The sequence below is a fragment of the Trachypithecus francoisi genome, unplaced genomic scaffold, assembly GCF_009764315.1.
Source record: "Trachypithecus francoisi isolate TF-2019V2 unplaced genomic scaffold, Tfra_2.0 Lachesis_group13, whole genome shotgun sequence".
Classification (NCBI taxonomy): Eukaryota; Metazoa; Chordata; class Mammalia; order Primates; family Cercopithecidae; genus Trachypithecus; species Trachypithecus francoisi.
In genome coordinates, this window is record NW_022681458.1 from 41,687,105 (window position 1) to 41,827,717 (window position 140,613).

The window sequence follows — 140,613 nt, forward strand, 5'->3', positions numbered from 1 at the left end:
CACTTCTATCCAGCGCCTAAAAACTGGAGCTGCTCACTGTTCAGCTCAGAGCCTTATTTTCTTTTGTTTGCACTCAATCAGGGGCCAGATATGTATCATCCATTCTCATGCGTTTAGAAATCTTAGAATATTATGTATATGTTGATTATTTCTCAATTCATAAGTAATCCTCAAACTCCTTTTCTGAGATTCAGACTCATCTGCCACTAGAATCTCCACTGGATGGCTCACAGGTATTTTCAAATGGCCAAAATGGAACTTTTGATATCCTTGAGCCATGTTTCTTCCTCACTCTTCCTCATCCAAGGAAAAGGCATTCCAATTCTACCCAGTTAGGTGCTTAAGCCAATAATCCCTGATGAATGCAAGTGCCACCAGGAAGAGATCTTTGTTAGTATTCACTGTTGATATATCCCCAACAACTGGAACAGCAACTAACACATAGTAGGCACTCAATATTTATTTGTTGAACAGAAGATTCCCTTAATTTTCTTCAAGTCCCATATCTGTTCCATCAGCGAGTCTGATTATACACTGCCAGCTACCCATGCTCTTCATCTTCATGGCTGTCATGCTGATCACCTCACCTGAATGTCTGAAATAGCCTTTCTTTTTGTCTTGTTGCTTCCACTCTTGCTCCTTGCCAACCAGTTGTTACAGCATCGGTTTAAGCAAACCAATTACATAATCTGATGTCTTTAGTCTTCTTTAGTCTTTAGTCTTCCCATCAGGCTTAAAAGGACATCCAAACTCCATTTCTTGGCCTTCAGAGCCTTTACTGGCTATGGTCTAACCCTTAAACCTCATCTCATGACCCTTCCCAACCTTCTCATGAAGTTTTAGTCATTGGTCTTCCATGGATTCCAGAGATTTTCCAGTCTCTTTCTGCCTCAGGGCCTTTGTGCCTGCTACAGCTTCTGCCCGGAGTGTTTTTCCCTTTGCTTGCTGTGTGGAGGATTCTTCCTCAGTCTTTAGACCTTAAAAGTCACTTCCTCAGGAGACCTCACTGACTTCCCTACCTAAAATGACCCACCTTGGTATTTTTTATTATATCATCCCATTTTTAATATTGCATAAAATCTGTCATTATTTAAATGATTAAATGTATTTAAATGTTTATCATCTCTCCCCACTTTTCTCCCTACTCCCCCCTCACTAATGTAAACTCCATGAAGTCAGGGACTGTGGCCGTCTTGTTTGCCATCATATCTTGCTAGGTCTGGTATGTAGAAGTGGCTCTATACTTATTGAATAATGAATGAATGGCTCAAATGCTCTCCACATATGAAGCAGTATGTGGATTCTTGAGATGTCTGGGCCTACCTTCACAGTCATTTGAATGTAAAGTAACTCAGATATCAGCAGAGGTACCCATTCTTTTGATATTTACATATAGTTGAGAAGAACTCCCTTTCCTGAAAAAGTACAATGCCCTCCTCAGGATGTTCGTGAATTCCTGGGGTCTTAAATTCTCAAGAGCACTTGTGGTTTTAATTTGCTGCCCCTGTAAATTCTCTATCTCATTCACATCTCGTCTCATGCAGCTGTTCTTAGTTTTCTGCTCCAACATGACCCAGATGAGTCTTTCTCTTTTTTATGGGCCCCAGATATCAGCGATCAGACATTTGAGTATAGACCAGTCTTTCTTCAAGTGTTGGAGCACTCGTGGGGACTAAGAGGCAGCCAGGGGCCATAGTGTCTGTACCACAACACTAGGTCATAAACACCTTTAAATTTTAATATTAAATGTCTTAACAGTCCTTTTGTGCTGGGCCCAGTGGCTCACAGCTGTAATCCCAACCCTTTGGGAGGCCAAGGCAGGGGGATCACTTGAGGCTGGAATTTGAAACCAGCATGGGCAACAAAGTGAGACCCCATCTGTACAAAAAATTTTTTAAGAAATGAACTGGGCATGGTGTCACGCACCTGTAGTCCCAGCTACTTGGAAGGCTGAAGCAGGAGGTTCTCTGGAGCCCAGGAGTTTGAGGCTGTAGTGAGCTATAATCACAACACTGCACTCCAGCCTGTGTGACAGTGTGAGACCCTGTCTCAAAAAAAAAAAAAAATCCTTTAGTTACCACCCCCACTGCCCTCCCACTGGTGACATTTCTCAGCCCCTCTTCTTCTTTTCACTTGCTCTTCATTGTTTCTTTTGGAGAGCAGTTTAATTCTCTCTTCCTGTTCTTTCAAGTGAGAGGGGTGATGAGATGGGAACAGAGAATAAGAGAAGAAAAAGAATATTTGCCTTTCCAATAACAGAAGGCAATCTACTCCCAGAGAAATAGTCCAGTCCCTTAGAAACAGAGCAGTTTCAGCCTGCTGTGATTTTAAAGAGGACTTTTTTAAACTCCACTTTACCAACACATTCTAGGCCCCAAGTGAGGGAAGTATATTTATTGCCATATGTTGCTATATGTTCCTACATTAACAGTCACACACACATACACACACACAGACACACAATCATGTGTTGCTTAATAATGGGGATATGATCTGAGAAATGCGTTGGTAGGCGATTTTGTCATCGTGTGGACATCATAGAGTGTACTTATGCAAACCTAGATGATATAGCCTACTACACACCTGGGCTATATGGGACAATAGCGTATTGCTCCTAAGCCACACACCTGTACAGCATGTTACTGTACTGAATACTGTAGGCAGTTACAGCACAATGGTATTTGTATATCTAAACCTATCTAAACAGAAAAGGTACATTAAAACAGTATTAGAATCCCATGCGACCGCCATCATATCTGTGGTCCATCTGAAATAACTGAAAAGTCATTATGCAGCACACGACTGTGTGTATGTATGTGTGTGTGTATTTGTATGTGTCTGCTGTGTGTATGTGTGTGTCTATGTGTGTGTGTAATTTTGGTTGTTTTCCAAAAAAGCTCCTGCATAGGCCAGAACCTAGTGAACCCAATTCTCAGTCAGTCATACCTTCAGAGTCTAAGTAAAAATTATTGATTGGGTCTGCCAGCCTCCCCACCCTCACCTCTTCATGCTGAGACCTGTTACACCTTGACTCTGGTAGACCAGGTAAAAAGCCTAGCAGGGTGAGCTGGGGAAAGGATTTAACGACACCAACACAGGTTCCAGTTAAGATCAGCCACAGAAGGTAAGAACATTTTTGTTTGGATTTAATGTATGCAAGACCAATAAGAATGGTCTGATTTGATTTCCAAAGAACAACTTTGAGCACCTAGGAAACCTCATACATCTTAGCAACAATAAAGACAATAATAAAAGGACTATGCTACTCTGGTAAAAGAGATTGAAACCACTCTCTCTAGATAAAAACATTTGGCAAAGTCATGTTTAGATTACCCAAGGGCCATAATAGCTGACTTCCCAGGGCTCAGAGCAAAGTATACACTCGGATTCCAAGATTCTCTTTTGCTCTAAGTACAAGTTGATATATTCTAGACCTTTCAGGCCAAAAAAACTTGGTCTCTGAATACAGATGAATTTATGCTTTAGAGAGAGCTCTGACCCATGCCAGCTTGCTTAACCTATGTAGAATGGAGTATAAATGGAAGCATCTAGCAGTTCCCAGCACCTAGCTTAATGCCTGTTGTTAACAAACACTCACAAAATAAATGAATAAATGAATTAAATATATACTGGCTGGCTATACTCTTTCTTTTCTGGTCCAAAGAAGTAGGTATAAGTAAATTAAGAAGGTAGCAAGGATTAATTGCAAATTTGGGGTCTGCACATGCAAACTCAGCCATTCAGATGCATAATCCTAAGGAAACAGAGTTGAAAATATAGCTGTGTTCTCAAAAGATCATCTTTGATCACGCCCTGGGCCCAGAGATATCAGGGATCTAAGGATATAGATGTATTCTTACCACATTTAAGTACATCTAGAATCATTTGGTGGAGTACAAGGAGTTCTCAACTTTGGTACTACTGAAATTTTGGGCTAAATTATTTTTTTGTTGTGAGAGACTGTCATGTGCATTGTAGAATGTTTAACAGCCTGTCTGGCCTCTTCCTACTAACTGCCAGTAGCACCCCTCCCCCCGCTGTAAACAATCAAAAATGTCTCCAGAAATTGCCAAATTTCCCCTGGGGGCGAAATAGTCCCAGTTGAGAACCAGTGGTCCATGTTCAGATGGATCGTATGATCTGAAAAGTCTTAGGTGCCACAAAAGAAAGAAAGAAGAAAACTACATTGGTAATAAGTTGCTTTATATTCCTGGCATGAGGACTAGCACAAAGTATTCAAAGGCCAGAATGTGTAATCAATCTAGCTTTAGCTTCAGAAATAGACAAAAGATCTACAGGATGAAGCCTGAAGCTCACTAGAGATTTCCAAAAGAAGAAGGAGGTGAATTAAATATGATTAGATAAAATAATTCATGCAACAGTGACAGGATTTAATTATGGGTGACTGCAGTCTATGAATGTGAATCAAAAAAGTGCCAAAGGCACATCGCGCAATGATGACTGAAATGATGCTCATCATAAATGACTGGCTCGTAAACTAGGGCTTGCTGGGTGGAGCATGTGGACCAAGCTGCATCTGGTAGCAGCCTTAATCAATAGGCAAGTCTAGGTAAGCAGTTCAGGAGTTGCTAAACTGATGGTATCATTGGCCCATGGCACTGGGATGAGAGTGCTTTATAAATCATCTTGACATCCATCCAAGCACTAGAAAACCAAAACTGAGGTTTCGGATCCTAGGTTTAGAAGAATGTAGCAAGTGCTTAGATAAATGGAGTAAAGAGAAATGACAGGGATGAGACAGAAGTGGAACGTGCTCTGCCCATGTGAAAAAAACTCCAACATTGTATTGCCAACATGCAAATTTAGACACAGTGAAGGAGTCAAAACAGTTAAGGAAATCAGCCTAGAAAGAATTTGGAGTGGAAAAATGATTACAATACAGAGCCCTCCCAAGGAAAACAGGAAACACAGTGCACTGGGGAAATAGCACAAAACCTTTCTCAGACAATTTTACATGCAAGTGGAAACTTGAAAGGAGACACAGAGCCACACACTCTCACACACTCGGTAACCACATAACAGCTGTCTGATGCAGAGCAGGGTCTGTGAATATGTCTTTGAAATGATCAGCAACAGCTGAAGAAGACAGACGCTGCGAAGGCTTCTTCTCTGTTAAGAGAGACTTTTAGAAAAGATCTGGGAGACCACGGACCTCATGATTTCAACAGCAGGCGGAAAGTGTTTTGAAGCTCTAAGTCACAGCTTGAATGTAAGAATCCTTAAGAAAGTTATGTTTAATGACAAAGAAATCAGCACAAATTTTCAGTGGTGAAACTGTCCTGCAAACCTGTGAGGTTAAACTGCAAAAGAAAACATTAATGGATGAAGCCGCGTATCCAAATAATTTAAACACCCTTCCGGAAAGTATTTGACATCATTTTTCATAAAAAACCTAATCTGCAAAAATATATTCTGGCATTTACAAGGCAAGCTATTTTAACCACAGTGAGAAAAAGAATCCCCCAAACCAATTTTGAGATAGGCTATCGTATTACAGTCAATACTGTGGCCTGGCAGGAAGAACACTGAAGCTCATTTGAAATACTATGTGCAGCTTTGATAAGGACATAAATATGGAGAAGGTGGAGCAGAGAGCAACCAAGTGATAAAGAGACTCAAAGGAGACATACTTTACATTAGCACATATCTTGCAAAATCAGCAACTGCACAGCACTTGGTCAGCAAAGAAGGGGATTTATGAGAGAATTTCATTGAGATGTTAAGAAAAAATCTGAAGGGATTACAAATGATACAGCAACAGGGCTGCTTGACTTTGAATGTAAAATCAGGGTCTGCAAATTCAGGTGAATTGAAAAAAGGTGTTTAATGTTTTTTGTTTGTTTGTTGAGGAAGAGCTTGCAGTTGCTGACATGGGGAAAGGAGGATTGAGCAGTGTTGAATGGGAAAGAGGGACAGCGGAATAATTGTCAGAACTGTGGAAAGGTTAAAGGAAGAAGAAAATAAATGTTATAGCATCTTTGACATGGCAGCATACAATCGTCCCACCTTAGACTGGAGAAACAGATGCTTTCCTTCCCAGATTCACCTCTGAGTTTTATAGAGAGAGATGTTGCCCTTCTTGGGTCCAGCTCTTATTGGTTTTGTGTAATTCTGATCTATGATGCAGAAAGTAACTTGTTTCATTGTGATGGAAAATCTAGATCCCATAGATCAACTTCTTAATGCTCTTTCTGGCTTTTCTCTTCTATTATTTCAAGTCCAAGCCACCATTCAAGGTTCAGTTCAAATTCCATCTCCCCTGTGACATCTTTGCTGGTCTCCCCAGTGGAAGTGAACTCTTCCAGCATGTACACCTTTCACATTCATTTGGCACTTTTTAACTACCAGGGAGGGGCCCCCAACTAGATTATAAGAAATTTAAGGGCAGGGACAATATCTTATTTGTTTGTATGTTTTCCCTTCATACTTCTCACTGCACTTTTTGGTAAGAGGCTCAAAACTGAGTTAGGGTTTGGTTAGTAAAGGACATAGAAGCATCTTATTACTTATTAATAAGCATGCTGATTACTTATTAGCTCTTTACACCTTATTATCCTAGGTCTTGGTTTTCAAAGACAGCCAGGCAGTGAGGATCAGTGTGATAATAATAATGGCTACCATTTATTGTGCACCTACTGTGTACCTAGCATCAGTTATATCGAGAGAGAGAAAAAAAACAAGAATTGCAGGGAAAACATGCCCTTTTGAGTGGTGAAAGGAAGCAAGAATAGAGAGCTGAGATCCAATCTAAGATGTGAAAATGGAAGAAATCGGTTTTCTTAGAAAAGAGAAAAATATTTTAAAGTGCTAATGTATAGTTACATTTATTTTAAATTATTTCATTATGTTTGTATTATGTGATCATACTCTACTATATGTGTGTGTGTCTATATATGTACATGTGTGTGTATATATATGTGTGTGTGTATACATATATAGATATCCATGTAAATGTATTTTTTAAAATTCTAGAGGGACAGACATCTGCTGATAGCTGTGGTTTCCTCCAGAGAGCGGAGTAACTAAGTGATAGATACTCAAAGGAGACATAACTTATATGATCATGTTCAGTGTACAGTGGGAAGAGGTGGTGATATTACTAAGGACTTCCTATTGGCCTCTATTTATGTATTGTTTTTATAAATGTATATTCATGTGTATACCAGTATGAAGAAATATACCACTTAGATTATTTTACCAGTGAGAATTGGAATTTAATATGAAGAATTTTTAGCTAGGAATTAAATAATTGACAAGGCAAAAAAGGGGCCACTGAAATATAACAGAAATAATAACTGCAGAAAGTAGTCACCACTTCAGGCTGGGGAACAAAGGGAGAAGGTTGGGCTTGTTAGGATCTCAGAGGGCAGATTCAGATCTCTGATAAGGGGGTGTCCACAGAAGCTGGGAAAACTGCACACTGGAATCAACTGCCTTTGTTGGGCTGAAGGGCTATGGCTGGGAAACCCTAACAGGCAGGAACAGGAAGCAACTAGTTCTTTCTCTTCCTTCCACCACGCTGTCTCCCTTTGGCGCCCTCTAATGGAGACAAATGGCTGAGCTTCCTTCTAAGTCCCATGGGCAGGTGTGTGGCTTATTGATGAACCTCCCAATTAACTGTGCTGCAAACTCTACCGATCTAGGTGGATGACATTAACAATTCAGCTCTATCATAGTCATAGGAGTCAGAAGTAGCCCTAAAGAAGTTAGAAATGAACCCGGCCCTTATGTATAACTAGGTACATTGGTTTGGTAGAGAATACACACAAGACCCCACATTTTAAAATTCTATTTATGGCCCTCTCCACTAATTAACTGGACAATTCTATAGAAATCACATGTCTTTCAAAATAACCATAGTAAGAATTAATTCCACTTAACGATGTGCCAGGCACTAAGTATTTTATATATGTCAACTAACTTAATCCTTGTGACAACTCTACCAGGAGCAGGACTGTTAAGTAACTCATCCAAGGTCACTAATAGTAAGGGGCAATCCAGGAAGTGGGCCCGGCCATCTGATATAGAGATTGTCTCTTTGTTACCAAGCTTTGCCGCCTCTCACTTACATTGGGCTTATCACATGCCAGGTATGGCTCTACTCCCTTAAAATATAGAACAACCCTCTAAGGTAAGAACCATCATCCCCATTTTACAGATGAGGAAAACAAACCCCGAAGAGCTATGAAACCCTCTGGCCTCCACTTCTCTGGCTGTCAAGTGAGGAGACCGGACCAGCAGAAGTAAAAAGCTGCTTCTGTAAGACACTAGGAAAGAGTCCAAGTGTCCTGGCTCAAACACAACTAGAAAGAAAGACTCCCTTTATGTCTTTATAGACCCCCTGACCTCACAGGATTGATAATAAAACAGTCTTGTATATGAGTACTAAAATTGCCAACTCAACAGAGGTTTTTATTCCCCACTGTCTATTCTCCTGCCAGAAATTAGATGGGAAATAAAAGAAAGGGAATTAACAGCTTTAAAAAATCATTTAGGAAAATCTGTTTCTTGCTGTTGGCAAGTAGCTCTCTGGTCATATCCACATCTGAGTATATTCAGACTCCCTCAATATTAAACGAAGGTGTGGGGGTGAGGGATAACACACCCTTTTTATTGCTTTGCTTTTTACCATTTTTATTTTCTGTTTGACTTTAATAGTTTCAGTCTAACACAAGTCTGTGAAATGGGTTAGTATTGTCACAGTGGAAAGGCCCAGAGCCCAGGGAAGCTCTAGACCTTGCCTGAGGACACCCACCTGGTGAGAACTGAGCTGGGATTTGAACTTGTGATGAGTTTTACCTAAAGTGACAGTATCAGGACTGCCAGATTAAAATTGATCTTGTGTTAGACATTCTGTTTTTTAAATAAAAACTTTCCTATCACTGTGTAACCTTATAACTCTTGACAAGTCAAGGATAGGGACATTGTTAAACTGCCAGCCCCTCAGTCAAGTGACCTGACATCATTGCATCCCTAACAGACTCATCATAGCAAGTCACAGGCCATCCACGCACCATACTGATGCCATTTGAGTTCCATGGGTGTTTAACATCCCCCAGGACCTACATACCATGTGAGGGAATGGGCATGTGGAATAAGGCAGTACCTGCAAGAGCCATAGGAACGGAGTGATTTTATAAGGATGGACACCTGTTTTCTTCGAAATGTTCCTATGCGGGGGGGAAAAAGAGTGCTCCTGGGCAAAAGCAAGTCCTCTCTGTTCTCCACCAACATATAACTTTACCAGCACTTTTATAGTGCCATTTTGGGCTTATAAAAATGTTCCTAATATAATCTGCTGGGAAATTGATGGCTTATGGTAATGACAAGAAGCCTGCCTCAGAGAATGATCTTAATTCATCATTTTGAACATCTGTAGAACCCCCCAAAGTAGCCTGGAGAGGAATGAAAGTGAAGGGAGGAGAGCAAATCTTCCCAGGGAATGGGACTGGTATGAGCAGATTCCTGCTAATTTACTCTAAGAGTTGTTAAGCAAAAAAAAACAGGGGGGAGAGCTGCTCCTGTTTCAACCCTTCCCTTCTTCAGATAAGCCAGAAGGCCTTAGAGAATTCTACACTCCTCTACAACACGGCTACCAAAGGTATTATTCAATACCCCTTCAAACTTGAATATGAATTATTTTAATCAACAAAATCAACAGTTAATTGAATCCAACACTGTTAAAGGGAGATTGGAAGGCGATGGGGTTACTTAGATCAGGGTTCCAATCCCACAGCCCTCACTGGATATGCAAATCTTTGCAGGTATTAGACATTTTGTCTGAGTTTCTTCACTGAACAAATGGGAGTAATAATGCCCATCTTATTGACTGATGAAACTATTAGCCATGACGCTTGGCAGTGTGCAATTTACAACATCTGGATAAAATTTTAGTGTGTTCAGAATTATGTTGACTGACTAAATGTTAGTGCATCCAGGACACATGGCTATTGGTTTCCTATGGATGTCTTAACAAAGTACCACAAACATAAAACAACAAAAGTTCCTTGAAGCAACAGGAACTTTTCCTCTCATAGTTCTGGAGGCTGGAAGTCTGAAATCAAATTATCAGCATGGCCATGTTCCCGCTAAAGGATCTAAGGAAGAATCCTTCTTTGTCTGTTACAAGGAGGCTCCAGGCACTCCTTGGCTTATGGGTGCTTAACTCCAATCTCTGCCTCTGTCTTCACATGGTCTTCTCTCTGTGTCTCTGTGCTCTCTCCTCTTCTTAAAACATCACAAATCATTGGATTTAGGACCCACCCTACTCCATGATGATTTCTTCTTGATCCTTAAATAATTATTTCTGCAAAGGCCCAAATAAGGTCAAATCCTGAGGTTCCAGGTGAACATGAATCTTGGCAGACACCATCAACCCACAAGAGCTGATTAAGGGGGTTAAATGAGAAGGTACAGTGGAAGCGCCACACATATTACCTGCACATTAGGGGTTTTTAATAAGTAAAGGGAGTGGCTATTGTTTTGTTATTATTGCTGCTGCAGGGATCATGATTGTTTTTCCAGGGAATGGAAGGAAAAAGTTGGATTTGGGAGTGGAAAGGCAGGCCTGAGGAGTAGATGAGGAGGGAGCAGCATAAAGACCCAACGGAGAGAAAGGAGGAGCCTGAGAAAGGGGGGAAGAAAGGGCTAAGGGGACAGTCCTTGCCTGGGTTTGTCCGGCTCCTGTACCCTCAGATGCCATGGCCTGGATAAGCAAGCAGGGCTGATCAGGAAACCTGGACACCTCACCCTGGCACAGTCTGGTCCTGTCCCCATAGTGTGGTCCCACTTCCCTAAGAGAAAAGAAATAGGAATATGCAGAAAGAAACTATGTGTAAATTTCCACTTCTTCCTCTCTGTCTATAGGTATTTCAGAGTTTTTCTTAAGGGAGTGGGAGAAGAGTAGATTCTAGAAGGAACACTCTCAGAATGCTAGGACTTCTTGCTGAAAAGCAATGAATCTCAGTGCTGAGCCTGGACAGAAACTCCTATGCTTTCAGAAGATTCCCAAGCCCTGGAAGTCAATCAAGCATAACAAAAATGTAAAAGCAGCTGGAAATACTGGAACTCTCCTTCCCAAGGCAGGATGACAGGCGTCCTGGATGTGCTAAAATTTAGTCAGTCAACATAATTCTGAATACACCAAAATTCTATCCTGATGTTGTAAATTGCATACTGCCAAGCATCCTGACTAATAGCTTTTCAAAACTGTTTATTTTTTTATTTCAGTAGGTTTGGCGGGAACAGGTAGCATTTGGTTTCATGAATAAGTTCTTTAGTGGTGATTTCTGATATTTTGGTGCACCCATCACTCCAGCAGTGTAGACTGTATCCAATGTGCAGGGTTTTATCCCTCATCCTTTCCCCAGAGTCCCCAAAGTCTAAGGTATCATTCTTATGTCTTTGAGTCCTCATAGCTTAGCTTCCACATATGAGTGAGAACATACGATCTTTGGTTTTCCATTCCTGAGTTACTTTACTTAGAATAATAGTCTCCAATTCCATCCAGGTTGCTGAAAATGCCATTATTTCATTCCTTTTTATGGCTGAGCAGTATTCCATCATATATATATTTACTCATTGATTCATGGGCATTTGGGCTGGTTCCATATTTTGCGATTGCAAACTGTACTGCTGCAAACGTGTGTGCAAGTATCTTTTTATATGATGACTTATTTTCCTCTGGGTAGATACCTAGTAGTGGGATTGCTGGATTAAATGGTAGATCAACTTTTAGTTCTTTACAGAATCTCCACACTGTTTTCCATGGTGGTTGTACTAGTTTACAATCCCACCAACAGTGTAAAACTGTTCCCTTTTCACGACATCCATGCCAACATCTATTATTTTTTTATTATGACTGTTCTTGCAGAAGTAAAGTGGTATCGCATTGTAGTTTCGACTTACATTTCCCTGATAATTAGTGATGTTGAGCATTTTTCCATAAGCTTGCCGGCCATTTGTATATCTTCTTTTGAGAATTATCTATTTATGTCCTTATCCCACTTTTTGATGGGCTTGTTTGGGTTTTTTTCTTGCTGATTTGTTTGAATTATATGTAGATTCTGAATACTAGTACTTTCTTGGATATATAGACTGTGAATATTTTCTCCCACTCTGTGGGTTGTCTGTGAACTCTGCTGATTATTTCTTTTGCTATGCAGAAGGTTTTTTGCTTAATTAAGTTCCATTTATCTTTGTTTTTGTTACATTTGCTTTTGGGCTCTTGGTCATGAAGTCTTTGCCTAAGCCAAAGTCTATGAGGGGTTGATAGTTTTGATATAAGTGTGTGACATGTTTATGTCACTGGAAAAGATGGAAGGGCAAGAATTGAGTCATGACTAAAATTATTGAGCACAAAGATTCCCTTTAAGACTGACTTCTTTTCTCCAGAAACTATCCTATTGGCCTCTCAGCCAGGTGTTAATTTCTTTTTCTTTTTTTTTTTTTTTTTTGTACCATGAGCCCTTTTGCCAGTTTGGGGAATCCATGGGTTCCTTCTCAAAATAACGTCTTAAACTTAATAAAACTAAATACATAAGATTACAAGGCAAACCAATGATATCAAAAGACAGGTATTAAAATAGCAACAACAAAACAACAAATTTGTGATAAAATTCTGTATGTGCCTTTTTATTAATACATTAAATGACAAGATCCAGCAGTAGTCCTATAGCTACTGTAATTTTGAAGTCATGAGATGTAAATGGTACTTCAAGATATCTACAACAACCATAGTGGAATCTGTAAATATCTATAATTTGTTGCCTATATTCATAATTGAAGAAAATGCTAAATTTCAGTTGAAGCTTAGTGAAAATAAACATATAGCATTTTTCCCATCCAAGTTCACAGAATTTTATCCACCGAGATTTGTGTGCACCAAATTTAGAACTCCTGCTGTAAGCAAACTTTTCAAAGGCAACCAATTTTTGGTGGGGCTCTACCAGCTAGCCTGAGCACCAACTCAGTTATGTTTGCAAAGGACACTCCCTGCAGGCCAAAAGGCTTGGGCTATTCACCAGAAAATTCATTTAATTTGCCGTGTTAGAAAACAATAGGTCAGGCAATTAATTCATTAATTCACTGACTCACATCAAGAAATGGAGAAAGGAAGATTACTTGTCAGTGAGACCCAGGGGCATCTAATCAGCATTGATTTAAAAGCCCCTTTTGGCTTAACGGGAAAGTGCTGATGACTTGTGCTGTTCGTTATTAGCACAGGAGAATAAGATTGCTAACCCAGCAGGCTATTGCTAAGGGGGCTGCTTTCCCTGCTTCTGGTCAACAGCAAGGCAGCTCTGCAGATTGCTGAAAGGTTAGATTTCCCAATTCGCTTGTCTGACCAAGGTCTTCAGGATCTGCTTTCAGTGCTTGGAGCTTGGAGCCACGTGGAAAGGGAGGCGAGGGGAAATGAATTCAGAACTTACTATGTGCCAGAAACTGGCTATTTTCGCTTAGGCTATTGCACTGAGTTCCTAAAGTAACTTTATATGGAATTTATTATTATTGTTGCTACTATTTACAGAGGTAACTGAGGCTCAGAGAGGAAAGTCGTCACTTGTCCATGGTCACTCTGAATAAACAATTGTGTGGATTTGAGTGGGTAGGGAGCCCATTTGCTGTCCAGTCTCTGCCACCGGGGGCATGGCAGTGAGAATCCCACAGCACTGCCCACTCCTGTTATCATAGAGTTCTGGAGCCTGGTTTGAATTCCGGACTTCCCTACTTACTAACGGTGTGAACTTAAGCAAGTAATCATGTGCCTCAGTTTCCCTATCTGTAAAATAATAATAATAAAGACTAAATGTTTACTATTACTTTACTAAAGTTACTATTACTTTATTAAATAGTAAAGACTAAATGTTAAGCCTGTAGAACAGTGCTCAATAACTGTAGGCATTCAACAAATGATAGCTATTACTACTCTAAGACAATGTTGTCTCCTGACAACCAAAGCAGCTACACAGCAGCTAACAGCCTAGACCAGTACTTCTCAACCACATGCAATTTTGTCTCCCAGGGAAATTTGACAGTATCTGGAGACATTTTGGTTGTCACCACTAAAAAGGCATCTAATGAATAGAGGCCGGATATATTGTTAAACATCCTAGAATGCACACAATAGCCCCCTACAATGAAGGTTTGTGTGGTCCCAAATGTCAGTAATCCAAGACAGAGAAAGCCTGCCCCAAACTGAATGCCAGTGAAGCACAGACTATTTTGCCAGACATAAGGAGGTGCTAAATTGAAACCTTAATTGGGGAGAAGGTGCAGACAATAAAAAATAAAAAATGAACTATTAGATGATAATAAATGCTGTAGTACAAATAAAACAGGGTGGCAGGAGAGAGAGTAATGGATGTGGTTGCTTTGGATGGATGGTCAGGAAAGTTTTCTTAGAGGAGGTGGCATTTAAACTATAACCTGACAGAAAGTGATCAGCCATTAAAGATCTGAGCAAAGAGCACAGCTGGCAGAGGGAGTAGTTCCTGCAAAAGTGTCAAGGGAAGGGCAACTTTGATATGACTGAGGAACAGAAAGAATGGGAAATTAGAGTAGTGGGACGGAGGGAAAGAGTCAAATAAAATTCCTCTCAGGCCTCAAAGAATGGCTTCCTTTGGACGAGGCTACTTCTTGGTATACTCCCTTGGGGGGAAAAATGTCTCAAAGTAATTGACTATAACTAAAATATGTGATTTTTCTTAATGTGGTATAATTTTACATTTGTTTTAAAGTTGTTTACTTTTTGTTTTTGTTTTGCTTTAAGAAGTAATAACAAGAAGTCTCTTTCCCAGCACTGAGTTAGTTAATATGGTCAATTATTGATTTGCTTACTTCTGGTTTGAGATAAAACCACATTGTGTCTTCCTTTTCTCTGGAGTATAGGGGATTATTCAGATGTGGTATCTTAAGAAAGGAGAGCAGTTTCATTTTGCACTGTTGAAGCATTTCAGCTGCCCTGAGTCAGATGTAAGATTGCAATGCACATTTTGAAAACCAATAATGCCAGGATGAGGGTGGTGGGAAGGGCAGGCAGGGTGCTCTCTTAAACCCATACACTTTGTCTATAGCTACTCTGTACTTAAAAAGTCAGAGACTAGGGGATGAATCATAAAAGGAAATGACCATCTAATTCTTGCTCTGGTCTTGGTGAATTTCTTTACATGAAGGTAAAAAGTATTACAGGATTCTTTGCCTACATCTCATCTAAGATAGTACTAGTGAGAGAGCAGAATAGTAGTCACAGGATAACCATGCCTACATCTCACATAAAAGTGAGCCAGAGTTGCAATTTATTAAGCAAGTAAATTTTGATAGAATGTCCAATAAACTGATTGGTTTATAATATGGAAGGAAGTGGGGAGGAGGTTACTTTTGAAGATGGGATAAACTATATCCAGGGTCCTCTAGGCAGGAACCTGTATGTGGTGTAAACAACACGATGTGAGGGTCAGAGATCTGGACCAACCATTTGGAGCAACCCTTCAATGGCTTTAAAATCAAAAAATTTTCTCTGCATGCTCTACTTCATTTACGGCTTTTAAATGAGCTGGGAACAGACACATAGATCAGTGAAACAGAACAGAGAACCCAGAGGTACGTCCACACATCTACAGTGAACTCCTTTTTTGACAAAGGTGCCACAAACATACATTGAAGAAATGACAATTTCTTCAATAAATGGTGCTGGGAAAGCAGATACCTATATGCAAAAGAGTGGAACCAGACCCCTATCTCTCGCCACATACAAAAATCAAATCAAAATCGACTAAAGACTTAAACCCAAGACCTCAAAATATGAAACTACCACAATAACCCATTGGGGAAGCTCTCCAGGATATTGGTCTGGGCAAAGATTTCTTATGTAATACCCCACAGCCATAGGCAACCAAAGCAAACATGGACAAATGGGATCACACCTAGTTAAAAAACTTCTGCATAGCAAAGGATACAATCAACAAAGTAAAGAACAACCCACAGAATGGGAGAAAATGTTTGCAAACATCCTATCTAACAAGGAATTAATAATCAGAATATATTATATAAGGAGCCCAAATAACTCTATAGGAAAAAAAAAAAAAAAAAAAAACAACTAATAATCTGATTAAAAATGGACAAAAGACCTGAATAGACATTTCTCAAAAGAAGACACACAAATGGCCAACATGCATATGAAAAGGTACTCAACATCATTAATCATCAGAGAAATGCACATCAAAACTACAATTAGATACCATCTCACCCCAGTTAAAATGGCATTTATCCAAAAGTCAGGCAATAACAAATGCTAGCAAGGATGTGGAGAAAAGAGAACTCTTATACACTGTTGGTGGGACTGTATATTAGTACAACCACTATGGAGAAGAGTTTGTAAGTTTTTCAAAAAACTAAAAATCCTACCATAGGATCCAGCAATCCCACCCATAGGTATATACCCAAAAGAAAGGAAATCAGTATATCAAAGAGATATCTGCACTCCCATATTTATTGCAGCACTATTCACAATAGCCAAGATTTGGAAGCAACCTGTATCCACCAGCAGATGAATAGATAAAGAAAATATGGTACATATACACAATGGAGTACTATTCAGCCATAAAAAAGAAAGAGATCCTGTCATTTGCAACAATATGGGTGGAACTAGAGATCATTATGTTAAGTGAAATAAGCCAGGCACAGAGAGGTAAGTTTTTGCATGTTCTCACTTATTTGTGGGAGCAAAAAATTAAAATAATTGAACTCATAGAGAAAAAGAGTAGAAGGATGGTTACTAGAGTCTATGAAGGGGGGTGATAGGAAACTAGGGATGTGATAGGAAGGTGAGGATGATTAGTGGGTACAAAAAAAATAGAAAGAATGAATAAGAACTAGCATTTGCTAGTATAACAAAATGACTATAGTCAAAAACAATTTAATTGTACATTTTGAAATAACTATAAGAGTATAATTGGATTATTTGTAACACAAAGGATAAATGCTTGAGATGATTGATACCTCATTTACCCTGATGTAATTATTATGCATTGCATGCCTGTGTCAAAATGTCTCATGTAATCCATATATACACCTGCTATGTACCCACAAAAATTAAAAATAAATTAAAAACTGTATTTAAGAATTAGCTTGGCAAGGCCAGGCATGTTGGCTCACACCTGGAATCCCAGCATTTTGGGAGGCCAAGGTGGACAGACTGCTTCAGTTCAGGAGTTACAGATTAGCCTGGGCAAAATGGTGAAATCCCATCTCTACAAAACAAACAAACAAACAAACAAACAAACAAAAATGCAAAAAATTAGCCAAGTGTGGTGGTGTGTGCCTGTAGTCCCAGCTACTCAGGAGACTGAGGTGGGAGGATCACCTGAGCCTGGGAGATCGAGGTTGAAGTGAGCTGTGATTGCACCACTGTACTACAGCCTGGGTGACACAGTGAGACCCTATCTGAAAGAAAAAAAAATAGCTAGACAATATTTAGGACTATTTCCAGACTGCAGTTAGAAGCCACCATGGTCTCTCAGTGAAGCTAGGGAAAGCAAGTCTGTCAACTATTTGGCATTTGGCAGGGTCTGTGTGGCTTCATGACTCAAGTAACCCAATTAGGGCAAATTGCTAGAGGCCTACAGCCAATATTCATTCTCTTCCTCAGTTTTAGGACCTCTACTTTTATTTGAGGCAACAAAATGTACCCAGCTAAAAGACTATTCCTCAGCCTCACCTTCCCAATTACATGTGACATATGACTAATTCCTGGCTGATGAAATTAAGTGGAAATTTTTTTTGTGCCTTCTGGGAAAGCATCTTAAAAGCCAGCTGATGTATATACCCTTTGCCTGTTCTTTTCTTTCCTCCATTCTGCTCTATGGAATATGGATATGAGAGCTGCAGCTCTACCAGCCATTTTTAAATATAAGGACACATATCATGCCCTAAAGAAGACAGTTGTGACTAGAAGGAGCCTAGATCCCTGAGGACTTTGTGGAGTTGGCATACAAGCCCCAAAGTATCATATCTCTGAATCTCTGTTAGTGTAAGAGGAATCAACTACTTCTATATTATTTAAGCCATCATATTTAAAAGTTTTTGTTTCTTGCAATTATTTAATAGAAGTAATCCTAAACAATATGCCAATCATTTGCATAATCTGCCCACATTGTGAAATTAAAATGGTCAATATCAAGTACTCTTATAAGGTCTTATTTTATGGAAGTTTCTTAAAATTTATTTTAAGATGATGAACAATTTATAATAATATTGACATTATATAAAGTCTTAGGTGACCAATTTTGTTGTTGTTTTAGAAGCAAGGTCTCACTATGTTGCCCAGACTACTGCTAACCTCAAACTCCCACACTCAAGCAATCCTCCTGCCTCAGCCTTCGGAGTAGCTGGGATTACAGGCGTAAGCCACTGCTTCCTCCTAGGTGACCCCATTAATCTAAGGAGTGTGTTAGTGCACCTTGGCAGATCTCATCAAATGGAGATAACGGAATTCAAGGGCTCTGTAGCCTTTCTCACTTAAACTGGTTTAGACATCTGCAATCATTGTTATACTAAATGAGTGATTCTCATCTTCAGACCCCCATAGCAGAGTAGTCAATAATGCTCAGTTAATAATATGTAACTAAAATACATGGAAAGTCTCTCTCTTGGTCTCTGTGATGTAATACTGTGTGCTTTTTCTGCATGTGGTAATTATTATTGCATCTCACCAAATACTTCTCACCCTCTGCCTTCCAGCAACATGGCAGAATTGTACTTCCTGGGTCCCTATGGTTGAGTGAGACCACGTTCTGGCAAAATAATTGTATCACTTCCGGGTTCATCCTTCAGAATTGTCTTTTCTATTTGCTATCATAGCCGGTAGGGGCTTCCCATCAGCCCGTGTCCAGGGAGGAAGATGAGCTGGCACTGAACAGAGTCCCCAGGTGTCTCTTACTGAACATACAGTATGAACAAGAAATAAACCTTTTTTGTTTTGTTTTGTTTCAATCCACTGAGATTGAGAAGCTGTTTGTTAATGCAGAATAATCTACATTATCCTGGCTGATACACTACACCATTCAGGAAAAAAATCTTCCCAGGATGGGCATAATTACAGAGGTACCAAATGATGTAATCTGTGGTTCTAGCAGGGATACGGGTAAAATTTTCCTCCAATTTGACCCATGCACTTAATCACTTTTACATCAACAAATTATAGTCATAAAATATTTTTTGTGGAGCAATTTCCTAAAACACATCTATCTAGAAAAATCCGTCAATAAGCAAAGCAATCTTCCCCTTCCGTAGTGGCTTCATACCCTATCAAACTTACAGCCAATTCTGGCATTTAGATTCTACATACGGTTAGCTCCACCGTGTGGAACTTGGAAAGAATGACATTTGTTACAGGACCGTGAAAGTGAGTTCAAATATCCAGTAATACCATCTACTTCTTGAGACGGGTACTGTACATGATTTTAAAAATCACATCCAGCTTGCTAGGGTATCAAATCAAAAGCAAGAGGGAAAAAGTTCCTGCCATGTGACCTAGGAAGTTCAACAGAAGTGAGGTTCACTCTTATTTATCCAGTCAACTTAATATTTACTGAGCTCCACTTTGTATGAGATATTGTTTCAGGGCCTGGGGATTCAGTAGTGAACAAGATAGGTAAAGTTCTTGCCTTAGTTCCAAAGACAATGGGAGAAATAAACAAACACATCCTACAATGTCTGATTGTGATACGTGCTATAAGCCAAAATAAATCAGGGTTAGGGCATATACAGAGTGATGGGGAAAGAATTATTTTAAATAAGGTTGACAGAAATAAAGGCATACAATCCACATTTAGCTTTCCCAAAGTTATTTTAGATAAATGATCCAAAATCTCAAACAGATATAAACATGTATAAACATTCTCTTACAGACATAAAATGAGAAAACACCTCAAAATGCTCAAATCTTGGTTTTCAAATTCATTGCCCTGGGGAAAAAAAAAAAGACTCCTTGGAGAAATGGCTGATTCCAGGTCTGAGGCAGGAAATGGATAAGAAGATCCTGAAATGTATTGTTACATTGGAAAACACAGGAGCACTCAAAGACTAACAACAGTCATGCTCATCTTTAGTCTGTCACGCAGATAGATTACAAGGACTCCTGCTGGCAAAACTAGGGCATATTTAGGCATCAACAAGAATAATAACTGTAATTGATATTACATTGGATGAACAAAAATCCATGAGTTTAGGCTGGGTGTGGTGGCTCATGTCTGTAATCCCAGCACTTTGGAAGGCTGAGGTGGGAAGATCATTTGAATACAGGGGTTCAAAGCTGCAGTGCGTATGATCCTGCCACTGCACTCCAGCCTGGGTGACAGAATGAGACCTCATCTAAAAAATGAAAGAATTCATGAGTTTCTGGTGATATTTAAGAAAAATGAAGGGCTAGGATTCTGTTTTATCGAAGAATGCCAATAGCAGGTATTATAGAATTAAAGAATAATCCTTTGGCAAACTATAAGGTAACACCGATTCATATAAGGATCATCTTCTGTATTAATTTCTTGTTGCTTATGTAACAAACTACCACAATGTAGTAGCTTAAAACAACATAGATTTATTATTTTGCAATTCTGGAGATCAAATGTCTAAAATGGGCCAGCGTGGCTGCGTTCCTTCTAGAGGCTCTGGGGAGAATCCGTTTTCTACCATTTCTAGCCTCTAAATGCTGTCCACATTCTGTGGCTGTCATGGCCCCTCATAGTTCCAACCTCTGCTTCCATCACTACGTGTTCTTCTCTCTGACTCCAACCCGCGTGCCTCCCTCTTATAAGGACATTTGTGATAACATTGGGTCCCCCCACATAATCCAGCAAAACCTCCTCATCACAAAATCCTGAATTTAATCATACCTGCAAAGTCCTATTTTGCCAACCCCTGGAACACATTTTCACGTGTTCCAGGGGTTAGTCCGTGGGCATTTTGTGAGCAGAGTATTTACCAGGTATCAAAGTATCATCTCACAGATTACTTATTAATTATAAAGAGAAAAAAATGACTTTTACAACTAAGGGTTCTCATAATCACCACTCTAAACAATGGGACAACGAGAAATTAGGTACTGCCTGATGTTATATAATATGAGGTCCAAAATCACTTATATATTCTTGCCAAAAATGTTTCACCTGAATCTAATCAACCCTTTCGCCCTAACTTCCAGTTTACAGAAATGATGCCATAGAAAAACAAGCACATGCAAGATATGGGACATGCTGTATGTCCACCATTCTAGACTTCTCCAAATTGCAATGCCATAAATGAGGATGGGGGATATTCTAAATTTTGAAAAAAGGACTAAAGAGATGTAACCAAATGCAACGGGTAAACCTTGACTGGATCTTGAATTAAAAAGTCATTTTAAAGACAATTGGTGAAATTTTAAATTTAAATATTAGCTGATATTATGGAATTATTGCTAACGTACATGTGGCTATATAGGATAGTGTCCTTATCCTTTGGAAATACATGTTGAAATATTTAGGGTTGAAATATTAATACATGATGTCTGAAACTTACTTTCAAATGCTTTCGATAAAAACATTTGGTCAAACACTATTCTAGATGTTTCTGCGAAAGTTTTTGATGAGATTTAACATTTAAACTACTATACGAATGTTAAATCTGTCTATATAACATATGTCTCCATAGATATCTATGTTTCTCTCTCTCTCCATAGATATGAAATAGATAAATATAAGTTTTGTTTCTCTGGGGAGCTCTAATACAATACCCTTCTTTCAATTTTTCAGTGTGTTTGAAATTTTTTCTAATGAAAAGCTAGGGAAAAAATTAAATTCAGATAATTTTTTAAAAACATTCAGGAGTTTTTAAAAACATTTTCCTGATCTAGTCAATGCTGACATTCAGCAGTTAAATGCATTAATTTGTAGCTCATGGCTATTTTTCTAGGAGAGAAAATTAGTCTTTATGGAAAATAGACTAGCCAACAAAAAATAAGCACCACCTGTCAGTTTGCAAATATTTTTGAGAATTTATTGTCTTAGTGGTTAATGCTCAGTCCTGGGAAAAGAACGGGAATCCACCCAGAAGTAGTCCTTGCTAACTTCTTCCTGTGTCACTGTGTGTCCCATACTTGGCAAGCCAAGTTCATTTGGGTCAAAGTAGAACACATCTAACTATTCTTGATTTTAAGAGAATCTACAGGTTTTCTGATCAGGGAGCCTGTATTGATGATATAGCCACTTCAGTGAAAGCCAACAGTGACAGCTTCATATTTCAAAAGTCAGACAACTCCAGTGAACATGATATAAACTCTTTTCTTCCTCTGTAACCAACACAGAACACATTTAGAAAGCTTATTTAAAAACATGTCAAGTTCTCAGAGAGAATAGAAGAATGGTTACCAGAGGCTGGGAAGGGAGATGGAGGTGGGGTGGGGGAGTGGGGGTGGGGATGGTTAATGAGTACAAAAAAATAGTTGGAAAGAATTAATAAGACTTACTATTTGATAGTACAACAGGGTGACTATAGTCAATAATAACTGTACATTTTAAATAAGAAAAAGCATATAACTGGATTGTTTGTAACACAAAGAATAAGTGCTTGAGGGGATGGGTACCCCATTCTCCATGATGTGATTATTACACATTGCATACTTGTTTCAAAACATCCCATGTACGTGTACCCCATAAATATATAAACCTACAATGTACCCACAAAAATTAAAAATAAAAAAGTTTAAAAATAAGAAAATAAGTCAAGTTCTGCTTTGGCCATAATAAACATTTATCCTGATGACTTAAACACTAGACAACTCAACAGATTACATGAAACTACTGTGCTCAAACATTGGACAGTAGGAAGCACAGTATTTTTATCTATGGAAGAAGAGAAACAAACAAGGCAGATCCTATGATAACCCAAATTTCTGCGTGGGGCACTTTCTAGACCACCCAGCTGGGGAAAAAAGTCCCCAGCAGAACATGGTAAACTTGATGAATTAAGGAAACGGACATGGAAGGCCATGGAGTCTGAAGAGGCCAGAGGTGTAAGGCAAATGTTCAGACAGGAGCAAGCTATGCAGAACAGAACTTCAGAAGTTTGTATAGTAATTTCCTTGAGTTTTTAGTGAACATTAAGCTATGAACACAAAGGGTGAGACTCTATAAAGTCAAGCAAAGAGTGACTAGAAGCTGTGAAGTGAACAGTTCCCAGAGAGCCTGTAGTGCTGGGAATACATTTTGAGTTCCCTAAGCCAGCATGGAGAGTGCTGTCCTGTTTGATCACTCAGGGCATCCAGTAGAGATCCCATAAATTACTCCATACAAATGGGCTACACTCTCAGTAGAGTAAAAATCACTCTAGATAAACCCTGACAAAGCTTAACAATAGCCTCAAAAAATCAACCTGAACCACAAATGACCTAACTGGCTATCTAAGAGAACACAGTTCAACATTCTTCTCAAGGGAAATAATACCCAATGATACCCAGATATTGAATGGCAGAAAATTCATAAATTCAGTGTCCAATCAAAAATTACTAGACCAGGCCAGGTGGCTCACACCTGTAATCCCAGCACTTTGGGAGGCCGAGGCAGGAGGACTGCTCAAGTTCAAGAGTTCAAGACCAGTCTGGGCAAAATAGTGAGACCTCGTCCCTATTTATTTTTTTAAATTACTAGACCAGCCAAAAGCAGGAAAACGTAGCCCATAACCAAAAGAAAAATCAGTTACTAGAAAGAGATTTTAAAGAGAGAGAAATAGTAAGATTCATGAAAGACAACTTTAAAACAACTGTTAGGCCAGGCAGAGTGACTCACACCTGTAATCCCAGCACTTCGGGAGGCAGAGGCAGGCAGATCACTTTAGCTAGGAGTTTGAGGTCAGCCTGGGCAATATAACAAGACCCCATCTCTACAAAACCTACAACAATTAGCTGGACATGGTGGTATGCACCTCAGTCCCAGCTACTTGGGAGGCTGAGGTAGGAGGATCACTTGAGCCTGGAAAGCAGAGGTTGCAGTGAGCCAAGATCGCACAACTGCAATCCAGCCTAGGCAACAGAACGAAACCCTGTCTCAAGACAAACAAACAAAAAGTTGTTGTAACTATGCCCAGGAAGTTAAAGGAAAACATGAACATAGAGAAGCTATGAGAAAGAGTCAAATGGAACATGTAGACATGAAAACTAACACATCAGAAATAAAGCTGACATAATTCCACTCCCACCTTTCACTAACACAACACACTCTTCCTCAAAAATCCCTGTAAGATCAGTGGTTTGCTCTGCTTGACAAGACTCCTCCCTTACTTAGGTAAGAAATCAATTCAAATTTGGGGTTTTATACTGATTTTGAGTGGTGGTTTCATATTTTGACAATTATGAGGTTCCACCAAGGTTATTTTGATGACTATAACTTAAAAATAAATAAAGGTATGCTCACCAGGTCCCTTTGGGTCCAGATTTCATTTATCCTTTGGATTTGTTCCAAGCATTTTTGTGTCAATATTGATCTGTATTCTGACTCTCAGTGAGCATGTATTGTTGAATTTATTTTGTTAAATGAGGATTCCTATCAAAATAGTTCTTTGTAGATGGCATTGTCAATATTTTGGCCATTAATTTCATTATTCTTCAAGCGTGTGCTTGTTTTGCTTTAGTGCATCTATTAGTACAAAGTCTTGGCTCAGGACTTTTTTTTTTTTCCTGTTGCTTTGTCTTTCATAGTCATTTTATTTCTTGGATATATAAGGTGGTTCTACATAGGGAATAAACAAAGGAATAAGTCCATTCAGTCTCCAATTCAATCCATGTTGAGTCCAAGGACTATGAATTAGAGGTCCAGTAGACAGTGAAAAATTCATGATCAAACTTTGTCTTTTGTCCCCTAAACACCTTCATAGGGACACTTCCTCTTTTATCAATTAATGAAAGGCCATTTTGTTTAGTCCACATGCCCGGGTAAAAATTGTCATGTCATTCATTGTATAGTCCCTTCTTAGCCCCAGTTGGTCAGGTAACCCGAGATGCTATTCTTTAGCATATATTTTTGACTAGAATGGCTTCTTTCTTGTTTGTCATGAATTTTTCTAAATTAAAGTCATAACTTCTTACTGGCAGAACTACTTTTTATATGAATTCTCACTAAAATACTAACTCACGTGCTCACCCTAGTAGAGCAAAAATATTTTTAACTCAAAGTAGCAATGACTACCTTGGGGGACATTCTGACAGTCAGAATTAATACATTTAAGCAGAGCTCTAGAAAAATGAGGAAAACTAGTAATATTCACAATTCATTAGTCAAATTCTTTGGTGTGTCGAGACCTCAAAACAAACAATTGATGAGAAGATGGTCTCTTTCAAAGACTCTCTAATTTCCTATCATTCAAGCCTCCTGAAACTATGCTCCGTATATAGATGATATAAAATTCTCATTACTCAGTCATATTCTTTCAATTCCATCTACTCCTGACCTCCTAAATATGATACCCTTTTCTCAGGACTTTTCTCAGAAAAGGCCATTGTATAGTATCTCCTTAAACTTGCTAGAAGAGAAAGCAGGATCAATAGAAGCTGAATTTAAACCTTGGACTAGAGCATCAGTAAGGCTAACACAAATTCGCTGCAGAATTTGGCATTTTGTTAGATACACATAATTTTGGACTATTTAATTTATATAGCTTGCTTAATTGCTAGTCTCTCAAAAGGGAAAAACAGTTAAAAGCAGCAGGATGGGAAACACCAGGAGGAGATTTTCATCACTTAGCTGTGTATAAGTGAAGAAAGTGGCTTTGAGAGGGAAAATAGAGGTATATATAGTACACTATATAGGGACATGCAGTTTTTCCTTTATGGATATGAACAGATTCAACATTGTAAGCAAAATGAACATGAATTAATACAGGACTTTAAAGATGGATTTCAGGAAAGTTTCAGTTCAAGTAGACAGTCAGAATAGCCCCAATATGTGAAATGAAGGGAACCTTATCTGTCATTGTAATGGGCTCAGACTCAAAACAGGGGTCTTAAACAGCAATTATACAATGGAATGGAAAATTGCCAGTTTAGAAGAGTTCCAACACGTAACTGAACATTTTCAATGAGCTTTAAAAAGGAAACTAGCTGAAAATTAAACCAAGCTTATCACCCTTCAGATAAAGTAACTGGCTCCAAGTTAAAAATAATACCGAAAGTCCTCTGTTCTTTAAGAATAAAGACCCTATGGCTAGGAACACCTGTAGATGTTGTAAGCAGAAAAGCCAGTGAAGGAAACAATGAGCGATATTTTGAACAAAATATGAACAAAACAAAAAGACAGTTATCCTAGATCTGTCCAATTATACTGCTCTAAGAGAAAACTCAGCACCCAGCAATTTTCTGTCATTCCTCTAAAGTCCCAAGGGGAATTGCCTATTAATACAGATGGACAACAATGCAGCTTTTATGTTACTAGATACTTTTATGCCACGTATGTATCATTAATTCTACTTCTGTAGAGTATCAGATTGCTCAGAAAAACATTTTAAAGTTGAAGAGCCAGAGGAAAGATGAATTGACTTGTAATACAAGTTCAGAAGAGGGGAAAGGGAGAGTTTTGTCTTGAAGTGAAAATGTTTGGTTGTGAAATGTGAAAGAAAATAGTAACAAGCAAACTTGAGGGTATATATAAATTTTAGAAGCCCTGATGAAAAGTGGACTTTACTTGCCTTGTTTTACTAAAGCAATTCAGAAGTGAGAATTTCTATCAATCCTAAATCTTTTCACCAGACCCAATATTTAAATGTTACTTTGGGACTACTATGAGAACATTCCTTTCTTCTTTGTGACATAAGTCCTATCTTACATGGAATTTCCAGATAAAATTAAAGCAGAAGGGTTATTTTTAAAGTTCCCTAAAATTTTCCCTCATATATACACTTAACTAACTGGTCTATGCATTGGAAAACTTTCACTATGTATAATTCAAGAAATAACTGCAGAATTCTCTATGGTCCACAGATGTGGTCAGAATATTTGCAATAAAGGCCATAAGAAGCCATTGACTCTTTCAAGGTTATCATAAAAGTTCAGTTATATAGGTGCGTGAAAAGATAAAGCTCTTCTCCTCTAGGGGCCATAACTCAACAGCATGAAACATGTCAAAGAGCCATTGCGTGTTCTCCTTGTTCCAAAGATATTGTAGTCTCAGCTAATTTTGTTAAAACCTTTTCAGATCATCTTTCCCAATCTGTGAATTGCCTTTTAATTATCCTACTGATGTCTTTCAAAAAGTTTTAATTTTAATAAATTCCAAGTGATAAATTTTTTTCTTTCATGGTTCATGCATTCTATATCCTAAGAAAATCTTTGCTAATCCCAAGAGAGCAAATGTCTCCTATGTTTTTTTTCTAGAATTTCTAGGTTTAGCTTTTGTTTAGGTCTATTATCCATTTTAAAGTCTAAATTTTGCACTAAAATTATGTATGTGATGTAAAAGTTGAGGTTCATTTCTCATATGAATATATACTTATTCCATTTGTTGAAAAGATGCTTTTCCTCTTTGAATTGCTTTAGTGCCTTTTTGTTTTGTTTTCTTTTTAGACAGGGTCTCACTCTTTTGCCCAGTCTGGAGTGCAATCACAGTTCACTGCAGCCTCAACCTCCCCAGGCTCAGGTGATCCTCCCATCTCAGTCTCCCAAGTACGTGTGACTACAGGCACACACCACGACACACAGCTAATTGTGCCTTTGTCAAAAATCAATTGTCCATATATGCATGGGTCCATTTTTGAACTCTATTCTGTCCACTGGTCCTTAACGTTGCTTATAAAACATGTCCACTGGCAATAAATTCTCTCATCTTTTCTCTGAGTCTTCTCACTTTTTGAAGATTTTTGCTGAATATCGGATTCTAGGTAAACATGTTATTTTTTCAGCACTTTTAAGATGGCATGCCAAGGTCTCTAACTTGCTGTTTAAGAAAAATAGGTAGTTATTCTTATCTTGGCTTCCCTGCATGAATATACTTTTTTTTCTCCAGCTGCTTTTACAACTTTCTCTGGTTTTCAACAATTTCATTATGATGTACCTTGATCAGATTTTTTCTGTTACCTTGTTTGTTGAATTTCTAGTGATCTGTGGGCTTATAGTTTTCATCAACTAGGACACTTTTCAGCCATTATTTCTTAACATACTATTTTTGTTTCCACTACTCCAACTTCTAGGACACAAAATACAAGTATATTAGATTAGTTGATATTATCCCATAGGTGACTAAGACACTGTCCTATTTTTTTTTCTCTTTGTATTTTAGCATGCTTTTAAATTCACTAATTTTCAGTTCTGTAGAGACCAATCTGCTATAATTTCATCTATTCCTTCTTACCTAGCTAGTGACCAAAGAAGTCAAATAGCAGCAGTGAGTTAAAAATAAATCTTACACATACTTAAAATAAAGGTATAAGGCCAGGCATGGTGGCTCATGCCTGTAATCCCAGCATTTTGACAGGCGGATTGTCTGAGGTCAGGAGTTCTAGACCAGCCCGGCTAACATGATGACACCGTCTCTACTAAAAATACAAAAAAATTAGCTGGGCATGGTGGTGCATACCTGTTGTCCCAGCTACTCAGGAGGCTGAGGCAGGAGAATCGCTTCAACCTGGGAAGTAGAGGTTGTAGTGAACTGAGATCACACCAATGTACTGCAGCCTGGGCAACAGAGGGAGACTCTGTCCAAAAAAAAAAAAAAAGGTATAACTGTATTGGCCACAAATAATATATGTAAGGACTATTAATTTAGAAATGTATAAGTAGGCTGGGTGCAGTGGCTCATGCCTATAATCCTAGCTCACTGGGAGGCCGAGGGCAGAACCACTTGAGGCCAGAAGTTCAGGACCAGCTGGGCAACACAGCAAAATCTCTATAAAAATTTTTAAAAATTCACCAGCCATGCTGGTGGATGCCTGTAGTCCCAGCTACTCTGAAGGCTGAGGCAGGGGGATTGCTCAAGCCCAGGAGCTCGAGGTTACCGTGAACTATTATGATGCCACTGGACTTCATCCAGGGAGACACAGCAAGACCCTATTTCTCAAACAATTTAAAAAATAAAGAAATGTGTAAGTAGTTTTTTCAATGCCTTCTTTATTATGTCTATAAAATTATATGGAGCACTGGAAATATTTATGAATATGACACCAATGACGTGCTATTGTATTTTTTTAAATTTTGACTTCTTTTAAAGAAGGTAGATAACAATCTGTGGAAAATGTTTTTACTGTATCATGCCAATATACTGCAAGGAGTATTTCAAAATAATATAAAAGTAATTCACAGACTTAGATTAAATGAAGATCAAATGATCCAAAAATTTTTCTTCCTTAGTTTTTCACAGCAACTGCTAAAGTCCAAAAGCTGATTTTTCCAAGAAAATTATTCTAATAATTTCGAGTGTTCAATCCGTGCAATGGTCCAGTCAGGCTTTACTCCTTGTGTGAACTCCCTCTGAAACCTAGGAAAGATATTGCAAATAATGTAAATGTTACATCAGTCCAAGTATGTCTTAGATAACTACGTAATTTGCAAGTATATATTTAGAAGAATTTTTGGCAACAAGCTAATGGTTAATATTAAATCAAAATCAAACAAATAAAAAGTTTAACCTACCCATTCAATCACAATAAATATACCACAAAATTGAAGTACATTCTCAAGTAGCGTGAGTATTTTTAAGGGACTAATCTATATTCAACATCTGCCAGCCCCTAAGAGAAACTTGGATATTATTCTGTTTAAATACTAGCTATAACACATGCCTAATATGAGGAGAAATAAACTGGACTCTGGTGATGCAAAGAACACTTTAAATACATAACCTAGGATACAGGAAAAAAGCTGTTTTTCAAATAGCACTGTTACCAATTTAGGAATAGTGGAATTTAGTTTACATACACTAAATCAATCTTGAAAATAACAATGTTTACGAGGTACCCACAGTCTTAGTAAGAAACATCAGAAAAGATAAAGTTTAGTATTGATGACAGTGCTCTTTAAAAATGATTTCTTAACAGCCAATTCAGTAAATTTAAATTAAGTATTTAAATATATAGAATATTTTGGGTAATTACAAATAAAGCAAAATTAAAAAAACACATTTCTTCCAAGAAAAGCAAAAAAAAAGAGGATATGATTCTCTTTTACATTAGTAAAACAATACATTTTATTTCTTAGGTCACTTTGGGGGTTTGTTATTTTAAAGCAGATTTGTGTAACTCTGGCAACATAATCATTTTTTTAAAAATAAATGTCAAATTATATCTTCACTGATATGCTCCAGCAGTTTACTGTTGTAGACTTTATTCACATAAAAATACAATATAATGTCTCTTTTACATAACCTGCTAACTTCCTACTATACAGTATGTCCTTAAGGGCAGTATCCCTTCAACTTTGTATCTGAACCTCTACCAGAGCACGTGGGCACACAGATGATCAACAGATGTCTAGTGAATAAATCATTCATGTACCAATTATGGCAGATTTTATTTTCCAAAAATGGCCACAACCATATCTCCCCTCCTATGTGCTCTTCTGCTATGTGGCCTTGCTGTTTTTTGCCCCAAAAAGTGGGGGAGTCTTTCTACCCTTTAAACTATACAGATCCTTTGACTGCTTTGACAAGTAGACTATGGCAGAACTGATGTTCTAATTCTGGGCACAGACCTTTACTGGTTTAGCAGCTTCCATTTTCTGCCTCCCGGAATTCAATCACTCTGTGAAAGATATGACTAGTCTGAAACTACCACAAGTCCAAGCCACAAAGAGAGGCCCTTGAGAATGCAGAGTCATGGAGAAGCCAAGGAGTACCAAGGTGCCACACATGTGAGTTAAGAAGTCACTGTGGAAATGAATCCTCCAGCTCCTGCCACCGTGTTGATGCCAGGTGAAGCAGAGAAAACCCCCTAACTGAGCCTATCCAAAATTTCTGAGCGTGAAATAGCAGGCAAAATCAATGGCTGTTTGAAGCCAATGAATTTGGGAGTAGTTTGTTAAGCAGCAATAGATAGTTAAAACATCATTTAATTAAATTTAGCAACATTACCTCTTTCTAATTTCTTAACTCTCCTGTTTCATATCCAGTGTGTCTTTCTGACCTTTTCTCTTCATAAATAACTTGTCAAATTTCAATTCTTTTCTTCCTAAAGATCTCTTAATTTTCATACCTTCAAACTACCTTCCATTTTCTGGAGAAAGGAAACAATGAAATCTGATTAAACTTACTCATAGCTTGCACTAAGAAGTTGTTTAGTTTCCACATTCTGATTCCCCAACTTAACCTGGAATATACTGGCTCCTCTTAAAGTTTCACTGGGGATGTTGGCACTGGTTAGATACCAAAAGCACATCAGGATGTTAACAAACTTCCTTCCTTAGAGAAAAAACACATACACACACATACAAATACAAATCAAAATAATCTATCATCCATATATACAAAATGAAATCAGAAATTGGCAGTAGTCATAGTTGTTACAGGTCAAATTCTGTGCTTATTCTGATGTGACTGAAAATACTTGTATTGATACTGTTTTATTTTTAGAAAATTGTCTTAGGGTTTATGGCATACTTGCTCTCTTCTCCGTATCTCAGTAAAAAGCTACTACTTAACTGAGCACATACTTTACTAAGTATACTACATGGATTATTTTCAATTACTGGCATTTTCTTTTTCTTTCTCTTTTTTTGACACAGTGTCTCACTCTGTCACCAGGGCTGGGGTGCAGTGGCACAGTATCGGCTCACTGCAACCTTCACTTCCCAAGCTTAAGCAATCCTCCCACCTCAGGCTCCTGAGTAGCTGTGACCCTTGGCATGCACCACCACTCCCGGCTATTTTTTTATATTTTCAGCAGAGCCTGGGTCTTGCCATGTTGCCCAGGCTGGTCTTGAACTTTTGAGCTCAAGTGATCTGCCTGCCTCAGCCTCCCAAAGTGCTGGGATTACAAGTGTGAGCCACTGCATCTGGCCAGGCATTTTCTAAGATTATAATAATCTCATGACAGACATGTGTTGTCAAACCAAAAACAAGGAGGAAAAAAATATTTTTTGCTGCTCAGTAACTATCTTAACTTCAACTGCCAGAAAGAGTAAAGGCTTCCTATTCTACCCTAATTCACCTTGCTGTGCCTGGTGATTCCGACAACCTCCTGATGCAAAAGTTAGTTAGTGACCATGGTGCTGAGATGCAATTTGAAATATTAGGGAAGAAGAAAATATTTATCACTAAAAATATCTTTACAAATGTTTCAAAATAATGTGTGCATGAAAAATTTTATCATCATTAAGAGTCTCTTTCTTCTACCTTGGGAAGTGTTTAAGCAGAGTTTACATTTCCTGTGTGGCTGGCACACAATACATATGCAAATAGGGTCATCCCTCGAAATCCATGGAGGATTAGTTCTAGGACCCTCCTGTGGATACCAAAATCCACAGATGCTCAAGTCCTTTATATAAAATGGTGTAGTATTTGCGTAACACACATCCTCCAGTATACTTTAAATCATCCCTAGATTATTTATAATACCTAACACAATGTAAATGCTAATGTAAATAGTTGTTATACTGTATTATTGAGAGAATAATGACAAGAAAAAAACTGTACATGTTCAAGTATAGATGCAACTATTTTTTTAAAATATTTTTTATCCGAGATTAGTTAAATCTATGGATGTGAAACCCCCAGATACAGAGGGCCAACTTTGTATGTATCAGGAATAAACAGTGAATTATCAGGAATGCTACAGGCAAAATGTATGCCTCAGACAAGAAGAACCAGATAACCACTAAACTTCCTCCCAACTTTTTTCATTATTCTCAACTAGATCCAATTTGGGAGTTCTGCAGTTAATCTTTTCAAATCATCTTTAGTTGACAATATCTAATTTGATTTTCTTTTACCCCTCATTCCTTCCGTATAAGGTGCAGCTTTAAAATACTCAATTGTTTCCTTCAAGTTACTATTTTATTGAATAAAAATAAAATAAATAAATAAATAGTAGCAGAAAAAAGCTCTAGATAGAAAGGCTTAAGAAACGATGACCATGTCTCAACTCTTTCAGAAGTAGGTCTTTAAAGAATGGATATAACATTTTCTTTGAAGTTCTATAAATATCTACTTGTCCTGACAAAACTCTACTATTTTGTGATTATCCACTACTTTAGCTTATCTGGACGATTATGGATCATTTCAAGTTGACTATGCTCTGGCATTACCTTTCTCATCATAGTAAATGGAGATGTCTCCTGTTGATGTAAATACAATTTCATCTATGTTAGCAGCAAGGGCATTTTTATGGTTGTCAGGTAGTGAAGTAACCTTTTCTTTCAATACATGTAGCACCTAAGTTTGAAAAAAGCAAGCCATTAGTTCACCAATACCATTTTTGAAACCTTTCAAAAAGTGATCTTTATCATGGAATACATTTTTCCAAACCTATTTTTAAATTTACTACCGTATTTACTCATCCTCAAAAGCAAGGCTGAAATGTATCTCATTATTCAACTAGGTTATTCCTAACAGAACATTCTATATAAGAGCAATTGAAAGACATCATGATTACTTACTTATGCCTTAAGTAGCAGGAGTTATTCCATGCTTTTATATGACCCAAAGTACCCATAAGAACAGATACACAGACTCTACTTTGGATGCTGGCACACATGCTATTTTTAAGCATAAATAAGGAAAATGTGCATCATTCTATTGCAGGAGAATAGCATTTATTTTTAAAGCAAAATGTAAAATATACTTTACCTCTTTGGCCACAAGTTCTTCCAACAGATCAAATTTACACTGTGACAGCAACTTGGATACATGAGCAAAAGCCTTGAAAAAAATATTAAAGGAAGTGTGGGGATTATTATTTCAAAATACCATACCATGCTCATATTTAAATGGCTAAGTGTAATAAAGACTATTTTATGGTAATGGTGATAAACAACATCAAATATTAATTTATCAAGGCATGACTCCTTCAAGGTTGGTTGACTTTTTGTATATGGCCTTGCCACATATATAGCAGTAAGTGACTTGACCTTTAATTCTGGATCCACTTTCAGGACCCAGGAAATGACAGCGTGTTGTGTACAATCTAGATGTCTCAATAAAAATCCTCCTTTATATTTATTTTTAAAATGATGAAGTAAACAATCATTTAACAGCTATATGAGCGACCTCTTAACCATGCATAGATAGCAGTTGGAAAGGAGAACAGTCTAGACTGCACTGGGAGTCTGGAAATCTGGGCTGAAGTCTGAATCTCAGTATGGGAGATAATGTAGGTTTGAGAAAGTGGGAGAAAAGGTCATTAGTTTATATGGTCTAAAACAGTAGATCCTAGCTTTGAAGTGTGAAATTCCATTTTCAAGGAGGGAAAATCCCAACTGCAATTATCATTGCTAGTAATGAGAAATCAAACTGTGGGCCGGGCGCGGTGGCTCAAGCCTGTAATCCTAGCACTTTGGGAGGCCGAGACGGGCGGATCACGAGGTCAGGAGATCGAGACCATCCTGGCTAACACGGTGAAACCCCGTCTCTACTAAAAAAATACAAAAAACTAGCCGGGCGAGGTGGCGGGCGCCTGTAGTCCCAGCTACTCCGGAGGCTGAGGCAGGAGAATGGCGTAAACCCGGGAGGCGGAGCTTGCAGTGAGCTGAGATGCGGCCACTGCACTCCAGCCTGGGCGACAGAGCGAGGCTCCGTCTCAAAAAAAAAAAAAAAAGAAATCAAACTGTGAATTAACATCCTACCTGTCTTGAGGGAACTCCCAGTCCACTTGGGAAAAAGACAAGTAAACTGACAAGTTTAGGAATTTTGACAGGGATAAGAACAGGATGACTTGGGAGCATACAGAAGAGCCTTCTAACCCAATCTGGGAAGATCAGAGAGGGCTTCCTAAGGGAAGAAACATCTAAGCTGAAATCTGAAATAAGCTGAAATCTAGGCTGCCAGAGGATGCACAGGCATGTCAGATATGGCATATCAGAGAATACTACCTAACTGTTATAGGATGAATTGTGCTCTCCTTCCCCCAAAATTTATGTTGAAGCTCTAACCCCCAGAACCTTGGAATGTGAATATATTTGGAGATAAGCCCTTAAAGAGGTGATTAAGTTAAATGAGACCATCAGGGTGGGCCAAAATCTAATCTGACTGGCATCCTTAGAAGAGGAGCAAATGTGGAGTAAGAACCACCAGGAGCACACATGCACAGGGAGGACCATGCAAGGACACAGCAGGAAGACGGCCATCCGTAAGCTGAGAGAGGCCTCAGGAGAAAACCCCTCCTACATCTTGATACTGAAATTTTGGTTGTTTGCTTTATATAAGCAACACTGCATACAGACTGGCTGATGAATGGGGTGGAAAAACTACTTAATAGCAAGGAAGGAGGTGAAAATAGCTAACAGCTGGAGAACCACTAGGACTGGAGTGACTCCAAAAATGCTGCAGGCTCCTCTGTGTGTTCAGAGGAAACAAGTACTGAGGCCTGATTCCTGCCAATGGTGGGGAGATGATTTCCAATCCTTACTGAAACATAAATGAACTGGTACCATCATATGTGTTATGAGGTAGACAAGCTCATATATCATCGGTGGGCATTGTAAAGAACAGGAGGATCAATACAACTTACCACTGCATGGACAAAAGATTTTAAGAACTGACAAGAGCAGAGGTTTATCCCTTAATTATGATGCTGAGTTAACCATCTTAATCAAGCTTGTTCTTTAACTTTTTTAATGTAAATATATATAGTAGTCAAGAGTTGACTCAGACAAGCAGGCAGCAGGAGTTAATACTGACACTTATTACATAAAGTTGAAAACATTTGATTTACAACTGATAGGTCTCATAAATACAAATGGCCATGATTATGGAAAGAATCTGAAATAAATTTGGAGTAAAATGTCAATACCAGTATACAACCAATATTGTAAAATGATTACACCAATGGTACGGTTTTAAGGCATATGGAGGTATGAAGCAGGAAATAAACTTTATGAATTCTATTGTGGTTTTTGTTTTTGTTTTTTGAGACAGAGTCTTGCTCTGTCACCCAGGCTGGAGTGCAGTGGTGCGATCTCAGCTCACTGCAACCTCCACCTCCCAGGTTCATGCGATTCTCCTGCCTCAGCCTCCAGAGTAGCTGGGACTACAGGGGTGCGCCATGGCTAATTTTTGTATTTTTAGAAGAGATGGGGTTTCACCATATTGGCCAGGCTGGTCTCAAACTCCTGACCTTGTGATCCACCTGCCTCGGCCTCCCAAAGTGCTGGGATTACAGGCGTGAGCCACCATGCCTGGCCGACTTCTATTGTTATCAATAGTTTTGCAATGTTTGGGAATGATACAATCTGTAAAGGAGTCAAAAAAAAGAAAAAAAAAGGTATACATGGCCCTTAATCCTAGAAAAAAAGCATGTACCCACAAACTCTACAAATAACCTCAGGGCCCAAGTGACCACTGTCACAAGGGTAAGGCAAGGTATAATCAGCCATTGAGAAACAGGTACGTAACAAAGTCAGGGATAAGAATCTCTAAAGGCTAAATATTTTCTGTGTGTAGGGTGCTGCGCACTTAGCCACCAGGCAGGCTCAGCAAACCCTTTAAAAGGGTAAAACTGCTCATCTCCAGTTTAATCTTTAAGGAGTATGGGGTGGTGTGTTGGTGGACTCTGTCAAATAAATGGCAGAAAGTTCTGCTCTTCTACCCAAGGTGACATTACAGCACTTTGGAAATGTTATCTCGTTTATTCTTCAAACTTACCCATTTATTAATGTATTCAACAAACATTCATGGAGTGCCTACTATGTGCCAGGGATTGTCTTGCCCACTTTGTAGATTTGAAAACTATGTTCAGACAATATGAGACCATATAGCTTTTTCTTTCTATTTTTTGAGACAGGGCTTGGCTCTGTCTCCCAGGCTGGAGTGCAATGGCACCATCACAGCTCACTACGTCCAACTCCTGGGTTCAAGCGATCCTCCCCTTCAGCCTCCTAAGTAGCTGAGACTACAGGCGTGTACCCCCCATGCCTGGCCAGAAGCTTACTTTAAGTCAAGCAATGGCTGGAAGGCTCTATGTCTGGGCCACTAATCACTTTGGATCACTTGTATCCCAGTGAAGAAACTAAGCACTTCTGCGAGTAACAGTTGAACTCATTAGAGACAGACAAGTCAACCAGGAAATTAAACAAACCTGCTTCGCTCCCTCAGCGAACTCTGCGATGCTGAACTCTTTGTCGAAATAGGCCCAGATAAGGAAGGCCTTAATTCGAGTCCTAACCCAGTTGATAGGGTTGGAGAATCCCAGGACGATCATCTTGGTTTTCTGGTGCTGCTGGGGTTTCTCCTCCGTGCTGTAGCTGCGCTGAGGGCAGGCAGGGAAAGAAGCGAAGGCTGTGGGGAGTCCCGGGCGGCTGAGCATTGGCCGCCGGGAGCCCTGGGCAGGTAGCGCCGAGGCCGCCAAGGCCCAAGCGCTTCGGGGAAATGATGCCGCTCCCGAGCCGAGGCGACAGCGGCAGAGGTAGCAAAGTCTGGCCGACGACAGCCTCATCTCGGCCGCAGCGGGAGTCCGGAGTCGGACGGCCCCGCAGGGCAGCGACCGAGAGTGCCACAACTGGGGTAACAGACGAGCGGCCAGCGCCATTTTTATATGACCCTTCACCCCGGTGCCTGCTGGTGCTGTATGGAAAGGAAGTCGGTGGGAAACCACCTCAGCGGTGTCGGAGAGAGACTGGAGAGCAAAGTGGACTTGTTGCTGCAGCCTCTGGTGAGTCGGCCCTGTCCCCGCTCTCCAGCACGCAGCCCACGCCAAGGCCCTTCGGCAACCTGCCCCGCGCTCGGACCCAGCCTCTCTGGAGTCCGCCGGCCTCGCGGACCTTTTCTCTGTCGCTCGTGTTTCCGGGCGGATGGCACTGAGGAACGCTTTAGAGCCAAAGTTGCGAGGACCTGGAAGAGGGCAGGCGTGAGCAACCATGGCCGGGCAGCACTTCCCGGTAACCCGGCTGGAGGGCGTTTCTCGGGAGCAGTTCATGCAGCACCTCTACCCACAGGTGAGTCTCTTGCGCGGGGCAGAACCCCGGGAAACCAGCGGGAGACGCGTCTTTACCATTTGGACGACGGGGAACGGGTTTTTAGAGACCCAGGGTGTGGGAAAGAGGCGCAGGACGGCAGCAGATGACTGGTTGGCCCTTAGGCCAAGGGAAAGGTGCACGTGGGACGCCGACTGGCTCCTCTATTGAAATTTCCGGAGAAAGCCCCATGTTTCTGGGGAGCAAGATGATGGCGGAGAGCTGAGTGCGAGAGGTATTTTGCCTAAACTCTTTACTCCGCATCTGTCAGTCTACTCCGAATTAATGGGTTTGAAGGCACAACTTTTCACTCCATTGAGCCAGGAAGGAAAGCAGTGGGATTCCGCCGGGAAACTCCTACTTGTCTTGAATTCTAACTTACTTAGGTTCTAGTTCCGACGTGGGAGTCTTTTATACCTGTAGTTAGAACCTTAGGTCTTTAAAAGAAAACTCAGAGAAATATTAGGGGAACGAAAAGTGCTTTTACTTGGAGTGCTTTTACAAGGGGGTCCAGACCTAAGAAAAACGGAAGGTATTAAAAGGAAAAAATCTACAGGATTACAGTCAGTTTATGGTAGGAAAAATACTCAGCAATTTTCTTACCTGATATTTACACTTATAAGGGTGGACATAGAACTACGGTTCTGGGGCCGGGCGCGGTGGCTCACGCCTGTAATCCCAGCACTTTGGGAGGCCGAGGCGGGCGGATCACCTGAGGTCAAGAGTTAGAGTCCAGCCAGTAGAAATCCCGTGTCTACTAAAAATACAGAATTAGCCAGGCATGGTGGTGGCACATACCTGTAATCCCAGCTACTCAGGAGGCTGAGGCAGGATCATCCCTTGAACCCGGGAAGCGGAGGTTGCAGTGAGCCGAGATCGCGTCACTGCATTTCAGCCTGGGCAGCAAGAGCGAAACTCTGTCTCAAAAAAAATAAACACTACAGTTCTGAGTGTTGCAAAAGTCAGGGATGGGCCTGGCACGGTGGCTAATGCCTGTAATCCTAACATTTTGGGAGGCCCAGGTCGGTGGATCACTTGAGGTCAGGAGTTCAAGACCAGCCTGGCCAATATGGTGAAACTCCCTCTGTACAAAAAATACAAAAATTAGCCGGGCGTGGTGGCGCACGCCTGTATTCCCAGCTACTCTGGAGGCTGAGGTTGGAGGATCTGCTTGACCCCAGGAGGTCGAGGCTGCAGTGATCCATGATCCTGCCACTGCACTCCAGCACGGGCGAGAGGGTGAGACCCTAGTAAAAAAAAAAGAAAAAAGAAAAAGAAAAAAAAGGCGGGGGTTGGGGGAAGCGGGAGGAATGAAGTTTTTCTTTTGATAGCAACCTACGGGAGGGGATTCAAGCCTTTATTAGTTGGGAGGCTTGTACTAGATGGGATGTTCTTTCTCTTCCTGTCCCTAGACCCCCCCATCTCAGAATGTGCTAGACATTAGTTGCCTTAAGGGCAGTGTTGTGAAGATTCATGTATGTGGAAGTGCTTTGTAAGATGCATAGTAAAAGGTATTTTGTAATTTAATCTCTTCAGACAAGACATATATCACAAGGCACCATTACATTTTAAAGAGTTGAAAATTACAAACAACTTTCTTTGGCCATAGGGCAGTAAAACTAGAAATTCATAACAAAATTGGAAAAAAAGATCTTTCTATCTGGAAACACTAAAAAGTATGAGGGAGCGTAGTCCTATGGGTTTTTGTTAAACATTTTCTAATAACTCCATAATTAACACTGCACATTGTACAGGTGCATGAATAGATAGACCAAGGGAATAGAATAGAAAGTGCAGAAATATCTGTTCCTATGGAAATTTAGTGTATAATAAACATGACATTTCAAAAATCAATAGGGCAAAAAATGACTTTTTAAAAAATAGACTGTTTTTTAGAGCCTTTTTAGGTTCACAGCACAATTGACCAAAGGTACAGAGATTTCTCATATCCTTCCTGCCCTGACACATGGATAGCCTCCTCCATGATACATCCCCTCATTAGAGTGGTGTATTTGTTGCAATTGATAAACCTACATTGGCACATCATTTTCTTTTTCTTTCTTCTTCTTTTTTTTGAAATGGAGTTTTGCTCTTATTGCCCAGACTGGAGTACAGTGGCACAATCTCAGCTCACTGTAACCTCCGCCTTCAGGGTTCAAGCGATTCTCCTGCCTCAGCCTCCTGAGTAGCCAGGACTACAGGCACCCGCCACCACGCCCGGCTAATTTTTGTATTTCTTAGTAGAGACGGGGTTTTGCCATGTTGGCCAGGCTGGTCTCGAACTCCTGACCTCAGGTGATCCGCCCATCTCAGCCTCCCAAAGTGCTGGGATTACAGGCGAGAGCCACCGCACCCAGCCTGGCACATCATTTTCACCCAAAATTCATAGTTTATATTAAGGCATACTATTGATATTGTACATTTTAATGGGTTTGGGCAAATTTATAATGAAATGAATCCACCATTATGGTGTTATACAGAGGAGTTTCACTTAGAAAATGATAAAATTCAGTTTATATCTCACACTGTACACAAGAATAAACTCCAAGTGGATCAGAAAAATGTAAAGAAATGAAACTACACAAATTGTGAGTACACTTGGCAATACAAAAAAAATGAAGCTACACAAGTGCTAGAAGAAAATATGGGTAAACTCCTCTATAATCTAGGTGTATGGAAGGCATTTCTAGCTATGACTCAAAATTCAGATATAATATTAGATTAAAATTTGACTACATGAAACATTTGTTTGCCAGAAACACTATAAGCAAATTTTGAAAGATAAAATGGGAGAAAATATTTGCAACATTTATCTCATATAAAGGACAGTAAAAGCCCTTGTGTGGAAAGAACTTTTAAAAGGGGGTAAAAGGCTGAAAATCTGGTAGAAAAATGAGCAAATGATAGAGGGGGGAAAAAACAACATTAAAATGGCCTTTAAACTAGGATGTTTAAGTTTACTCTTAAGAGAAATAAAGCTACACTGAGATACAACTTCTCTCGTATCATATTGGCAAAAATTTGAAAAGCTCTGGTAATACTCTTGGTGAGGCCGTGAAGAAACTGGCACACTCAAATTTTATATCAAATGGTACAACTCTTTTAGCATGTCTAACTATGTTTACTTTATGACCCAGTAATTCCTCATTTAGGAATTTATTCTGGAGATATACCTCCAAAAATGTGTAAATGTTTACATAGTGTTACTGTACTTGCAAATTATTGGAAATAACCTAAATGCCTATGCAGGTGAGAATAATTGAATAAATTATGGCCCATTTACACTGAGGTATACTAAGATGTAAAAAGGAATAAAGGCAATATCTGAACTGATAGTGGTGATTTCTAGGATATATTTATGACGTTTTTAAAAAGCGCATAACAAAAGAGAATATATAGTAAGCTACTATCTATGTAACAAAGGGAAGAGATAATGAAATATATGTTTTTAATCACTTTGCAAAAAAGAAATAAAGGAATGATAAGCCAAAAATTAACGAGATCGGTTATGCATAGGGGATGTGTGAGTATGAGATGGAAGAATGTGGATGGGGTGACTTTTGTATAGTTTTGATTTGGGTAATCACGTTAATGTTTTACATTCTAAAGTCATAATAATAAAATCAACAAGGATGGAAAAGTTATTTTTTAAAACACCCTAATATAGAATATAAAAAGTAACACATGAACCTATTTAAGTGGGAGAGGGAGAAGTTACCCAAGTCACTTTTTTTAAACACAATACTTTAATTATATGTCCTCAATGTAAGACAGAAAGAACTGAAAACAAACTGAATTCTAGTTAGTACAGTAAGTCCTCACTTAACGTTCTCAGTAGGTTCTTGGAAGCTGCAGCTTTAAGGGAAATGACCTATAATGAAACCAGTTTTACTACAGGCTAATTGATAGAAACAAGATATAAGTTCCAGTGGCATATTTCTGGTCACAAAAACATCACCAAACTTGTAAATAAAGACCCAAAACATTTCTAATCTTAAACATTGAAGTAAATGTGAGCTACATGAACATTTAAGAAGGATTAATAAAAATAAATACTCAATTTTTGGTGAATTGTTATGTGACAGTGGTCATAGTAGTGGTGGGTTAAATCAAGGAATAAATGTTTACAAATGGAAAATTGTAAGGAGCACCTCCTACCACTGAACAGTTCAAAACAAGTGTGGCAGGTTCACTGAGTGCTTTCATACTGACTTGTTTATTGTGCACTTGTATGATTATCATATGCTTTACAAATTTTTGTTTTACGTACTTTGTATTCACTTCTTCCTTCATTTTCCAACCTGCTTATTCCAGTTCAGGGTCACAGGTGGCCAGAGTCTATCCTGGCAGCTCAGGGCACAGATAGGAACCAACCCTGGACAAGATACCATCTCATCTCAGGGCACACGCACACATACACACACACACACACACACGCACTCATTCATGCTGGGACTATTTAGACATGCCAGTGAACCTAATGTGCACATCTTTGGGTTGCGGGAGGAAACCGGAGTACCCAGGGAAGACCCACAGAGATGTGAGGACAATGCAAAAACTCCACTCAGACAGGGCCCTGGCTAGGAATTGATTTTCTTTTTTTCCTCGTCTGTGTTACAACTTTATTTGAGGACCTGTTGTAGACATGTTTTTTTACAGTGGTGTGATCTAACAGTGGAAAAAGCAAATTCTGTGAATTCTGGGATTTTGGAAGTCATTAAACATTGAGGATAATGGGAACTAGGTTTCCCACGGCTGAAAATGGGAGTTACAAATTCAGTAGGTTATAATGAACCTTGAAATGTTTATGGCTCATACATACACCTGTTAGGTATATGTGTGTGTGCATGTATTATATATATATGGACATATATGGAGAGAGAGCTGAACAGAATAGGTATATGCATATATGGGGTGTATGTGTATATATATTTGTGGGATATACATAGACCCTCACATATATCCTAGCTCTGTCCACTCAGAAGAAACCAGAGCTACTTTAAGAAATGACTGATCACAAGGTTGGGCAGAGAAAGTATAAAAGATGTTGGGTTGTGTTGTTTTGCCATAATGTAAGGAAGTGCCCTGGTTAAAAAGTCACAAGAAGCATCTTGAAGGGGCTTACTGGCCAAATCTGGAATAATTTGGGTGTCAAAATTATACCACTAGATTATTACCCAGTGAATAAAATAATTCAATGGAGAAGTTAGAGCTCATTTTGATATTAGGATGCCAACTAATAAATGTAGGATAAATGATGGCGTTTAGAAAAATCACTGTTTTTTGTACTCATTGTAGCAAAACATCGTGTGCTACCTGATGTGGCATGCTGAGAAGGCTACACCATTCCTTTTGTGGCACATTCCTTTTCCAAAATGTGTAACTTGAGTCTAATTATGAAGAAACTTCAGATAAACCCAAATTGAAGGGTTTTCTAAAAATAGCTGGCCTATACTCTTGCAAAATGTCAAGGGCATAGAAGATAAAGAGGCTGACGATTAAACATTTCAGATTAAGAGACATAGCAACTGAATGCAATGTGACATCTCAGATTGAATTCTGGGTTAGGAAAAAACGCTAAAGGAAATCACTGGGACAATTAGCAAAATTTGAATATGGACTGTAGATTAGATAATAGTATTATGTCAGTGTTTTGCTTTTTGTTTTTTTGTGCGTGACGGAGTTTCACTCTTGTTGCCCAGGCTGGAGTGCAATGGCACGATCTCAGCTCACTGCAACCTCTGTCTTCTAGGTTCAAGCAATTCTTCCACCTCAGCCTCCCGAGTAGCTGGGATTACAGACATGCACCACATTTCATTTTTTTTTTTTTTTTAATTTTTATTTTTAGTAGAGATGGGATTTCACCATGTTGCCCAGGCTGGTCTCAAACTCCTGACCTCAAGCGATCCACCCTCGACCTCCCAAAGTGTTGGGATTATAGGCGTGAGCTACTGCGCCCAGCCTACGTCAATGTTAAATATAATTTTGGTAATTATTCTGTGGTTATATAAGAGAATGTCTTTGTTCTCAGAAAATATACTTAAGTTTTTAGAGATAAGGACCATGGTGTAAGCAATTTAACCTTGAAATGGTTCCAGAAAAATTAAATTATGCTTAATTTAATTTCAGTTAATGATAATATGTCCTCTTGACAGTAAGAACAAATCATAAAGCAAATGTGCAAAATGTTAACAGTTGGTGAATTGGGGTAAAGCGTTTACGGAAATTCTTTGTAGTGTTCTTAAAACTTTTTTATAAGTTTGAAATGACATCAAAATTAAAAGTTACAAAAATATTTGACTATAAAGTACAAATTTTAGTCATTATATATTGATGGTCTTGCAGTTTTGTTTTGTTTTTCTAATCTTAAAATTTTGTTCTAGATATTTTACATGGCCCCTCTTCTTGTTTTAGTGACAACATGAACTGTCAAAAGCTTTGAGGTCGAGCATCTTGGTAGCAAGAGTCAGATCTTACTTGTTTTTTGTCTGCCTGTTGCCAAATACAGCTCTTGATGTGTCGTTGGTTTTCATGAATTTTGTTGTTGTATTTCTTTCCCCACTTACAGAGAAAACCTCTTGTATTGGAAGGGATTGATTTGGGGCCATGTACAAGCAAATGGACAGTGGATTACCTAAGCCAAGTTGGAGGGAAGAAAGAAGTAAAGATTCATGTTGCTGCAGTTGCACAGATGGACTTCATTAGTAAGAACTTTGTATATAGGTATTTTCTTCTGAGGTTTACTCTGGGGATACAAATAACTTTTTTAAAACTTTTAAAATATTTTTGCATTATTATACAAAGACCATATGGCATTTCATCTTTTGGCTGGTTTGATGTAATCATGGAATAGCTTACTGATTTTTAAAGAGTGGTTTTTAAAAGACAAGAATTCTGAGTTTACATAATTATACAATGACAATTTTTTATTTTATTTTTTATTTTTTTTGAGACAGAGTTTTACTGGGCCACCCAGGCTGGAGTGCAGGTGCGTGATTTCGGCTCACTGCAACCTCTGCCTCCTGGGTTCAAGTGATACTCCTGCCTCAGCCTCCCGAGTAGCTGGGATTACAGGCACGTGCCACTATGCCCAGCTAACTTTTGTATTTTTAGTAGAGACAGCGTTTCACCATGTTGGCTGGGCTGGTCTCAAACTCTTGGCCTCAAGTCATCCATCTGCCTCAGCCTCCCAAAGTGCTGGGATTACAGGCATGAGCCACCATGCCTGGCCAACAATTTTTTAAATAGGGTATATACCCAATACCTTCTGGAGTCATGGAAGGAAGAGAAAATTTCTGTAACTAGGGTTAGATTTCATACGAAGTTGGATGTGCCGTATTCACTCAATGCTTAATTAGTTGATCCTATCACATTAGTAACTGTTATCTAGAATAGGAAATTCTAAAAGGCTCGTGTTTTCTTTTTCTGTCCTCTCCAGAAAACCAGGACAAGCTATGTTTGGTATAATATTTCATCATCTTAGATAACTTTTAAAAATCATACTTAATTTTCCCTTTTGATAAAATAGTTTTAAGTACCTTTAATTTCTCCCATGATTGTCATTTTATGCTGTGGAATTTCTTAAAAGTAAATAAGAAATAGTCAAAAGCTGCTGATTGTCTAAAGATGAAAGTTTTAAATGCTGTCATCTTGCAGATTTCATTTGCTATTTATTCCCATGAGTTTCATTTAAATTGTTAAATTAAAAACAAACAGCTTTCAAACTCTGAGCATGTGAAGTTCCCAGCAAATTCAGTCTATTGAAAAACCACGTAGTTCACAAGACTTCAATTTAGAGATGAGTTAAACAGAGCTTCTAATGTCCACAGCCATTCCTTTCTCATTAGTTTTCCAAGTTCATATAGCAGCTGCCAAAGCATTGCTCAGTTTTTAATCCTTTGAATAGTCACCATAATGGTTTTAGTTATTAATAGTCCATGAATTGAATTTAATTGCCTTAAGTTTTTCCAAGTGTAGGAACTTTTCATTTTTTATCAAATTAAAAATGCCAGAACGATGAGTGTTTTTCAGCCGGCAGTTAATGATGTTTATTTTCCAGGGAGTCCAATGCCATAACAAATGAGTACTGAAACTTCATCTTGAATTGCCTTGATGTTTTGTCATGTCTTTTTAAACTTTTCAAAACTTGTTTTTGAAGCACATACATTATGTAATAGTTCCTATCGCAGCTTCCGCCAAGCCTTTCACTAGAGCTACTAAAAAGTTGCAAGATTATTTTTTTAGTGCAACAAAAAAAATAGGTTTAGTCATTTTTAGCATTTACCAGGCAGTAGGAAAGAAGGAATGCAACCAGGCCAAAGAGAGACTAGAAAGTAAGAAACCCTGCACACACATATATATTATTATTATCACTTGAAATTGAGGTTGCTTTTATGCTTTATCAAACATTGGAAGAGTGATACATTAACAAGTATGAACTTTTACTTCTTTCTTCTTGGTAGCGCTCATTGTTCAGAGTCAGGAGAGTATGGACAAAAGAACCTTGTGTGGTGAAAGGATATTGTTGGCATTCTTCTGATCATAGATTTTTTTAAAAAAGAAGTCTCATCATGTAAAGTTTGCCACATCTTCCTGTCACATCCTGTAATTCCTGTCATCATCTTGCTCTTGTTTATTGTACTCTCATCAGTTCTGATCTTGATTTTATAAAGCAGCCTTTTCTAAACGGGGAACAAGACAGTGAAGGGCTTTTTTCTTCTTTTTTAAAATGTTGATGACTACTTGCATGCTGCAGAAGGGTACATTGTCATTGTTGTTAACCCCACCATCTGTCCTTTGCTGAGCACTTATTATATTCCAGGTACTGTGCCAAGCCATCTAGGTTATATTACTCATTTCAACTGCAGAACAATCTGTGAGGCAGATATTTTTAATAATAATTTCACAGATGAGGAAAGAGAGGTTAAAAATATTAAGTAACTTCTCCAGGATCACATAGCTTGAAGTGACGGAACCCAAGGTGTTTACTCTAATTTCCCTGACTCCACGGAGCCCATGATTAAGCCTTCTTTGACATTACCTTCCTTAACTGGTGCTGCCAGTCCAGACAAATGGCACTTTAATAACCAATGCCCTTCTTTTTGAAGCATGGATAGGATAGATTTTTAAAAAGCCAAAGAACTTCCCAATTTACATACCTAATTTCTCCCCCATCTGGGCTTAGTAGAAGCTATGACAGATACCATTACCTAGGAGAGAAGGTTGCTGGTGGCATCCCAGTTCTGCTTCTCTGGGCTGAGCTACTCTGTCTGCTCTTTCAGGGTCACTATTCTGCTCTGTTTTTCTAAAAGTCTTGAAACACTTTTTTGTTCTCCCTAGTAAGAAAGCTAAGCCTGGGTAAATGCAGCAATTATAGTAGTAGCTATGGTCCAGATAAACTTCCCCACTGGCCCAGACAAAGATGCTTTGAAGAATGAAAGCAAGAAGGAATGAAGGGTATATGGTGAGGTCAGAGATGGGAAACATTGAGTAGGAGAATGCCAAGTAAATTTGTTGATATTAGTCAGACACTATTTATAGTCAAAGAAATAGTACTCTGCATTGGTCTAAGTAGATGGCAGATCCCTCTTTTCTCTCCTGCAGTGCTCACTCTACATAATTACTAGCAGTGGCCTCAAGTTCAGATTGACATACAGAGCATCCACCAATCTATAACCGGGCTTCAGATTTCCTTACCTTTCTGCAGGAGGATATAAGGCAGGAAACGGCATTCTAGCAGGATAGTATCAGTGGAGTCTTTATACAAATCCAGGGACTGTTTTTTGACTCATCAAGTTACAGCTTAGTTGTAAGGGAATGAGACAATGGAGGTAGTATAGAAATACCTGAGCTTAGGTAAAACATATGGTCCATAGAAACCAGTAGCTTGAAACACCCCATGAACTTAGCTTCTGCATCCCTCCAAGGACCATACTCAGGAGAGTTGCACTACACCCAGGAAAGCCAAATCATCTGCTTCTGAACAAGTATTTGTAGTCCATTTATAGGCCACCTAGTGCAAGCATAATTCATCTATCGGGTTATTTTTACAATAAACAGTGTTACCTGATATCACAACTGACATTCCACATTTATCTTTAATTTTTTTGTATTCAACGTAATTCATGGGTTCACACCGTGTTTGTGTTTACCCAGTATGTTTCTGGGAAAACAGTGCAAGGAGAAAGTAAGCTGGCCCAAGGTCATCTTCTCATAGAGAAGGAGAAAGTATTCAACCTTTTCTTTCAACTTTCTCAGTACAGAGTTCAAGTGGGAAGATATTTAGTAATAAGACTGAAAAGATTACAGCTTTTAATCACAAGTTTGGAGGCAGGAGTGTAGTGGGGGTAGCAGAGGAGAGGCTTTTGAGGACTCATTGTGTTGTTACCTATACCATATCATCTTCATTTACAGGGCAATACTTTTGATTCTAGAGAGTAAAGAGATAGATGCAATCTGGAGTAAGAATATCCTTCTGGCTCAAGAGTGTAATGTAAAGGAAACAAATTTTGCTTCCACAGTGTTCAGCCCTGTTCATCAGGATGGAAGGAGACAGGCATTTGGGCAGAAATTTTGAAGAATAAAAGTTGGTCACTTCACTGGAATTCTCCTTGAACTATTTCTCAGAAGCCTTAAAATGATAGAGGGTGGTGCAGCAGGATGAGAGCAGTGTTACTGGCTTCTGTGTTCTGTGATATGCCAAAAGGCAGGAATATGGGGGGTGGTTCTCTTCATGGGACCATTTGTGTACTGTCTCTTCCAAAGTAACACTAGTAGTTTGCCCCACTTTTCACGAGATTTGTTTTGCCATGACACTTAAAAACAGGTAGCAGTCAGAACCTGAAAGTCTGTATATTTACAAAGGTCATCAGATACCATGGAAACATTTTTCTGTCATAACTTGGAATAGAATATTGACCTATGGAAGGATCCATTTGTACCATAGATTTTGAAATCTTTAATTCCAAAATTTCAGACAACTTAGGTCAAGTGAACATACTGCTCAATAAGTTTTGAAAAGTTAGAATTTCATGTAATAGGTTATAATAAAAATTACAGATATTATAAAACAGGAAATTATATCGAACTCCAACAAGCCTTTATGTATAGTGATTAGATTCTTACTAGTTGATCTGTTATTATTAAGTCCAAGAATTCTTTTGTGTTTATTTCAGATCTTTACCTTTTGACCAATTGGTCCAGAGGGCAGCTGAAGAGAAGCATAAAGAATTCTTTGTTTCAGAGGTAATTGCTTTTAACATTTTTAAAATAAGGCATTAATATCTATATACTAAATGGATTTCCTTATGAAGGAATAGTAGATATACAAGAGCTATAGCCTTCTCTGATAGACATTCGTAAGATTTGGTTGGATGCATCATAGACTGTAGCTCTGCTATTTATTAGCTCTCAAACTTTGCCCAAATTATTTTTCTGTACTTCAGTATACTCATCTGTGAAATGGGGGCAATAATAGTACCTATTTTATAAAGTGTTTGTGAGGATTAACTAAATAAAATCAGTAAAATACTTAGCAGTGCCTCATGTGTAGAAATTACTCATTAAATGTTAGCTATTAATGTTATATCCTTTTAAAATGCTTTGGTCTGATATGCCAACTTCAAATGCTAATGGAAAACTTCATTTTCATATCTATTGACTATTAGACTGTTTCTGTATTCTTATTATCAATGTGATTTCTTTTGTGTATATTTGCTATAATATTTTTTCAGGATTAAATGTGGAAGAATTCTACTTAATTATAGTCTAGCTTTAAATAATTCAATTTAAATACCTTGAGATAAGGCATCAAGGCCTTGTATATAAATATGTTTTTAAAAATTTCCTGTGTTGGCCAGGCACAATGGCTCACACCTGTAATCCCAGCACTTTGGGAGACCAAGGCGGGTGGATCACCTGAGATCGGGAGTTCGAGACCAGCCTGACAAACGTGGAGAAACCCCGTCTCTACTAAAAATACAAAATTAGCTGGGCGTGATGGCACATGCCTGTAATCCCAGCTACTTGGGAGACTGAGGCAGGCGAATTGCTTGAACCCGGGTGGCAGAGGTTGTGGTGAGCTAGATTGCGCTATTGCACTCCAGCCTGGGCAACAAGAGTGTTAATTGTCTCAAAAAAAAAAAAAAATTCACTGTGTTATTCAAAAGCACATTTTAAAAACAAATTGCTTTTTAAGCTTTGAATAAACCTGTTTTCTGCATTTGAGCCAGCTGGGCTGGGCAGTTTGGTTCCAAAATATGTTGCATTTTTACAGTCCTCTTGTCAGGTAATAGTTACACTAGATTACCGCCGCAATCCCCACAAACTCTGTAGGTCTGTGATTCTGTAGTATAACCAAAATATCTTTTTAAATTGATTCCATTAGCTACACCTGAGAACTGTTTGCTAACTTTATAGTCATGCTTTAAACATGTATTTTCAGTTCCCCTTTGGTACTTTCCTGTCTAAGGGTAATCAGTGGTATAGATTTAAATAGCCATGAAATGTGAAGTAAAAGAAATAGACACAAGGTAAAAGATTAAAGTCTAAAAATCATGGAAAGTATGTAAACAAGATCAACATGAACTGTCAGTTTGGTCCTCTAGGAAGCAGATGCTGAGATGGAATTAGGAGTGCAAAAGGCTTGTTAAATAGGAGAAATACCTGTGAAAGGAAATGGGGGGAAACAGGATTGGATAGGGGAAGCCATGAGCTGTAGATACAGATCTGACAGTCTCTGCTGACTCATTGGAACTCCTGAGCAGACTGCCTGTGAGAAAAGTCCTGCATTGGGTGGCAGTGTCTAGGTCTTTAAACAGCTTAAGTCACTGGTTGGGACTACCCCAAGAAGAGCATGACCTAGGTTCCAATCCTGAAGTGGACCTGAAGAAGTTAACAGCTGGTAGCTCTAAGCTAATCACACTCCTTGCAGTTAAGCAGTGAATTCTTTCTTGAAGGAATTTCTGAGCAGTGCACTTCTGTGTCTGCTGCATTAATTTTATTTTTTAAATCTTGAAATGTTAGAACTAGTAGAAAACCCTTAGAATTTTGAAAAACATATTTTGAAACCTATTAGCCAGTAATTTATAGAATCTATGGGATGTGGTGCTAGCTAAAAATAGAAAAACACTGAGAGTTCAATTAAAACCTCAATCATCAATTTATGTCTTAAGATAAATATGAAGATCTTTTGAAGTTTATGTTATAATGCTCAGTGTTGGGTGAAAGAGGCAGAATTCTGAGTTTGGATTGTCCAAGTGCTTTACTTGGTATATCTCACTTCACTAACAGTGAATGTTTTATAATTCAAACAGTTCTCTATTTAGGTACTTGGTGAAGGATAAATGATAATTTTTGGCCGCGCACAGTGGCACATGCCTATAATCCCAGCACTCTGGGAGGCCAAGGCAGGAGGATCACTTGAGTCCAGGAGTTCGAGACCAACCTGGACAACATTGAGAGTCTCCTTCTCTACAAATAGTAAAAATAATTAGCTGAACGTCCCAGCTACTTGGGAGGCTGAGGCAGGAGGATTGCCTGAGCCCAGGATGTTGAGGCTGCAGTGGGCGTGATCGCATCACCGCACTCCAGCCTGGGTGACAGAATGAGACCCTGTCTCAAAACAATTAATTAATTTAAAAAATTTAAATCATGATTTTTTTTAAATGATCAGTTTAAGTTTACTACAATAAAATTATATTTTTCTAATTCATACAAGAGCTGAATCTTAAGCATTTGGCTTGAGAATTGATAGGCAGGGATAGGCTTAGCTTGATAAAAGGCAGTGTTCTCAAGTTTAAAAAAATATATTATTAAAAGCATAAGGTATCTGTTACTGTACATTTGTATTATATTTACTAAGTATTAAGACACTATTAAAATAAGAGTCTAAATAATTTGGAATGTAAAGACTAAATCATTGTAGCTTTAGAGATGGTATGTATATGTGGCCTTTAGAATTTATTCTCCTTATTGTTTTTTGGATCCAGTCACTATCACGAGCAACATATTAAAGACATTTCTTCATATGGCCACCAGAGAGCATTAGTAGAAAGGGTAAGAGAATTGAATTTTTTTTTTTTTTTCTTTTTTGAAACAAGGCCTTGCTCTGTCAGCCAAGCTGGAGTGTAGTATCACGATCATAGCCCACTGCAGCCTCAGCCTCCCAAGTAGCTGGGACTACAGGCACGCACCACCACCCAGCTAATTTTTTGCATTTTTTTGTAGGTGGTGTCTCACTCCGTTGTCCAATCTGGTCTTGAGCTCTTGGACTTAAGCAGTTCTTCCTGCCCTGGCCTCCCAGAGTGCTAGGATTACAGTTGTGACCCCTCACGCCCAGCAATAATTGAACTTTTTAGAAAACTTAACTGGGTCAGATTTTAAGACTTGTTTCCTTCTTTACTTCCTAATATTTTTGAAGTGAAGGTGTTTTTACTTTTTCCATAGTTCTCAGTACATAATTTTTTTTTACTTTTAATTATTATGAATACATGATAGCTGTACGTATCCTAGTATTTTTACATTTAAAAAAGTAAAATATTGCTGATGTTATTTTTCTTTGGGATGTTTAAGGATGAGAAATACTACTTACGGTCACTTGGAGAAGACCCTAGAAAGGTAAGAATTCTAAATGTAAAACAATTCCCTAAAATCTAAATGGTCGTATATATGTTAACTGGCAACACTGTAATTTTTATACTTACTGCCTGACATGTTCCCTGTTCTGTCCTTGTCCATTCTTTTCCCAGTGATTTGTGCCCCTGAATAAGAAGTAAGATGATTAAAAATTGATTACTTAGTATTCAGGTAGGCCTGTAGAATCTTAGTGTTTTTAGTCATCTAATCTCTATATAATAAGAAATCTCTTCTACTGTATATTTTATATGTGGCGACTCAGTTAATAAAATATTAATTTGAAATAATTAGTAGAATCCTGAATAGTTCATTGTATAAGTTTTAACATGTATTCAGAGTCAAATTAGTATGGCTGCCATATTAAGGAGTAGTCCCTAAAATGATCAAATAAGATTATTTTTTCCATTTATGTCACCATTTAGTTGTTTACCCTCTCTTTTAGTCCCCTCCCTCAGTAGAATTCACAGGTTTTATGTAGGTGATGACTAGTAATGTTAGTTCAAGGTGTTGACTCCTGAATATTAGAGTGAATGACAATTGTGTAATTCTTGCTTAAAGTAGAAAGAACCTATTATTGAAGCATATTGAGCTTAACAGTAGTGATACTATTAAATCTGCAATCTTGTTACACAGCCTGGTATTTCTTCATTTGAAAGATCATATATCGGCCAGGAAAGGCAGCCTCATGCCTGTAATCCCAGCACTTTGGGAGGCTGAGGCAGGTGGATCACCTGAGGTCAGGAGTTCAAAACCAGCCTGGCCAACATGGGAAATCCCATTTCCACTAAAAATACAAAAATTAGCTGGGCGTGGTGGGAGGTGCCTATAATCTCAGCTACTTGGGGGAGAGAGAGAGAGAGAGATCCTGTATTGGCACATGGTCACATCATAGTATTTTAAAGCAGTGAACAAAGTTTGCTTGCCCTAGTCTGCCTTAATATCATAGGGTCTAATCTGATGTTTTCTTTTTATGTTTCTGTAAATGCAGGATGTTGCAGATATCAGAAAGCAGTTTCCTTTGTTGAAAGGAGATATTAAGTTTCCAGAATTCTTCAGAGAGGAACAATTCTTTTCCAGTGTTTTTCGAATTAGTTCACCAGGATTACAACTATGGACTCATTATGATGTATGCTACATATATGAGAAATTTAAAGCTACAATAGATCTTTTACATTATAGATTTAATAGTCAGTTTCAGCTTCCTATAGGTTATCCTAAAGATCTGTGTAATTCACTGAAACATGACTTTTGAAAATAGGTGCTGTGCATAGCAGTGATAGAGGAATGAATTATTTTGCTAATGGCAAAAGAATTGGTTCCTCACATTTGTATTTCCCTGTGGTCCTATTCTTGATTCATCGTCATATATATACCAAGTTTTATGAAGTGATTTTTTTTTCCATGTGAAAAATGGCCACCAGATAATGGGGGAAACTGTATTGGAAAAAGCGATAAGCTTGTAGTATGAGGAGGTATAAATGATACACATGACTCTGGCCACCCAGAGATCCATAACTCTCTGGGTCATCCAGAGTTATGTTATTCAGGAAAAAGGCCGAAGCTTGTTGAGTCATTACCAATTGTAAGAATTTGGGGATGTCTGAAGATCTTAGTGTGTATGTGTATATATATATATATATACCTTGAGAATGTCAAATATCTACTGTATTTGTAGGGTAGCAAAAATGTGTACAATATTGATATTGATCGGCTGGGCGCGGTGGCTCATGCCTGTAATTCCATCACTTTAGGAGACCGAGGCGGGCAGATCATGAGGTCAGATCGAGACCATCCTGGCTAACACGGTGAAACCCCGTCTCTACTAAAAATTTAAAAAATTAGCTGGGCGTGGTGGCGGGCACCTGTGGTCCCACTTACTCCGGAGGCTGAGGCAGGAGAATGGCGTGAATCCAGGAGGTGGAGCTTGCAGTGAGCTGATGGCGCCATTGCACTCCAGCCAGGGCGACAGAGTGAGACTCTGTCTCAAAAAAAAAAAAAAATTTGATCTTGATTATTTGTGGTGTTATTTTGTTTGCTTAAGTTTAGGTACACATCTATAAGCATTTTAAAAACATTAAAAATACTAGTATGGTATATGGTTTGGTGTTGGGAAGTAGAGAAACTTAAGGAAGGTAAAGGAATATCTAACAAGTTTCCAAAGAAAAAAAATTTTTAAGTTATAAATCACACTATAACATTTTATACATGTGTTTTATAATTGAGACCCTCTTGGGAGGATTTTACCGTAGTCAGTAAATCTGTAATTAAATGAAATAGACATAAACTCTTAGCATATTTTGCAGTTTTATATGAATAACGTGAGAAAATCATGTGGTAATACATTTTAACTATATTCTATGATGATGATGATGGTTGTTTTTTGAGACAGAGTCTTGCTCTTTCACCCAGGCTGGAGTGCAGTAGCACAATCCTAGCTCACTGCAACCAGTCCCTCGCAGGTTCAAGCGATTCTCGTATCTCAGCTACCTGGATAGCTAGGATTACAGGCATGCACAACCACACTCGGCTAATTTTTTTTATTTTTAGTATAGATGGGGTTTTGCGATGTTGGCCAGGCTGGTCTCGAACTCCTGACTTCAAGTGATCTGCCCACCTCGACCTCCCAAAGTACTAGGATTACAGGCGTGAGCCACCGCACCCAGCCTCTATGATTATGTTTTAAATTTTGAGTAGTATCCTTTTACATAAATTATAATAGAATGTAATATAGAAAGCTTTTATTATAAAATTAAGTCAGAGGAACACTAAGTAAAGGGTTGGTACTAAAAGGAAGAATGTTTAGGTAGAAGTAAAAAATCATGAATATATCTTGCTTAGTGTTTATCTTAAATCCTTAGCTGAGAATTATGTGGCTCTGCCTTTAACATTTTTTCACAATCTGTACCAAGAAAGTATACCATTACATTCATGGGAAAAGATTGCTCCAATAATAAATATATATATTAAGAAAATCTGTCATAAATCATACTGTTTGCAGAAAAGAAAAAAAAGAAAATCTGTAAGATTATATTCCTATAGAAATAATTTGAAAATCAAGATACCTATAATAAAATTATGGATGAACATATGTAAAGAGTGTAGCAGTGGTTACAGCAGTACCTTGTATTTTCCTAGCATCTGATTTTTCTAAGTGCTTTTACTCTGTTAATTTTGGGCTTATAGCATTGCTTAACAGATAGTAAATATTCACCAAGGGGAGCCTTAAATAGGCTTAACTATGCTGTCAGTTAATGGTGAGGCAAAGGCAAATAGTTTTCTGACTCCACATTTTCTAATTTGCCAAGTCTTCCCATTTTAGGGCAGTACTCCAGAAATGTCTTTAAGGCCCAGTTGTTTATAGAATACCAATGTTTTTATTGTTAGGTAACTGTAAGAGTTAAGTAAAGTAAGTCAAGTCTCATTAAAGGATCGGGTTTGCAGTTAAAGTTTAGAATGCCATTGGTTCTATTTATTTGAATTTTAGATAATGATTACCCATAAGCTTTTATTGGTCTTCAGGTAATGGATAATTTGTTAATACAAGTGACAGGAAAAAAGCGTGTTGTACTCTTCAGTCCTCGAGATGCCCAGTATTTATATTTAAAAGGTATGGGATTTTTCTTTAAGTTTATATTTCTGAAGTCTATTCAGTTACTCTTTTTGAGAAATCTCTTGATTCGTATAGGAAAAGAACACTTTAGGACTTAATCATAATTGTATTTGTGTATATATGTAATAACAGGTTCAAATTTGATATCTTAATTATATTACATGGGTATTGTCATCAGAATTAAAGAGTGAGTCACTGAAAATTGTCTTAGGTGTCAGTAGCATAGTAATTCTCACAGTGTGGGTACAGTAAGTAACTGGATAGAAAAGAATAAATTTTCAAATTTATATTTGTGATTACTTTTTTTAAAATGCTAACTTTGCTGAATCTATATTATCCCTTTTTGGAATTTTTTAGGTACTAAATCAGAAGTACTGAATATAGATAACCCAGACTTGGCTAAATATCCACTTTTTTCCAAGGCTAGAAGATATGAATGTTCCCTTGAAGCTGGTGATGTATTATTCATTCCTGGTAAGATTTCTAGACCTCACTAATGTGCTATTTATAAAATGTGTACTCTGTCACTCATCCTTCATGTGATTTTTTTTTTTTTTTTTTTAGTACAAATATTTGTTACATGTATCTGGTCCGATACGAGATGATTTTTAGACAAAACTCTGTGTGTGTGTGTGTGTGTGTGTGGTGTGTGTGTGTGTGTTTAAAGCAGGCCTAGGCAAACTTATAAAACAGTCCTTGCACTTTTGGCCTGTAAATTAACAGGTCTTGCACTCTTGGCCTCAAGCAATCCTCCCACCTTGAACTTTGGGAGGCTAAGGTGGGAGGACTGCTTGAGGCCAAAAGTGCAAGACCAGCACAGGCAACATAGTGAGACCCTGTCTCTACAAATATAAATAAATAAATTTGGTCAGGCATGGTGGTGTGCATCTGTAAGTCCCAGCTGCTCAGGAGGCTGAGGCAGAAGGATCTCTTGGGCCCAGGAGGTTGAGGTTGAGGAGGTTGATGCCATGGCATCATGGAATCACTGTACTCCACCCTGAGCAACAGAACAAGACCCTGTGTCTAAATAAACTAAATTAACAGTCTTGCTTTCAAGGGCAACCTATAAAAATAATACTATACTCTAAACTATTTTACTAAGTGACATCAAGACAGACACTTTTTTTATGGCTTTTATTTTTTTTATTATTATTTTCCAAGTAAGACACTTTATATCTGGGAAAAGATTATGCTGGTTGGTTTTTAAAATTTTTTTTTAATAATATTATTATACTCTATTTTATTAAATGACATCAAGTAAGACACTTTATATCTGGGAAAAGATTATACTGATTGGTTTTGTAAATTATTTTATTTTTAAAATATTTCTGTATTTTAGAACTTTGTCACTTATTTACCAAAAAAAATGATAAATATCTTTCAAGGCCAAAACAGATGAAAGATTTCATTAAATATTAAAATGTTATCATCTCAACACCTGTAGTATCATTTGTGTACATTATTTTTCTATACAGTCTGGATTTGTGTCACTTAATTTCTTTGTTCAATTAATAGGCATTAGTTTGAAAGTCCATAAAGTTCAACACAACAAGGTAATTAACATCTGTAATTAGTACTTAAAAGTGAACTCTTGAAGATTATAAAAGTCAAAATTAAAGGGATATGTTAACAAATTCTATTTATAATTATAGTTCCATATTTAAATTAATATATTAAGAATCATTAATACTTCTTTTCATTGATAAAAATAATATTAATAAAGATAGATATTTGATTATTTCATTTGGGACTAGATAAATTCCTTGAAGACAAAGAACTATGTTTTGTTCATCTTTGTTTTCCCCAAAATGGCCTGATATAATGGCTTTCATATAATCATTTATAAAAATTTGGTTGACTTTTTATTCTTATTTTCATTGAAAGCAACCCATATATTAGTCTTCAAATCCATTGCCATCTTTTAAATTTACATTTTTGGTTTTTGTATCTTGGGAGCATGATTAAGGTCTATGTAGTTTTCCCTTATTCTTCATACAATTGTTTTAAGAAAAAAAAAAAATAGAAATACTGAACATTTGCATATATTTTTAAACAAAAGCAAAATTCCCATCTTTGGGTTTAAATTCAACTGAATGGTTAGCATTTTCTTCCTATTATATTGAATAAGAGAAAAAAAGGATTCTGAAAGAAAGTGTAGTTAAGATTAAAACCATGTTTGAAAATTAGTTTTCCAAATCAAAATATGTTAAGCTTTTGTTTTTCCTTAAACACTCTTAGAATAAGTTTCTAAAATTTAAATCTCCCTTTCACAGGATTAAAAGGGTTTTTCCGTGATTAGTGTTCCATCTTTGTTATATCGTGGTATTGCTTTAGTATTCCTCTAGCACCTGTATTCTGAAAATGTTTACATTCAATTGAAAATAAAGAAGTAAACTTCCCAGTAAAAGGAAAAAAATTAATTAGGTATATAATAAAGTTTACTCATCATTTCCACCACCAAAATATTTGCTATAGTGTTGTATACTATTTATAAAGGAGCTGAAAGAAATGTAAGACGATTATAATTGCATTCAAAATATAAAACGAGGAGGCTATAATGAATACGAATGTAAGCAAGTTAGAAAACGAAATTGCAGCTTGAACAGGAAGTCTTTAGGGACAAAAGTATTATAATGAATCAGAAAAGGTCAAAGATACTCCTCAAGTAATTGAAATGTTCTGTGTACCAAAAAATAAACACTTTGATGTGGTTCCATGACTCAGGAAGTATAAACAAGTAAAACACAGTCCTAGATTAGAGAACTGCAAAACAAATATATATTTATTATGTCTTTCAAGTTTAAAGGAAAAATTGCTATTTCTAAAGGTTTTAAAAGTAAGGGTTGTGCTATTGACACTTTAAATTTGTTGGCAATTCATAAAAGTTAAAATGATTCTGTTAAAAGCCTGGAGTGTGCTAACGAAGGGATCTGGTTACAAGAATTATTTCTTACATTGGCTATATGCAATTCGTGATATTTCACTGACATTTTGGGTTTTTTTTTAACTGTAGGTTTTATTTTTAACTTGTTTTTTAAACTTTCTCCAGCTTTATGGTTCCATAATGTAATTTCTGAAGAGTTTGGAGTGGGAGTGAATATCTTTTGGAAGCACCTTCCATCTGAATGCTATGATAAGACAGATACCTATGGAAACAAAGATCCTACAGCAGCATCAAGAGCTGCACAAATTTTGGACAGAGCCTTGAAAACACTGGCCGAATTACCAGAGGAATATAGGGACTTCTATGCACGACGAATGGTCCTACACATTCAAGACAAAGCCTACAGCAAGAACTCTGAGTAAATAATGAAGTGAATGCAATATACATCAACACTTTAGTAAGGCATAATAATATAAATTGTTCTGTTAAAATAGGAAAGATACATCAGATTTACAGATTATATAAGTATGAAGGGGTGTTTGTGTGCATTCTACTTGATATAGATTGTTATAATTAAAGAATGCTGTGCTTGGACCACTATTTAACATTCAGATGCTGACCACTAAAAGTCCAACTTAAAATGACTTAAAAACAGTAAGAAAATATATTGGATCACAATACATGAAATCTATTGACAGAATGGGCTGCAGTGTTTCTGATCCAGTGATTCAGTAATGTCATCAAGAACCTTGAGAGCCCGTCTCCACACCCCACCCCCTTTTCAACCACAACATTGGCATCATCCTAAGGCTGGCTACCCTCGTGGTCATGGGATGATTGCCAGTAGCAGTTGGAGCCTTGTGCATCTTCATTTACATGCAGCGGAAGAGTCAGGCTGGATTCCAGGGGCCCCGTCTTAATATGAGAAAGCTTTCCCAGAATTCATTTTCCATATTCTTAGGTCTCATTGCTCTAAAGTAACTTAGACCTGTCCAACTCTAAGCCAGTCACTGGCAAAGAGTTTGGAATAACCTTTATGGCAGTCAGGTCCACTGGAGCTGAGAGTAGAAGTGGAGGCCACATAAGGGATATATGGGGGCAGAAAGGATAGTTTTTTTTTAAATCTTGGTTCTGATAGGAAAAACATGAGCAACCAACAATATTTATTACATTTGCCTAGAAGCAGAATTTGTTGAGGAACTTTAAAAAATGTACAGATACTTAGGTCCCAACTTTGTAGACTTGATTCGTGTTTGGGATTTGGTATAGGAACTTAGTAGACCTCACAGGGTGTTTTGATGCATAATCAGAGCTGAGATCAACTGCACTTGATGATAGTGACTTGGATTATTAGTTTTGTGATTAGTCCAAAACAAATGTTTAATCTGATCTTGACATTTCTTGCCACCCAGTATGTCAGGTCTGTCTTTTTTTTGGTTTTCGAATGTTAGAAAATAAATGTTTTAATTTATACCTGTGTCTAAGCCTTAGCCTAATTAAAAGATTTCCCAACTTTTTTCTCCACTTACCCCTTTTTTAAAAGAAAAAATTACTTAAAGAATGAATAAATGAGATCCTAAAAGTGCTGTCATTGAAGACAGTGAGCCATTGTGTGTGGATCTCTGCTTTTCTTTGTTTTGTACCTAGTAATTATATTGCAGTGTCATTGAAGACCAGATAATCTTCGCTGAACATAAATGTGTTCATCTAAAGAATCTCTTAGTATATCAATTTGGTGCATTTTAATTAGAGAAAATCATTTTCTCTATTGAAGAGAATCCATCCACTCATGTCCTATAAATTATAGTAAATAAGAAAGGAAAAGCATATAAAACATTCTGAATTTCCTAGGTGTCTTTGGAAACAGGTTAAGTTACTCAGGTGAATAAAAGTGAAAAAAGTCTTGTCAGAAAAGGAATGATTATATTAGTCAAATTTAATTACCAGATTTTGATCTTCATTACTTTAAGCAAAGCAAAGAACTTCTTTAATGATCCCTTGTCCTTCAGTAAGGAAAAAGACAAAACTCTCCTTAGTTTACACAATATTTATGGTTTTTAATAAATCTTGTTTTTTTCTTAACCAGCAAGATAATTGATACAAAGTATAAATCCAGAGTCATGTAGAAAACTTGGAAGTATCAATAAAACAGATTAGTTTGTGCACTGCATATTCATCTTAATTGTTTAATGGAGAAGCAAACTGGATGACCTGAGACAAAATAACATTTATCTATGAAGCTTATTTTCCTCATCTTTAAAACAGAACTACAAAAATGCAGAGAGATAGTTCAAGGGCAGGCACATAGTTGATGACTGGTGCTAGTTCTTCTATTTAATTATATTCCTTCTTTGCTAAGAGATTTGAGGTAGCTCCTGTTGCAGTATTAATTTATATTTAGAAAGTTAGAGAACTTTCCTTTGGGATGTTTTAAAATTATTTCCCTGGTCATAATTTTTAATATTAGGGTCTATTTATTTCAAATACAAAATAATCTTTTTCCTACTGGGTTAAGACCAAATGAGATGTTTGTTTTTAATGTATAAAATACTACACAGTGTATGTTAGCGCAACTTCTCAGGAATTCTTAATCTTAGAACTTTTTTATTGAAAGAGATCTTAGAAGCCGTCTAACCAACCCAGATTGCTTAATGATTGTCTGGGCTCACATAGCTATGGGTGATAGAAACTGGGATTAGTTGTGACCAGTAATTCTCCATTCTTTCTCCCTAATGTGCAGCACCTCTCCAGTACTTTTGAATAGATTACACAGCTTTTCTTTGGCTAGTTTGGGGGCTTGACCTGATGCAAAAATGAATTTTTTTCCTCTGCCAACAAAATTTCTCACTGCACTGCTTGCTACACAGACAAGATTCAAAATAAAAGTAATGATGGGTCAGGTGCGGTGGCTCATGCCTGTAATCCCAGCACTTTGGGAGGCCAAGGTGGGCAGATCACGAGGTCAGCAGATCAAGACCATCCTGGCCAACATGGTGAAACCCCATCTCTACTAATAATACAAGAATTAAATATGTTACATGAAAAACATATTTGAAACTGTACTGCCATTTGTGTAAAACAAGGTACGTGGTGTGTGAACACCTTATTTGCATATGCATATAATTATCTCTAAGGATGCACAAGAAACCAGTGATAGTTATGCCTCCAAGAAGAGGTTCAACTAGGTGGGCCGATTGGAATCTGCAGTTTTATATTATTTGGACTTTTGTTTATATTATCCTTTCAAAATACATTGTAAAAATACTGTATGCATTGAGGTGGGCACATCATCTGAACTCAGGAGTTCGAGACCAGCCTGGGCAAGATGGCGAATCTTTGTCTCTACCAAAAATACAAAAAATTGGCTCAAGCCTGTAATCCCAGCACTTTGGGAGGCTGAGACGGGCGGATCACGAGGTCAGGAGATCGAGACCATCCTGGTTAACACGGTGAAACCCCGCCTCTACTAAAAAAATACAAAAAACTAGCCGGGTGAGGTGGTGGGCACCTGTAGTCCTAGCTACTCGGGAGGCTGAGGCAGGAGAATGGCGTAAACCCGGGAGGCGGAGATTGTAGTGAGCTGAGATCCGGCCCCACTGCACTCCAGCCTGGGTGACAGAGCGAGACTCTGTCTCAAAAAAAAAAAAATGCAAAAAATTAGCCAGGTGTGGTGGTGTGCGCCTGTAGTCCCAGCTACTCAGGAGGCTAAGATAGGAGGATCACTTGAGCCTGGGAGGTGCAGGTTGCAGTGAGCTGGAATTGTGCTACTGCACTCCAGCGTGGGTGACAGACTAAGACCCTGTCTCAAAAAAAAAAAAGACTGTATGCAGAGCTGGGAGTGGTAGTCCACACCTGTAGTCCCAGCAACTTGGGAGGCTGAGGCAGGAGGAGCACTTGAAACCAGGAGTTCAAGTTCAGCCTGGGCAACATGGGGAGACCTGTCTCAAAACAAAACTTAGCAGAGTGTAATTATTAGCATTTCCATAACATTATTTGTCTTGGTATTTGAATACATTAGAATTCTATTTGTTCTGTAATTTCTAACTCACTTTGATGAAATACCAAATCAAAGGAAACAGTCAACAAAACTTAATTTGTATCCTTCATCCTTTTGAACAGCAGCTATGTGAACATTTGGAAAGAACCTTAGAAAGGCGGCTTTTCTATCACCTATAAAAAGTTGCCAACAGACATCAAAGGAGTTGACAAAAAAAAAATGCAGGAAGCTGGAAGGCAGGCCTGGATGGAATTGGAACTGTGCTGCTGTGACTCCTTTCCCCAGTGGTAAAAAATAGATGTAGTCAGGAGGAACTAACATAGATTGGCAGTCACCCATGCATCTCTGGTGTTACCTTAGTCTTGTTTCAAGCATACAAGCCACAAGTTTTTGGGTGTCTTAAAACATACCTAAGTTGTAGTCTCTCTCTTTTTTTTTAACTGTAAGTTCTAGGCTACATGTGCACAACGTGCAGGTTTGTTACATATGTATACATGTGCCATGTTGGTGTGCTGTACCCGTTAACTTGTCATTTACATTAGGTGTATCTCCTAATGCTATCTCTCCCCTCTCTGCCCACCCCACGACAGGCCCCAGTGTGTGATGTAGTCTTTTTAAGTTCCATTAAACAGGATACTAAAATGACCTTTTTTGGTGACTCTGCCTGTCTCTACCACTAACTGGCTTAAAAGCTGCTGGGTCTTTGCCTTTGTAAAGAGCACATGAGTTTACAGATGAGGTCTGTCTATATCTCCTCTTATGTTTGTTTCTCTTAAAGATCTTCAAGTGAAATAAAACAAAATAGCTCTTTTATGAATACTACCTTTTGTTTTGTATTTTACCTCATAAGCTTTAATGTATTAAACATTTCTATACCAACATGCTGGGACTTTGTATTGTCTGTCCTATATCCTCATTGCCTACCCTCCTTGACCTTGGTGGTTACTTAGATTACATGAATGAAATGAAAAATAGATTACACCATACCCTAACCAAGTCTTGTAAGAAGCTAAAGGACTACAGAACTACAGATCCCTGAGATGATTAGCACCAAAAGGAGGAAAGGATGAACTTGTTAGAGGTTTTGTTCTCTATGAAATCCAATAAAAGAAATGGATATAGTGCAAATTTTTATGGAGCAATTTTAAAGGGAGAAGATATGTATTTGTACAAAAAAGGTTCAAAGTTGCTCATTTGAAAAGACATGGAGGATAATGAAGACATAAAGTAAGTCCTCAATTAATGTGCACAGGTTCTTAAGAAACTGTGACTTTAAACAAAAGGACAAACAGCAGGTCCTCAACATTTTGTTCATTGCCATCTAGTTAAAACAATGAGAAAAAAATTGGTTTTGTTATATTGCTTCAAGTCCCAGTTTCCAAGAACCTACTGATATGTTAAGTGAGGACTTACTGTATACAAACCCAACCAAGCAGGGTAGACAGAAATGGCTTCCTTTTAAATAATCTGAAGTTTTAACAATGCTAATAATATAAAGCACATCCAAACAAACTTCTGTGGATGATCAATTTTAATACAATTATACATTCATGCTGTGGTGGTAACAACTTTCACATTATTTGTAGGACTACTTTTCTCAACTCATGACAAAGGCACAAACCGAAAGTATAAATTAACATTACAGTAAGTTTTACATGTGGACAACCAATCTGAAATATTAAATAGAAAATATCTGAATATGGATCAACTTGGACATATTTTCATTCCAGAAAATATTTTTTCTTTTCAATATTGTCTCATTTTGCTATGATGGCAGTTTTGGGTGCCTGGTGAGTTACTCTTAATATCCATTCAACATGTAACATTTATAATTAAGCATTCACATACTGGATAGACAAAGAACCCAGATTTTTAAATACGTCTGACTTTTTAAAAATTATTTTATTTTTAAATGAATTCTGCTAAATGTCTTACTTTTCTATTTCAGTTAATCATGTGAAAATAAATGCTTTTTCTTCCCCTTATAGAATTCAGTAACTCAGCTACTTTACTTTAGATACATGTGAATTTAACCAAGGATTATTAAACAAATAGAAAAAAAGCCATCCAATCATAGTGCTTAAAGGCAATGTAATATGTAAAATGTTAAAATCAGGCTGATTTATTTCCTTCATGGGAATTTTTGGTCTCAAAAGAAACAGGAGGTATTTAAAGAAACTGAAGCAACATAATACTACTTTGTCTTTCAAAAAAAAAAAAAAAACCATTTAGCGATGCTGTTCTGCAGTTTATAAAATTAAGTGTTAAAACACCAAAAAGAGATATTATTTTTAAGCATTTGTTAAGAATCCTTTCTCATGAGTCTCCGAATATTTGGAATGTATTTATAGAGTTATTAAAATATAATTCTGGGAAGAAACCAAGAAATTAACATTTTTATTCTATATGGCTTTATAAATCTAGGTCTTCTGGGTCATTAAGGTATTAAGCTTCAGTGTCTTTTTTTTTTAGTCCTAAAGCAGCATGTTACTTCCCTGCTATTTCATGACCTGCAAAAGCTAATTATTAATAAACAACAAACTGCTCACCTTTTATTGTAATCACCCAATTACGATGTCAATGTTGGCTGACATTCATTAGATCTGGATTTCTCAAAGTGTATTTATCTAGGTCAAGAAAAACGGGCAGAAGGAAACTTCACCCAAATTATGTAGCAGTGTTAAGCAAATTCAGTTTTTGAGCCAAAATTAAATCATTTGTGTCTTCAAACTTTCCCTTGTAACTTTTCTTATAGCAATGTAATTTTGCATTTTGGCCAAAGAGAGCTATTTTCTTTTGGCAGACAAAATCATGCTTCTGGAGAAACATTGACTTAGATCTATGGAATCTGTTTCCTTTTTAATAGAGCTCTAACAAATAGAGCTTTATATATTTATTTTATCCAAGTTGATCCTTTCAAAAAGACTGATTAATGAAAAATTTGAAATTTGCTCTGTAGTACATTTTTATCCAATATACATGAATATGCTCAATTTAAAACAATTATCCAAAACAACTGGTTTTTGGCCAAGATTCAAGAAACCCCAGAATGTCTTATCCAAAATAATAAAAAACTGACAATTAAAAATTAAACAATAGTGCTTAAGTGTAATTTTGTTTCATTTTGTTTTAGAGATGAAGTCTCACTATGTTGCCCAGGTTGAAGTGCAGTAGCTAGTCTCACAATCATGGTGAACCACAGCCTGGGCTCAAGCAATCCTCCTGCCTTAGCCTCCCGAGTAGCTGGAACTAAAGGCACACACCACCACACCTGGCTATGTTTTTAAAAACCACCTTTACACTACTGTACACTTTTGGACATCTGGAAACAAATATATGTTGACTCTCATGAGAAAAGTACTTGGTGACACATTAAAGAATGAGTCAAGGAGTTTACAAAAACACAAGAGGCAGGGTACAGTTATTCCAAAATGATAGAAAACAGCATCGTACCTTTGCTTTTGTTTGAAGACAAATGAAAATATTTCCACTTAAAATAGCTAGTTACTGTTAAAATGTCACCAAATTAGTTTAAAACATTACTCAGAAAAGCAGTTATTTCCAACAGTAACAATTTTAGTTACCTTTTATAAGAACTATGTTGTAACTTTCATTTTTAAGGGTCTTATATCTCCTCAGGATTATTACAAACCACCTTGTTAGATTTCAAATTAACTAATTCTAACTCAATCCAAATTAATAACTGCTCACATTCACAAGCAAAAAATACTATTGCACATTACACTCACATTTTAGGAATGTGTGCTTCCCCCCATACCCCAAAACTGACAATGCAGGTATGAATTACATCCCATAATCTGAATTTATAGCACTCAAAGTGCTTATGTTCTTCCAGTGAACAAGTTCATTAATATACCTGTAATCTCAAAATACTTCGTGAACCCTGAAGTGATTCTCTATGGAAGGAACCTCCTTTGTAAAATGAATTTGGCTAGTCACCTGCATACCAAAATCTCCAAGTATCTGAACAAATTTCTTGTGCTCCTTTCCAATCCAAGATCTCATTGGATCACGTACTTGGTAAGGTGTTACATGAGTGTGAACGATAATCCCTGTTTGTGCAAATTCTTTCAAGACTTCTGGATAAGTAACCCAAGTATTGCTTCCTCCAGAATGACCACCATCCAGCCAATACATTGTTCTTATGCTTTTGATAAAAGCATCTATGTTCTTGTCTTTCTTGGCTTCTTTCAATTCAAAAAGCAACTGATTCAAAACAACACAACCTTTACTGAATCCAATTAAAGTAAAAGATGCATCATTTAATGATGGTGGATAAAAACTCATGGCAGATTCATCAGACTTTTCACAGGTCCTCACTTTTTCTCCCTGGCAACCATTCGTAGTATGAGAAGAACTGGATCTACAGTTAGATGCTATGGAGTCCTTATTCCAAACATTCAAACTTTTCTTTGATAAACTATTCTGACTTAAATTAAAAGCATTAACTAATAACATATAAAGGTGCTTAAAAGCTCCAAAGTCAGTATTGTGTTCTGGGGCACCAAACATGTTACTTTTCACAAAATTGTCATAGCAGCTGAATTTGTGCAAATGCATTCGGGAACATTTTATCACCCAAATGTAACTATTGGGGAACCGGTGAGCTAAAATGGTAGCAACATTTTCTAGACTCCAGTTTTCCCATTGATAATTCTCAGGATGACGAGTCATAATTTCATGGTAATTCTGAAAGGTAAGAAAGATGAAATAAGTATTAAATACATATTTACATAAAATGATTTCCACAAAATAGTTTCCATTTTTATTGTGGAGAAAGGATGTTACAATGACCTATGGTTAATATACACTAGAAATGAAAACTATAAATTTGTCATTACTATCTAGTAATAAGATTTTTGAACCAATTACTTCTTCAGTTTAAGCCTGAAATCTATCAAGAGACAAGGAAATAAGATATACCTACATGGAACAGTAAAAAGTTTTTAAAAATTTAATTTTGAAGGGTATAGATATGTTTAACAAATTTTATTTTAGTATATACATATAATCAATTTTCCTAACACATCAACTGAAAATATAAATTTGGTTCACTAGGTACACTTTCTGACCAACACAGAATCTTAAAATATTTCCCTAAGTTGCCATTCTATACCCCTCCCTCTTTGGATTTCTCTAGCAACCTGAACACTACGTTCAGTTTCAAATTTAGTATTATACACAAAGCTGCAATAAACATTATAGAAAACTCTTTGTACACATCTGTGATTCTATCCTTAAATTCCTAGATATGGAAAAACTAGGTCAAAGAATATTTGTAATTTAAGTCTGGATTTCTATTCTTGCCTATTCATATCCTTTGCTCCTCATTCCCTCATTCCCCACTTTTTGTGTGAGACAGGATCTCGCTCTGTCATACAGGCTGGAGTGCAGTGGCATGATTATGGCTCATTGCAGCCTTGACCTACCCGGCTCAAGCAATCCTCCCTCCTCAGCCTCCCGAGTAGCTGGGACCACAGGTGCATATCATCACATGTAGCTAACGTTTTTATTCTTTGTAGAGAGAAGGTCTCACTTTGTTGCACAGGCTGGTCTCAAACTCCTGGACTAAACCATCCTCCTACCTCATTTTCCCAAAGTATTGGTATTATAGGCATAAGCCACCATACCCAGCCTCCTTTGTCCTTTTGTATTTACACCTTATTTATAAGCATTCTTATATATACTAACCATAACTTTTTGTTTAGGTCCTAGGATGTGCACATAAACTGTTTTAATTTTACTCATACTGACTTTTTTTGGGGGGCGGAGATTCATTCAAATTTATTCATTTGTTCTATAAAATTTACTGGATACCTACCAGTTGGTCAGGGAACAAAAGAGACTACACCCTTGTTCACATGGAGCTCACATTCTACTGCAGAGATACAACAAACAACTCCACAAGTAAATAGAGCAGCACTGTCCAACAGAAATAAAACATGAGCCACATTTAAAATTTTCAAGCGCCAGATTTTAAAAAGTAAAAAGTTAACAGGTGAAACTAATTTTAATCATTTCTTTCTTGAGCTAAATATATCCAAAATATCACAATCTCAACATGTAACCAATATTAAAAATTACTGGAGGATCTTAACATTCTTTTTTCCTTCCTAAGTGCTTGAGATCCAGTGTGTATTCATACTTACAGTACATCTCAATTTGGATGCTAAGTTTTCATCAGAAATACTTGATCTGAATTTGAATCTCATAAAATTTACAGCGGAAAAAGTAAACTCACATACCCAACTTGTTCCAAATATACTTAAAAGTTTTCCATGAACTGAACTGGGTATCCATTTTTTAATATACATTTAAATTAACTGAAATTAAATACAGTTAAAAATGTCGTTCCTCTATTAAATTTAGTTCCTCAAGTGGACTAACAGCATTTTAAGTAGTCAATAGCCACAAGTGATTAGTGGCTACCATATTGGACAGTTCAAAACATATTAGACTTACAGCTTGGAAACATTTCAAAAATATATGTATATATTAGATGGTGGTAAGTATAACAGAACATAATAAGTAAAGCAGGAGAAAAGGAAGACAAGGTTTTGGAGAGCGTAGAAAATTATTAGTTAACACAGAATGGTCAGGAAAGGCTTCTCCATAAAGTGATAGTTTGAAAGGACCTGAAGGAACTCAGAGAGTGAACCACGTGGGTATTTCAGGCAGAAGGAACTTAACTGCAAAAGGCCCTGAGGTGGGAGCTTGCTGAACATAACCCAGACACAGCAATGAGGTCAGTGTGGCTCCAGAGGAGTCAACAGTATCAAATGTGATCACAAACGAGGGCAGAGAGATTGTTTAGGGAAGAGGAGAGATGCTGACCAGGCTTTATAAGACACCACAAAGACTGCCTTTTGCTCTGAAAGGATCTGGAGCCAAAGGCTGATATAATATATGTTTTGAAAATATTACTCTGGCTCCTAATAATGAAGGGGCAACAGCTGATGCAAGGAGACCATTAAAAGGCTACTGAAATATAATCCTGATAAGAGAAGGCAGCTTGAACCAGAGTAGTAAAAGTGGTCAGGTCCTGAATTTATTTTGGAGTAGTGTCAACAGGATTTGCAGATGGACTGGATATAGAGGGTGACAGAAAAATAAGATAAATGATGTGAGTTTTCCTAATTTCTAATGGTCATACACAGTATCTATCAGTTTTAAATACACTCTCCTTTTGACCTAGTAATTCGAGAAATTTATCTCATTGATATACTTACATATATGCATAAATAAATATGTATAAGGATATTTATCTCTGCTTCAAAAGAATGAGGCAGCTCTATGAGTACTCCTACTCCTATGGGTTGTAAAATAAGGGCTAAAAAATCCAGTACACTATGCAACTATTTGTATTTTTTAAAAAAGCCTGAGGCTGGGGGCGGTGGTTCACGCCTATAATACCAGCACTTTGGGAGGCAGAGGCAGGCAAACTGCTTGAGTTTGAGACCAGCGTGAGCAACATGTGAAATCCTGTCTCTATTACAAAAAAAAAAAAATACAAAAATTGGCAGGGTGTGGTGGTGTGCCCCTGTAGTCCCATATATATATGTGTGTGTGTATATATATCTAACAGTGGCAGCCTTGGGGAAGGGAAGGGAAATGGGCAACTGGAGGGAATGGGGTGAAAGAAAGAATTACTTTTCAATGTAAAACCTTAAATAATCTGAACTTTTAGCAATATGCACATTTTCTCTATTTAAAAATTAAAACTAGTAAATACTACAAAAATTCAGTCTATATACAAAGGTATAGGTAAGATAGAAAAATCATCCATATAACCACCAATTAAAAATAATCATTATTAAAATTCTGATGTCTAGCAGTCCAGTTTTCTCTAGCATACACATATACAAGTATGTATACAAGGGAGCATTCTTCTCCCCCACCAAGCAATAAGCTTATACATAGTTTTCACTTAAATATATATTATAGGCATGGTTCCATATCAATATAGATTTGCATCATAATTTTTAGACATCTAAGGTTAATGCCAATTTACACTTTCACTGGAATCATAAAAGAGTGCTTATTTTCCCACATCTTTACCCATCCTTAATGCTAATGGCTATTAGCATCAATTTTTAAAAATCCTTGCTACTATGATAAAATGATTTAATTTGCATGTTTGATTTAATTTGCATGTTTTGATTTACTTTTGATTTAATTTGCATGTTTTGATTCCCAATCAGGTTAAACACTGTTAACTGGCAGTTTTCATTTTTCTTTTTTTTTTTTTTTTTGAGACGGAGTCTCGCTCTGTCGCCCGGCCTGGAGTGCAGTGGCCGGATCTCAGCTCACTGCAAGCTCCGCCTCCCGGGTTTACCGCCATTCTCCTGCCTCAACCTCCCGAGTAGCTGGGACTACAGGCGCCCGCCACCTCGCCCGGCTATTTTTTTCTATTTTTTAGTAGAGACGGGGTTTCACAGTGTTAGCCAGGATGGTCTCGAGCTCCTGACCTCGTGATCCGCCCGTCTCGGCCTCCCAAAGTGCTGGGATTACAGGCTTGAGCCACCGCGCCCGGCCCTCATTTTTCTTTTGTTAATTTTCTGTTCATGTCCTATGATAATTTTCCCACTATGATGTTCAATTCCTTCCTAAGTTATATTTCACTAATATTAGTAGTTTGAGCCATATATGTTAAAAATACTAATTCCCAGGCCAGGTGCAGTGGCTCATGCCTGTAATCCCAGCACTCTGGGAGGCCAAGGTGGGCGGATCACGAAGTCAGGAGATGGAGACCATCCTAGCCAACATGGTGAAACCCTGTCTCTACTAAAAATACAGAAATTAACCAGGCATGGTGGCACATGCCTGTAGTCACAGCTACTCGGCAGGCTGAGGCAGAAGAATCACTTGAACCCGGGAGGTGGAGGATGCAATGAGCCAAGATCGCGCCATTGTACTCCATCCTGGGTGACAGAGCAAGACTCCGTCTCAAAAAAAAAAAAAAAAGCTAATTCCTAGAAGGCCATCATTTGACCTTTTATGGATTCTGCTATTGCTTTCTGCACAATTATTTTATAATTAATGATATATACAATTATCATGAAATTATAGGCGGTTACATCTGGAAGGGCTCATTTAAATCCTTTTTACAGTTAAGGAACCTGAGGTCCTAGAAACTACAGTTATTTATATATTTATTTATTTAATGAGCCAAAATGAACCTACATTTTATAACTCTCAGTTTAGTCCCTACCACACAGAAGGTGCTCTAACTCTAGAAACTTGATATCTTCCTTGCTCAGCCCCGGGTTCCACGGTTAGAGGAAGGAGAATGCTTATTCTAAGGAACTGTATGCAGTAAAATGTAAAGATGGAATCATTACTGTGTGTCAAAGCCCAGATCTGAGAACAATGGAAACACACTTTCATATTCTAAAAAGAGGCACCAGACACCCCTATACGAGTTTAAAAAAGGTAGCCCAAACTGGTTCTGCAACCGAGGCTGTTACCCATGGCCAATCTACAGAAAGGGTTAAAGACTAAGGAAAGAGAGAGATTTCTTTCAAGAGAGTTTTTATCCTAGTTGGGAATGCAATGCACTACTATCCCCAGAAGAGGTAAGGGGTGAAAGGCCATGCTTCTCATCCCCAGTGAGGCAGGCCACAAGAGAATCTCTTGAGAGTGTAAAGGATGCTTACTACTCCGGTTAGATGCTTGCTGACCTGCAAAAAACTCAGAGAGCCACTCCAAACTGATATTGAAGTAAGGAACAAAGGATTTTTAGGAAATCTTGACATGTGTCTCCAAGAGTTTGTAGACAAATCATAGATTCAAACTAAGTGTTCTGCCCTTAGAGCAGAGCAAACTTCTGCTATGGTTTGAATGTGTCCACCAAAGTTCATGTTTTGGAAACTTAATCCCCAAAGCAACTATGATTAGAGGTGGGACCTTTAAGAGGTGATTAGGTCACAAGGGCTCTACTCTCATGAATGGATTAATGGTTCTTGATAAAAGGATGAATTTGGCCTCTCCTCCCCCTCCCCCACTCCCTAGTGCTCTCTTGCCCTTCTGCCTTCCACCATGAGATGACAGGGCAAGAAGGCCCTCACCAGATGCAGGCCCCTCCCAACCTCCAGAATCATGAGCTAAATAAATTTCTGTTTATTATAAACATAAAGGGCATATCTGAGGTAAGCAGGCTGGAATGACCAGAACAGGGTCCAGCCTAAGAGAGCTGCCTGATAAAGTACAGGAAGCTCCAAGGTACATGACCAGGACATACCACTTAGGGCATGATCATCTATAGATTCTAACCTTTAGGAAAGCAAAATTTTTAAAGAGTTAAAACTGGGAATGACTCAAATGTTTATGAGCTGCTGCATGGATAAACAAATTATATATCCATACATAGAATACTACTCTGTAAATAAAAGGAATAGACTACTGGCTGGGCACAGTGGCTCATGCCTGCAATCCCAGCACTTTGGGAGGCCAAGGAAGGAGGATCACTTAACCACTGGAGATTGAGACTAGCCTAGGCAACATAATGAGACCCTTGTTTCTACAAAAAATTTTATAAATTAGCCAGGTGTGATGGTGCATGCCTGTAGTCCCAGCTACTTGGGAGGCTAAGGTAGAAAGATCACTTGAGCCTGGGAGGTTGAGGCTGCAGTGAGCCATGATCACGCCACTGCATTTCAGCCTAGGTGACAGAGCGAGACCCTGTCTCAAAAAAAAAAAAAGAAAAAAAGAAAAAAACTATGGATACAGGTAACAAGATGGATGAATTTCAAAAGTATTAAACAGTGACACAGGTCACACACAAACGACTACATACCACATGACAAATTAACAAAATTCTAGAAAAAACAAAAACTACAGTGAAAGAAAGCAGATTAGTGGTTGGGAAAAGAAAACTGACAATAACAAAATTCTAGAAAAAGCACAAACTATAGTGAAAGAAAGCAGGTTAGTGGTTGGAAAAAGAATACTGACCATAAAGGAGCACAGAGGTACTTTTTAGGATAATGGAGATACTCTACAACATGAGTATGGTGGCTATATAATTCTAACACTTGTCAAAATTCACAAAATTGTACTCTTACTTAAAATACAAGGGCTGGGTGCAGTGGCTCATACCCGTAATCCCAGCACTTTGGGAGGCCCAGGTGGGCAGACCACTTGAGGTCAGGAGTTTGAGACCAGCCTGGTCAACATGGTAAAACCCCATCTCTACTAAAAATTAAAAAAAAAAAAAAAAAAAAAAAAAAAAAAAATTAGCCAGGCATGGTGGCACGCACCTGTAGTCTCAGCTACTCAGGAGGCTGAGGCAGGAGAATCACTTGAGCCTGGGAGGTGGAGGATGCAGTAAGCCAAGATCATGCCACTGCACTCCAGCCTGGGCAACAGAGCAAGACTCCATCTCAAGGGAAAAAAAAAAGATAGGGAAAGCTTCTAATACTATCTTATAAAATTCTGTTTAGCCCTATTCTGTTCAATATTTATTCAAATTAAGAATAAAGCTATAACAAGAATGCTCAGCCAGGTGTGGTGGCTCATGCTTGTAATCCCAACACTTTAAAAGGCTGAGGCGGGAGGATCACTTGAACACAGGAGTGGGCAACACAGTGAGACCCTGTCTCTGTAAAAAATAGTAATAAAAGAAAATAAACAAATAAAATAGAATGTCTATAGGCATCTAAAAGGATCAACACAATAAAAAGATAGGCTGTATTTAACAGCGAAAATTTCATCAGGATAAATATTAGGCTCAAAAGAATCAAGTAAAAAATTACAGATGAGGAAATCAGCCTAATAGCATTTTATATAATAGCCAACACATTTCAAGTACTTCATGCATTGTTCAAAGCAACTCACAAATACTCATTTATATAACAAGTCATCTACTGTACACCTACTACATGCTGCACTCAAGCATTACAGATTGTATCAGTGAACAGACATGTGTTTATTTATATTTTAGTGGCAGAAGGCAAACAAAACTCAAAACGAAAAGTAACTAGTATAGTAAATGCAATGAGTAAAAATAAAGAAGAAAAGTTTATGGGAAGCCTATATATACTATGATTATTACACAGGATGGTCAGAAAAGGTCTCAGAGAGGCAGAGTCTTGAGCAGACCTGGAAGAGGTGAGGTAATAAACCTACAACTCATCTACTTGGAAGGCTGCTGCAGGCAGTACGCACAACACTTTTTAGGTATAGTGTGCCTGACATGTTTGAGCAACACCAAGAAAGCCAGAGAGGCTGGAGAAAAGTAAACAGAAAAAGGAGACCAAGTCAGATAGGTAAAAGGGTGGGAAAACATACAGATAATGAAAAGCCTTGCAGGACAGGACATTAACAGGAAGGACTCTGGCTTTTACTCTGAGTGACATGGGAAGTGATTGCAGTTTTAAGCAGATGTGGAATGATTTGACTTACATTTTTCAATCGTTATTCTGATTACTTTAGATACACTGAAAAGGTGGAGCCACTAGATTTGATGATATGAGGTATGCAAGACTTCTAATGGATGACTTCAAGATTTCTATCTTGAGCAACTGAGAAGGTAAAGTTTCCATACATGAGGAAGACTGCACAGGGGTGAAGATCCAGAGATTTTAGGTTTAGGATATCTATTAAATATCCAAAAGGAAACAATCTTGCATATAACTGGTTGGCCTAAAGTTTGGGGATTATGTGTAGGCTAGATACATAAACATTGAGGGGTGTCAGTGTACAGGTAGTGAGTAAAGCCATGAGACTGAAGGGAGTGAACACAGACAGATGAAACGTGGAGGAACAGATGACTAGGATATTCCAATACCTTTTAAAGTCACCAGAGAGATGAGAAGGGACCAGAACTCATTGAGTATTCACATATTTAATCTCCAATGACACCTTATAAATTATTATTCTTATTTTATAGTTGAAGTACCTGAAACACAGAGATGTAACAATTGTCCAAGGACCTTATATCTAAATATAAAGTTCTAAATCAGGGTTCAAACCCAGGCAATCTGGCCTCAAACTGCATGTAAGACTTTTTAAACCTCCTCTGAAGACTTGTAATATATATATCTTGGCTGGCACACTTTAAAACACATTAGGAGGTGCTCAATAAATGTTATCATTATCATCATCATTATTTTAGGAATGCATGCAGTAATTGTTCCACAAAATTATTCTGATAGTCAGAAATGTCACATGCTATTTTCCCAATCTGAGCCACAAGGGCAACAAGTGAGTAAGTGACTTTTTTTCTCTTAAATCTAAGTACTAGTTTTTTTTTCTTTATTCTCTCTTTTCTTTTTTTTTTCCTAGTTTTTATTAGCAGTCAACTAAACCAGTCAGTTATTTTGAGGGCAAAAGAAAATACTATATATATATATACATATATATGTGTGTGTGTGTGTGTGTGTATATCTTAATCATTATTTGACTCAGAGCACAAAGTTTCTAAGTATGTCATTTTAAGGCACCAATTTTGAAAATAAACGATTGTAATTTCATAGTATAAGAAACACATCTAGGATGGGCGCGGTGGCTCACGCCTGTAATCCCAGCACTTTGGGAGGCCAAGGTGGGCAGATCACCTTAAGTCGGAAGTTTGAGACCAGCCTGGCCAACATGGTGAAACCCCATCTCTACTAAAAATATAAAAATTAGCCCAGTGTGGTGGCGCACGCCTGTAATCCCAGCTACTTGAGAGGCTGAGGCCCAAGAATCACTTGAGCCGGGGAGGCGGAGGTTGCAGTGAGTCGAGACTGCACCACTGCACTCCAGCCTAGGCAACAGAGCGAGACTCCGTCTCAAAAAAACAAAAAAGAGAAACTATACCTAGCTATATTCTAGCTTTACCTGTCTAGAACTTTCTATGATGATGGATTATTTTCTATGATAATGCTATATATCTGTGCTGTCCAATACAGTACACACAAGCCATCTGTAGCTACCGAGCACTCGAAATGCAGCTAACATGACTAACTGGATTTTTAGTTTTATTTAATTTTAATTAATTCAGATAGCTATATATATATGGCTAATGGCTACCATATTAAATAATGCAACTTTAGATTAAGACCCAGTTTTCAGGGCAACATAACCACGGATATTTGCCTGCAGCTATAAAATAATAAACATAACATGCAAAAGTACAAAATGAGGTGAGCATCAAAATATTGACACGCTTAATAATCATTGTCCCTTTTCTCCCATCTCCACTCTTTTTTAGAGTTACTGGGTGTCGTACCTTTATAATGTCTGTTTGATTTTTAATTACTGCCACCGTTTTCTAAACACTACGTGCTAACTTAATTTGAAAGCCATCTCTGTCCCCTGCCCAACAAACACACACACACACACACACACACACACACACACACACAGGGTCCTCTGAAAAACCAAATTATGGAATGAATATACAAGATGCGTCTCATTCCCTGTCTCAAATTCCGCCTCCTGGAAGCCTGGACCGACAGCTGGCTCTTTCGAGATCGTAGCCCTCGTCCGACACCTTCCCCATGGGGTTCTATGGACAAAGGGCAACAGGGGCGTGGAAGCCACGGTTTTGGATTTCGTGGAGTAAGGGAAGAGCCACCCTCAGTGAATGTGTGGGTGTGTTCAGGCAAGGAAAGGAACCAGGTAGCAGCTACGAGGGAAGAATCCAGTGACCGCGTCCGTATACACGAGAGGAGGGAACAGATACCCAAGCAGGCCCCGAGCTACCTGCACATCCCCAGGGAAATAGAGGACGTGATGCTGGCGCGGCGGCTGCGGCTCCTCCTTCGCCGGGTCCCCGGGGAGGTCCTGCCGCTCCAGTCCCTCCCCGCCAGCCAACAGGAGCAATTCGTTGCTGCGCTGCGGATCGGCTCCAGGCACGGCGGACAGCTGCAGGCACTGCCGGCGGCGCACCTCGGCCGACAGGGAGCATCGCGCGCCGCCGCTGCCGCCCGGGTTCATGGTTCTGGCCTGAGAGCACCACGAGGCGTTTCCGATTCCGAGCTGCGGCAGCAGAAGCAGCAGCGGCGGCGACCGCAGGAGCCTGAACCCCCACATGGGTCGCCGCCGCGAGAGCGGTTTGGAGGTGGAGGGTTGCGGGGGGGTTCCTGAGGGAGGGACTTCAGCCAAGCGGCTCAACGGTCGGCGGCCGCGGCCCGGCCTAGAGCCGGCGCTGAGGCGACGACGTCAGAGGCGGACGACCGCGCGCAGCGTGCGTAAGGAAAGGAAGGGAGGGGTGTGCCCGAAATCGGACTTGGGATCACGGAGAAGACGGTGGGCGTGGCTTGAGGAAGGGCGTTTGTGATTGGTGGGTTCTGCCGCGGCCGGGAAGTTCGAACAGAAGCCTGGGGAAGAGTCGGCGAAGAGCCGAGTTGAACTGAGTACTCCCAGCTAGAGCAAGCGGCAGTTGCAGCGCATGCGCAGCAGCAAGGGCGGCCGCAGGTCGCCTTTCAATAATACGAAACGTATAGACGTTTGAGTATACCAAGCTCCCTGTTTCTGTGGGTTCACCTGAGATTTATCTGGTCTTTCGGGCCTTAAAAGGGAGACAGTCCCAAAGATGTGAGTAATTCTGACCTGTCGAGGATTCCGTGGGAAGTCTTCTACATGCCCTAAAGGAAGGGAATCTCTTTCCTCATACCCTGAGTTTCCTGAGTACAATTATTATAGATATACGAAGATCTCTATGCTGATGGGGAATTTGTGGTTAGATATGAAGCTAATTCATCTCTGCTTGGTAGCGGGAAACAGGGCACATGGTCTGGGACAGGAAAAAACGGGGCGAGGCACTACGCATTACTTGGTGTTTTGCAGCCGATGAGATTTGCTATTTGGCGGTTTTTGAAAACTAAACAGTGTAGGAAAGTCATGTGTGTCCAGCAACTATCTGTGTCCAGTTGAGTAGGAATAAGATTTGGGGAAATGTATGCTCAGGCCTGTAATCCTAGCGCTGTGGGAGGCCGAGGCGGAGGATCACTTGAGTCCAGCAGTTTGAAACCAGCCTGGGCAACATAGGGAGGCCTTGTCTCTACTAAATTTTTTTTTTTTTTTTAATTAGCCGGGCGTGGTGGTGTATGCCTATAGTCCAAGCTACTGGGAGGGCTGAGGTGGGAGATTGGATCGCTTAGAGCCCAGGAGTTGTATGCTGCGATGAGTTGTGATCTCACCACTGCACTCCAGCCTGGGCAACAGAAGCAGACCCTGTCTCAAAAAATAAACCAAAAACAAACAGGGAAGTGTGTGCATGCGAGGATGAGATGCAAGTACTTGTGAGACAAAGCACTGTAAAGAGAATATTAATGAAAATTACAAAAACTACAGCCAACATTTGTTGAGGGTTTACTATAGGCCAGAAATCTAAGCACTTTATATATAATTGTTCGGAGTTTATAGATGTGTATTTAAGCACACATACTGTTTTCTTTGGTCTACATATGCAAATATTAACAAATGGCTTGGAGTAGGAACATAAATGAGCAAATGATAAGATATGATTTTTTTATATATATATAGACTTAGTGATTTAGTATGCTAACGTACTCTGGTCTAAATAATTGCATTCCATCTGACATCAAAATATTGTTATCAATCAAAAATTATTCAATTAATTACTAAGGAGATCTACTGCTTTCTAAAATAACTGGTTAAAAACAAGTAGAGATTAATTATACAATAATTAGTGTATAATGACATTTAGGCAACCTGACTTCACTCTGTTTTGCCAATCGCATACATGTTACTTTCCATTGTTAGATAGAGGATTGCTGAAATGTTATCTAAAAGTCCAAACATGTACATGAATTGTAAATGCAGCTTTTGATTTGTGGTCTTGTTTTTAGCTTGACCTTTTAATGAAATCTATTTTTATTTTTATTTTTTTGAGACAAGGTCTTGCTTTGTCGCCCAGGCTGCAGTGCAGTGGCACAATCTCGGCTCACTGTGATCTCCACCCCCCAGATTCAAGTGATTCTCCTGCCTCAGCCTCCCTAGTAGCTGAGATCACAGGCGTGTGCCACCACACCCGGCTAATTTTTGTATTTTTTTAGTAGAGACAGGATTTCTCCACGTTGACCATGCTGGTCGCGAACTCCTGACTTCAGGTGATCTACCCACCTTGGCCTCCCAAAGTGCTGGGATTACAGGCAGGAGCCACCATGCCCTGCCTTAATGAAATCTATTCTTATTGAAGAGAATGGAGAATGTGTTTTAGAAGGAAAATTATAGCAAATATTAAATACTACAGAGTTGTCTCAGTATTGCTAAAATAATTAAGGTCTTTAAGAAATACAAGTAAGAATTTAAAGAGTAAAGAAACAGACTAAAGTAAGCACAAATGTTTCCCTACAGTCAAGGGATTTGTACAGCCCTATAGGAGACACCTCCAGAGAAAGTAACAGCTCTCAACTGATTCACTGAGGTATGTATGTCATTTATGGCAAGTCATTGCCGCTGCAATTCCTTCTCACAGATCCCGTTGATATTACTGTAATATCTATTTTCTGTCTCCATCCCTTCTGTCTTCTTCTAGGAGACCAATTCTGTAAATCACTACTTTTCTAACAACACTGGCACAGATGGCCCAGCATTCTCCCTTTTCTCAGAGCTGGTTTTCCATCCCAGAAAGAGGTCTTACATATACAAAGTTATTCTAATCAGTTGTGTGAGTTTTCTCTTCTCTAACTGATAAGGGTTCTGCACAGGGATTAGATTAATGCTAATAGTGTCCAAAAGGCTATAGCTCACCTCTGGACTCTTGAGAGTTCTCAAGGGATCCTGCTGAGCTCTCCCTTTTTAATGCTATTCAATATAATAGAAAAGTTGCAAAATTGGAAGGAATCTGAGAAAGACTAATTTACAATGGAAAGGACAGCATTAAAAGGCACAAACTCCAATAGCTACAGGGGCCAGGTCTATATTATAAATAGTAAAATTGGCCACAAGTAAACAATAGGGAATGTAAACCCTGGCAAACTAGAGAGATGTCATATTTGAAGAAGGCAGTCACTATTCACTGCTAGCCAGTTGTAAAATGAAGGCAACATTTTGCCAAACCTTCAAACTTGTTAAAAGATTTCTCGACACAAATCAGATACAGATTTTTATGTTTCATTTGCCAACTTGTAAATGTTGACAACTAATTAAATTTGCTTGCAAAACACTGTATTAAATGCACATATAGACTATATTTGGCCTATGGGCCACAAATGTGCAACTTCTCTACTGAAAGGTGAAATGACTGGATACAGAAAGGCAGGAGATGGGGGGAAGAAAAAGACAAGACAGAAAAGACCGGGCATAGTGGCTCATACCTGTAATCTCAGTACTTTGGGAGGCCGAGGCAGGCAGATCACTTGAGGTCAGGAGTTTGAGACCAGCCTGGTGAACATGGTGAAACCCCATCTCTACTAAACAAACAAAAATTAGCCGGACATGGTGGTGGGCACCTGTAATCCCAGCTACTCAGGAGGCTGAGGCAGGAGAATCACTTGAACCTGGGAGGCGGAGGTTGCAGTGAGCCGAAATTGCTCCACTGCACTCCATCCTGGGCAACACAGTGAGAGTCTGTCTTAAAAAAAAAAAAAAAAAAAAAGGCAAAATCCCTTAAATGTGGCTTTCTGAGAGCAATTGAGAGGGAAAAGAATGTGGAAATGATTTTAAGAAGTTCTGTGAGATTTTAATTGGATCACATTTGATGTACTTTAAGAGATTAAAAAAGTTTTACTTTTAAAAAATTATTCTTGGTTTTGAACAGGTATTTTTTTGTGTTTTAATAAGCTTCTTTGCCAAAACTGGGCCTTGAGAGGAACCGGCTTCATATGAGGTATGCCACTCTAGCATATAATTTGGCTCCCATAATGCTCAATAAAATAAAAATTAGAGAATGGAGCATTTGGGGATTTGAAAGCTTATTCTTTGGCTAGTTTCACCAGCTAAGCAACACCATGTACACTGTTCCTGTGGTATATAATTTATTAGAGACCTACTTCCTCAAAATGCAAATCACTGCATGTCAAGAAGGCTTTGGCTAAAGTCATGAAGATTTACTCCTATCTTTTTCTTCTAAAAATTTTATAGTTTTAGCTCATATATTTAGTTCTACACCCCCTTTCGAGTTTTGAATGCTTCAAAGAAGGGGTCCAACTTCATTGTTTTGTTTTTTTTTTTTGCATGTGTCTGTCCAGTTGACCCTGTACCACTTGTTAAAAGGCTTTTTTTTCCCCATTGAATTATCTTAGCACCTTTGTTGAAAAACATTTGACCGTAAATTTAAGGTCTATTTCTAGACTCTCAATCCTATTTTACTGTTTTACATGCCTATCCTCATACCAATATGCACTGTCTTGATTATTGTAGCTCTGTAGTAAGTACTGAAATGGGGAAATATGAGCCCTCCAACTTTGATCATTTTTTTTCAAGATTGTTTTGGCTATTCTGGGTTCCTTGCATTTCCATATACATCTTAGGGTCAGCTTAAACATTTTTGCAAAAGAGGCAGTTGGAATTTTGATCTCATATTCTCATATATGGCACCAAAAGCACAAGAGTAAAAAAAAAGGGGGGGGGGCATATCAGACTTTTATCTAATTAGAAAAAGTTTAGTGCTTCAAAGGACACCGATAGAAAATGAAAAGACAACCCACAGAAGGAGAGAAAATATTTGGATATAACATATTGGTTGTGTTAGTCCATTTTATATTGCTCTAAAGGAATACCAGAAATTGGGTAATTTATTAAAAAAACGGAGGAGGTTTATTTGGCTCACAGTGTTCCGCAGGCTATAAAAGAAGCATGGCACCATCGTCTGCTTCTGGTGAGGCCTCAGGAAGATTTTACCCATGGCAAAAGAGGAAAGGAGCTGGCATGTCACATGGCAAGAGAGGTAGCAAGAGAGAAGGGAGGAGATCCTAGGCTCTTTTTAACAACCACATCTCATGTGAGCCTACAACCACTCATTACCATAGGGAAGGCACCAAGCCACTGGCTAGAGATTTGCCCCCGTGACCCAAACACCTTCCATTAGATCCTGCCTCCAGCATTGGGGATCACATCTCAACATGAGATTCAGAGGGGACAAACCTCCAAACTATACCATTGGTTAAAGGATTTATATCCAAAATATAAAATCCATTCTTACTACTCAGTAATAAAAAGAAAACCCAATTTTTTTTAATGGGTAAAGGATCTGAATAGACATTTCAGAGAAGATACACAAACAATAAGCACATGAGAAGATGCTCAACACCATTAGCCACTAGGGAAATGCGAATCAAAACCCTAAGAGATACCACATTATATCCACCAGGATGGTCACAGTAAAAAGACAGATAATAAAAAATGTCAACAAAAAGTTGGGTATTCATGCATTGCTCATAAGAATGGTGTAGTGGCTTTAGAAAACAGTTTGATAGTTTTCAAAATGTTAAATGTAGATTTATCATGTGACCCAGCAATTCTACTCTTTGGTATATATTCAACAGAAATGAAAATATATAACCACACAGCAACTTGTTCACAGATGTTTATAGCAGTACTATTTGTAATAGCCAAAAAGTAAAAACAACACAAATGTGTATTAACTGATAAATGAATTAAAAATGTCATATATTCATATAATATATTGATTTATTGAATAATAAAATATTAATCAATAATAACAAAAAGGAATTAGCCTGGGCACAGTGGCTCATTCCTATAATACCAACACTTTGGGAGGCTGAGGCAGGAGGATTGCTTGAGCCCAGGAGTTCAAGACCAGCCTGGGCAACATAGTGAGACACTGCCTCTATTTTTTTTAAGTAATTAAATACTGATCTAAGCTACAACATGGATGAATTATGAAAACATGCTAAGTGAAAGAAGCTAGTCACAAAAGACTACATATTATATGAGTCCATTTTTATGAGTGCTCTAAAAATTGAGTATCTATAGATTCAGAAGTTAGATTAGTGATTACATAGGGCTGATGAGAAGAGGAACTAATTAAAACCTGGTCACTAAGTCCACTTAAGGGGAGGAGAATTACCTTCTACCTTTTGAAAAGGCTCTATCTCTCGAGGGGAGGAGTATCCAAACTCTTGTAGACATTTTAAAACAACCATACCCAAGCTCACGCTAGACCCATCAGAATTCAGAGAACTTTGAACTTAAGCACAAGGTGAATAAAAAATAAGGTACAGCTGAGTGCAGTGGCTCATGCCTGTAATCCCAGCACTTTGGGAGGCCGAGGCGGGTGGATCACAAGGTCAGGAGTTCAAGACCAGCCTGACCAACATGGTGAAACCCCATCTCTACTAAAAATACAAACAAAAATTAGCCGGGTATGGTGGCACCCTCCTGTAATCCCAGCTACTCAGGAGGCTGAGGCAGGAGAATCACTTGAACCCAGGAGGCAGAGGTTGCTGTGAGCTGAGATCGTGCCATTGCACTCTAGTCTGGGTGATGAGAGAGCCTCTGTAGGAAGAAAGAGAGAAAGAGAGAAGAGAGAGAGAGAGAGAGAAAGAGAGAAAGAAAGAGAGAGAGAGAAAGAAAGAGGGAAGGAGAGAAGGAGGGAGGGAGGGGAAAGAAAGAAAGAAGGCTTAGCTAAGACTAGATTATTGTCAAGTCCAACAGAGCTTAAAGGTTAAAAAACTGTATGAGACTAAAACATAACCTTTATCTTGAAAAACCTGGGGAGCCACTGAAGAATTTTAAATGGGGAAACTCATGATAAGGTCTGTACTTTAGAAAGATCACTGTTATACAGCAGTATGGAGAAGAAATTGAAGGAGGCAAAAATGCAGTCAAGGGAAGCCAGTTGGACAGCTACTTCAGTACTCCATATATGTCTTGTTATTTATTGTCACAATAATGCTGTATATATAGCAAACCAATCTCAAATTCAGTAGCATAAAACAATAGTACTTATCATTGCTCATGAACCTGTTAGTCAGCTGAGCAGTTCTGCTGATCTGGCCCAGTATCAGCTGAACTTGGCTAATCCCTGTGTTCAGCTGACAGAAAGGTTAGGGGCTGGATTATTTATTATAGCTTCACTTGCATGTCTGGTGACTGGCTAGCTATTAGCTAAGGCAACAAAGGTGACTAGACTATGTATCACTTATTATCCAGAAGAGTAGTCTGGGCTTGCTTATTTTCATGATGGTGGTGCCTAGGAGAATGAGCAAAAGTGAAGCCAAGACTTAGAACTTGCATGTTATCCAGCTGCTGCATTCTATTAACCAGAGCAAGAAATAAGTCCAGCTCAATTCAATGAGTGAAGAAATAGATTCCACCTCTTAATGGGAAAAACTGCGAAGTCACATTGCATAGGACATAGATATAGACAGGGTTGAAGAATTGTGGCCATTTTTATAATCTACCACAGTCCACTCTCTGGCCACAATTATTCACATCCCTCCTCATGATCCCTCTTCCTACTCCAAAATATGGTATTGTGGCATTTGAGAAAACAGCAGAAGCAGGAAGGCCACTCTCATCTTCCTCTCATTTTTCTTTCCTGGAGCAGCCATAAAACTTAATTTCCTGACCTTCCCCTGAAGTAGATCATATGACCTTTGTGTCAGAGGTTCCTTTCTTGTTTTTGGAGGAAAGGAACATCCTTATCTCCGAAGGCACAGGGTCACAGGAGAAGGATCTGAACAAACAAGCCTTGCTAAGTTCCCCCCAGTTTATTACCATTAGATCACACCACCTTTGTCCATACGTCTCAGCTATCCACTTCTTCATCAAACATAGCATAAAAATATACAAATTTCCCTGTTTGAGTCTGCATTTCTGAAAGCTTCTGTGTCGTGTTAAACTTATATTAAAGAAATTTGAATGCTTTTCTCCTATTAATCTTTCTTTTGTTATAGGGGCCTCAGCCATGAATCTGGTGAATGATGAGAAGATAAGTCTTTTTACCCATATACTCACATACAAATACATTCACTCCTACCCCAAGACACCCTAATTCTCATCCAATCATGGTTTCATACTTCAGAATTTCATGTTCTATATCAGGTACCAATGTGGCAGAATCTCCTGATATGCACTGTAAGGTGAAAAAGGTTACCTGTCCCTCACACACTCAATATTTAGTGGTGAAATAAGGAGTGGAAAGTCACATAATACTTCCATTCAAAAAGAGGAAAGTTAGCACACTTCAGTCCTTGTTTCCGAGCTGTTCTGAAATTCATCTAGACACATGTTCTCAGATCCCTCTGTTCCTAGGAAAGGGAATATTCCTTGAGTGGGGCCCAACTTAGGTCTCTGGGAGTGACTCTGTATTCCATTGTGTTCAATGAGTTTTGGCTCTAGATTCTGAGCAATATACTATGAGACACCTTTTCTTTTTTTTTTTTTTTTATTATACTTTAAGTTCTAGGGTACATGTGCATGACGTTTATATCATGTATAACTCCCCAATGCAATCCCTCCCTCCTCCCCCCTCCCCATGATAGGCCCCAGTGTGTGATGTTCCCCTTCCCGAGTCCAAGTGATCTCATTGTTCAGTTCCCACCTATGAGTGAGAACATGCGGTGTTTGGTTTTCTCTTCTTGTGATAGTTTGCTAAGAATGATGGTTTCCAGCTGCATCCATGTCCCTACAAAGGATGCAAACTCATCCTTTTTTATGGCTGCATAGTATTCCATGGTGTATATGTGCCACATTTTCTTAATCCAGTCTGTCACAGATGGACATTTGGGTTGATTCCAAGTCTTTGCTATTGTGAATAGTGCCGCAATAAACATACGTGTGCATGTGTCTTTGTAGTAGAGTAATTTATAATCCTTTGGGTATATACCCAGTAGTGGGATGGCTGGGTCATATGGTACATCTAGTTCTAGATCCTTGAGGAAACGCCATACTGTTTTCCATAATGGTTGAACTAGTTTACAATCCCACCAACAGTGTAAAAGTGTTCCTATTTCTCCACATCCTCTCCAACACCTGTTGTTTCCTGACTTCTTAATGATTGCCATTCTAACTGGTGTGAGATGGTATCTCATTGTAGTTTTGATTTGCATTTCTCTGATGGCGAGTGATGACGAGCATTTTTTCATGTGTCTGTTGGCTGTATGGATGTCTTCTTTTGAGAAATGTCTGTTCATATCCTTTCCCCACTTTTTGATGGGGTTGTTTGTTTTTTTCTTGTATATTTGTTTGAGTTCTTTGTAGATTCTGGATATTAGCCCTTTGTCAGATGAGTAGGTTGCAAAAATTTTTTCCCATTCTGTAGGTTGCCTGTTCACTCTGATGGTAGTTTCTTTAGCTGTGCAAAAGCTCTTTAGTTTAATTAGATCCCATGTGTCAATTTTTGCTTTTGCTGCCGTTGCTTTTGGTGTTTTAGACATGAAGTCCTTGCCCATGCCTATGTCCTGAATGGTACTACCTAGATTTTCTTCTAGGGTTTTTATGGTATTAGGTCTAACATTTAAGTCTCTAATCCATCTTGAATTAATTTTCGTATAAGGGGTAAGGAAAGGATCCAGTTTCAGCTTTCTACTTATGGCTAGCCAATTTTCCCAGCACCATTTATTAAATAGGGAATCCTTTCCCCATTTCTTGTTTCTCTCAGGTTTGTCAAAGATCAGATGGCTGTAGATGTGTGGTATTATTTCTGAGGACTCTGTTCTGTTCCATTGGTCTATATCTCTGTTGTGGTACCAGTACCATGCTGTTTTGGTTACTGTAGCCTTGTAGTATAGTTTGAAGTCAGGTAGCGTGACGCCTCCAGCTTTGTCCTTTTGACTTAGGATTGTCTTGGCAATGCGGGCTCTTTTTTGGTTCCATATGAACTTTAAAGCAGTTTTTTCCAATTCTGTGAAGAAAGTCATTGGTAGCTTGATGGGGATGGCATTAAATCTATAAATAACCTTGGGCAGTATGGCCATTTTCACGATATTGATTCTTCCTATCCATGAGCATGGTATGTTCTTCCATTTGTTTGTGTCCTCTTTGATTTCACTGAGCAGTGGTTTGTAGTTCTCCTTGAAGAGGTCCTTTACATCCCTTGTAAGCTGGATTCCTAGGTATTTGATTCTCTTTGAAGCAATTGTGAATGGAAGTTCATTCCTGATTTGGCTCTCTGCTTGTCTGTTACTGGTGTATAAGAATGCTTGTGATTTTTGCACATTAATTTTGTATCCTGAGACTTTGCTGAAGTTGCTTATCAGCTTAAGGAGATTTTGGGCTGAGACGATGGGGTTTTCTAAATATACAATCATGTCATCTGCAAACAGGGACAATTTGACTTCTTCTTTTCCTAACTGGATACCCTTGATTTCTTTCTCTTGCCTGATTGCCCTAGCCAGAACTTCCAACACTATGTTGAATAGGAGTGGTGAGAGAGGGCATCCCTGTCTTGTGCCAGTTTTCAAAGGGAATTTTTCCAGTTTTTGCCCATTCAGTATGATATTAGCTGTGGGTTTGTCATAAATAGCTCTTATTATTTTGAGGTACGTTCCATCAATACCAAATTTATTGAGCGTTTTTAGCATAAAGGGCTGTTGAATTTTGTCAAAAGCCTTTTCTGCATCTATTGAGATAATATGTGGTTCTTGTCTTTGGTTCTGTTTATATGCTGGATTACGTTTATTGATTTGCGAATGTTGAACCAGCCTTGCATCCCAGGGATGAAGCCCACTTGATCATGGTGGATAATCTTTTTGATGTGCTGCTGAATCCGGTTTGCCAGTATTTTATTGAGGATTTTTGCATCGATGTTCATCAGGGATATTGGTCTAAAATTCTCTTTTTTTGTTGTGTCTCTGCCAGGCTTTGGTATCAGGATGATGTTGGCCTCATAAAAAGAGTTAGGGAGGATTCCCTCTTTTTCTATTGATTGAAATAGTTTCAGAAGGAATGGTACCAGCTCCTCCTTGTACCTCTGGTAGAATTCAGCTGTGAATCCATCTGGTCCTGGACTTTTTTGGTGGGTAGGCTATTAATTGTTGCCTCAATTTCAGAGCCTGCTATTGGTCTATTCAGGGATTCAACTTCTTCCTGGTTTAGTCTTGGAAGAGTGTAAGTGTCCAGGAAATTATCCATTTCTTCTAGATTCTCTAGTTGATTTGCGTAGAGGCATTTATAGTATTCTCTGATGGTTGTTTGTATTTCTGTGGGGTCGGTGGTGATATCCCCTTTATCATTTTTTATTGCGTCTATTTGATTCTTCTCTCTTTTCTTCTTTATTAGTCTAGCTAGCGGTCTGTCAATTTTGTTGATCTTTTCAAAAACCAACTCCTGGATTCATTGATTTTTTGGAGGGTTTTTTGTGTCTCTATCTCCTTCAGTTCTGCTCTGATCTTAGTTATTTCTTGCCTTCTGCTAGCTTTTGAATGTGTTTGCTCTTGCCTCTCTAGTTCTTTTAATTGTGATGTTAGAGTGTCAATTTTAGATCTCTCCTGCTTTCTCTTGTGGGCATTTAGTGCTATAAATTTCCCTCTACACACTGCTTTAAATGTGTCCCAGAGATTCTGGTATGTTGTATCTTTGTTCTCATGGTTTCAAAGAACATCTTTATTTCTGCTTTCATTTCGTTATGTACCCAGTAGTCATTCAGGAGCAGGTTGTTCAGTTTCCATGTAGTTGAGCGGTTTTGATTGAGTTTCTTAGTCCTGAGTTCTAGTTTGATTGCACTGTGGTCTGAGAGACAGTTTGTTATAATTTCAGTTCTTGTACATTTGCTGAGGAGTGCTTTACTTCCAATTATGTGGTCAATTTTGGAATAAGTGCGATGTGGTGCTGAGAAGAATGTATATTCTGTTGATTTGGGGTGGAGAGTTCTATAGATGTCTATTAGGTCCGCTTGGTGCAGAGATGAGTTCAATTCCTGGATATCCTTGTTAACTTTCTGTCTGGTTGATCTGTCTAATGTTGACAGTGGAGTGTTGAAGTCTCCCATTATTATTGTATGGGAGTCTAAGTCTCTTTGTAGGTCTCTAAGGACTTGCTTTATGAATCTGGGTGCTCCTGTATTGGGTGCATATATATTTAGGAGAGTTAGCTCTTCCTGTTGAATTGATCCCTTTACCATTATGTAATGGCCTTCTTTGTCTCTTTTGATCTTTGATGGTTTAAAGTCTGTTTTATCAGAGACTAGGATTGCAACCCCTGCTTTTTTTTTGTTCTCCATTTGCTTGGTAGATCTTCCTCCATCCCTTTATTTTGAGCCTATGTATGTCTCTGCATGTGAGATGGGTCTCCTGAATACAGCAGACTGATGGGTCTTGACTCTTGATCCAGTTTGCCAGTCTGTGTCTTTTAATTGGAGCATTTAGTCCATTGACATTTAAGGTTAATATTGTTATGTGTGAACTTGATCCTGTCATTATGATATTAACTGGTTATTTTGCTCGTTAGTTGATGCAGTTTCTTCCTAGCCTCGATGGTCTTTACATTTTGGCATGTTTTTGCAATGGCTGGTACCGGTTGTTCCTTTCCATGTTTAGGGCTTCCTTCAGGGTCTCTTGTAAGGCAGGCCTGGTGGTGACAAAATCTCTAAGCATTTGCTTATCTGTAAAGGATTTTATTTCTCCTTCACTGATGAAGCTTAGTTTGGCTGGATATGAAATTCTGGGTTGAAAATTCTTTTCTTTAAGAACGTTGAATATTGGCCCCCACTCTCTTCTGGCTTGTAGAGTTTCTGCCGAGAGGTCTGCTGTTATTCTGATGGGCTTCCTTTGTGGGTAACCCGACCTTTCTCTCTGGCTGCCCTTAAGATTTTTTCCTTCATTTCAACTTTGGTGAATCTGGCAATTATGTGTCTTGGAGTTGCTCTTCTGGAGGAGTATCTTTGTGGCGTTCTCTGTATTTCCTGAATTTGAATGTTGGCCTGCCCTACTAGGTTGGGGAAGTTCTCCTGGATGATATCCTGAAGAGTGTTTTCCAACTTGGTTCCATTTTCCCCCTCACTTTCAGGCACCCCAATCAGACGTAGATTTGGTCTTTTTACATAATCCCATACTTCTTGCAGGCTTTGTTCATTTCTTTTTCTTCTTTTTTCTTTTGGTTTCTCTTCTCGCTTCATTTCATTCATTTGATCCTCAATCGCTGATACTCTTTCCTCCAGTTGATCGAGTCGGTTACCGAAGCTTGTGCATTTGTCACGTATTTCTCGTGTCATGGTTTTCATCTCTGTCATTTCGTTTATGATCTTCTCTGCATTAATTAGTCTAGCTGTCAATTCTTCCACTTTTTTTTCAAGATTTTTAGTTTCTTTGCGCTGGGTACGTAATTCCTCCTTTAGCTCTGAGAGGTTTGATGGACTGAAGCCTTCTTCTCTCATCTCGTCAAAGTCATTCTCTGACCAGCTTTGATCCGTTGCTGGCGATGGGCTGCGCTCCTTTGCAGGGGGAGATGCGCTCTTATTTTTTGAATTTCCAGCTTTTCTGCCCTGCTTCTTCCCCATCTTTGTGGTTTTATCTGTCTCTGGACTTTGATGATGGTGACGTACTGATGGGGTTTTGGTATAGGTGTCCTTCCTGTTTGATAGTTTTCCGTCTGACAGTCAGAAGGACTGTCTGTTGGTCTGTTAGAGATTGCTTGAGGTCCACTCCAGACCCTGTTTGCCTGGGTATCAGCAGCAGAGGTTGCCGAAGATAGAATATTGCTGAACAGCGAGTGTACCTGTCTGATTCTTTCTTTGGAAGTTTCCTCTCAGGGGTGACGCCACCCTGTGAGGTGTGGGGTATCAGACTGCCCCTAGTGGGGGATGTCTCCCAGCTAGGCTACTCAGGGGTCAGGGACCCACCTGAGCAGGCAGTCTGTCCGTTCTCAGATCTCAACCTCCGCGTTAGGAGATCCACGGCTCTCCCCAAAGCTGTCAGACAGAGTCGTTCGGGTCTGCAGCGGCCCCGCTCTTTCCCCTAATGGACTGCAGCTGTGCGCTGACCGCAGCGGTAGAGTCTACAGAGACAGGCAGGCTTCCTTGAGCTGCTGTGAGCTCCACCCAGTTCGAGCTTCCCAGCGGCTTTGTTTACCTACTTAAGCCTCAGCAATGGCGGGCGCCCCTCCCCCAGCCTCGCTGCTGCCTTGCGGATAGATCGCCGCAGACGGCTGTGTTAGCAGTGAGGGAGGCTCCGTGGGCTTGGGACCCTCCCGGCCAGGTGTGGGATATATTCTCCTGGTGTGCCTGTTCCTTAAAGCGCAGTATTGGGGTGGGAGTTACCCGATTTTCCAGGTGTTGTGTGTCTCAGTTCCCCTGGCTAGGAAAAGGGATTCCTTCCCCCTTGCGCTTCCAGGTGAGGCGATGCCTCGCCCTGCTTCAGCTCACGCTGGTCAGGCTGCAGCAGCTGACCCGCACCGATTGTCCGGCACTCCCTAGAGAGATGACCCCAGTACCTCAGTTGAAAATGCAGAAATCACCGGTCTTCTGTGTGGCTCGCGCTGGGAGTTGGAGACTGGAGCTGTTCCTATTCGGCCATCTTCCATACAACCGAGACACCTTTTCTTCTCCATTATCCTTTGGATACATTTTAAGTAGCTCATGTTGGCAGCTGACTAACTTTCTTAACCTGCTTTCTGCCAATGGCAAATTAGGGATCCAGAGGTCTTTTTGCATGTTCGAATACTCAGCCCTTTTAAGGGCATGTTAATAGCTTTTTTACCTATAAAATTTACTTAAAAATTGTATGTTTCCTATGCAATTTGATTATAGTCTATGCCATGCTCCAAAGCTCACAATCATAATTGTTTTTTTGGTTTGGGGTTTTTTTTTTTTTAAGACAGGGTCTCACTTTTTTTGCCAAGGTTGGAGTGCAGTAGCACAATCATGGCTTATTGCAGCTTTGACCTGCACGGCTCAAGCAATCCTCCCACCTCAGCCTCCCAAATAGCTAGGACCACAGGCATGCACCACGTTCAGCTAATTTTTTAATTTTTTTGTAAAGACAGAGTCTCCCACTGTTGCCTGGGCTGGTCTCAAACTCCTGGGCTCAAGTGACCCGCCCACTTTAGCCTCCCAATGTGCTGGGATTACAGGCATGAGCCACTGTGCCCAGCCTCCACAATTGTTTTTAAGACATGCCTCTCACCAGACATGGTGGTGTGTGCCTATAGTCCCAGCTGCTCTGAATGCTGACGCAGGAGGATCACTTGAGTTCAAGAGTTCTGGGCTGTAATGCACTATACCAATTTTGTGTCTGCACTAGCTTCATTATCAATATGGTAACCTCCAAGGAGCAGAGGACCACCAGATTGCCTAAGGAGGGGTAAACCAACCCAGGTCAGAAACAGCAGGTCACAACTCCCGTGCTGATCAGTAATGGGCAACATAGTGAGATCCCATCTCTTAAACAAATAATAATAATAAAACATGCCTCTCTGTATAGAGATTTTTACTTTGGGAAGAGGTTTCTGTGAGACCATGACCTTAAAATTCCAAAACCCCTCTGCCCTGCTGATAAGGTCTAATGGTTATTACTTTAGTTCTTTCAAAGACCTATATGAAGGATCTTATATTTATACTCTTGATCTTATCTATATCTGTGGCTACCAGGCTATATTTTAATTGGAGAAACTGGAGATAGAAAGTTTTATTTCCCAATATAAGAGGTCCTGGGCCCTCTATACTCTCTTTATATTTGGTTTGACTACTGGCCATTTTTAACTCTTGTCTCTTTCATTCTGTATCTTTTCATACACAACTAGGAGCTGATACCATCAGCATTCTTACTGAACTCTTTAGTGAAATAGAGAAGTTCATAAAATGCTTCTGAGAAGATGGACTAAATAGGAATTTCTGTATTCCTCCTGATAAGTACAGCTAAAAACCCTGGACATTATTTATGAAACAAACTGAAGAAGACTCTGAAAGGTAGAAAGGAGAAAGCAGACCAACTAGGGACCTCAGGACTCAAGGAACAAAATGTTGGTAATACCTTGGGTATTCTTTTTGCATCATATATTGCAGAATTGGAGCTGAAGAAGCCAGCACCTCAGAAATGCCCCTAGGCATAGACCAAAAAAAGAAAGAAAAAGAAAAAGAAAATCCTCAAAAAGAGCTTGTAAGCCGGGCGTGGTGGCTCACTCCTGTAATCCCAGCACTTTGGGATACTGAGGCGGGCAGATTGCTTGAGCTCAGGAGTTCAAGACCAGGCTGGGCAACATTGTGAAATCACGTCTCTACCAAAATAATTTAAAAATTAGTCAGGCATGGTGGCACATATCTGTGGTCCTAGCTACTCGGGAGGCTGAAGTAGGCCTGAGGGCTGGAGGTTGCAGTGAGCTGAGATCGTGCCACTGAACTCTAGCCTAGGTGACAGAGTGAAACTCCATCTAAAAAAGGGACCAGGAAAGCCGGAAGCAGTGGCTCACGCCTGTAATCCCAACACTTTGGGAGGCTGAGGCAGGCAGATTTACATTAAGGCTCACTGTTTGTATTAGGTTGGTGCCATTAAAATGGCAAAGACTTTTGCACCACCTAATATTTATATTCTATGGATTTTGACAAATGTGTACTGCCATGAATCCACCATTACAGTATCATACTGAATAGTTTCACCACGCTAAATATCCCGTGTTCCACCTAGTCATTGCTCCTTTGGAGATCTCTGATCTTTTCACTGTCTCCATAGTTTACTTTCTCCAGTATGTCACACAGGTAGAATTAGGTAGTAGCCAGCCTTTTCAGATTGGCTTCTTTCACTTAGCAATATGCATTTAAGTTTCCTCCATACCTTTTTGGCATGATAGCTCATTTTTTTATTGCTGAATAGTATTCCATTGAATTTATGAATCAGAGTTAATGTATTCATTCACTTATTGGAGGGTATCTTGGTTGCCTCCAAGTTTTCAGCAATTATGAGTAAAGCTGTTATAAACATTTGGTGTGCAGACTTTTGCTTGGACATAAGTTTTTAGGTCATCTGGGTAAATACCAAAAAGTGCAACTGCTGGATTGAATGGTAAAAGTATGTTTAGTTTTCTGAAAAACTGTCAAACTATCTTCCAAAGTGGCTATACCATTTTGCATTCTTACCATCTTTAAATGAAAGATTCTATTGCTCTACATCCTCACCAACTTTTGGTGTTGTGAATGTTTTGGATTTGGGCCATTCTAATAGGTGTGTGATAATAACTCATTGTTTTATTTTGTAATTCTCTGATGATATATAATATTGAGTGTCTTTTTATATGCTTATTTCCATGTGAATATTTTCTTTGGTGAGGTGTCTGCTTAAATCTTTTGTTTATTTGTTAATTGGGCTGTTTGTTTTCTCACTGCTTAGCTTTTAAGAGTTCTTTAATCATTTTGGATATCAGGCCTTTATCAGATACTTGTTTTGCAAATTTTTTTTCTAATCTGTAGCTTGTCTTCTCTCTCTCTCTCTCTCTCTCTCTCTCTCTCTCTCTCTCTCTCTCTATCTCTCTCTGTCTCTATGACCAGGTCTCACTTTGTTGCCCAGGCTGGTCTTGAACTGGACCCAAGCAATCCTCCCACCTCAGCTCCCCAGAGTGCTGGGATTACAGACGTGAGCCACCATGCTTAGCCTTTTTTATTCTCTTAACAGTGAATTTCACAAAGCAGAAGTTTTAATTTTAAGGAAGTCCAACTATCAGTGTTTTCTTTTATGGATTGTGCTTTAAGTAATGTATCCAAAAAGACATCACCAAACCCAAAGTCACCTAGATTTTTCTCTGTTGTCTACTGGAACTTTTATAGCTTTTCATTTTACATTTAGATCTGTGATACATTTTGAGCTAGTTTTTATGAAAGATGTGAAATTTGTGTCTACATTTATTTTTTATTTTGCATGTGGATGGACAGTTGTTTCAGCACCATTTGTTGAACTATCTTTGCTCCATTGTATTGCCCTTGCTCCTTTGTCAAAGATTAGTTGACTATTTTTGAGTGGGTCTATTTCTGGACTTTCTATTCTGTTTCATTGATCTAGTCAGTAGTCTTTTAACAATTTCCCTTATTTGCTTATGCTCATTTGAGTTGAATTTTTATCAGTTGCAGCAGAAATATCACTGATTAATTCAAGCACCATGCTAATCTCTTTATATAAATTTAATCACAAAGTTATTCTGAAATAAATGAGGAAAATAAGACTTAGCAAAGTAAAGTAACATGTTCAAGATCATACCACTAATAAGTGACAGAACCAGCACTTGAAACCCAGTCTCTCTGCCTGTCTATACCATACTACCTATCAAAGATGACCTTGTTATTCCTTAATGGGACTAGCATAGTTGCTCTAATATTTTGTCTTCTGCTAGTAACTGCCTTTAATGACACTATAGTTGCTTTCTAAATTACATACTTCCTCCTTAGCCAGCATTTAAAGCCTAACCTCCTCTAGCTTTTTCCAATACTCTGTTACATGCTCAGTGGGACTACACTATCATCTTGTATTACACCCTCAGTTTTACTATGTCAGTACTGTTACTGAACGTATTCCTTAGGTATTGCCTCTCCAAGTATTAAAAGTCTTTTTGTCAGAGTCATCCCAATTGCCATATTCTCCCTCAAACTTTCTCAATTCTGTACCCCCATCCCACCCTAAAACTAGAATTGAGCGTTCCTTCCTGAAAATCATAAATAATTTCATTTTAACTTATTTTGTGGCACAACTTGTGCCTTATGTTTTAGTAATATGAAATTGATTTGTCACTACTATATTTTCACCTCCTCAACACGTACACTATATAAAACCTGGCATTTGTTTTTTTTAAAATTTGAGTACATAATATTTATACCAAAAACTATACTAAGTGCAAGGGTTGCAAAGATAAAAGACATAGTCACTGCCTTATAAAAGTCAACCATCTAATAGGAAAAGTCAGACCAGAAAGCAATTACTTTTCTATCATTTAAGTTTAATATGGAGGTACCCTCTGGTACTGTGGGACAGATCATAAAGTACAGAGCACATAATACGATTCGAGTGTGGGAAAGAGGGAAGACTCACCAGAGGAGAATGAATTGGAGTTAGGCAGCTGAGTCAACAACATACGCAGTAACAGCAAGATCTAAGAGGGCATTACACATTTGGAGTACAAGTAGTTTGGAATACTATAGAGCTTGAGGTTAAGAATGGCAAAGGATGAAGCTGAAGATGTAAGGAGGTGTCATATCTTTAAGAAATGTGTCAGTTCTGCAGAGGAGTTTGCATTGTTATCCTGAAGGACATAAAAATCATAAGGTTTTAAGAAAGGAAATTTCGTGATCTCATTCATGCTTAGATAGTTGTTCTAACAGCTTTGTGGATAATAGATTGCAATTAGCTGGAATAATAACAGGAAGTAAGACCAAGTAGCAAGATATTACAGTAGTCTAGGTTAAATAGTGTTAGGCCAAGAAGAGGGGACATATATGACAGTTATTTAGGAATAGAATCTATAAGACTTAGTGACTTCTTGTATATGAAAAAGAGGAATCAAAGATAATATGCAAATTATGATTTGTGTGATTATCAAAGTCTGTACTAGTAGTTAAGGGAAAACAATAGGAAGAGCATATTCAGGACACAAGGCAAGTGTTTATTTTTAAATTTTTTCATTATGAAAAATTCAAACACAAAAGTAGAGAATGGTATAATAACTTTCTCTTATACCCATCACCCCAGGTTCAACACTTTTAAGGCATTAGTCACATTTGCCTCACTTGCTTCATTTTTTTCTTTTTATTCTTTTGTTAGTTTTTCTCTCTTTAGAATTTTAAAGCAATCAAAGGCATCGTGTCTTATATACTCTGTATACTTCAAGGTCAGTTGTTCTATTAAATGTTCTATAGTAAGAAAGTTCTATATATTCCATTGAATTTCTATAACATATTGAAATACAGGCCTTTTTAAAGGCATAATGGTTAATTGTATGTGTCAAATTGAGAGGGCCACAGGGTGCCCAGCTGTTTGGTTAAATATTATTCTGGATGTGCCTGTGAGGGTGTTTTGGGATGAGATTAACATTTGTATTAGCACACCGAGTAAAATAGATTGCCCTTTTTCATGTGGGTGGGGCTCATCCAATCGATAGAAGGCCTGATTAGTACAAAAAGCTGAGTAAGGGAGAATTTGCTTTCTCTGCCTTTGACTTTGAGCTGGAACATCCTGCCTTTGGATTTGTACTGGAATTCAGACCACTGGCAATACTGATTTACAGATCTCCATACTTAGACTGGAAATATACCATCAGATCTCCTGGATCTCAAGTTTGCCAACTACAGATCTTGGAATTTCTTAACCTCCATACTTGTGAATTTTCTCAGTTCCTTATAAATACCTCAGTGACTCAGAAGGCTGAGGCAGGACAATCACTTCAGGCCAGGAGTTGGAGACCAGCCTGAGCAACATACATAGCAATACTTCGTCTCTGCAAAAAGAGTACAAAAATTAGCTGAGCATGGTGGCACATGCCTGTCATCCTAGCTACTCTGGAGGTTGAGGCAGTTCGATCACTTCAGCCCAGGAATTTGAGGTTGCAGTAAGCTGTGGTTGAGCCACTGCACTCCACTCTGGGAGACAGAGTGAAACCCTGTCTCCAATACATAAGTAGATAAAATATCACTCTGTCTCTCTATGTCACCCTTTCTCTTTTTCCGTGTGTGTGTGTGTGTGTGTGTGTGTGTGTGTTTGCACATGGATATAAATGTACCTTATTCTGTTTCTTTGAAGAATCCTCACTAATACTACAAAAGTTTTCTGTTTTTTATTAATTTATTAATTAGTAAGCAGTCATTTTTGTGCAATATGCCACATATATTTCTGCCTTCCATTTAATAGCTTTTTGTGTATATGCAATATAGTTTTTCAATTTCTGTAACACTAGACTCCACTATATGTACAGTACAAGTCAGTTAATCTTTCCAAATCACCAATTTACATTTGAAAAAATATATATAAAAATACATAAGAACGACAGTAATTTTCTTTACACAAATGACAGGGATACCTGGAAACTCTGAAGGTTAAATTTAACATCATTAGTTTTCCAGTCTCACTAAAAAATTGATCCAACTTTGCCCTATTTTTTTAATTTTTAAAAATTATTATTTTTGTAGAGTCAGGATCTTGTTATTTTGCACAGACTGGTTTTGAACTCCTGGGCTCAAGCGATCCTCCCACCTCAGCCTGAAAAAGTGCTGGGATTACAGGCATGAGCCACCGTGCCCAGCCAAGTTTCCCTATTTATGAATGAATTCAACATATAATTTGGTGGTAGTGCAAAGTAATGTTTCAAGATCTCAAACTCTCTGAACCTATTAACCTAAACAGTTACTTTCCTTGCCAGTTCAAAGAGGTGCCCTTTCCTCTTCTACTGTATAAATTACCAAGACCCATCTTATTTTTCCTCATCTGCAACAGCCGTCTTGCCAAGAGAGCCTCTACTGCCAAAGGAGCTTTCCCAGGAGGTTCTGTCATATTACCAGAGGGTCTGAAGCTACTAGAAGATAAACAACCCCTTCTCACACTGCCAAAATTGGGAGAGATGTGTTTCCAAAATGAAAATTGGAATTCATTTATTCTTAGAAACAATGTTAAAAGACAGGTACTTAGTACATCATGTATTAAATGGCTTCTTTATGGTCTACTCTAGGAACATGAGACTGTTTATGGCACCTTTATTACAAGTTCTAAACAAACTTCTCTTTGGAAAAGTCTTGAAAATTAACTTGGCGGCTTCCTATATGTACTGGTTACCAAGGAGTGGGGAACAGTTCACCTCAGCAAGAAGGAATATTTTATTGCTGACATTGTTTAGAATTGATATCACATGATGATTATCATTGAAAAGCAGATCTATTGGTTTTTAAATTTTCTCCCACATAAGGCGTCTTTGGTTGCCTGCTCCCAAAGCTGATGGTTTTACTCTCCCCTCAGCCCCACAACTTTGTACACCACTGCTTACATGTACATTAGAAGCTGGGAAGTGGAAATTAGAGTTCTGTTGTAAAAAAATAAAATGGGCCAGGCATGGTGGCTCACACCTGTAATCCCAGCACTTTGGGAGGCCAAGGCAGGTGGATCACGAGGTCAGGAGATCGAGACTATCCTGGCTAACATGGTGAAACCTCGTCTCTACAAATAATACAAAAAATTAGCCAGGCGTGGTGGCGGGCACCTATAGTCGCAGCTACTCGGGAAGCTGAGGCAGGAGAATGGCGTGAACCCAGGAGGCAGAGCTTGCATGAGCCAAGACCGTGTCACTGCACTCCAGCCTGGGCAACAGAGACAGACTCCATCTCAAAACATAAATAAATAAATAAAAATAAAAATAAAATAAAATGAAGAATTCGGAAGGATAAAAACCTGGCGTGAATCTGTGTTCTCCATTTTACCAACAAGACAATTCAGGCCTAGTAACATCCTTTCTGAGCCCCAGCTTTCCCTTCACTAAAATAGAGCTAAGTATCTATTTTTGTGAGCATTAAGTAATGTGATTTAAAGCATCTGGCACTTAGCATATACTCTTAACTAAAATTGATTTTCCCCTGCAGTAAACATTTTCATATTTTCTGGTAGCTCGGGATGTTTTGAATATATTTGCTATGTTTAGGGAATTTCTAATCTTAATATAAGTGGTGCTTCCCCAAGGTAAGCTCTGAAAATTTTTCCAGACTCTCAAAGCTAGGGCCAGCACACCTGCAGAAGACGGATTTGGAAGTTAGCAGCTTAAGAAAGGGAAGATTCTGCTTTGAAAACAATTTGCTGATAAAGGCATATGACATTTGGGATGGCAATGCTTGCAAGGCCACAACTAGTGCAGTAGTGGCCTTGCTGGGCAGTGGGAGTGGCAGCAGTTACATTTAGTGTTTGGTAGGGCAATAATAAGTTGTGGCAGTGACTGTGTCATTGGACCAGTTTTATGGTATAGTTTAAGCATTGTTTCTGGAAGCCTAATTCCATGCCTATTCCTCTAGCCTCCCATTGATTCTCTGAGTCCTCCCATCTCCTTTTAGCAAACTTCTTTTCTACTCACTCAGCCAGAATTAGCTTCTATTACTTACAGCTGTGAACCCTGACTGACAACATATTTCTTCCTTTGAAGAATTGTTACCTGTAACAGGCTAAGAAGAATATTAAGGTGGAGACAGTAATGATGTAATTTATAATCACTGTAAACAAAGGTGCATAATGCTGGAAAACAAACTCTAGAAAAGTTTAGTGAACTATTATTATATAGCAGAAATTGAAGACTGTATCTTTTAAGGAAATTATACATAATATTGGGATATTTTTGCCAAGTTTCTCTATTACTATTGGAAATAGTTGGAGACCTTAGACTTTTTTTTGTCCTCTAAAAGGAATTATCTTAAAACTAGTTTATACAAACACAAATTTATACAAATTTTCAATCTCTGGATATTGATTCTTTTGTTTTTGTTTTTCTTTTTTATACACCCTCTCTCTCTCACCAGGCTGGAGTGCAGTGGTGCAATCTCAGCTCACTGCAACCTCCACCTCTCGGGTTCAAGCCATCCTCCTGCCTCAGGCTCCTGAATAGCTGGGATTACAGGAATGCACCACCACGCCCAGCTAATTTTTGTATTTTTAGTAGAGATGGGGTTTCACCATGTAGGCCAAGCTGATCTTGAACTCCTGGCCCCAAATGATTCACCCACCTCAGCCCCCCAAAGTGCTGGGATTACAGACATGAGCCACTGTGGCGGCAGGCCAATATTGATTCTTTATAGCAGTCCCAAGTGAGTTTTTCAAGTCAAAGCCAGAATCAAAATGAATCAGGCATTATATGGCATATTAAATTTCTAGAGCTCAACTCAGCTCCCCTGATCTCTTAGCAGCAACAGCAGAGTGGCAGCTCTCTCTCATTGCAGTGGGGAAATAACAAAGCGAGAATAAAACTGCTGTTGCAAAATGAAGCACATCACCACATTTCCGTCTAATGCGTTATACTTCATGAGTCTCCCAGGAACTAGAAAAACACAACAAAGTCTTTAAAAGTGAATCCAGATGTTGGCCATCACTATAGCAGTGCTTTAATTATCAAAAAACAAAGAAATAACTCCTTAGGTACATTCTAAGCAGGTGTTTGTTCACAGAAAACAAAATAGCTGAAGAAACAGCTGTGGCATTGTATCTGCTTCAAGACTAGGGAAGAAAATTACAACCTAAATGACAGAGACTACCCAGGGAGTGAATAGAAAAATCACAATTATTAGAATTTTGCAAGTATTAACCTATATGACATAATGACTGATTAATACTAATTACTCCATTTTACAGATGGGAAAACTAAGTGCCTTGTACTATAGTCATGCCTCATTCAAAACCTGTCAGTCTTTGACAAGTTCACTACATGATGCATTTATTTTACCAGATCCTTTATGCATATCATATAGTATGGGCTTGTTTTAAAAATATATATGTATATTTTTTAACACAAATAATTTTCATTTTATGAAAATTAGAAAATAAAAATTAGCAAAAAGGAAACCTTTAAACCATCTCTAATAACTGCTAACTTTTTAGATGAGTGGATTTTACATCTGGATCTATGGTTAGGCTTCACAGGACCTGTGAACCTCTGAACTAACTAAAAAATGACAGTATGTTTTTTCCTGGGGTGAGACTCTATATACCTTTCATCAGGTTCTGAAGGATCTTTCATAAAAATTAATAACTCTCCATTCTCTAGATTTTATAAATGTGACTAGAAGACCAAAGATTTATTACAGCTTATTAGTCGCAGCTTGAGAAGGAAGGGGGCCTTTGTCTAAATGTTAAATGGGCCCAAATAAATAGTAATCTCTAAAATTTGGCTTAGCTTTTGTATAGCAATCTTGCAAAATTACTGAATATTAGGAAAATATTTCCTTTCTTCTTTAAGATTTGTACTTTTTGTTTTTGTTTCTGCGCATGTGTTTGTATGTGCAATCTGACAATTACCTGATGGACAAAAAGAACAAACAGATGCTTTTCCAGCTCGCATTTAAGATCTGGCACAAATGAAGTATCTATAAAGAGCAGTAGAGTCAAGGTGGTGATCCTGTGGATGAATAACTGAAACCTGATATACTTGACAGCAGAAAATATAAAGCAAATTGAAAAGGAGAGAGTGTGGAGATAAATAAGGAAATGTAAGAACTGATGAAGTCACTTGGATGGATTAAAAAAGCTAGGAGTAAGGGCTTTGTTTATGATTGAACTTAAGAGAGAATTGAGGGACCATCTACCTTTGATGTTAACGAGAAAGTAAAGAGGAAACCCTTTGGTGAAAAACACAGAGATGGATGTGTCATTTGATGCATCACATTATTTATTCAACAAACTCTTAGTGAGAACTTATTGTGTATGAAAGACTATGGACTGAAACATATAAGAAATAACTTTTGGCCCAAGGAATTTACAGTATAATTGAGGAAACAATACAAATCACTTCTGCAAAGTAGCAGAGACACAGATGAGGAATTGTACTGTTTGTGAAATCAAAGTGGTGGGAGTAGTCAAAAAAGTGTTTACAGAATGGTATTCAAAATGGGCTTTAAGGTAGAAATCAGATGGGTTGTTACCTGGAAAACAAGGAGAGAAAGGACAAGGCAGGAGAAGAGAGCAAGTACAAAGGCATGTGGGGGTAGGAAAGCATGGCATGGGTAGAAAATGCCAGGTAAATTGACATTGTGGGGAAAATAACGAGTTTAGTGTGGGTGAGCACAGCAAATAATGACTCTGGTTTCTGCAAAACCCCAGGGGAAAAAAGTGAAATCCTGAACTATGGCGGTAACAGAGGGGAGAGGGAAACGAGGATTAAATAGAGAAATATCTAGAAACTAAGAATCTCAAGATTTAGTACTTCTTGGGGAAGCCATCGTGAATGCTGGCTCCAAAGCTGCATTATCAACAAACTAAAATATTGATACCTTCAAGTTAAAGTCCCGGCCGGGCGCGGTGGCTCACGCCTGTAATCCCAGCACTTTGGGAGGCCGAGGCAGGTGGATCACGAGGTCAGGAGATGGAGACCATCCTGGCTAACACGGTGAAACCCTGTCTCTACTAAAAATACAAAAAATTAGCCGGGCGTAGTGGCACCTGTAGTCCCAGCTACTCAGGAGGCTGAGGCAGGAGAATGGCGTGAACCCGGGAGGCAGAGCTTGCAGTGAGCGGATAGACACAGTTCTATCTTGTCTCACGTCTCTACCTCTGTTAATCTACATTTGGGCCAAGCTTCCTCAACATGCCTATTCTCATATTCCTCCAATTACAACCTCCGGGCCTTCATGTTGCAGAACTCAGGGAGTTGGATTCTATATGAATTGTAAATCGGGTACAAGGTGCATAATGCCCTATTTACCTTTTCCTTAGCTTCCGAATTCTTTCATCAAGATCTCCAAAATGCCCCCAGCATGTTTAACTCTGCGATCAACAAAACACCCTGTGACCTCAGCCTCTTTCCTGAGGTTCCTTGAATTAATGGAAATTGCCCTGAGCTCTGAAGTCCTTGCTTCTTTTGCAGCCCTCCCACGTCGAAGCTGTCTTTTCCTTCACCTGTTATTTTTTTTTGAAGTATTTTAAAATTTATTTTCATGCGTTTAACGCCTTATGAATTTGTGTGAATCATTCAAGATTAAATCTGCCTTCCTTTCAAACTAGCTATGAGATAGTTGATTCTCCTTGACAAACTGTTCATTCTACACAACTGGCAATCTCCATAGTTGATTCTTTCAATTGGGTTGATTCCAGCCTCCTCAGAAAAGGGTATCAATGGAATCACGATTTTTAATTTTTAATTTTTTTTTTTTTTTTTTTTTGAGATGGAGTCTCACTGTGTCACCCAGGCTGGAGTGCAATGGCGTGATCTGGGCTCATGGCAACCTCCGCCTCCCAGGTTCAAGCGATTTTCCTGCCTCAGCCTCCCGAGTAGCTGGGATTACAGGCACCCACCACTAGGTCCAGCTAAGTTTTGTATTTTAGTAGAGATGGGGTTTCACCATGTTGGCCAGGCTGGTCTTGAACTTTTGACCTCAGGTGATCCACATCAACCTCCCAACGTGCTGGGATTACAGGTGTGAGCCAACACGCCCGGCCCAATTTTTTATTTTTTATTATACTTTTAAGTTCTGGGATACATATGCAGAACGTGCAGGTTTGTTACCTAGGTATACACATGCCATGGTGTTTAGCTGCACCCATCAGCCCATCATCTACAGTAGCTATTTCTCCTAATGCTATCCCTCCCCTAGTCTCCCACCCCGCAACCGGCCCCAGTATGTGATGGTCCCCTCCCTGTGTCCATGTGTTCTCATTGTTCAACTCCCACTTATGAGTGAGAACATGAAGTGTTTGGTTTTCTATTCCTGTGTCAGTTCGCTGAGAATGATGGTTTCTAGCTTCATCCATGTCCTTGCAAAGGACATGAACTCATCCTTTTTTTTTTTTTTTTTTTTTTTTGAGACGGAGTCTCACTCTGTAACCCGGGCTGGAGTGCAGCGGCGGGATCTCAGCTCACTGCAAGCTCCGCCTCCCGGGTTTACGCCATTCTCCTGCCTCAGCCTCCCGAGTAGCTGGGACTACAGGCGCCCACCACCTCGCCTGGCTATTTTTTTTGTGTGTATTTTTTTAGTAGAGACGGGGTTTCACCATGTCAGCCAGGATGGTCTCGATCTCCTGACCTCGTGATCCGCCCGTCTCGGCCTCCCAAAGTGCTGGGATTACAGGCTTGAGCCACCGCACCCGGCCGAACTCATCCTTTTTTATGGCTACATAGTATTCCATGGTGTATATCTGCCACATTTTCTTTATCCAGTCTATCATTGATGGGCATTTGGGTTGATAACAAGTCTTTGCTGTAGTGAATAGTGCTGCAATAAACATACGTGTACATGTGTCAGAGTAGAATGATTTGTAATCCTTTGGGTATATACCCAATAATGGGATTGCTGGGTCAAATGGTGTTTCTAGTTCTAGATCCTTGAGGAATCACCACACTGTCTTCCACAATGGTTGAACTAATTTACACTCCCACCAACAGTGTAAAAGCATTCCTATTTGTCCACATCTGCTCCAACATCTGTTGTTTCCTGACTTTTTAATGATTGCCATTCTAATTGGCATGAGATGGTATCTCATTGTGGTTTTGATTTGCATTTCTCTAATGACCAGTGATGATGAGAGCTTTCTTTCATGTTTTTTGGCCACATAAATGTTTTCTTTTGACAAATGTCTGTTCATATCCTTTGCCCACTTTTTGATGGGTTTTGTTGTTTTTTTTTTCTTGTAAATTTGTTTAAGTTCCTTGTAGATTCTGGATTTTAGCCCTTTGTCAGGTAGATACATTGCAAAAATTTTCTCCCATTCTGTAGGTTGCCTGTTCACTCCGATGATAGTTTCTTTTGCTGTGCAGAAGCTCTTTAGTTTAATTAGATCCTGTTTGTCAATTTTGGCTTTTGTTGCCATTGCTTTTGGTGTTTTATCCATGAAGTCTTTGCCCATTCCTATGTCCTGAATGGTGTTGCCTAGGTTTTCTTCTAGGAGTTTTATGATTTGGGGTTTTACTTTTAAGTCTTTAGCCCATATTGGCCGGGCGCGGTGGCTCAAGCCTGTAATCCCAGCACTTTGGGAGGCCGAGACGGGCAAATCACGAGGTCAGGAGATCGAGACCATCCTGGCTAACACGGTGAAACCCCGTCTCTACTAAAAAATACAAAAACTAGCCGGGCGAGGTGGCGGGCGCCTGCAGTCCCAGCTACTCGGGAGGCTGAGGCAGGAGAATGGCGTACACCCGGGAGGCGGAGCTTGCAGTGAGCTGAGATCCGGCCACTGCACTCCAGCCCGGGCGACAGAGCGAGACTCCGTCTCAAAAAAAAAAAAAAAAAAAAAGGTGTAAGGAAGAGATCCAGTTTCAGTTTTCTGCATGTGGCTAGCCAGTTTTCCCAACACCATTTATTACCTAGGGAATCCTTTTCCTATTGTTTGCTTTTGTCAGGTTTGTCAAAGATCAGATGGTTGTAGATGTATGGCATTATTTCTGAGGCCTCTGTTCTGTTCCATTGGTCTATATATCTGTTTTGGTACCAGTACCATGCTGTTTTGGTTACTGTAGCCTTGTAGTATAGTTTGAAGTCAGGTAGCGTGATGCCTCCAGCTTTGTTCTTTTTGCTTAGGATTGTCTTGGCTACACGGGCTCTTTTTTGGTTCCACATGAAATTTAAAGTAGTTTTTTCCAATTCGGTGAAGAAGGTCAATGGTAGTTTGATGGAGATAGCATTGAATCTATAAATCACTTTGGGCAGTATGGCCATTTTCATGATATTGATTCTTCCTATCCATGAGCATGGAATGTTTTTCCATTTGTTTGTGTCCTCTCTTATTTCCTTGAGCAGTGGTTTGTACTTCTCCTTGAAGAGGTCCCTTGTAAGTTGTATTCCTAGGTATTTTATTCTCTTTGTAGCAATTGTGAATGGGAGTTCATTCATGATTTGGCTATTATTTGTGTATAGGAATGCTTGTGATTTTTGCACATTGATTTTGTATCCTGAGAACTTGCTGAAGTTGCTGATCAGCTTAAGGAAATTTTGGGCTGAGATAATGGGGCTTTCTAAATATTCAGTCATATCATCTGCAAATAGAGACAATTTGACTTCCTCTCTTCCTATTTGAATACCTTTATTTCTTTCTCTTGCCTGATTGCCCTGGCAAGAATTTCCAATACTATGCTGTATGCTGAATAGGAGTGGTGAGAGAGTGCATCCTTGTCTTATACTGGTTTTCAAAGGGAATGCTTCCAGCTTTTGCCCATTCAGTATGATATTGGCTGTGGATTTGTCATAAATAGCTCTTATTATTTTGAGATATGTTTCATCAATACCTAGTTTATTGAGAGTTTTTAGCATGAAGCAGCATGGAATTTTGTTGAAGGCCTTTTCTGCATCTATTGAGATAATCATGTGGTTTTTGTCATTGGTTCTGTTTATGTGATGGTTTACTTTTACTAATTTGTGTATGTTAAACTAGCCTTGTATCCCAGGGATAAAGCCAACTTGGTCGTGATGGATAAGCTTTTTGATGTGCCTCTGGATTCGGTTTGTCAGTATTTTATTAATGATTTTCGCATTGATGCTCATCAGGGTTATTGGCCTGAAATTTCTTTTTGTTGTTGTGTCTTTGCCAGGTTTTGGTATCAGGATGATGCTGGCCTCATAAAATGAGTTAGAGAGGAGTCCTTCTTTTTCTATTGTTTGGAATGGTTTCAGAAGGAATGGTACCACCTCCTCTTTGTACCTCTGGTGGAATTCATCTGTGAATCCATCTGGTCCTGGGCTTTTTTTGGTTGGTAGGCTATTAATTACTGCCTCAATTTCAGAAATTGTTATTGTTCTATTCAGGGATTCAAATTCTTCCTGGTTTAGTCTTGGGAGGGTGTATGTATCCAGGAATTTATCCATTTATTCTAGATTTTCTAGTTTATTTGCGTAGAGGTGTTTATAGTATTCTCTGATGGTAGTTTGCATTTCTGTGGGATCAGTGGTGATATCCCCTTTGTACTTTCTTATTGTGCCTATTTTATTCTTCTCTCTTTTCTTCTTTATTAGTCTTGCTAGCAGTCTATCTATTTTGTTGATCTCTTCAAAGACCCAGCTCCTGGATTCATTTATTTTTTGAAGGGTTTTTCATGTCTCTATCTCCTTAAGTTCTGCTCTGATCTTAGTTATTTATTGTCTTCTGCTAGCTTTTGAATTTGTTTGCTCTTGCTTCTCTAATTTTTTTAATTGTGATGTTAAGGTGTCGATTTTAGATCTTTCCTGCTTTCTCCTGTGGGCATTTAGTCCTATAAGTTTTCCTCTAAATACTGCTTTAGCTGTGTCCCAGAGATTCTGGTATGTTGTGCCTTTATTCTCATTGGTTTCAAAGAACTTATTTATTTCTACTTTAATTTCGTTATTTACCCAGTAATCATTCAAGAGCAGGTTCTTCAGTTTCCATGTAGTTGTGTGGTTTTGAGTGAGTTTCTTTTTGTTGTTGTTGTTGTTGTTTTTTTTTGAAACAGAGTCTCACTCTGTTGCCCAGCTGGAGTGCAGTGACATGATCTGAGCTCACTGCAAGCTGTGCCTCCCGAGTTCACACCATTCTTTTGCCTTAGCCTCCTGAGTAGCTGGGACTACAGTGCCTGCCACCACGCCCAGCTAATTTTTTGTATTTTCAGTAGGGACAGAGTTTTACCATGTTAGCCAGGATGGTCTCAATCTCCTGACCTCTTGATCCACCTGCCTCAGCCTCCCAAAGTGCTGGGATTACAGGTGTGAGCCACCGTGCCTTGAGTGAGTTTCTTAATCCTGAGTTCTAATGTGGTTGCACTGTGGTCTGAGAGACTGTTTGTTATGATTTCTGTTCTTTTGCATTTGCTGAAGAGTGTTTTACTTCCAATTATGTGGTCAGTTTTAGATTAAGAGCAATGTGGTACTGAGAAGAATGCATATTCTATTGATTTGGGGTGGAGAGTTCTGTAGATGTCTATTAGGTCTGCTTGGTGCAGAGCTGAGTTCAAGTTCTGAATATCCTTGTTAATTTTCTGTCTCGTTGATCTGTCTAATATTGACAGTGGGGTGTTAAAGTCTCCCATGATTATTGCGTGGGAGTCTAAGTCTTTTTGTAGGTCTCCAAGAACTTGCTTTATGAATCTGGGTGCTCCTATATTAGGTGCATACATATTTAGCATAGTTAGCTCTTCTTGTTGCATTGATCCCTTTACCATTATGTAATAGCCTTCTTTGTCTTTTTTGATGTCGCTGGTTTAAGTCTGTTTTATCAGCGACTAGGATTGCAACCCATTTTTTGTTTGTTTTTTCTTTTCTTTTTTTTTTTTTTTTTTTTTTTTGCTTTCCATTTGCTTGGTAAATATTCCTGCATCCCTTTATTTTGAGCCTATGTGTGTCTTTGCATGTGAGATGGGTCTCCTGAATACAGCACAATGATGGGTCTTGACTCTTTATCCAATTTGCCAGTCTATGTCTTTTAATTGGGACATTTAGCCCATTTACATTTAAAGTTAATATTGTTATGTGTGAATTTGTTCCTGTCATTATGATGCTAGCTGGTTATTTCGCCTGTTAATTGATGCAGTTCCTTCACAGTGTCAATGGTCTTTACAATTTGGTATATTTTTGCAGTGACAAGTACCCGTTGTTCCTTTCCATATTTAGTGCTTCGTTCAGAAGCTCTTGTAAGGCAGGCCTGGTGGTGACAAATTCCCTCAGCATTTCTTTGTCTATAAAGGGTTTTATTTCTCTTTCATCTATGAAGCTTAGTTTGGCTGGATATGAAATTCTGGGTTGAAAATTCTTTTCTTTAAGAATGTTGAATATTGGTCCCCACTCTCTTCTGGCTTGTAGGGTTTCTGCAGAGGGATCCGCTGTTGGATGATGGGCTTCAGCCCTTTGTGGGTAAACCAACCTTTCTCTCTGGCTGCCCTTAACATTTTTTCCTTCATTTCAACCTTGGTGAACCTGACAATTATGTGTCTTGGGGTTGCTCTTCTTGAGGAGTATCTTTGTGGTGTTCTCTGTATTTCCTGAATTGAATGTTGGCCTGTCTTGCTAGGTTGGGGAAGTTCTCCTGGATAGTATGCTAAAAAGTTTTTTCCAACCTGGTTCCATTCTTCTCCCTCACTTTCAGGTACACCAATCAAATGTAGGTTTGGTCTTTTCACATAGTCCCATATTTCTCGGAAGCTTTGTTTGTTCCTTTTCATTCTTTTTTCTCTGATCCTGTCTTCACGCTTTATTTCATTAAGTTGATCTTCAATCTCTGATATCCTTTCTTCCACTTGATCAATTTAGCTATCAATATTGTGTATGCTTCATGAAGTTCTCATGCTGTGTTTTTCAGCTCCAACAGGTCATTTATGTTCTTCTCTAAACTGGTTGTTCTAGTTAGCAATTCCTCTAACCTTTTTTCAAGGTTCTTAGCTTCCTTGCATTGGGTTAGACATGCTCCTTTAGCTCAGAGGGGTTTGTTTCACCTCTTTTTTTCTCTCCCCCTGAGTATCTTAGGGCTAAGAGTTGGAATAGATGTCTTTATGTCCTATTGTTGCTTTCAAACCATTTTACTGCCAGCTTCCTATAGGTTATCTCTTTCCTCAAAATTCATTCCCTCTTCTTCCCCGCTTATTGCTAATATTTAATGTCCTCCCTCCCCTTTCATCCACTGAAGACTTTAGCTTTTGGTTCATAGTTCACGTTTCACCTCCTTCTGTTCCTGCTGCTTAAATTATTCTCCTTGCAGATAACCCATTTTATACCTGCTTTCTTAGTTCCTTGATCCCACCTCCACACCTTTTCTTGCATTTCACTCTGGGCACACTCCCATAGCCATTTCCCAAATTTATCAGAACTGAAGTCTGCACTATGTCTGAAATCTTGGCTGAAATGTTTGACTTTTTGACTAATATCCTTTTATCCTTTGTGCTTTTTTTTTCTGTAGAACTCCTATAGCCACAATTTGTTGATTTAATGCAGACTCTCAATACCTTAACCCACTGATTTTCATTATCAACCAACCCCTTCTTTATTCTGCCTTCCTATTTGACTAGCTTAATTTCTATGGGTGATTATTATGACTCTTTTGCTAATACCTAGCTTTACTTCTTTATTCATTCTGCTTGTAGAGGTAGAGAAACTTGTCTGATTGGAAAATTTGGGAAGAATATACTGGGCATGCTCAACTCAATTCCTTCCTTTTACCTACTCTTTGCAGGTAGGTAATAAACCCATACATTTCTCTGTAATCCTCTGACCTTGTGCCAAGATGGGAAGAGGCCTGCCCTGGTGCAGTGCTGCACTGTGGGTGGGTGAATGTGCTAATTCTGTGGTTTGGTAGTAGGAAACTCATTTGCCCACATGTGTAAAGTATATTCATCAATATACCAGCTTAATAAAGGTGATAATTTGGCTTCTTCTATCTTATTTCTTTGTCTCCTTTCTCAGTTGTTCAGAACTCTAGCAGGGAAGATTTTGGTTTATTTGGTTTCCTCAAAGACCTCAAATTTATATTTCCCTTCTCTCTCCTCTATATTGTTAATATAAACATGAGCAGTATGGTATTAATTATTCTGCACTTTGTTCTTTTCGCTCAATTATATATCTTAGAATTCTTTCCCTATCATCACAAATTTACTTATTTCTTTTAATAGATACATAGTATTTCAATATGTAGTAGTACCCCCAAAAATGTATCATTTATTGAGACAGTGTTGCTATTGATGAACATTTGGTTTTCTGTCATTTGATAATACAAAGTGCTACAACTGAAATTACTATATATACATTTTCTGTGTGCATGAGAGGAGAGGTTTTTCTGTGTGCACTTAGGAGAGGTTTCACATTAAATTCGTAATTATAAACTTCAACTGAGACACTCAACATGACCTGGAAATATTATTTTATTTACCAAGTAAGTGCAGTTTTCCACTTTGAGTCAATTATTTTATACCTTCCTTCCCATTCACCTGATGACAATATTTTATATTTAATTTGAGGGAATTCATCAGACAGGAGCACTCTCGTCTTCCCACTATCAAAATTTATAGACTTAATTATGTATGCCATCTTTTCTTTCCTTCCCTGACAAATGAAGAATATGTTCCTTCTCCCACTGTCTGTGTTCTGGATCCTACTTCTACTTTCTTCAAGCCCTTCATCTTTTCAGTTACTCCTTCCCTGTACTGTATCACCACTCTTTCCCATCCACACTTAAAAAGAATGTTTTTTAAAGCCTTTCACTATTTATTATCCTCTAGCTACCACCATTTCTCTGAATCTTTTCACAGTAAAACTTCTGGGAAATTAGCTTTATTTATCACTTCTTATCAATTCTTCAACTCAGTCCTGACTGGTTACTATACTCTATCACTTCACTGGCACTTCTCTTAGTAGAGTCATCAACGATGTACATGCTGTTAGATGTAAAAGATACGTCTGTCTTCATTTAGCCCAGCTTCTTAGCACCTTTTAAAATCATTAAAGACTTTTTCCTTGAACACTCTTCTTGGCTGTCTTCAGAGAAATCGTGGAAACAATAAGTCTCTTGGTTTCTCAACTACTTCACTAGCTGTTCCTTCTCAGTCTGTTTATCTTTCTTTACCTTTTCTCTAAATACTGAAGTAAATTACAGTTCAGTTCTAGGCTCACACTTCTTCATACATTTTTTATACATTTTCTTCCTAAGTAATCTCATTAATTGCCAGTGTTTTTTGTTTGTTTGTTTTTTTCAGACAGGATCTGTGTTGCCCAGGCTGGAGTGCAATGTTACCATCATAGCTCACAGCAACCTCCACCTCCCGGGTCTCAGGTATTGTCCTGCCTTAGCCTCCCAAGTAGCTGGGACCACAAGCATGCACCACCACGCCTGGCTACTTTTTGTGTTTTTTGTAGAGACGGGGTTTCATCATGTTGCCCAGGCTAGTCTCAAACTCCTGGATTCAAGCCATCTGCCCACCTCAGCTGCCCAAAGTGCTGAGATTACAGGTGTGAGCCACTGTACCCAGCTTTATTACTGGTGCTTTTAACTCCTATCTATAGACTGATAAGTCCAAAATTTTTATCTCCAGCTCAGAATATCTTTTTTTTTTTTTTTTTTTTTTTGAGACAGAGTCTCACTCTGTATTCCAGGCTGAATGCAGTGGCATGATCATAGCTCACTGCAGCCTGAAACTCCTGGGCTTAAGTGATCCTCCCACCTTAGCCTCCTGAGTAGTGAGGACTCCAGGCTCATGCCCAGCTAATTTTTGTATTTTTTAAAAAAAATAAAGACAGGGTGTTGCTATGGATGTTGCCCAGGCTGGTCTTGAACTCCTGGCCTCAAGTGATCCTCCCGCCTAAGCCCAAAGCACTGAGATTACAGGCATGAGTCACCATGCCCAGCCCAGAACTTTTCGCATATTCTATTATTTAGGTAGAGTTGTATCATGCAAGCATTTAATTTACATGCTGACTTTGAACACTACTCCTAATGTAAGATTTAAATTTTAACTGACATATCCACTTGGGTGTCTCACAGACACTCAATATGTCCAAAATGGATATCTTTGTTTTCTCTTAAACGTATCCCTACTACCTTCAAACTTCCTTGTCTCAGTCAACCAATCCAGCATTCTCCCAAATTCTGATTACTTAACCCATAAATCTTGTGATATGTACTTAAAATACAATCCACACTTCTTACCATGACCTAAACATTGTATGACCTATGTATTATCCATATTTCCAATGTCATCTCTTTCCATTTTCCGTTTTACCCGTGATGTTTCAGCCATACTCATCTTTGATTGCCTAGAACAACCCACCTCTGCAGCTTTAGGGCTTTTGCCTTTCTCTGCTTGGTTCACTCTTCTGGTTTTTTTGGCTAGGACCTTACTTTCTCAGGTCTCAATTTGTGCCTGTCTAAAGTCTTTCCTGACTTTTCTATTTAAGGTAGGTTATCCTCTTCCCACTACTATATTCTTGTCTCAGCCTCTTGTGGAGTTTAGCTTGAATGTATTGATCTAAAACTCAAAGAAGAAGGCATGTACTAATTAGGGAAGAATGCACATGGGCATAGGTAAATTTAGGGAACAGATGGTGTATTCGTCTGTTCTCACACTGCCAATAAAGACATACCCAAGACTGGGTAATTTATAAAGAAAGAGGTTTAATTGACTCACAGTTCCACATGGCTGGGGATGACTCATAATCATGGCTGAAGGTGAATGAGAAGCAAAGTCACGTCTTACATGGCAGCAGGCAAGAGAGCCTGTGTAGGGGAACTCCCCTTGATAAAAACATCATATCTCATGCGAACTATCACAAGAACAGCATGGGAAAGACCCACCTCCATGATTCAACTACCTCCCACAGGGTGCCTCCAACAGAATGTGGGAATTATGGGAGCTACAATTCAAGATGAGATTTGGGTGGGGACACAGCAAACCACATCAGATAGTCAAGATATTGAGTTTCCTGCTAAGAAGGAAACAGGGCTATCAATTGAGAGTAGGGGCCTTGAGAATGGTAGAAGTTTGTAATAGCTACTTGGGGTGAGAGGTGGGGTGAGATAGGGCATTTTCACCAAATAATTGGCAGAGTATTGAGTAAGAGAATTGGCAGAGTAGTAAGGTTCCAGCTGAGACCAGCATGAATTTTTTCCACAAGCTCAGGTGTGCAAAAAATACCATGTTATTTTTTTAAAGGCAATTTAAAATTAATTCTACACCTCAAGTTAATGAGGGTGGAGGGTAATCCATTCTCAGTCATTATTGTGACTCCCAGAGTTGTCCAAAAGCCACAGGTATTGTGGAGCCCCCTTTTGACATCCAGATATAAATTATCAGTTCATCCTGCTTGCTACTGAAACAACCATTGCTACCAACCCTTGACCAGTCCTTTAGATCCAATAACTCCGCTGCCTGCTTGGGGAATAGAAATATGTTGCTAGTTGGTAGTTCCTGTGCCTCTAGTCCAGCTTCCCTACATATCCTCTTTTGTCTTACCACATCTCTGGTGCTAACATTCTGGGATCTGACAACTTCTGACCTTTCCCAATAAAAGATGTAATATAATGGTTATAACTGTGCCTGGAGAAGCAGATGAAAAGAAAAGTTTAAATTGTGTTCTAAGCCAGATTGGAGAGAGTGGTGGAGCATATAATGAACTCTAATAATTTGCTAAGAGATGAGCTGCAAACTGGTGGGAAGTACAGAATCCTATTTTGCCAAATCAGGTAATTAAGTTTTAAAAACATTTACTGTAAAACTTTAGAAAATGTGAAATTTGAAATATGTTGGCAACACATTTCCTGGGAAACTAAATTCTAGAGGATCAGCTTGAGTATAGTCTCAGCAGTTGACAGAGCAAGCAGAGCTCAGTTGCAGTGGATTAAGGATGGCTTCAAATTCTTTGACATTCCTCCCATGGAGAAATGGGGTCTAATTCCTTAATCCTTTAATCTAGACTGGATTCAGTGACTTGCTTCATCAATGGAATACACTGAAATAACATTTTGGAACTTCTGAGACTGTCATAAAAAGCTGAAGGGCTTCTATTGGGCTTCCTGAAATGCTCCCTTTTGGATCCCTGAGCAGCCATGTGAGTGTAACTACTCTGCAGGAGAGAGTATGTGAAAAGGAACCTACCTAAGCCCAGCCTCCTTGTTGTCCACATAAGACACCAGACAAATGAGTTACACTGTTTTGGACTCCCCAGCACAACCCAGCCACCAGCTGAATACCACCAAATTACCTTCTAGTTAAAGCCTTATGGAGCAAAAGAATCACCTATTCAATTTCTGCTTGAATTTCTGACTCAAAATACATCAGGTATAAAATGATGGTTTTTTTAAGACACTAAGTCTTGGGGGAGTTTATTATAAAGCAATAGATAATTTTGAAAATAAATAGAATAAGCTGAAGTCCCAATAAGAACTCCATGGTTTCATGTATTTCTTTGATGGAATGGTCTTGGAAGTAACATCTAATTTTGACTGAGGTATCATATCTAACCAGTGATCTATAAAGCAGTTTGGGATCTCTAGCCTGCGCATGATCATATATATATGTATACACACACACACACAGAAACATATATATAAACATATATATGTATGTATGTGCCCCATAGCTAGGTAAGTCAATTTACAATGATGAAGTAAATCAAATTCATAATAATAATGGTTAGGTTTAGTGATAAATGTTGTAATTACTGCTGTTATATTTGTGGATTTTTTTTCTTTTTTTGAGACAGATTCTTGCTTTGTTGCCCAGGCTGGAGTGCAGTGGTACAATCATGGCTCATTGCAGCCTTGACCTCCCAGGCTCAAAAGATCCTCCTGCCTCAGCCTCCCAAGTAGCTGGGATTACAGGCATATACCAATACACCCAGCTAATCTTTGTATTTTTTGTAGAGACAGAGTCTCACTATGTCGCCTAGGACCGTCTCAAACTTCTAACCTCAAGTGGTCCTCCCACCTTGACGTCCCAAAGTGCTGAGATTACAGTCATGAGCAAACACCACTGGCCTATTATTTTAAGTATTTAAAAAGTTAAAGAGGATTTGATATATTAGCTTGTGGTTTAAATTAGGAAACTTTAAGACGATTTGATGCTAGACATCAGATTTTAATTTGAAGCTAGACTTCAGATTTTAATTTGAAATATGTAAGATAATTAATAATAAATATGTAAGATAAATGTTTAAATAGTGCTTGAATGTTTAAGATAGCCCTGATTTAACACATAAATTAGTTTCATTCATTAGACTAATAATAGTTATAAATCTTAGATTTTGCTTATTGAATTATAAGTCTGCCTTGTTAGTTGTTTGAAGTGGCTCAGATAAACATGAATCTTAAATTTGTCAATATAGTTTACAATGGTTAAGATAATTTTTTTGTAAGTGGGGGATTAACTGTTTAAGGAATTTTAATATTGAACTTATGAATTAATTGAACATTAATCAAGAATAAATGAAAGGATTTTTATCCTCCAGCAGATTGGTAATGATGCAAAAGTTGGAGAAGATGAAGACCATGTTACTTGAGGGAATGTAAAGCAGTAGAATCGTTTGAAATACTATTTGGCATTCCTTACAACCCAGTGATTCTGCTCCTAGATATTTACCCTAAAAAGATTCCTACATGTATACACTAAGACATATGTGCAAGAATGTTCACAGTAGCCTTGTTTGCAATAGCAAGACGAAACAAAACAAAAACTGAAAATAACCCAAATGTCTATTCACAGGAGCATGGTCATATAAATTATCATTTATTCAAATTATGGAATATTATAAAGCAGTGAAAAACAAGTTAACTATAACCAGATGGAATAACTTTGGTGAGTCTTGGAAATATAATGTTGAGTAAAAAAAGCAAATTACAAACAAATGTAAAACATGACACCAAGTAAGTTTGAAAGCAGACAGCTGAACAATATGGTTTAGGAATACACACATACATTTATGGACAAAGCTATTATAGATAGATCTAAGCACATTCTACCCAAAAAAGAAAACCTATTATGGAAAGCAAAGGAACTGTAAATATGAAAATAAAATAGGTAGTTATTTTTGGAAGGAGTGGCAGAGGAAGAAAAGGGGATCAGGAGGGGCTCAAAGGATCTGAAAGACAATGTTCTTTTTTAAGCTGGGTTGTGGCTACGTGGATGTTTACTATTATTATTATTATTTATTTTATTTTATTTTATTTTATTTTATTTTATTTTTTTGAGACAGGGTCTCACTCTGTTGCCCAGGCTGGAGTGCAGTGGTGCGATCACAGCTCACTGCAGCCTTGACCTCCCAGGCTCATGGGATCTTCCCACCTCCGCCTCACAGGTAGCTGGGACTACAAGCCCTTGCCACCACACCCAGCTCATTTGTTTATTTTTTGTAAGGACAGGCTCCTTCTGTTTTCTCAAGTTGGTGTTGAACTCCTGGACTCAAGCAATCCTCCTGCCTTGGGGCCTTGGGCTCTCAAGGTGTTGGAATTACAAGCATGAGCCACCACACCAGCAACTGTATTATTCTTTAAATCATATATGTATACAGTTTTATAGGGCTTGGCCCGTGGCTAACGCCTGTAATCCCAGCACTTTGGGAGGCCAAGGCGGGTGGATCACCTGAAGTTCGGAGTTTGAGACCAGCCTGGCCAACATGGTGAAACCCCATCTCTACTAAAAATACAAAACATTAGCCAGGTGTGGTGGCAGGCACCTATAATCCCAGCTACTTGGGAGGCTGAGGCAGGAGAATCGCTTGAACCCAGGAGGCGGAGGTTGCAGTGAGCCATGATCATACCACTACACTCCAGCCTGGGCAACATGAGTGAAATTCCGTCTCAAAAGAAAAAAAGGTATATAATTTTATATGTGTCATTTTATATATATGTGTATACACACATACATACACATATATTTTTCTGTAGTATTGTAACCAAGCGACTTAGCTTCAAACCACGTTTTAAAACTTTTTTTCTTCCTTTCTCCTCAGTCTCATGATATAGCTTTAAGACAAACTACAACTGTTTATTTCTTCCTCTTGAAGTATAGCCTCAGAATGTGCTGTGAACCTCCACTGCCTTCCCTTTCCCACTTTATGCTCCCATGCCTTATGCATATTTATTTCAAATGCTTGTTAACACACACCATGCTCACTTATCTGGTCATATCTTTCTTTAGTAGCTTCAGGGTCCGGATCCTGACGTGAACCAGACACCTCCAGAATTCTATCCCAAGCAAAAGATTACTTCAAGGCCAGAACTCACTCCCTGCTGAAGACTGAGTGCAAGATCCACTGAGATTAATTTGTAACCTGATTGAGCCCACAGTGATGCTAGCCCCTTCACCAGATGGAACAATAATTCCAGACAAGCCATCAGAGCAGGTCACACCACTTGACACCTCCTAGCCCCCTTACCTCTCCTGCATTCCAAACCCCTTTCTTTAAAATCCCTGTGTTCCCTCCATAATCTGGACAGTGCCAGTGGTTAGAAAGAATTCTGGCACTCTTTTCCTTGTTAGCATGGATAAAAAAATTCACTCTCTTTTTATCACGCCTCACTCTTGTTATTTTGACTTCTTTCTACAAGCTGTGAGCAACCGGACCCCCTTTGCTGGTTACAGTATGAACTATTTTATTTTTTTTAATCCACAATAAAATAAAATAAAATAAAATCATTAGATTTCAAAGTGGTATTTAATGGTTTAAGAAAAACTAGTTTTATATTTGCAACTTGAATATATTGGGTATTATTAAAAGCACCACAATTGTTAAGTACTGTAGTACCTTTTCATCTTTGAAAGCCTTTAGAACATTTAAAAACTCCACTGGCATAGCTGATACCTTTCTTTCTGGCTGTCTTTTCCCCCTCCCCATTGGGGGCACCTACCATAATATTGATAGGGACAGGAGGCAGGGAAATTCTTAGCAGAAGAGGGTGGGTACCTGGTGAGGGCCCCACTCTCAAGCCTAGAACCTGGCCCAAAGTGTGAACATGCATTCCTGTTTTCCTGCTCAAATGTGCCTTTTCCAAAACCACCCATGGCCTGTCCCACCCCAATCCTGTGCCCCTAAAAACCCCAGTCTCTACCAGCAGAGAGTAGAGAAGAGGAGAAGCAGCTGGATATCAGAGACTGCAGTTTGACACTGGAGAAAAGCAGCTTGACTTCAGAGGGACAGCTTGACAGCATGGCTTCAGAGAAGAGAAGATCACCTTCCTGCTCCGTCCCCTTTCCAGGTCCCCTTCCCACTGAGAGCCACTTACACAGGCAATAAAATCCTCTGCATTCACCACCCTTCAATTCATTCATGCAACCTGATTTTTTCCAGATGCTGAACATGAGCTCAGGTACCATGGGTGCAGACGCAAAAGGCTGTCACACTGACCCTGTGCCCTCACTGGCAGAAAGCAGCTGCTTCATGCAAAAAGGCAGAAGGCCACTGAGCTGTTAACACTTAAGCCATCTGCAGATGGCAAAGGTAACAGAGAGCTGACTGTAACACTCCTGGGGCTTCAGGGGTCGCCAGTACTCCCTGCCTGGATGCTGCTTCGGGAACCACATGGAGTTTTGCTCCTGCTGGTGCTCAAAAACACTCACCCCGGCTCCTGCACCCACTCACCTGTGTGCTCTCTCCTTCGCAGGGTTGAGCACAACCCCTCACAGTTCAAGTAATTGGAGTTTGCCCCTGCGAACACCAAAGTGGCTGGCTAGCTCCAGAGCCCATACTGCAGTTCCTGCCTGTGAGGGGATCAGGGAAAATTTCCTTCTTCAATATCTTAGATGAATTTTGGCTTTTACAAAAGAAAGAGCTTGTTGAATATAACTGACTTTTGCTTTTAAACTAAACTAAGCAGCTACACAACTCTCCTGACAAAGGGAATACACAGCATGGCTTCCTACTTGAAATGCGGGGGGAGAGAAAACGGGGAAGTATAGAGAGGACAGGCACAAACTGATAAATTAACTTTCTATAGATGTTTCATACTTCTATAATTTTTCCACATTCAATTGTTTTTCAGGATTTTTAGCATTTATGTAATCTCTATCAGCATATAGTAAATAACACATTCATTTAAAAACCCTATATCCTGTCTTAATAGCATTCATAGCCAGAATATATTCTTCTCTCACAAATTGTTTTTTTAAATTTGCTTAAAATTGGTCTATTCCTGAAAGTCAGTCTTTCATCCTGGCATCTGAGTCCATGAAAAAGTCTTAAGTCATCCCTAGTGACTTTATAATCAAATTCCCTTCAACCAAATCCCTGTGTGTGCATTTGCTGACTTAAAAGAAAAATTTCCCAACTGTGAATTGCCCTTTAGGTTCTGGATTCTGTGCTCTTCTCTTCAGAAATTGTTTATTGTTTTTCCTTTAGCAGAATTTTCTTTTCTCATTGATCTTAAGGGAATAATTAGGCATGATGTAAATTCCAGAACCCCTTTACCGTTCTTTTCCTGAATTTGACATTCAGTTTTCCTCTCCTATTTATTCATTCATTGTGTCCCTGTACCTTTTTGCTCTTTTCATTTTGACTCCTTTTCTCTGTGTGTAAATGTTCATTCCCTGATTCCCAAAGTAAACACAAGACACTTAGTATAATATTTGGTTGCTTTTCTGCCCCATATTTCTGCTGCATCTTTGTTTTGCTTGTCTCCAGTCCTTTTCAATTTGTTTGCTCATACCTTTTGATTTGTTTTTCTAAGACCACCAGAGCAGACACAAAAGAACCAGCGAGCAGGCAAGGGTAGGAGCAAAACTGCAAATTTATTTTTGGTCACCTAGCTTCAGGGAAGAAGGTGGGTAGGGAGAGGTCTGTCGGCCTCCAGCAAAGGAGGCCAACAGAGTCCCCCGGTGGGGCTCTCGGACGGAGTTCCTGCAGTCCCGACAGGAGTCGGGGGGTTGGGAGGTCCACAGGGGGCGTCTGCCGGGAGCGGCTTTTCTAGGAGTGGGAGGGCAATAGGCGGGACACGGGGGTGTCCGGGGGCATTCCGTAGGTGCCACCAGGTAAATCCTGGTCTCTTCGGATTGACGTCACCTGGCGCATGCCCGGTTGGTCTGCATCTTCCTGGGCGCCCGCTGCATTTTTGCGCGCGGGGAAAAGTTGGTGATGAAGAACCCGGAAGTGCGCCATCCTGCCTCCGTTCGTCCAAACACCTTTCTTATCTCAAACATAATTTATCCCTTTTACCAAACATTTTCTCCTGGTGTTACTCCTTTTTGAGCTCTGACTCTCTTTTTCTTGGTCACAACTTATAAAAGTTTCACCTGGGACAAAAGCAATAGATTTGCTCTCTGAATTCTCATTTGGTATTTTATGATAAGGAAGAATTAGTTATTATCCACGTTTTACAGGTGCCTTAAGAAGATATAGAAAGGAAAATATTAATATCATACCTTAAACCATATGTTAATTTTTTTTTTTTTTTTTTTTGAGATGGAGTCTCACTCTGTCGCACAGGCTGGAGTGCAGTGGCGCGAACTTGGCTCACTGCAACCTCCACCTCCTGGGTTCACACCATTCTCCTGCCTCAGCCTCCTGAGTAGCTGGGACTACAGGCGCCTGCCCTCACGCCCAGCTAATTTTTTTTTGTATTATTTAGTAGAGACGGGGTTTCACCATGTTAGCCAGGATGGTCTCGATCTCCTGACATCATGATCCGCTCGCCTCAGCCTCCCAAAGTGCTGGGATTACAGGCGTGAGCCACCACACCTGGCCTGTTAAATCTTTTAGAAAGGCAAACTAGAGCAGAGAACTCCTACCTCCACATCCATTACAACCTGGTGCCCCATCACCTGGGTCCAGGGACCATCTTCATTAAAAGTTGTCCTTGGTGCCTTTCTACTCCAAACTCACTGATTTGCAGATTTAAGAGATGGGGCCCTGGAATCTCCATTTTAAAAATAACTTCCAGGGTTATTCTTAGGCAAGTAAAGTTAAAAAAAAAAAATTTAAGCCACTGATCTAACTCTGCCTACTAAGATAGCTAAGGAACTGATCCTTTCTGTGCATATACAATGTGTCTAATATTGTGCTCCATTTTATTCTTACATATGCATATTATAGCTAGTCAGGAACAAAATGACTTTAAACACTTGCCCCCAGGCACGGGTGTAGGAGCATGACTGACGTTCTATACCCACAGTTGTTTATTTTTTAAGATGGAGTTTCACTCTTGTTGCCCAGACTGGAGTGCGGTGGCACGATCTCAGCTCACTGCAGTCTCCATCTCCTGGGTTCCAGTGATTCTCCTGCTTCAGCCTGCCAAGTAGCTGAGATTACAGGCGCCCACCACCATGCCTGGCTAATTTTTTTTTTTTTTTTTTTTGTATTTTTAGTAGAAACAGGATTTCACCATGTTGGCCAGGTTGGCCTCAAACACCTGACCTCAAATGATCTGCCTGCCTCAGTCTCCCAATGTGCTGGGATTACAGGTGTGAGCCACCATGCCCAACCCCACAGGGGGTTTTTAAGAAATAAAACCTCCTAAATTGTTTAACAAGAATTTACATTAAAATAATATAAGCTATTGATTGGCTTTACATTATCCTGGTATTACAAATTCCAGGAGCAGAAAGGTAAAGATAATGGGTGAGGCAGCTAGTCAGGAACAAAATGACTTGAAACAAATGCCCTCAGGCATGGGTTTGGGAGTGGGGATTGGAATGACTGAACTTCCATTCTTCTCTCTGGGCCTGATAAATTGTGCATTCCTGACATAGCTTAGACTGCTCTGAACTATTTTTCTTTTTCTCAATACATTAATTACAATAAAAAATACAAATATTGCAGGAGCACAGGGAACTTTATCCCAAAATATGGCACCCTGGTATGATGAGTATTTTGGATTAAAGGGCCTTCGAAATCAACAGACTCTGGAAGAGACTTTTCTCCTATCTACGTGAAGATCAGAGGGACTCACTAAGGAGAACAATGTTTTTTTCTTTCTCTCCCCATTATTTCTTTATTGCCAAAAAGAAGACCAAGAATGTAACCACACCTGAATACATTTTTTCATAAGATAATACCTGTCTCTCAATCTCTCCTCCTAGATCACTCATTCTCCCTAGTAATCAGTTATCATCCCTCAACAGAATTTCCTATATTCCCCATCTTCCCTCTCTCCTCTAAAATAACGCTATATAAGTATTTGGGTTCCACTGGAAATATGGGGTAATTACTCTGTGGTTCTCCTCCATGTGAACATTAATAAATTTGTAGGCCTTTTCTCCCATCAATCTGCCTTTTGTCAGTTCATTTTTAAGCAGATCTTTTAAGGGCAAAGAAGTGTTCCCTTTGCCCCTACAGTATTATAGAAAACATTTTGTGTTTCAGTGGAAAACTATGCTTTGTCTCTAGCATGCCCTTCTGGGTTACTATTGGATGCTAGCCTTGTTCATTGTCATTGAGTTGTTTTGCCCCTCTTTGTGGACTGTTATTCATGGGTTTGCAGATCTGTCCTTTCTGCTAGTGACCATGGCTGAAATTTTAAAATTGAAAACTGGCTTAAAACTTACCAGTTCACGTCAAAGTGCTGTTCTCTTCACAGTGGGTATAAATTATTGATTTGAAATAAGAGTAGACAAACAGAAAAGACTAACAAACCAGATGTTCTGTCACCTCTCACCCAACAGAGACAAGATCTCCATAAACTTTTAATTTGTTTACAGAGATCACCAAATACTCTGACAATAAAACCAAATTCCCAACGGGAAATAATTTATTGGCCATATATAGAAGCCAAAACTAAAGTCACCCCAGAGCAAAAATTAAATGAGAAAAACCGAGTCTGTTAAAGCCTAATGGGTTCTTCTTGCCCACTGCACAGGTAAAGCCAATATACTGAGACAGTGGTGTTGCAGCAGAGAAAGAGTTTAATTATCACAAAGCAACCAAACAAAAGAATGGGAGATAATTTTCAAGTTTGCTCTGAGAATTTGTGGGCTAGGGTTTTTCAAGGATGGTTTGGCAGGCAGAGGGCTAGGGAATGGGGAATGCTGAATTGTTGGGTTGCGGATGAAATTACAGGAGTGTAAAACCTGTCTTCTTGTGCTAAGTCAGTTCCTGGGTGGGAGTCACAAAACTAGTTGAGTCAGTTTATTGGTATGGGTTATCGATCTGGGTGGCACCAGTTGGTCCATCACAGTGTAAGGTCTGAAAAATGCCTCAAACACCAATCTTAGGTTTTACCTTAGTGATGTTATCTATAGGAATAATTGGGGAAGTTACAAATCTTGTAACCTCCAGCTACATGACTCCTGAGCAGTAAGCAGTTATGAAAAGACAAATTATGAAACAATGCCTTGTTAAAGTAAAACTGTACATACATCTTAGCAGAGGCAACAATTCCTGGTTGGAATTTAACTATGCCTACATCCTAATATAATTCAGGCCTCTACCATAATTCTAACCTTGTGGCTAATTTTAGTATTACAAAGGCAATTTTGGTCTCCAAGCAAGGAGGGGGTTACTTTCTTTTTTATTATTGTTATTATTATTATTATTTTCGGGTAGAGACAGGGTCTTGCCATGTTGCCCAAGCTGGTCTCAAATTCCTGGGCTCAAGAGAACCTCCCACCTCAGCCTCCCAAAGTGCTGGGATTACAGGTGTGATACACTACACCCAGCCAAAAGGGTTAGTCTTGGTAAAAGACTGTTATCACCTTTGTTTTAAAGTTAAACTGTAAACTGAATTCTTCCCATAGTTAGCGTGGCCTATGCCCCAAAATGAGCAAGGACAGTTAGCTTGTGAGCTTAGAAGCAAGATGGAGTCAGCTATGTTACATTTCTCTGTCATGGTTTTTGTAAGACCTCATGTCTTTAAAACAATAAAACAAAAATAAAATCTCTGTAAGGAGCTCTATTCTGACTGGCTTATAGAAATAACTAAGTTCTTATATAAATCGAATGTTCCTAAAATTCCAGAAAATGAAGAAATTGAACTTCTAATACTTTTAGTATGCTAGATTTAAGAAGTATTTTTTACTGCAACTAACTAGGAAGTGTTTTAGGAATTCACATTTGGCTGGGCACAGTGGCTCACACCTGTAATCCCAGCACTTCAGGAGGCCAAGGCAGGCGGATCATGAAGTCAAGAGATGGAGACCATCCTGGCCAACATGGTGAAACCCCGTCTTTACTAAAAATATAAAAATTAGCCAGGCATGATGGTATGTGCCTGTAATCTCAGCTACTCAGGAGGCTGAGGCAGGAGAATCGCTTGAACCCAGGAGGCAGAGGTTGCAGTGAGCCAAGATTGTGCTACTGCACTCCAGCCTGGGTAATAAGAGCAAAACTCTGTCTCAAAAAAAAAAAAAAAACACCAAGTCAAATTCACATAATTTAGGTAAGTCTTTGCTAAACAAGGCAAGTTTAATATTTTTGGTTTAATAAAAAACCGCTATATTCTATGATTTATCAGTGTTAAGTACAATATAAGTATCAATTTTTATTCTACTTGGGTGTATTCTTTCTAAATTTGTACAGGTTTACTGATCAAATAAGGTAGCACTACTTCTACTTAATATTTAAAGTTATAAAAAATGTATATGTATTTAACCAAATTGATTGATTGCTCTAACAAAATTTTATTTTAGCAGTGATTATGTTTCATAGTAGGCCAACTTGGAGATAATTTCCAAGATCTATTGATAACTTAAAACCTTAGGCTGATGTTAAATTGAATTAATTAATGGCTATTCATTGCCTAGATAATTTGTAAGATTGAATACTATAACATTGATTATTAAGTATCTATTTTTTTACTTGTTAATTGTTTATTTATCAAGAAAGAAATTATTTCTTAGCCCACATAGTCATGTTTCATAGTTCAGGAACACAAGTCAGTGACAAACTTCTAGGTAATTTAATTCAAAGAAATTTTTCATATTCCAGAATCATTTTGTATTATGAAAGATACCAGCCTTCCTCATCTTCTTAAAATCTTTCATGGAATCATACTTTTTGTAGAAATCTGCACGTTTCCTTTCTTGGTTCAACCACAGCAAACTTATAGAGAGGCACAACCCCAGGAATACAATGCTCCAACAATATGAAATTGCAGCTGTTTGGCCAGAAGGTCACACATCTGAGGTTTCATCAAAGCACTGGAAGCCATGGAAGTTACTGTCCTTGATAAGTACATCAGCCTCAAAACCAATATCCTTCCTGGCTGATAGAGAAATGAACAGCACCTACTAAGCATGCTTGTAAGATTGTGCTTTTGCTTCTTATTTTTACATGCTACAGAGAGACAAACTTGGGGTTTCTTACTGTGTTCATTTTTGCCACCTTGTAAATTTGTATAAAGTATGGCTATAGAAAGTTGTGTTAAACGTTTTCATGAACTCTGCAGGACTGCAAGGATGCTGGTGTGTAACATGGTTGTCCACCTCCTTTCCCTCCCACTCCCCAATTTTCTATGAAAACAGAAATTACAGTCAGTCACGGTGACTCACACCTGTTAATCCCAGCACTTTGGGAGGCCAAGGCAGGCGGTTCACAAGGTCAGGAGATTGAGACCATCCTGGCTAACACGGTAAAACCCCGTCTCTACAAAAAATACAAAAAAAAATACAAAAAACTCTACTAAAAATGCAAAAAACTAAAAACCCCGTCTCTACTAAAAATACAAAAAAATAAAAAAAAACCCCCGGACGTGGTGGCGGGCGCCTGTAGTCCCAGCTACTCTGGAGGCTGAGGCAGGACAATGGCGTGAACCCGGGAGGCGGAGCTTGCAGTGAGCCGAGATCGCGCCACTGCACTCCAGCCTGGGCGACAGAGTGAGACTCTGTCTCAAAAAAAAAAAAAAAGAAAGAAAGAAAAGGAAAATAGAAATTACTTTGGTTAAAAATTGTAATTAATGTATATAAATGAGATAATACCTCGGAGCAACAGTTTCAGAGAAATACAGTTGACCCTTGAACGGTGTGGGGGTTAAGGATACTGACTCACCTCTCAGTAGAAAATGCACGTATAAATAAATAAAATATAAATATGTTTTAGAGACAGAGTCTCACTTTGTTACCAAGGCTGGGGTGCAGTGGCACGATCATAGTTCACTGAAACCTTCACCTCCCGGGCTCAAAATATCCTCCTGCCTTAGCCTTCCGAGTAGCTGAGGCGTCACCACGCCCAGCTACTTTTTGTATTTTTTGTAGAGAGGAGGTTTTACCATGTTGCCCAGGCTGGTCTCGAACTGCTGGGCTCAAGTGATCTGTCTGCCTCGGCCTCCCAAACTGCTGGGATTACAGGCATGAGCCACTGTGACTTGCCCGTTCTTATTTAAAATTTTAAAAAAGCAAAAATTTTTTAAAGTTAAAATAAACTAAAGAAGATTAAAAGGACATAGGTCCATTACTAAAATAATTATTTCTGGTTCCATGGTAACATTTTAGAGACAGTTTTGCTACATCAAAAATAAAGTTAAAGCTTTACAGGATGAGTAATACGTTGAGACAACAGAGGGACTTTTTTTTTCAACATTTCCAACCAGGTCTCTGAATCTATTGCAGCAAGTTAAATGTCCCATGTCTGTTCTCCAGCAGATTTAGGATTGGAATGCAAAAATTACATTGTAATACTGAATAAAACTGGGGCTAACGTGAGGAAATATGAACTCTTGGAGGAAGTTCAAGCGTCAACGAAAGCAGTCATGGAACTGCAGTTTGTTATTATAATAGATACTTTTAAAAAAAGTCTTCTGAAGAATGAAGGTGAAAAATTCTACATTCCCTGTTCTAGAAGTTGAACTGCTGTACCTTGTTCTGTTGTGACAGAATGTATTCCCAGGTTTTAAATATTTTCTCCTTTTCCTTCTCAGAGGGACAGCATCACAGGTGTAGGAGCTGCTGTTGTCTCTAATCTATTTCCATTATATGTTGAGGGGGTGGGGGAAGTAAAGAAGGGAACCCAAAGAGACAATGAAGAATCAAACAGCGTTTTGTTAAAAAAAAAAAAAAAAAAGGAAAATGTAGTGTTTCATAACTAGATAACCAGTTTTAAAGTGTTCCTCTCTTACTATTTTTGAATGTAAGATTGAACAGACCTAAACAGGAAATTGAGTGGTGTAATTTAGTGAAATAAATGCAGGATTAAACTACTGCATACAGAAAAAAATACTACCTATATTTTTCTAAATGTTCAGGTTTCTAAAAATATATAGTTATAACTTTAATTTCATGAACTTAGTAAGTTGGATTTCCTGCCTTTTTTATTTCACATAAATTCACCAAGGAATCTAGAGGCAGTCTCTGAAGCTATTAGGGCTACTGCAAACCACCTCACAAAGATTCCATTTTAAAATCTTCCCTAGAGGACAAATTTAATGAAAGTTCAGTTTATAATTTGCCTCTGAATAATGCCAGAAGACCAAACTGACCCTGTCTGAATTCGATCCTTTAACTCAGTGATTTCTCACCTGAGCTTTGGACCATTTAATAGTGCTTTAAGTACTTGAGCAAGACATTCATACACTGCGTTTCTAATTAGGGAAACATACAACAAGATCTGTCCTTAAGCTGTTTTACTTTGCCTTATAATGGTCTCCATTTCCTTTCATGCAGCATTATCTTGATGAATTACTGTTTTTAAAGATCACCTTTTGCCTGGAAAGTGTGCAATAGATCAGGCATGATGAGGGTTTGTGTGGAGACTGAGATTTTGGTCAAATTTTGTATAACCCCATTGCCTGCTGTATTAATATTACCATGCGATTCCTGAATTTACTCTTTGTTTCTAGTTTGTATACTGTATATTTTAGCAAATTTGGGTGGATTCTTCCAACAATAAAGCATATTCAGCAGCTAAACTAGGACTAAAAATCATACAAGATTATCACACTCCAAAAAAATCTGTAGAGTACTGAAACTCTGTTGAAAGAAAGAAAGAGAGAGAGAAACAAAGAAAGAGGAAGGAAGGGAGGGAGGGAGGGAAGGAAGGAAGGAAGGAAGGAAGGAAGGAAGGGAGGGAGGGAGGGAGGGAGGGGAGGGGAGGGAGGGAGAGAGGGAGGGAGGAAAGAGTTCTATAAATCAGGTCACATTCCTTGGATTCAAATGTTAGTTATTCCCAATGACGATTACTGTGGTAATTGATTTATAGAGGTATGTTAGAATTTGAATCACCTACATTTATCCCTAGAAATCTAGCGATAGTTTAAAGAAAACTTACATGGTAATTTGCCTGTACTTACGGCACTTGGAGGAACACTTAAAAAACACTACACATAAACAAAAACAAAGCAGGCACATCACTGTGGAGTTCAAGTTCCTTAGAGTGACAATAACAATTAGTATGAAAAGAGCAGTGTTGGCTCCACTGAGGACTACCATTTCTATAAAAGCAAAGGAGCAATTTAGAGAAAAGCTATCAAAATTAGTCACCATATCAGTGAGTTGACTGTTAAATAATGTCCTGAACTGACTTTGAAATAACACATGAGTATAGCAATGTTACTATGTAGGGCAAATGGTAAAGAAACATCTTCTGAATTCATTTTAACTTACCTTACCTTTTCTTTTTGTCAAGTAAGTCTTTCATTTTTTTTCATCAAGAAGTCAAGAAAGCACCTGTCCCTCTGTTAATTTTTTTACAGTATTAGATTTATACCCCTGTTAAAGGATTTCAAAACTGCTTTGTAATTATCGAGAACAGATCTCAAGTTCTCATTTAAAAATAAAGTTAATGTCATGTCCAAAGTCATGGAGAAATTTAGAAGTGGTGTTTAAAATAGAAATTTAGACTACTGACTTGAAATCCCATGCTCTGACCACGAGACCACACGCCTGCCCAAAGATACTTAAAATTTTTACTGAGCTATTCTTCTTTGTAATTAGATGCAGTGATTAGAGTGTCTTTTGCATTACTCTGCATTTTTCTTTTAAGTCAGGGTTGTAAGCCACATAGGGCACTGTCCTTTACAAAACTAAACAAGGGATTTTCAGTTTTGCAATACAATCTCCTGATATTTGTTTATAGGTTTCACACATCAAAAACAATGAAATCTGTAATTTTTCAAATTACAATTCTCATTCTCTAAGTTATGTGCCTATGAGAATTTGCAAATCTTTTGAAGAGAATGTAATCTTTATGCTTACAAAATGTAGGTTTTCATATTTGGGTGCAATTACAAATCAAGGCCTTTTTTCCCCATAATAATCGGTTTCTTAAAGTTGTGGGTTTTCCTCATTTGAAAATAAATTAATGGGAATTTTAAGTTATAATTTATCCAGCTATTCAATCTTTTGAATCTTCAAAATTAGAAACCATTTATATTCTCAGTTCCCAAAGGAGAAATGACAGAAAGTGCTTTATATCAGAGCATGTAAATTACAATTTATTTTTTTGATTGGAGAAATAAAAATAAATAGTTAAAACTAGTTAAATTTAAATTTAAAAAGAAAGCTTTTATGTGACTGCTCATTGTTTTATGTTTTTTCATTACAGGTATGTACTGTGTGATTTAAATGTTGAGTTTATTTTTATCAAGTACCTATCAAGAAAGAAAGTCAGTTCAGAAACAGCAAAAACTCAAAGTTCTGCATATGGCTTTCAAAGGAATTTGAATTAGGTATCATTTGATGTTGCAAAAAACAATGATATCTTTTATAGCTCTAAACAGCAGTTTTTAAATTACAGATTGATCTATAAAGGAGCTAAGTTTGCATAATCATTACTCATTTTAAGATAATATATGATAGCTACTAAACTATACAGTAGTTTTGTGGAGAGATTTATACATATTTTCTGATTGCCATCATCACATCATCTAATTATTTAGAAATCTCATTTTCAGAACCTTGGATTTTGGACATAGAGCTTTAAAAAAATTTGTACTTTATTTTGAGATGAAAATGTGGTCATTCACATTTTCCCAGACCTGCCTGGAGCAATCTGCAGGGTGTGAGATTTGGGAGTAGAGGGGAGGTGGAAATAGACACACACAAAACTTGTTAATTCCCATACAAGAAGTGTGTGCTCTAAAAATGACAATTACAAGCACAAACCAGTTTATCATTGTTTTGCATATTTATATAATTCACTACTATGGGCTTATTTGGGGGTTTCCCAGAGGGAAACTAAGGTAGAATCAGGAACAACACTGCCCACATACAAAGGGGGGGGGGGGTCTTCCAAGTAGTAAGCCCTTGTCTCTTGATCTCAACTCTAGCAAACACACTGGAAGGCAGGCTCTTTGTCTAATTTGCTCAACACTGTACCTCTAGCATCTAGAGCAAGAAATGAAGGAATGGATGAATTGTAAAGAATAATGACTCCTTTGGATACCTTTTAAATCAAGTTGCCAAGTCAACATTTATATTCATAGATAGACTGAAGGTGATGCCACTGATCAGTGAGTGACATAGGAAGTCTACACATGGAAGTTATAATACTTGAGAGAACAAAGTCATGGTTGGGGAAATGGATCTCTGACAGTGACCACTTGGGCAATCTGAACTTTTTCAAAATGGACGTAAGTCATGGAAAGAACAGTGCTGTATGCACTTCAGAAACCTCCCCTTGAATGTATGTGTGAAATATGATAGCTGGGCTTTCTTTAAAATTATACTTTGAAGGACAGGGTGGAGAGGACAGGAAAGTAAGATGAATTAGAGATGAAATAAAATTGTCTTTGTGTTAATAATTGTTGAGGTTAGGCATGTGGGATTCACTTTGGTGTTTGAAATTTTCTATAATAAAAAGTCAACAAACATACACATCCCCACTTAAGAGCCTGACATAATAAACATTTACACTGCTTAATGTGTAAATATAGTCTAATCTTAGAAAGCACTTCTTACATAGATTAAGAAAAATTTTAAAAAGGTTTTTCTTTATAACAAAAAAAAAATTGCTTTCAACTCTAAATGCAACAAATCATGATAGAAATTGGTACTAGGCTGGGTGCCGTGCCTCACGCCTGAAATCCTAGCACTTTGGGAGGCCAAGGTGGGTGCACTGCTTGGAGCCTAGGAGTTCGAGACCAGCCTGGGCAACATGGCAAAAACCTGTTTCTACAAAAAAGACACACACACACACACACACACACACACACAATTAGCCAGGCATGGTGGCAGGTGCCTGTAGTCCCAGCTACTCAGGAGTCTGAGGTGGGAGGACCTGAGCCAGGAGGTTGAGGCTGCAGTGAGCTGTGATCACCACTGTACTCCAGCCTGGGAGACAGAGTGAGATCCTGTCTCAAATAAAACCTCCAAAAACCAAACAAAAAAACAAAAACAAACAAACAAAAAAACCCACAAACAACAACAACAAAAGAAACTGATGTCATTACACATCATTAATATCAGGTTTTTAATGATCTTGGGGGAAACTAAGGAGCTATGCATATTATCTTTTTGCAAAGTCTGCATGATTCTCAGCACATTTTTGTACTCACTTGGACAAGGGCTGAGTAAGTCAAGGAAAGTTATTGAAAAGAGACCAAATAACCACCATGTATCCTCAATCATTCACCTGCTACCAACCATCTGCCAAAAAGACTTAAGTGCAGCCCTCTTGTCAGGTGGTAGAATTTATCATTTTATAATGTTTTTATGTGATTCTCATTGCTTGATCACGAGTCAGATTTATTTATCATGTAAAATTAATCTTGGATCCTGGCTTAACAACCTTTTAATGATTTTCTAGTTGTCTTAAAGTCTTGTTCCTTAATGTGGGATTGTGTATTTTCCTGCCTCTTCAGAAAACTCTTTTAGGACTCCTTTAGCTTGGTGATTTGTGACCTCATAAATACTAGTTAAATGAATATTAGATAATTAGTGTAAAATGAGTTGAACTTTGAATTGTCAATTATCTTTAGGCACAGTCATTAGTGAGGTGATGCATTCCAATAAGAGTTGATGAAACAGAGTAAAAGAGGTGATTTTTCTAGTCCAAGCCCCACACTTTCCCACTCAAATGATAACTTCAAGATTGATTCGTGAATGTTTGGCATGAAAGCCTTAAAAAGATAGCTACATACTACAGGGTCCTAAAGGCCAGGAATTATTTCTCTGTTAGTACCTTTTTCATTTTCTCACGACACCTAATAGTTCTGTAGCATAGCAGGCCTCAGTGCCTTTCTCTGTAATAATTACCATCACTACCCCCAGACATTCTGATATGAAAATACACAGTTCTACCTTTAATAGTGTAAATCTGACATTTTTTTTTTTTTTTTTTTTTTTTTGAGACGGAGTCTTGCTCTGCCACCCAGACTGGAGTGCAGTGGCGGATCTCAGCTCACTGCAAGCTCCGCCTCCCGGGTTTACGCCATTCTCCTGCCTCAGCCTCCCGAGTAGCTGGGACTACAGGCGCCCGCCTCGTCGCCCGGCTAGTTTTTTGTATTTTTAAGTAGAGACGGGGTTTCACCGTATTAGCCAGGATGGTCTCGATCTCCTGACCTCGTGATTCGCCCGTCTCGGCCTCCCAAAGTGCTGGGATTACAGGCTTGAGCCACCGCGCCCGGCCAAATCTGACATTTTTAAAGCTAAGTTGTTATTGAATTAAGAAAATCAAAAATGACATCAGTACTGAAGCCAAAAAAAAAAAAAAAAAAAGCCCTTTAATAGAAAAGGTCAAAATTAAGGGAGCTGTTTACTTTCACTCGTATTCATACAGTATATTTTGTAGTCTCCAACTGACCCTCCACCCCAAATCTATCTACTTATAAAAAGAGGGGTTTATGATTCAAATGCTGTAGAAGGAGGAAATCTAATTTTGACCTTGAGTCAAACTGATGCCAAAAGGAGTTTATGGTTTTCTCTACTTTATAAGCTATAATTGCAAATACAGTTTCCTTCATCTAAAAAACCATTCCACCCTGAAATTTTCAAACAAAAATAGTTTTCAGAAACATTGGCAAAAGACATCTTCAAAGGAAACTAACTAGTTTGAATTAAAAGGAAAGGGAGGAGAGAGATGGTGGATTTTTTTTTTTTTTTTTTTTGATGGTGGATATTTTTAAAGGGATTATGTTTTCAATATTTTGGGCACAAGATGTCTAATTCCTATTTTTTAAAGCATTTCTCATTTAAAATTAAAGTAGATTAGTAACTTAAATGTGCTTAATTTGTAAATAAGATAAAAATAGCAAAAATGTGTATAAGATAACTTTAAGAGAAAAACAGTAATATAAAAATCCTTTCTCTAAATATTAAAGAGAAACAAAGGTATCAGTAAAAGCCATGAACTACTGAAATATAAGGATCCATATCATATAATTAATACAAATGTAGTAATGGTATGAAATTTAGTGACCAAAAGTATTTTTGACGATTTTTATCAGAATATTTGATATGATAACTTCGTAATAACTTTAATTTCAACAAATAAATTATGTGAGTTGCCCCAATCCTGTTTATTATGGTGTATCTATAGGTTAAATTTAAAATCCTAACTAACTTTGAGATTAACTGACTAATCACCTTTGCTACAACTATTGGCTAACATTCAACGTAAGAGAAGTTAGGTTTCCAGTTTTACAAAGTTAGTATAATATTTCAGTAGTTGAGAAGGTAGGGTAGCACATTCAGTGGAAATGTCATCACTTCTTACTCCTCATCACAGCAGGTTCCAAACTTTAATTTTCTCACTCCTTGTAAATACATAACTCTTTTCTTTGCATTGAATATATATACTTTTTTTTTTTTTTTTTTTTTTTTTTTTTTAGTTCTCACACTAAACTACTTTTGATTCCAGGGATTATTGAACATGAACTTTCATCATCAAAACCATGTTTGACTGAGGTAGCACAAGGGAACACACTGAATTAGTCTCAATATATTGTGAATTTACCTTTGAATTAAGTATATCAAATACAGAAACAGAAACTGGAGACATCTGAATCTTTGAGGTGTCTCAGATGTTGGACTGAAAGTTCATTTATCTTTTAAATGTCCATCCTAATGTGATGTTCAGAGGTTCTTATTCATTTCTAGAAGGAAATAATTAAATACATTTTTTTAAAAAGGAGCTGGAAAAAATATTCAGAGAAGCATAAAATCTTCCCAGAAATGACTCTGTGTCAGGACAGGCTCAAACAATAGGCTTAGATGGTAAAGCCAGTTTCTGAAGTGATAGCCCCAAAAAATCTTGCCAAAAGTAAATTGACTAACCAAGCCAGAATAAACCAAACTCAAAACAAAAACAATCAGAAAACAAAGGTAAATGTTTCGGAATTGTTGAAGCTTTAACAGCCATTGGGAATATCCAATAAGACGATGAAGTGAGTCCGATACCATGAAGTGAGACCGAAAGTTATTTCGACTGTGGAACCCTTACCAGGGTAAACATTCTGCAGCCTCTCTTCAGGAAAAGATAAAAGATGTATGATTACAGTCTGTAAAATATGTAAGATATAAAAGGTTCAGAGAATTAGAAGCTGATTTTAGAAAAGTAAGATTCGGTGGATATTCTCTGAAATTTGAAGAAAATATTCACAAGTAAAATGGAAGTCTTTCTGATGTGGCGTGTGTTGAAAATAAATGGCATTAAGAAAAGTTCAAAAACTTAAAGGGTCACTAGGAGGGAAAGTTAGAGATGGTTTTGTTAAGTCCTTAAATGTGCAGGGTGATGCTACTCAAATCATTCCCTAGGGCCACTCACAGAAAGATAATCTTAAAATTGGGCTAGGCTACTACCCAGCAGAACAATTCACAGAATCTTAATCTGTTAAGCTGGAAAGGACATTAAAGAACACCTAGTCCAGCCCCCTCATTTGACAGATATGGGAACTGAGATGCAGAGGGACTGAGTCATTTGTCTAATGTTATGCACTTGGTGACAGGCTGGAATAGAAATATGGTTTCTTGATCCCTGGTCTGAAGTTTTTTCCGCTATGGAATATTGACTAATCGGGGGCATCTCTATGCTCACTCAAAGCCAAAAACTATGTTATTCATAACGTGGATTGCCTTCTTACAGAGGTACGTGGGTTAAATAGAGCTAAATGCCATTACAACTATTGTGGTTATTTGAGCTTGCTGACTTGATCTACCTGCTGGGGATCTACCTTCAACCACGAAGACCTGCAAAGGAGTCCACTGTCCTGTAATGTAATATTGTTACTTTGGGATCGAAATAATTATGTGAAAGTTCTTGCTAGAAAAGTTCTCTTTTAGACACCCTTGTATTCTTACCATTTCCCTAAGTAATGGTACCTTATCTTGGAGAAGACTGGAGCTTAGATATCCAAATACGCTGGGCTGAACCCAGCTGGCCATTCTTGATGTTTCCATGTGGAGAGATGAGGAGATAATCAGGGAATAGAATCTTCTAGTATATGGCTATGTTTAGTTTATGTCATGGAGAAGAGAAGGAGACTGTCTATCGGGGTGTAAAATAACAAATGAGAATTTTAATCAATTAAACATTTTGCCTATAAAATTGGACTGTTATTATTGATATATCTGTTAATAGAAATGCTTTTTTCCATACAGTAATCCCATGTAGGCTACTCATACAGTCCTTAGCATTTCATGCTCCTGGTATTTCATGATAAATATTTACTTTCAAGTTAGAAATAAAAAACTCACATATTTAAAAAAAGAGGAAGGTACTTCAAATCTGTTATGTTTTACATCATTTTCTTTCTATTTGATTCTTCTTTTAGGTTTAGAATAGATGTATATTGAATACATTTTTAGGCCAAATTCCCAAAGGCTAAGTATTGGATCAACATTTTTTGGAGGCTGATGCTAGATACCATCATAGAATGAACTCCTTAGATATAATACGAAATGTGAACTGTAACTGCAATTATGCTTATATAATAAACAACTTAGTAATCAGATTTTAAAAGTTTGACATCATGGTACAGGAATGAATATTCATATTATTGTCAATCTATATCTCTATTTCTCAATTTAACAGCTTAAAGATTCTTATTTGTTTTCTGTGTAAGCTTACCAGCTTTCACAATCTTCTCTAATTTTGCAACACTGCTTTTCCAATACTTATAGCACATAAGGAAATTTTAATTCTAAGTTATATCCATACATTCAAAATGAATATTCAAATATTAAACAGTACATTAGGATGACCTTTCTTGTTGGCACATCCCTTCTTTGCTGATTGCACATGATAGTAATCTACAAAAGAAACACATGATGATGACAATGACATAGGTTTGTGGCTATTTGACTTTCCAAAGGCCAAAGAGGAAGCTATCGTTGAAACCAAACCTTAAATCTTGGCCAAATGTAAAAATTGAAGTCAAACTTCACTACGTCTCTAATTCAGAGTTTGGTAGAACATTTCAATAAGCATAACTTATTCTTTCTTTATAGTTTATTCTTTTCATCCTTTTCTGAAGAAATCACATTTTAAATTGAAATCCATGAATTCCTCTGAGATCCACAAGATGGTGCTATAAAGTGGCATTTAGAAAATTTTGACAAACCATATGACTTCTAGGAGCAAATACTTATTAGGCACGGTCACATAATTATCATTTAACAATATCAGCTACAGATAAATGGTATTTTAAAAAGGCAATAGTAAACCAAATTTGTTAAAATAAAGGAAGTATACCTTTACTCAATGTTGTTTTAAAATATTCTGTCTCATAAATCATATTTTTGTTGACTCTGTTTTCAACAGAGTGTTTTAAGAATATTTTGTGAGAAGATTAAGAATTGAATTTGGATCTCAACAAGGCTAAATCATATTAAAGAAAGTACTGGACTGATTGGAGACCAATCCCTGCTCTCCACCTGAATTGCTGTAACCAGTCTTTTTTCCATCTCTTCCAGTAGTTCTCAATCAAGGGCAATTTTGCCCTTGGCAGGTCTTTGGCAATGTCTGGAGACATTTTTGGTTTTCCCAGCTGCATGGGTGGGGATGGAGGGAGCTACTACTGGCATCTAGTGGGTAGAGGCCAGGGATGCTGCTAAGGGTCCTACAGTGCACGGGACAGCCCCCCACAACAAAGAATTACATTGCTCAAAATATAACAGTGCCAAGGTTGAGAAACTGACCTATTCATTCACTTCCTTGTTGTTGGTTTGTTTGTTTATTCATTAATTTGTCCTCACATTCATTCACTGACGCATATACTTATCCACCATCAGTCCTTGAATTCATTTCGTCAACACATTTTTACAATGTGCCTACCATGATTCAAGACTGGACTAAGGGCTGTAACAGCTCATGCCTGTAATGGCAGAACTTGGGAGGCAAGGCAAGAGGATTTCTTAAGGCCAGGAGTTTGAGATCAGTCTGGGCAACACAGTGAGACCGCATCTCTAACAAAATTTTAAAAATTATCTTGGTGTGGTCCCAGCTACTTAGGTGGCTGAGGAGGGAGGATTGGCTTAGCCAAGAAGGGCAAGGCTGCAGTGAGCCATAATCATACCACTGTACTTTATCCTGAGCAGCAGCAACCCTGTATCTAAAAACAAAACAAAAAAAAGATACAAAGATAAGGACTATCCTGTTTCTATTTAATCTGACAGGAGAGAGAGGTGCTTATGAAATAAACAATAATATGATGTGATCAGTGTTTCATTTCTAAGTGTAAGATGTTCTGGGAACAAAGAAATTATTTAATGAATCCTAGGAAAGAGGATAGAATTCAGGAAGTCTTCACAGAGATGGGGGTTGTTTATTGGGTGGGTGGGTGAGGCCATGGAATGAAATTTTGAGCAAAGCACAAGCAAAGTCAGAGCCTTGTAATAGTTTAAATTGTTGGTGAGCAGGTACTGTTAGGGTATGAAATCAGAATGAGGAGGGTTGGGAAAAGGAATGGAGAAAATACTTAAAAAATTGGGCAGGGCCACTCTGGGAAGGGCCCTGGACTTCATCCTCCAGGCATGTAAAGTTTAAAATAGGATCGGGGCAGTGGCTCATGCCTGTAATCCCAGCACTTTGGGAGGCTGAGGACGGTGGATCACTTGAGGCCAGGAATTTGAGACCAGCCTGACCAACATGGCGAAACCCATCTCTACTAAAAATACAAAAATTAGCTGGGCGTGGTGGTGCAAGTCCATAATCCCAGCTACTCAGGAGGCTGAGGCATGAGAATCCCTTGAGCTTGGGAGGTGGCATTTGCAGGGAGGCAAGGCTGCAGTGAGCAGAGAGTCTTCCGCTGCACTCCATCCTGGGCAACAGAGCAAGACTCTGTCTCAAAAATAAATAAATAAATAAATAAACAAATAAAATTAAAAAATAAATAAAATAGAAGAGTGATATGATACATGTAATAATTACCCTCTTTAGGCCTGGGTTTCATACTCTTAATGTGAGAAACATGTCAGGTTTCCTCTAGCTTTGAACCATGTTTTATAATTAGACGGTCAATCCATTAGATATATTATATACTGTATACTATTAGATTTATATTACAACTTTCAACAAAATCACATCTATAAAGAACATTTTTTAATATATAAAAACTGTGTTGTCACAGACATTTACTTTCATTACGATGAGCAAAATATATATTCCTATTAACATATCTGGTGTTTGTTTTAAG

At 38.6% G+C, this 140,613-nt stretch overlaps 2 protein-coding genes and 1 long non-coding RNA gene across 7 annotated transcripts; 2 read left to right on the plus strand and 1 right to left on the minus strand.

The window, feature by feature from the left end:
• Positions 1-37,823: 37,823 nt before the first annotated feature.
• TYW5 (tRNA-yW synthesizing protein 5) lies at positions 37,824-61,427 on the plus strand. 3 transcript variants are annotated; one of them, XM_033230726.1, is made up of 8 exons: positions 37,824-38,113; positions 44,700-44,854; positions 49,306-49,375; positions 52,703-52,747; positions 53,754-53,891; positions 56,285-56,372; positions 56,733-56,849; positions 59,425-60,851. In XM_033230726.1, exons 1-8 carry the CDS (start codon positions 38,036-38,038, stop codon positions 59,679-59,681), a joined length of 948 nt encoding a protein of 315 aa, XP_033086617.1. In that variant the 5' UTR covers positions 37,824-38,035; the 3' UTR covers positions 59,682-60,851. The 3 variants fall into 3 exon arrangements, with proteins under 3 accessions (XP_033086617.1, XP_033086618.1, XP_033086619.1); XM_033230728.1 differs by lacking the exon at positions 37,824-38,113 and adding an exon at positions 38,129-38,366; XM_033230727.1 differs by lacking the exon at positions 53,754-53,891 and having other exon boundaries at positions 59,425-61,427.
• Positions 61,428-64,769: 3,342 nt separating this feature from the next.
• CUNH2orf69 (chromosome unknown C2orf69 homolog) lies at positions 64,770-78,600 on the minus strand. Its single transcript, XM_033230729.1, has 2 exons — positions 77,966-78,600; positions 64,770-67,966 (listed from the first exon to the last, which is right to left on the minus strand). Exons 1-2 carry the CDS (start codon positions 78,293-78,295, stop codon positions 67,142-67,144), a joined length of 1,155 nt encoding a protein of 384 aa, XP_033086620.1. The 5' UTR covers positions 78,296-78,600; the 3' UTR covers positions 64,770-67,141.
• LOC117094667 lies at positions 69,834-120,392 on the plus strand. Of its 3 annotated transcripts, none has more exons than XR_004441633.1 (4): positions 69,834-70,400; positions 75,710-75,806; positions 80,585-80,654; positions 119,324-120,392. It is a non-coding gene; the product is annotated as an uncharacterized LOC117094667 (long non-coding RNA). The 3 variants fall into 3 exon arrangements; XR_004441631.1 differs by lacking the exon at positions 119,324-120,392 and adding an exon at positions 116,103-116,559; XR_004441632.1 differs by lacking the exon at positions 119,324-120,392 and adding an exon at positions 116,103-116,559 and having other exon boundaries at positions 69,834-70,375.
• The last annotated feature ends 20,221 nt before the right edge of the window (positions 120,393-140,613 follow it).

Bases quoted from the DNA above. Each gene is read 5' to 3' on its own strand.
- TYW5 (XM_033230726.1), top strand. From the start codon at position 38,036: ATGGCCGGGCAGCACTTCCCGGTAACCCGGCTGGAGGGCGTTTCTCGG. The intron at 44,855-49,305 runs GTATTTTCTTCT...TGTTTATTTCAG, and splicing joins AGTAAGAACTTTGTATATAG to ATCTTTACCTTTTGACCAAT. The intron at 56,850-59,424 runs GTAAGATTTCTA...AACTTTCTCCAG, and splicing joins TGATGTATTATTCATTCCTG to CTTTATGGTTCCATAATGTA.
- CUNH2orf69 (XM_033230729.1), bottom strand. From the start codon at position 78,295: ATGTGGGGGTTCAGGCTCCTGCGGTCGCCGCCGCTGCTGCTTCTGCTG. The intron at 67,967-77,965 runs GTAGCTCGGGGC...CTTACCTTTCAG, and splicing joins ATTTCCCTGGGGATGTGCAG to AATTACCATGAAATTATGAC.